We start from the raw sequence: 144,179 nt of genomic DNA, 5'->3' as shown, positions 1-144,179 counted from the left end.
CCCTGCCTTTTTGTGCATCATGTATAGAAAAGCCACTTTCCATTTCTACTCAACTCATTTCCAATGTCCTTCTATTTTTTTTCTGCCTAAGTGCCTGGCCTAACACTTTTCTACACTAAACTCCGTTTTTCATTTTTTTAACACATTCAATAAAGAGACGTATTTTCCTGAAGTATACACTCCCAGGCACTGCAGAGCAACCAGACAGAATAAGCAGCAGTTTGGAAAAATAATTTCTCAAAATCTTCCAAAGAAATATAGAGTCTTACCTTTTAACAGCATTGATGTTACACTTGCAAATTGATGCAAATATTGGACTGGAACATACTGTTCTACATTAATTACTATTTAAAAATGATACAATAGAGAAGAGACTGGCATTAAATGACGGGCATGACAAGTACCAGTCAATGGGATGGCACAGGCGGAGCGAGAGCCAATTAAAATCGTTATATATTTTAAATTTGCTTCATTTGTGCACAATAGATGTTGTTTTTTTAAATATAAAAGTCTGTTTCTATGGTAATAGGGCATTCGCTATCCAATCACGATCCCTTTAGAAGATTTTCTCCTTTTCTGTACAGCTTTTACTTAAGATACTCCAGAGACTGATGAACTCTTGAACTTTTTAATATCTGTCTGTCTCAGTGAAACAAACTGATTGGCAAACAGTCATTTCAGCTCTAACCTGTGCTGTTCACTAGAATGTTCCCACACATTTGCACCATCGTCCAAGGGCAGTTCTTAATCAGCACAGGAAGTGGTATAAACCTTTGCAGAGGCCACAAACCATTCCCTTTAAAGACTGAACATGTTGAAGATGTTCCCACACCATGAAGTGAAACAAGAAAATTGCGTGCAACGATCTGCTGTCTGCAATCAATGTGAAACATCAGCTTAGCAGTTACTGGAGGCATCTGTCTGTTGAATATACAAAACGCCATAATACTTTTTATGTGCATTTCTAATACATTTGTTTCAGTTGCTGTAAGAAAAAATACTTTACAATATGGGGAAAAGCATGTAATGATGAATTAAATGCTGAAAAATTTGTAAATACTCAGCAAGTCAGACAGCATCCACAGAGATTGAAACTGATAAGGCTTCATCTCTGTTTGAATAAAAGTTAAATGTTAAATCTCCACAAAATATTTCTCAAACCACAGATGCTGTGTGATCTGCCGTTCTTTCCAGCCACTAAAGAAAAACTTTTTCGGATATCCAGGATCCAAAGTTTTTTATTTTCAAAGGAAGGCTTATTAATGGGATTTCTGGGTTGGCATGCTCAGCTCTTCACAATGCTTGGATAGAAAGGTAAACTTGCTAGTGAGGAAAGTAAGGTGTGAGGAGAATGCAAATTTGATTGCAAAATAATATGGAGAGGTTAAGTGAGCAGGCAAGCTTTTGTGAGGTGGGTACAATGTGGGGAAATGTGAGATTACCCACTTTGCAAAGGAAAGCTTGCAATAACTGTGGGATATTGTTTAAACGGATGAGACCAGGAATGCTGCAGGAGACAGGAACCTGGCTGTCCTTGTACATGATGCACAGAGAGTTAATATGCAGTTACAACAAGTTATTAGGAAGACAAATGGAATTTTAGCCCTTATTGAGAAGGGTTATTTCATATTGCAAAATATGAAAGTTGACTAGAATTGTTGTAACTGAACAGGTTGTTGGTAAGACTGCATGCATTAGTTTCAGTTACTCTATTTAGCCTGAGGTATACTCATATTGGAAAGAGCTTGGAAAAGATTCATGACATTCATTTCTGTTTTAAGGCATTGAGCAGGCAGGACTGATACAATGGAGCTTGGAACAGTAAGAGAAACACATACAGTACTTTCCTTTGGAATATGCATGATTCAGAAGGGACTTTGCAAGGTAGATGTTGAAATGATATTTCCCCTATGGGGCTCTCCAGACTAAGAGGATAACATGTTACCCACTCGAGATGGAGACAGGGAGCAAGCTAATCTCCTACACGATTGTGAATCTCTGAAGTTTCTAACCTGAAGGATGGGTCATTGAGCATACTGAAGGCTGATCAGAAGACATTCTTTAGAAGAGTCAATAATTACAGGAAAAAATGGAACAGAGGCCAATATCACATTGCTCTGACATTATTAAATGGCAGAGCTGGCTGAGGGGATAATTTGGCTCCTTCTGCTCATCTTTATTATGTTCTTATGTTCTGAAAGTAACAATAGCTAATACTCCAGTAGAACGAAAAGAAAAGGAGTTATTTCCCCATCAGCGATTGACTAGTAGGTATTTGTATAAAGAGTTATGTAGCTATAAAATAGGACAAAGGTAGGACAAAGTCAGCATGGCTTCCTTAAGGGAAAACCTTGCCTGACAAAACTGTTGGAATTCTTTGAAGAGATTACAAGTAGGATCAATAAAGGGGATGTAGTGGATGTTGTATATTTGGACTTTCAGAAAGCCTTTGACAAATTGCCACACATGAGGCTGCTTACCAAGTTAAGAGCCTATGCTATTACAGGAAAGTTATTAACATGTTCTGAGCATTGGCTGATTGGTAGGAGGCAGTGAGTGGGAATAAAAGGATCCTTATCTGGTTGGCTGCCTGTGACTAGTGGTGTTCTGCAGGGGTTAGTGTTGGGACCGCTTCTTTTCATGCTGTATATCAATGGCTTAGATGATGGAATAGATGGTTTTGTTGCCAAGTTTGCAGATGATACAAAGGTTGGTGGAGGAGCAGGTAGTGTTGAGGAAACAGGTAGGCTGCAGAAGGACTTAGACAGATTAGGTGAGTGGGTAAGAAAGTGGAAAATCAAATACTATGTTGGAAAATGCATGGTCATGCATTTTGGTAGTAGAAATAAATGTGCAGACTATTTTCTAAATGGGGAGAAAATCCAAAAATCTGAGATGCAAAGGGACTTGGGAGGCCTTGTGCAGAACACTCTAAAGGTTAACTTGCAGGTTGAGTCGGTGGTGAGGAAGGCAAACGCAATGTTAGCATTTATTTCAAGAGATCTAGAATACAGGAGCAGGTATGTGATTCCGAGGCTTTATAAGGCATTGGTGAAGTCTCACCTTGAGTATTGTGAGCAGTTTTGGGCTCAACAGATAAGAAAAGAGGAGGATATCCTGAGGCTGGCCTTGGAAAGGATTCAGAGGAGGTTCACAAGGATGATTCTGGGAATGTAAGGGTTCATATGAGGAACGCTTGATGGCTGTGGCTCTGTACTTGCTGAAATTTAGAAGGGATCTCATTGAAACCTTTCAAATGTTGAAAGGCCTAGGCAGAGTAGATGTGGAAAGGATGTTTCTCATGTTGGGACAGTCTCGGGCAAGAGGCCACAGCCTCAGGATAGAGGGGTGTCCATTTAAAACAGAGATGTGGAGAAATTTCTTTAACCAGATGGTGGTAAATTTGTGGAATTTGTTACCACGGGCTGCTCTGGAGGCCAGGTCATTGGGTATATTTAAGGCAGAGATTGATAGGTTCTTGATTGGACATGGCATCAAAGGTTATAGGGAGAAGGTTGGGGAATGGGGTTGAGGAGGGGAAGAAACGATCAGCCACGATTGAATGGTGGAGCAGACTTGATGGGCCAAATGGTCTCATTCTGCTTCTATGTATTATGGTCGTATGGTCTTATATGCTGGCTCATGAAATGCAGCGAATGTGCAGGTACAGAGTACAATGGAAAAGGCAAGATATGTGTTAGCTCTTATTACAAGGAGATTGGATACAAATGCAAAGAAGACAGACTGAAATAGAATAAGGTTTTAGTGAGATCACAACAAGATTACTGTACCTAAATATGGGCACATGCCTACACAACATCTTTTATTGGATTGGTGGCTGGATGAGATAGTTTTCATTGATATGAGACAATGTTTGCTTACCCATACTGATTGGAACTGAGAAGAATGGGAGGTGGTGTCATTGTGATAGACCATACTCTTGAAGACTTCTCTGAGGATTGTCACCTTATCATAGCGGAAGGGCTTGTGAGTTTCTGAGATCCAAGGAACGATGCTATCTAGACCTTATCTGCTGGTAGGGTCACCCGTGCCGGAAAGGTCAAGGGGGAGGATGCAGACAGAGAGCAATCCAACCAAGAACTCAGTGGTGGATCTGGCAGAAGATAATGACAGATGACAATGGCAGTGAGGGCAGAGGAATGTTGCAACAGTGAAGGGTCCCCAGTCATATGCCATTGGTCCCTGTGACCCATGAAGAACCTTGTGGTGGTTGCCTGTGAATCAGCTTCCCTTCCTTAAACAAAGTCATGAAGAGGCATTCTCCTCAGGAGGATATCATACTCGCCTTGAGTGATTACTCTATTATTACTAGTACACTTGAAGGCTAATTGGAAGGAATTTGAGATGCAATTTCTTCATGATGGGAAGTGTGTGCATTAGTGCTGGGGTAGGACAAAAGGAGAAGAAATTACTTTACCAGAGAAATTTGTAAATCTTTGGAAACAATCCTCTGGAAGGCTGGAGATGCTCATTCACAGGGCACAATCAAGGTTGAGATCAATCATGTTTCATTTGTTACTGAGGAAGTCAAGGGCCATGATGATTAGGGAGGAGGTTGACTTGAGTTAGATTGGTGATGTACAACTTACTGAGTAGTGTCAGACTGGCAAAATAAAACACTTCCTGTGACCACTCATAGAAGCAAATTTTATTCTAACCATCTGTAACCAGATACTGATAAATTTAGTTATATGTATGCAGCAACAAAATTCACAGGTGCTAAAGCCATAGAGTCATAGAAAAGTACAGCACAGAAATAGGCCCTTTGGCCCATCTAGTCTGTGTTGAATCATTGCCTAGTTGCATCGCCCTGCTCCCAGACTACAGCCATCCAATCCTTAGTATCCATGCACCTATTCCAAACTTCTCGTAAACATTGAAATCAAGCTTGTATGCACCACTTACACTGGCAACTCACATCACACTTTCATGACCCTCTGAGTGTCACAATGTGGGGGCAAGGGTGCTGGGGGAGGACCCAAATGCAGGACACAAAAAACTGTTTTGTGGGGTTAACCAAATAGACTTTATTACTAGTTACAAGGAGAGCCGTGACGTAAGAATAGAAAAGAGAGAAATCAAGGAGAGCAAAGTGGAAACAGGAATAGGCGTGATGGATAAGGACTCAGGCCCTGGACTAGGCCGGGACTCAGAGTCTGGGCTAGGAGTTGGAGTTCGGGGATCGGAGCCAGGATTCGGAGCTCGAGGATCAGAGCCAGGACTCGGAACACGGACCTTGGAGCCTGGACTCAGAACACAGACCATGGATCCTGGACTTGATACTGGAACCTCGGAGCCTGGACTTGATACTCAAACACAGGATATAGAACACTGAGCCGGGACTCCTCCTTAGACACAAGGCATGGAGCCAGGTCTCTTCTTATTCACGGGACAGACTCAGACACAGGACTGAGCCGGGAATCCTCCTTAGTCACAGGACGGAGTTGGGACTCTTCTTGACACAGGGCCAGGACCCCTTTTAAACACAGGACACGGATATGGAGACCACACAACAATAGACGGTACTATAACTGGGCACAAGTCCGCTCCAAGCAGTGGTGAGCTCCTGACTCACCCTGGCGGGTTAACCTTGCCCAGACCTGCTCTGGCAAGGGAAGTCGGCTTGCTGGCACTTGCTTCGGGAGGAGACTTGGCTCGCTCCGGCATGAAACTTAGTTGGCTCCGGCTAGATGACTTTGGCTCGCACTAGCTTCGGTGACTTCGTTAACACTCTCGCACCAAACGGCTGAAGCCGGAGACTTATAAACTGCCAGTTCGGTCGAGAGTAAATTGCCTTTAATCACCAAGCCCGAGGGACACGGGAAAACAGGGAATTAAAGGGAAACAAGGAGTCAACGGTCCAGATTGTAACACAAAAAGGTAAATTTAAAGGGAACCCAATCCGGACCATGACACTGAGTGAAGAAGTTTCTCCTCATGTTCCCTTTAAACTTTTCAACTTTCACCCTTAGCTCATATCCTCTCATTGTAGTCCCACTCAACCTCATTGGAAAAACCCTGCTTGCATTTACCCTATCAATGCCCCTCATATTTTATATCTCTCTATTAAATCTCCCCTCTGTCTTCTATGTTCCAAGGAATAAAGTGCTAACTTATTCAATCTTTCCATATAACTCAGCTCCTCCAGACCCAGCAACTCTTTCAACCTTATTTACACCTTTACTGTAGGTAGGTGACCAAAACTGCATACAATACTCTAAATTAGGTCACAATGTCTTATACAACATAACATCCCATCTCCTGTACTCAGTACTTTGATTTATGATGGCTAATGTGCCAAAAGCTTTCTTTACGACCTTATCTACCTGTGCCTCCACTTTCAATGACTTATGGACCTGTATTCCCAGATCCCTTTGTTCTACCACTCTCCTCAGTGTCCTTCCATTCACTGTATAAGACCTACTGAAATACAACACCCCGCACTTGTCTGCATTAATTTCCATCTGCCATTTTTCAGCCCATTTTCACAGCTGGTCCAGATCGCACTGCAAGTTTTGATAATCTTCCTCGCTGTCCACTACACCCCCAATCTTGGTGTCATTCACTAATTTGCTGAACCAGTTTACATACAATTTGTGAAATTTAAAGTGCTCAGTACTTTACAAATTAAATTACATTTTAATTAATAGAATGGTAAAATACTAGATCTCTTGTATTCTCTGCTCTCTGCAATAACAATTCCCCTTACCAAGTCTCTGCCACGTGTTCCAGCTCCCTATAGCCATTCACAAATTAACAATGGAAACCTTTAATGTCCTACAGAACTCTGAGGCTGACCAAGGTCTGTGCATCATATTTTCACTATATCCGAGCCTTCAGTTAATTGGACCACTCAAGTAAAAATTCCTGACCTGACAAGGACATCATGCAGTTGTGTATTCAGGTGATCAAGACACAAGCAAACTTGGCAGAGCGGTATTGAGTATGAGCTGGCACAGATATAGAGCACTAGCCATGAGTTAGAATGGCAGAGTACGGCTTAGCGAGCCTTACATACCATGTCAGCTTCTGTTTTGTTAAAATGCTCTTCTTTATAATTTATGGGGCAAAAGTTTCCTTAACTCATCTATCTTTCATTGTTTGCTTACCACAGCAAAGGTAAACTTCTTAGAGGTTGTTATTACAAACAATTCAAGTGGTAGAGGTCCCATTGAACCTCTTGGCCCATTGCCATCTCAACAACCACTTTCCTCTGCTACACTGCCTGTTGCAATTCTTCTAATATTGATTAGATAAATGCAAACTCAAATTGGCTGCAATATCTGTGGTACTGTTCATTATAAGAAGATGGGAACAAAACCTGGGAGCAGAGCTTTTTGATAGAGAATTCTCTTTGATTCAGTTTGTACATAGAAATGATTTCATTCTCCTATGGTATGATTGTTTTTCCCAAGGTGAAAATGGCTCATTCGAGGGGACATAATGTTAAGGTGTTTAGAGGAAAGTATAGGACTGATGTCAGAGGTAGTTTTTATTTACACAGCGAGTGGTAGATGCATGGAATGTGTAGCCAGAGGTGGTGGTAGAGGCAACTGCATTGGAGACATTTAGAAAGCTCTTCAATAGGTTCATGGATGAAAGAAAAATGGAGAGCTATGTAGAAAGGAAGGATTAGATTAATATTAGAGTAGGCTAAAAGGTCAGCACAATATTGTGGGCTGAAGGGCCTCTACTGTGCTGAACAGTTCTCTGTTTCTAGCTTCCACTTTGACATTGAACATCTGCTCACATGACTTTCCAATTAAGAGGTACGTATCATAGAGTTATAGATTATGTAGCTCCACAACTCAGAGTTGGCCCTTTGGCCCATCAAGCTCATGTCGATTTTTCTGTCCATCTACACCAATGGTTCCCAAACCCTTTTGGGTTACTGCCCCCTTGGCTCCCAGAGCTCTCCCTTTCTGGTCATTCATAAAAAACTTTAAAAACATTATTTATGATGCACAGTGAAAGAAAACAGGAACTGCAAATTCAAAGCAGTGAAAATAATTGCAAAGTTATTCAAAACTATTCAAAGCTACAAATAAAATTATTTCTTTATTTAATTGCAGTAAAAACTATTTTCAGCAACAATTTTGGAATGCACATAAATAGTCCAAATATTCACTACTTCATTGCTTTTTCGCCCTTCAATGAGATGGATGGGCTTGGTGTCGTGATACGTGTGCTCGGACATATTCTGGACTTAGGGTGTATTCCAGAATATTACCTTCAGCATCTAACTTCTGCAAACAATCCATATACCTGAACATGGACTGTAGATGAAATTTAAAATGCAGCTCTGGATAATAGGTTCCGAGAGCTGTGAACAGTAGTTAATTTAAAAAAAACAAACAAAGCTGATTTATATTCATTTTGGGTGTCTGGAGTGTGGGTGCAAAGAAGGAGGTGAAAAAGTTATATGTATTTCAAAGAAAGCATTGTAGATGCATTGTAAATTTAGAATTGTCTTTTGATCTTTAGCATTTAAAATGCGATGTAATATTGGTTCAAACAGGCCTTTTCCTTCAGAGTGTGTCTCATCTTGTTGAATAAAAGACTACTTTACATCTACCAGCTATGTCTGTCCAGTGACTTCATTCACATTACAACAATGAGCTTTTCAACATTAGACTGAATATCACTCAGAAGGTGTGACCAGGTTCGGATATGGCCCAAGTGCAGAGTGAGAGGCACTGAAGCGGGTCGATAATTCATAGACTTTAATATGAACAGTGTTAAAGGGAAAATAAAACAATAAACACTAGGCCAAACAGGGCCGTTAATTAAAACTCTCAAAAGGAAAACAAAGCCTACACTGCGGCTGAAAAGAACATCTAAACATTAAACGAATACCGCTAGTCTTCAGAGTCAGTTGACTTGAAAGTCCGAGATCTCAGGGAAAGCCGAATGCAAACAGTAGCAAAGCTCTGTCCAAGTCTACGACGACAAGCCTGGAATTAAATACTATTACGATTAAATAATAATTAGCTGACACATGCAAATTCACAAGCGCAATTGCTGTATCTACTGAGCTGCTGAATCCGTGGTTGTGACATAAGGAGTCTCAGATCCCCACGTTCAGTATCTTGCAACCTGTTCCTTTGCTTTGGCGGAAGTTGGGTGACTGCACTGAAACATAGCTGTACTAAATATGATGTTGGAAAGGGAATAAAGAACATCTCGACTTTTTCAAATAGTGCAGGATAGTGTTCAGAGATTTCTTTCTGCAACCAAACATCTGATATGATTTTTTTTTAACCTCGGCTTCAGCCCAAAGTCATTTTGCAGTGAAATAATTTCTTCTTCCATCCTTGATGTTAATTCCCCATTACAAGTGTTCAGGAATGGATTTATTACCCAATATGGATTTTGGATCGAAAGAAGATCCTGAAATCTCTCTGACATGTCTTTATGCAGCTCGCTCAGGTGGGCACAGTATACTTGAACATCATCATCTGGTATTCTTTCTTTCTCTTCCAACTCTGAGAAGCTTAGAAATTGGAAAAGACCATGACAGCCAAAGTTATAAATGCATTGAGTTAACTTTGACAGAAATGCAGAGAGGACTGATTTAAATTTTATAATATTCACATCATTCCCTTGCAACTGATTTGATTACACTTTGCAAATAATTCTGGCAAATAAGCAAGGTCATTCCTAATATTCTTGAGTTGATTACTGAAAGAAGCATTTGAGTTTTCAAATAATTTTGTCACCATTTCAAAAAATGCATGAAAGCATCTCAGACAGTTTCCTTTTGAGAGCCATCTGATTTCTGTGTGCAACAGCAAGCATTCAAACTCTTCACTCAGATCATTCACTCAAAATAGTCATGTATTGAGAGCAAGGGATGATCTTATTAACTGCTCTGATATCTGTATGTAATGATATGGGCAGCTGATCACTTAGGTTTATTGTGAAAAGATGTTGTCTGTGAATTACACAATGATTGGTGAATATGTTAGGTTCAGTTCTTTCTCAAGGAAGTAATAACCCAGTGGTGTTGGCCTGTCATTGACGGTGCCCCATTTATTGCACAATCAAGAATGTTGGTGAGCGGAATCTCATTCTCTTTGAAAAATTACTCAAGGCTCCAAAATATTGACTCCCACTTCATATCTGTCTCCAGTACCCTTGCAAATAAAAACATGCTTTCATCTTTTCTGGAGCGAACATAACTAAGAAGCAACAATTTATTGCCTGGAAAAGTTGACTAATCCAACCGCAGAGAAAATTCTGTTGTCCTTAGTATGTTGTGCATTCCACATGTCTTCCATGTTCTCAGATATTTCATCTATTCATCTTTGAACAGAGTTGTCACTGGGTGGAATTGATTCAATTATTTGATCTGGTGACTTATGCAAAACTGTACTCTGAATCTCTCTTACAGCTGGTGTAACGCCCTGGTTAAGATTTCTAATGCTGTGCTGTAGGTATTTCATTTCATCAGTTGTCTGCAAAAGAAATGTGTCCTGCTGGTAGAATTTTGGCTAAGATAAGCTTCGGCTAAGATGTTCAACTTCAGAATGTTGTGTCAGCCAATCAGGATGGTGGGATCTGGGGAAAGTGCTAGAGAGAGTGGGGCAGAGAGAGGTTTGTGACTAACAGTAGTCCGGTTTGGAGTCTTTTTGGATGGAGCTGGCGGAGGTCAGGTGGGAAGATGCCTCTGAACACCATGGGAAGGAGAGCCCCTGTTGCATGAAGTACTTTGTGCAGATGAATAGCTCCAAGGAGGAGGGCTAGTACTCCTGAGAGAGACCCAGTTTGCTCGTGATGAGCTTCAAGAGGTGTCGGATAGTGGCTGGTGCTTTCACACAGATCATGGGTTTGGCTCCACGAGTAACGTTTATACGTGGCTTTGGAAGATACGAGCTCCAATGTCATTGCACATTTAGACTGGTTTAACTGTAATGGGCCCCTTTATTATTTTTCTTTCTTTCTTTTCTCTTAATAACTGTTTGACAAAGCTAAAATTAATAAATGTACTTTCTTTATAATATTATGTGGTATATGATCCATTATTTCTTGCCGAACGATAATTGTGCACAGGCAGTGTTCACACATCATTCGCTCAAATCGACGTTTCTTTAATTGGAACATCATGACACTCCTGTTTGACTGAGCCCCAAATCATACCATCCCTAGACAAATATTATTTATGAAAGGTGGCATTCTCACCGTGGAGACAGCTATTGCATACGAGCGCGGTGAGGGGGCCTCATTGGCAAAATCAGTTCTTCTACATTTTTATGGAGCTTTCCAGATATAGCAATGAGCAAAAAACTGTTGTATGAAGCATGCATATCATTTCTGCTTTGTTGTGAAATATGCTTTGAAATGTTTTCCATTTTTGAAAGCTTTCACGAAGTGATTGAAAATAAGCCAAGCTCTTATTTGCTTTATCAGAGTGTATTCTTTTCAAATGGTCAAGGAACTTGGACGATTTTATTGCATCATTTGAAAAAACTTCTTCACACTATGGACACATTGACTGCTGTTGATTGCTTGGTGCTGGTAGAAATCCATATGTCAGATACTTCACACTGCACTGTCTACACTTCCTTTTGTTTGGTCTGCTTCTGCCATTTTTGTTGCGGATCAATAATCATAGTCAATCACCTATTGTTTAAGCCCAACCTCAAGCGCTGCAATCAATAAAGGGGAAAATTATGATGTCATCATAGCTCAGGCAAAACCTGACTCTCTGCCTGAAGAGGGGCAGTGATATCTCCGTCGGGCCGTGAGCTAGAGAAATGTAGCTTAATCTGTTCTTCAATAGATTTGACACTGTGGCCCCTGCCCATCCCCCACATGATTCATCTGTTGTCGGCCCCCAACCAACACATACTCCACTCTCCCCTCCTACCCCTCCTCACAGCCCCCCACCCTGCTCTCATGACTACATCCCTCCCTCACCTGAAACCACCACAGTGGGCTTCACAGCTGAGCAGGTGAGAAGACAGCTGAAACGTCTCCACCCAAGCAAGGCTGCAGGCCCGGATGGTTTCAGCCCCTGGGTGCTCAAAGCCTGTGCCCCCCAGCTATGTGGAGTACTTCACCATGTCTTCAACCTGAGCCTGAGTCTCCAGAGGGTTCCTGTGCTGTGGAAGATGTCCTGCCTCATTCCTGTACTGAAGTCGTCGTGCCCCAGTGGCTCCAATGGCTACAGACCGGTGGCATTCACCTCCCACATCATGAAGACCCTGGAGAGACTTGTTCTAGAGCAGCTCCGGTCTATGGTTAGGCCACATTCAGACCCCATCCAGTTTGCCTACCAGCCCCAAGTAGGAGTTGAGGATGCCATCGTCTACCTGCTGAACCGTGTCTACGCCCACCTGGACAAGCCGGCGAGCACTGTGAGGGTCATGTTTTTTTACTTCTCCAGTGTGTTCAGCACCATCCACCCTGCTCTGCTGGGTGAGAAGCTGACAGTGATGCAGGTGGATGCTTCCCTAGTGTCATGGATTATTGATTACCTGACTGGCAGACTACAGTATGTGCGCTTGCAACACTGTGTGTCAGACAGAGTGGTCAGCAGCACTGGGGCTCCACAGGGGACTGTCCTGTCTCCCTTTCTCTTCACCATCTACACCTCGGACTTCAACTACAACACAGAGTCTTGCCATCTTCAGAAGTTTTCTGATGACTCTGCCATAGTTGGATGCATCAGTAGGGGAGATGAGGCTGAGTACAGGGCTACGGTGGGAAACTTTGTCACATGGTGCGAGCAGAATCATCTGCAGCTTAATGTGAAAAAGACTAAGGAGCTGGTGGTGGACCTGAGGAGGGCTAAGGCACCGGTGACCCCTGTTTCCATCCAAGGGGTCAGTGTGGACATAGTGGAGGATTACAAAAACCTGGGGATACGAATGGACAATAAACTGGACTGGTCAAAGAACACTGAGGCTGTCTACAAGAAGGGTCAGAGCCGTCTCTATTTCCTGAGGAGACTGAGGTCCTTTAACATCTGCCGGACGACGCTGAGGATGTTCTATGAGTCTGTGGTGGCCAGTGCTATCATGTTTGCTGTTGTGTGCTGGGGCAGCAGGCTGAGGATAGCAGACACCAACAGAATCAACAAACTCATTCATAAGGCCAGTGACGTTGTGGGGGTGGAACTGGACTCTCTGACGGTGGTGTCTGAAAAGAGGATGCTGTCCAAGTTGCATGCCATCTTGGACAATGACTCCCATCCACTCCATAATGTATTGGTTAGGCACAGGAGTTCATTCAGCCAGAGACTCATTCCACTGAGATGTAACACTGATTGTCATAGGAAGTCATTCCTGCCTGTGGCCATCAAACTTTACAACTCCTCCCTCGAAGTGTCAGACACCCTGAGCCAATAGGCTGGTCCTGGACTTATTTCCACTTGGCATGATTAACTTATTATTATTTAATTATTTGTGGTTTTATATTGCTATATTTCTTCACTATTCTTGGTTGGTGCGGCTGTAACGAAACCCAATTTCCCTCGGGATCAATAAAGTATGTCTGTCTGTCTGTAGTCAAGACCATTTGAAAGGGCAGATTCTGAGCTTTACCCCATTGAATGGAATTGCATCAATGAGTAATAAAGGTGTGGGAATATCTGGACTGCAGTAGTGAATGTGCAGTCCGGGATTTCTTCAGTCCAGATTTCTCAGGATAAGCCAAGTACAAAAATGTCACCTTGCTTTTCGACAACATTAACACGCCTCAAGCAAAGCCGAAGCAAATGCTGGGTTTGCAAGTGATGAGCTGATTACACGTACCTTGTAATCAACTGTGAGGTACTAAGGATCAAATTATAATAGTAATTTCTTAAATCAAGCGGTAACCCCTCAGCTATGGATGTCCCACCCCCTGCTACTGAGCACTCCCCACCACCCTTCATCAACCACTTGACAGTTTGGAAATGGATATCATCCATTTTGAGGTCCACTGATCAAACTCATCCCAATTGCTCAAATTAGGATCACATCCTTCTAAGCTTTAAAGCTGTATTTTTTGTGAAGCTAAACTGATAATGGCCTGATCAACCATGATCTTATTGAAAGGTGGAGCAGGCTTGACAGGCCAGAAAGGCCTAACCTGCTTCTTGTCCTTATGTTCTTATGATAGATGGGGAAGGGCTGGCATGATTTTGTATTCTCCTCATTTGAGGTAATGACCCAGTTTATGTGCTTCAAACCTTTGGAACAGGGTATGAATTTAAAACTGTTTGGTTGAAGGGCAAGACTGCAATCATTCAAGCAAGCCAAAACCTTTCAGTTCAATGAACATGAAAAGTTCAAATGAGCTAAAGGCTGGAACTGATGAAAAGAAGTTTCCCTATCATACATAGAATGACCACTAGAAGAATCAGCTCACAGGCAGAGGTAACAGGGGTAGATGTCAAATAACTTACAGCTTTGTAATTGAAATAACTAGATTAATTCACAATAGTTGAGCTGAGGTGAAGCAAATTATTCTTCGACCGTATTTTGTGACTTTAGTAGAAACAACACACACAAAATGCTGGTGGAACACAACAGGCCAGGCAGCATCTATAAGGAGAAGCACTGTCGACGTTTCGGGCCGAGACCCTTCGTCAGGACTAACTGAAAGGAAAGATAGTAAGAGATTTGAAAGTAGTGGGGGGAGGGGGAAATGCGAAATGATAGGACCAGAGGGAGATGGAGAACAGGCAGAGTGATGGGCGGAGAGAGAGAAAAAAACAAACAGCTAAATATGTCAGGGATGGGGTAAGAAGGGGAGAAGGGGCATTAATGGAAGTTAGAGAAGTCAATGTTCATGCCATCAGGTTGGAGGCTACCCAGCCGGTATATAAGGTGTTGTTCCTCCAACCTGAGTGTGGCTTCATCTTGACAGTAGAGGAGGCCATGAATAGACATATCAGAATGGGAATGGGACCGAGCGTAGGTGTTCAGAGAAAGGGTCTCCTGGTCTGCGTTGTGTCTCACCAATATATAAAAGGCCACACCGGGAGCACCGGACGCAGTATACCACACCAGCCGACTCACAGGTGAAGTGTCGCCTCACCTGGAAGGACTGTCTGGGGCCCTGAATGGTGGTGAGGGAGGAAGTGTAAGGGAAGGTGTAGCACTTGTTCCGCTTACAAGGATAAGTGCCAGGAGGGAGATCGGTGGGAAGGGATGGGGGGGGGGGGGGGGGGGGGGGACGAGTGGACAAGGGAGTCGCGTGTGGCCTTTTATATATTAGTGAGACCCGACGCAGACTGGGAGACCATTTCGCTGAACACCTACACTCTGTCCGCCAGAGAAAGCAGGATCTCCCAGTGGCCACACATTTTAATTCCACGTCCCATTCCCATTCTGATATGTCTATCCATGGCCTCCTCTACTGTCAAGATGAAGCCACACTCAGGTTGGAGAAACAACACCTTATATACTGGCTGGGTAGCCTCCAACCTGATGGCATGAACATTGACTTCTCTAACTTCCGTTAATGTCCCTCCTCCCCTTCTTACCCCATCCCTGATATATTTAGTTGTTTGCCTGTTCTCCATCTCCCTCTGGTGCTTCCCCCCCACCTTTCTTTCTCCCGAGGCCTCCCGTCCCATGATCCTTTCCCTTCTCCAGCTCTGTATCGCTTTCACCAATCACCTTTCCAGCTCTTAGCTTCATCCCACCCCCTCCGGTCTTCTATCATTTCGCATTTCCCCCTCCCCCCACTATTTTCAAATCTCTTACTACCTTTCCTTTCAGTTAGTCTTGACGAAGGGTCTCGGCCCGAAACGTCGACAGTGCTTCTCCTTATAGACGCTGCCTGGCCTGCTGCGTTCCACCAGCATTTTGTGTGTGCGTTGTTTGAATTTCCAACATCTGCAGATTTCCTCGTGTTTGGACTTTAATAGAAAGTCTGCTTTCTACAGTTGGCCAAGTTGTGATGGAGGGTAGGTATCAATGGTCGCTCTCAATGTCCTATCTCTGTGTGAAACTATCCTTATGCAGCTGGCATTTCCCAATCCCGAAGGACAGATTTCTCTGTTATTCTGCTTGATGTATTGGATGCTATGGGTATAACATAGTGAAGACTATTAAACTGGGAAGGTGAACTCCATCAGGGTACCCAGACTGATTTTACCATCTATTGAGCTTTAATGAAATAAATTAATTGCAATGTTTTGAACTTTCTAACCTGTTTCTTTTTAACTTTGGTCATTTTTTTTTACAAAACTATAACATTTATTCAAATGAATCAAAATGTGCTTTTGAAATCTGGCTCATCTCTGCATAATTCCATGTCAGATGGGGTTCTGATTAAACTGAACTGTCAATTTATTCATTCAACTTCAGCACCAACCTCTAAAGAGCTACATGATTCACCTTTACTTTCAATCTACATCAAAAACTATAAAGCAACACTCTATTTGATTTCACGTTGTGTCAGGATGCTGTTCATTGACTATAGCTTAGAGTTTAACACCATTATTCCCACAGTCCTGATCGATAAGCTCCAGAACCTGAGCCTCTGTACCTCTCTCTGCAATTGGATCCTCAGCTTCCTAACTGGAAGACCACAGTCTGTGCAGATTGGGAATCCTCAATGACAACACTGGCGTACCTCAGGGATGTGGCCTTAGCCCACTGCTCTACTCTCTCTACTTGGCTACCCATGACTACTTGGCTAGGTACTAGCCTCTGTAGTACCCAAGACTTCTTCAAGAGAAGTGCCTCAGAAAGGTGGTGTCCATTATAAAGGACCCCCATCACCCAAGACATACTCTCTTCTCACTGTTACTGTCAGGAAGGAGGTACAGAAGCCTGAAGGCACACACTGAATGATTTGAGGAACTGCTTCTTTCCCTCTGCCATCCAATTCCTAAATGGACATTGAACCCATGACACTACCTTACTTTTTAAAATATTAATTCTGTTGCTGCACTATTTTTAAGTTAACCATTTAATATACATGTACATACTGTAATTTATTTATTTATTTAATATTATCATATTTTGCATTGTACTGCTGCTGCTAAGTTAACAAATTTCACAACACATGTGTGGTGAACTACATATACCTGTCTGGACACGTCCCTCTGCTGACTGCTCCTGTGGCTCCTCCCACAGACCCCTGTATAAAGGCGGTTGGAGACACTGCTCCCCCCTCAGTCTCCAGGATGTTGTGTGGTCGTTTCTTGCAGCTAATAAAAGCCTGTCGTTTGCCTCCCATCTCTGAGAGTTATTGATGGTGCATCAATTTTATTAGCTGCAATTTTAAAACATGGAGAGCATTTTACGACCAGATAAATTGGACATTGATCCTCAAGCTCCTGAAGCAGCCATTGCCTTTGAACTCTGGCTTGCATGCTTCCAATCGTACCTGGAAGAGATTCCCATGACTGAGCCTGCTATCATGCGCAGAGTTCTCCTCTCCAGGATCAGTCCACGGGTATACTCCCTCATCAGAGACCTGCCGACCTACCAAGGGGCACTGGACACCCTCAAAAGACAGTACCTGCGGCTGGTGAACACCGTCTACACAGGACATCGCTTAGTGACACAGCAGCAGCGGGCCGGAGAGTCGAGCACTGAGTTTGTCCGAGCCCTACAGACACTTGTGCAGGCCTGCGACTGCAGGGGACTGACGGCGGAACAGCATGCGGAGCTCCTGGTACGAGATGCCTTCATTACGGGGATCAGGTCAGTGTACGTGCAACAGCGGCTGCTGGAAAATGTCGATCTTACCTTACAGTCGGCGATCGAGCTGGCCGACACGCTGGAGGCTGCTCTGCACGACGCTGACGCTGTCCAGCCGCGCGATCTCCCGTCGGCCCCGTGGACGCCGCAGACCCCGCAACCCATCGGCGAATCGACCACAGCTGCTGCCACTCACGAGTCCGTGAACTCCCCGCAACCCTCTGGCGAATCGACAACGACTGCTGCCAGTCGCAAGTCCGCGCAGTGTTACTTCTGCGGACTCGAAAAGCACCCCCAAAAATGCTGCCCAGCCCGAGAAGCTACCTGCTCCAGCTGCGGAAAGAAGGGCCATTTCGCCAAGGCCTGTAAGTCTAAACCACGAGCAGGGTCGGGCAGCGCCGCGTGCGAGGCATGGGGCGGCCATCTTTGTTGGCGCCACCTCGCCCCGCCTCCGACCCACGGGTGCTTACCGGACACCAAGACGGTGGTTCAACTCTGGCCTCCGTAACCCTTGACCAAAGCGCTCCGCACCAGCTCGCAAGGTCAATGATGGACATCCTGGTGGAGGGGCACAGGACTAGCTGCCTGTTTGACACGGGCAGCACTGAGAGTTTTATTCACCCGGACACAGTGCAACGCTGCGGACTCGTGACACGGCCGGTAAGCCTGAAGGTCACCATGGCTTCTGGGTCGCATTCCACAGACATCTGGGGGGGTAGTGTAGCGACATTGGTGGTGCAGGGCACAGAATATCGGGACTTTGCGTTACTGGTCATGCCTCAACTGTGTGCGCCTGTGCTATTGGGGCTCGACTTCCAGAGCCACCTGAAAAGTGTGACAATGGAGTATGACCGGTCCCTCCCACCAATCACTGTCAGAAATCCTCCGTTTTGTGGGGTTTCGTCATATACCCCGCTACTGACCACACGCACACACACACCGACCCGCACATCCCACCCAGCACCATGCCAACAGCTGCGCTACTGACACCACTTGCAGCCTCTCCACCCTCAAGATCCCTCCCCCACCGCTGTTCGCCAACCTGACCCCCGACTGTAAACCTGTGGCAACTAAAAGCAGGAGGTACAGCGCGGGGGACAGGGCCTTCATTAAGTCGGAGGTGCAGCGGCTGCTCAGGGAGGGGATCATTGAGCCAAGCACAAGTCCTTGGAGGGCCCAGCTGGTTGTTGTTCGGACCGGGCAGATAAATAGGATGGTCGTGGACTATAGCCAGACCATCAATAGGTTCACGCAGCTTGACGCGTACCCCCTACCCTGCATCGCGGATATGGTCAATCAGATAGCTCAGTACAAGGTGTACTCGACCATAGACCTGAAATCCGCTTACCATCAGCTCCCCATCCGCCCGGAGGACCGCCCCTACATCGCCTTCAAGGTGGGCGGCAGGCTCTATCACTTCCTGCGCGTCCCCTTCGGTGTCACGAATGGTGTCTCTGTCTTCCAGAGGGAATTGGACCGGATGGTGGACCAGTGCCAACTGAAAGCCACGTTCCCATACCTGGATAACATCACCATCTGCAGTCACGACTGGCAGGATCACGACACCAACCTCCAACGATTTTTCCAAGCGGCCAAAGCTCTTAACCTCACCTATAACAGGGACAAGTGTGTGGTTGGAACCACCCGACTTGCTCTTCTTTGGTATGTCGTGGAGAACGGGGTCATTGGCCCTGACCCCGACCGTATGCGCCCCCTGTTGGAACTCCCCCTTCCCACCACCCTCAGAGCCCTCAAAAGGTGCCTGGGCTTCTTTTCCTATTACGCCCAATGGGTCCCTCACTACGCAGACAAGGCCCGCCCCCTGGTCAAGTCCACCGCATTTCCCCTCTCTGCCGAGGCCTGCGTGGCCTTCAGCCGCATTAAAGGGGACATTGCCAAAGCAACGATGCATGCGGTGGACGAGACCATTCCCTTCCAAGTAGAGAGTGACGCCTCCGACTTTGCACTGGCTGCTACCCTCAATCAGGCAGGAAGGCCGGTAGCATTCTTCTCTCGTACCCTTCAAGGCCCTGAAATTCGGCACTCCGCGGTGGAGAAAGAAGCCCAGGCCATAGTGGAAGCTATTAGGCACTGGAGGCACTATCTCGCCAGCAAAAGGTTCACCTTGCTGACCGACCAGCGCTCAGTTGCGTTCATGTTTAGCAACCAACAGCGGGGCAAAATCAAAAATGATAAAATTTTGCGGTGGAGAATAGAACCCTCCACCTACAACTATGATATCCTGTACTGGCCTGGAAGGCTCAATGAGCCCCCTGATGCCCTATCCCGAGGAGCGTGTGCCGGCGCGCAGCTCAACCGGTTATACGCCCGCCATGCACATCTTTGCCACCCGGGGGTCACCCGATTTTACCATTTCGTGAAAGCCCGGAACCTGCCTTACTCCCTTGAGGACATCAGGACGATGACCAGGGACTGTCAAGTCTGCGCTGAGTGCAAACTGCACTTCTACCGTTCTGAAAAGGCACAACTTATCAAGGCCATCCGCCCCTTTGAGCGACTGAGTATCGACTTTAAGGGCCCCCTTCCCTCTACCGACCGCAATGTCTATTTTCTCAACATAATCGACGAATACTCGCGGTTCCCCTTTGCCATCCCCTGCCCCGATACCACTGCCACGTCCGTCATAAAAGCCCTGCGCCAGCTCTTCACTCTGTTTGGATATTCCTGCTATATCCACAGTGATAGAGGGTCCTTGTTTATGAGTGACGAGCTGTGCCAGTACCTGCTGGCTAGGGGCATTGCTACTAGTAGGACCACAAGCTATAATCCCCGGGAGAATGGACAGGTGGAGAGGGAGAATGCCACTGTGTGGAAGGCCACACTCTTAGCCCTTAAGTCAAAGGGGTTGCCAGTCTCTCGCTGGCAGGAGGTCCTCCCCGAGGCACTCCACTCCATCCGCTCCCTGTTAGGTACGTCCACCAATGCCACCCCTCATGAGTGACTCTTTTCTTTTCCCAGGAATTCTGCTACTGGGACCACCCTACCGGCTTGGCTGATGTCCCCAGGGCCATTGCTGCTTCGGAAACATGTGAGGAGCAATAAATACTCCCCGATGGTCGAGAGGGTTCACCTACTTCATGCGAACCCCCAGTTTGCCTACGTGGTCTTACCTGATGGGCGGGAGGACACGGTCTCCGTCCGCGACCTGGCACCCGCAGGAGCACCAGACCCCTACCCATGAGACACCGCGCACACCAAGCCCTACACAGACTCTTCACGACACTCCCATACCGGGCACCACACACACGCATGAGGGATTACTGACGCCTAATGGGCTGACACCTCAAGTCAGGCCGAAACCAGCACAACCACCGTCTCCGGTGCAATCACCACCAGTGCTACGTAGATCGCAGCGACAGATTCGACCACCTGATAGGCTTAACCTGTAATTGTAAGAAACTTTGCCCCATGGGGACTCTCTTTTAAAACAAAGGGGAGGGTGAATTTGGTGAACTACATATACCTGTCTGGACACGCCCCCCCCGCTGACTGCTCCTGTGGCTCCTCCCACAGACCCCTGTATAAAGGCGGTTGGAGGCACTGCTCCTCCCTCAGTCTCCAGGATGTTGTGTGGTCATTTCTTGCAGCTAATAAAAGCCTATCGTTTGCCTCCCGTCTCCGAGAGTTATTGATGGTGCATCAATATGCCAGTGATATTAAACCTGATTCTGATGGCACCTCACTGAAGACAGTGATATGAAGCCCTCCGTTGGTCAGGGTTGACCATGGATGTTGTGTCCCAGTTGACTATATGATACACAAGCCAAGGCAGGATGAGATGGGAGAGCAAGCTGTTTCCCATGTCTCAGGCCTCCCTCTCCATGCAGCGGATGAATCCGACTGAATGGCAGAGACCGATACAGTTTGGCGCCAGTGGCTTTGTAGCAGTTGCCCATCAGCATTGAAGTCAACGTAAGACTGGCTTAAGGACTCCAGCTCTGGATCTTTCCCTTGGGGTTTACTCTTGAAGCCTTCCCCATGAGTGGCCATAGCTGCAAGTCTGATCAGAGTTTTCCTTCTCCGAGACAAGCTGTCAACCACAGCTAACGAGACCTCTCTGCCCGAGGTGACGGGCTTTAAGGTGCCAGTAAATCGCCCCTGCCCCTTGTCCTGTCAGTAGAAACTGTTCCGCCAGGCTTGGTAACTAAGCCATACGTGAAGGCTGTAAGGTGCTGGACTTAGTTGTTAAATGTTATTTTGAGATGCCCACCGTTGGGAGGATTTAATAGGTAGTGGGAGCTTGTGTTAAATAGTTGGGTTGCTGGGCGACGAAACTCACTGAGCTGGAAGGGCCTGTTCTGCGCTGTATCTCTAAATGACTAAATAAGTAAACTACCATAGCATCCCGATTTTCAGACCTAGCTCTACTTCCTTAGGAGTTGGAGGAGATTCTAAAACTTTGACAAACTTCTATAGATGTATAGTGGAGAGTATATTGACAGGCTGCATCACAGCCTGGTAAGGAATCACAATGGAAAAAGGTAGTGAATATCACCCAGTCCATCAAGGGTAAAACACTCCCAACCACTGAGCACATTGACATGATACACTGTCACAGGAAAGCAGCATCCATCATCAGGGACCTCCACCACCCAGGTTATGCTGTCTTCTCACTCCTACCATCAGGAAGGAGATACAAGAGCCTCAGGACTCACACCACCATGTTCAGGAACAGTTTACTATCCCTCAACCATCAAGCTCTTGAACCAACAGGGATAACTTCACTCAACTGCACCTGCCCCATCATTGAAATGCTCTCATGATCAATGGACTCACTTCCAAGCACTTTTCATCTCATGTTCTTGGTATTTATTGTTTTGCTTACTTTTTATTATTGTTTCTTCTTTCTGTGTTTGCACAGTTTGTTGCCATGTGCTCTCTGGATGAATCTTACTTGGGCAGTCTTTCATTGATTCTGTTATGGTTATTATTCTATAGATTTATTGAGTATGCCCAAAAGAAAATGAATCTCAGGGTTGTATATAGTGACATATATGTACTTTGATCATAAATTTACCTTGAACTTCGAACTTTGAAGAGGTCACTTGGATGACTTAAATTACCCCAATCAATATACACCAGGTACAATTCTGGCTTAGTTCCGGACTGGCAGATTAACATTGCTTCATGATAGCCTGAAACTGACTTTACTTAAAGAAGAATGAATGGTTTGATTTGAATTCCTTCTCCAGTGATTCATGCTTGGGCACATTTCTCAGATACTGTGCTTTATCTTATTCAAGCAGTTAATCCTCATAAGCAAATAAGCAGAACATTTTAGCAAGCCGAACTACAAGAAAAGGTATTCTCATCAATATTTATTTTTAAATAACAGCCTTAAACTTCTCAGTTTGAATTTTTCTTTTGCTTCTCTGCTGAAGTGAGATTTCTGCATTAACTGAAGCATAATTGGTGGTTTTCAGTTTAACAGCTTTGGGTCGGTCCTCCCTGATGCATTCACCCTGCAATAATCAAAATGGCAGGACAGTGATTTAAGGTGTGACCTATTTCCCGTTTATTTTTACAAGAGCAGCTGCCGCAGTAAGACAGACGTTGCCACAAGATCTATGACTTAAATCACTAAGAATAAAAGGACAATGCTTTAACTCTTGCATCACAGTTCTGTTCTTTCTAAAAACAAAGGTATCATTAAATTTACTGTTCTCAGTCTATATCATGCAGAAACGGTGCAGACCAAAGAGTATGTATATGTAAGGGGTCTCTCTTAATAACCGGCCTTGAAATGCTAATTTTCACAGACTGCTGACTGGAAGTTTAGCAAGAAGGGGGAGAAAGATCTTTAAATCTTTACAAACCTTTGACAAAAGAAAGGAGACAGAGCCCATCTGTTCTCAAAGTTTAAAGATAGTTGGCAACAGACCCATGGGACCATGATCCAGCTATTGCAGAACAGGCTAATCAGAATAAATAAATGCTACAAAGATTGCAAAATAAAACTAAATCATCAAGGGAAAAAAAATGTATTGTATTTAGATAGCACCATTAACTTAGTGGCATCTCAAGGTGTTTTACAGGAGGGTTACCAAATTAATTTTAGCATCAAGTCACAAGGGAGGAAATATAAGCACAGGTGACCAGAAGTTTGAATAAAGAGTGCCTTAAAAGAGGTAAGAGAGTTGGATAGGTTTGGGGATAATTTTCTTGAATCAGAGTCAGAATCAGGTTGTTGATAGCTGAAGCAAAACGGTTAATGCTAGAATGTTTATATATGACCCAATTAAGTCCTGATAAAAGGTAGCCACTGACTTAATGTGTTAAATGTTGGATAATGTATGTAATGTGATCAAGACAGATACTCTAAAATGTGGAAGTGGAGGGACGTGTTAATAAATTTGCTGATGACACAAAGGTTGGGGGTGTTGTGGATAGTGTGGAGGGCTGTCAGAGGTTACAGGGGGACATTGATAGGATACAAAACTGGGCTGAGAAGTAGCTGATGGTGTTCAACCCAGATAAGTGTGAGGTGGTTTATTTTGGTAGGTCAAATATGATGGCAGAATATAGCATTAATGGTAAGACTCTTGGCAGTGTGGAGTATCAGAGGGATCTTGGGGTCCGAGTCCATAGGACACTTAAAGCTGCTGCACAAGTTGACTCTGTGGTTAAAAAGGCATACAGTGCATTGGCCTTCATCAATCGTGGGATTGAGTTTAAGAGCCGAGAGGTAATGTTGCAGCTAGATAGGACCCTGGTCAGGCCCCATTTGGAGTATTGTGCTCAGTTCTTGTCACCTCACTACAGGAAGGATGTGGAAGCCATAGAAAAGGTGCAGAGGAGATTTACAAGGATGTTGCCTGGATTGGGGAGCATGCTTATGAGAATAGGTTGAGTGAACTCAGCCTTTTCTCCTTGGAGCAACGGAGGATGAGAAGTGACCTGATAGAGGTGTATAAGATGATGAGAGGCATTGATCGTGTGGATAGTCAGAATCTTTTTCCCAGGGCTGAAAAGCTAACACGAGAGGAGACAGTTTTAAGGTGCTTGGAAGTAGGTACAGAGGAGATGTCAGGGGTAAGGTTTGTATACAGAGATTGGTGAGAGCGTGGAATGGACTGCCGGCAAAGGTATTGAAGGCGGATATGATAGGGTCTTTTAAGAGAATCCTGGACAGGTATATGAAGCTTAGAAAAATAGAGGGCTACGGGTAACTTTAGGTAATTTCTAAGTAAGTACATGGTCAGCACAGCATTGTGGCTGAAGGGCCTGTATTGTGCTGTAGGTTTTCAATGTTTCTATATATATTACAGGGTACATTTCAGAAAAGACATCAGAAATAATTCCACATATTTTCAGATTAGTTCCTGGGGATCTTTCACATTCAGAGTATATTTGAAAGACTTTACATTTATTTTGAGGCTATTAGGATCAAAAAACCCTCATTTCACTGACTATCTTGAATAAATCATTGATATTTCGAGACTATTTTAGAGGGCAGTTAGCATCAACCACTTTGCTATTGGTTTGGAGTTACATACAGTCCTCCCTGAAACATATCTGTAAGTTTTTGTAATAATTTTAGCTTTATGCTTATTATACTAGATTTATTTGGACTCTAAGCTTTAGGTCTTTGGTCCAAGCTTTCTGATTAGAAACCTTACTGCATAACCATGATATTGTCATACTCACATAAAGCCCCACTACACTGAACTCGCTCAGTATTGTACAGATTTTTATATGGTGGACAAGGAGTCCAAGATAGTAGAGGTGACAGAAACCTCCTGCTCGGAACATAGTTTTTTGAAGGAATATGGTCCATTCCAGTTCTGTCTGCTTGCCTCAGGCTGCAAGCTGTTTAACTGGTCATCTTCAAAAGGATCATTTCATACAAGGGCTACAAACACATTTATATCCATTAATTATTTCACAAGAAGGAATATACCAGGTCAGGGAGGCAGCCACAATGGCCCGCATTTACATTCATTGGCTACCAGTTGCATTCAAATGATATCCATTTCCAAAGTGCACTTGTCCACCTATCACAGACATTGAGTAACATCTCCATATCTTTCATTGCTGTCCTTAATAAGGCAGAGCAGGAGTGGGCCACATGTATCATTGACCCTGTCTACGATTCAATTAAAAACACAGGTGTCTGATCTTAGCTTCTATTACTCCCCTATTGCCCAGTAATATATCTATCTAAGCGTTGAATACATTCAAAGTGTCAGCTATCATAGCTCTCTATAGAATGTAGAGCATAGAAATCTACAGTACGTTACCGGCCCTTCGGCCCAAAATGTTGGGCTGACCATGTAACCGACACTAGAAACTGCCTAGAATTACCCTACTGCTTAGCCCTTTGTTTTTCTGAGCTCCATGTACCTATCTAAGACTCTCTTAAAAGACCCTATTGTATCCGCCTCCACCGCTGTCATCAGCAGAGCATTCCACGCACCCACCACTCTCTGTGTGAAAAACTTCCCCCTCGTACCTACTTCCAAGCACCTTAAAACTATGCCCCCTCATGTTAGCCATTTCAGCCCCTGCGAAAAAGCCTCTGGCTATCCAACCAATCAAGTCAAGTCAAGTTGCTTTTTATTGTCATTTTGACCATAAACTGCTGGTACAGTACACAGTAAAAATGAAACAACATTCCTCCAGGACCCTGGTGCTACATGAAACAACACAAAACTACACTAGACTACAGACCTACACAGGACTACATAAAGTGCATAAAACAGTGCAGGACAGTACAATAATTAATTAATAAATAAATAATAAACAAGACAATAGGCACAGTAGAAGACAAATTTCAATATAATAGTAAATGATGTTGCACAGCCTGGTCGTGAGAGCCCGAATGATTCGGTGCCTTTTCCCAAATGGCAGGAGGGAGAAGAGTTTGTATGAGAGGTTCGTGTGGTCCTTCATAATGCTGTTGGCTTTGCGGGTGCAGCATGTGGTGTAAATGTCTGTAATAGCGGGAAAAGAGAACTCGATGATCTTCTCAGCTGATCTCACTATCCACTGCAGGGTCTTGTGATCCGAGATGGTGCAATTCCCGAACCAGGCAGTGATGCAGCTGCTCAGGATGCTCTCGATACATCCTCTGTAGAATGTGGTGAGGATGGGGGGTGGGAGATCAATGCCTCTCATCACCTTATACACCTCTGTCAGGTCACCTCTCATCCTCCTTCACTCCAAGGAGAAAAGGCCGAGTTCACTCAACCTATTCTCATAAGGCATGCTCCCAACCCAGACAACATCCTTGTAAATCTCCTCTGCACTCTCTCTATAGTCTCCACATTCTTCCTGTAGTGACGTGACCAGAACATGAACAGTACTCCAAGTGGGGTCTGACCAAGATCTTATATAGCTATAGACAGGAAGTCCAACGATTTCTGAGTCTTTGAAGGATAAAAGTCTTCCTGAGCTCTGTTTTATGTGGGTGGCTCCTAATTCTAAAACCAGGCCTTCTAGTTCTAGATTTCTGCTTTAGAGTAAAGCATCCTCTCATCATCTAAAGCATCAGGACTGATGTAGTTAGTAATCCTTCCCTTCCCCCACTGGCTTAGTTACAGCATTTTTTCATGAGTGAATCGTGTCACTTTGAGACCCATTATCATTATTTTGTAATGCAAGCACAAGTTTCAACCTGAGGGGTAGTTAATAACGATGAGCATTTAGCCTTGTGCACAAAGTAGGTGCAGCTAAATTAGGCAGGAATTCTGGAGCTGCCTCAAACTTTCAGTTCTTACAAGTTTTTCACTTGTTTAGTTTGGAAGTATCTACATAAGGACAATATGAAGACAAAAATGTTGTGCATGCTACAAATCTGAAGTAAAAAAAGAGGAGAGCAGCAGTAATGCCCAGCAAATTAGCCAGTATTCTTGGAGAAAGAAACACAATTCACATTTCATGCTGTTCATTGTCCATACAGAATACTGAGAGAAGCACATTTGTATTGAAAAGTGGATGTGATTGCCATCCTTGCAAAGGGCATGAATAAAACATCGAACAAGTCAATTAAACTGCAGCAAACAAAGCAAGATAGTATTCTGAAAGCAGAGTGTTAGTAGCCAACTGCTGAACTGTAGTCTGTTGTGAAGAAATAGTTTGTATACTTTGCAGAATCTGAATATATCTGTTGCTAAGGATGCTGTGTTCTGTTTTATATTATAAATGTCTGCATTGTGTTAAAAATGTAATCAGGCTCCAGCTAATAAAATATTGGATATCAACATATGTGGTGAGCTTTGGCAGTTTAGCAACATGTTCATAAACATAATGAAAGATTTTATTAAACTTTATGACTATATTTGAGTCCTCATCCATACAGATATACTATATTGCATAAAAGTTAATAGGGTTAATATTAGGTTCAATATATAGGTTTAATATTAAATGTAATGCATGCCCTGGGAAAATGCACTGGAAGTACTTGAGCTTACTTTTTGGACATAAAACAGTGGAATAGTCTGCAAACAAGATTAACACTTGCAAAACACTGAAGAGCTCAGCAGGTCAGGCAATATCTGTGCAGGGAATTAAACAGTCAATGTTTCGGACCAAGATTGATGAAGAGCATTCATCAGGATTGGTCTCAGCCTGAAACATTCTTTCCCTGCTTTGATGCTGCCTATCATGCAAACAATAAACGCAAGCAAGTAGTGCTCTGATGTAGTGAACTGAAGTCCACAAATAGTGTCCATCCACAGACCACTAGTTCAGGGCAGAATGGAGCAACAAGCTGAACTGGCCTGTACCTTGCTTCGGGTCCCAACACCCTGACCTTTTCAATCTAGCCTGGCGCCAATATCATTGTCCAAGCATTGGGTTCAATTGCCTCAATATGGTCTGTTACCTGGATCCCGCTGCCTCAATTTGGAATGTACCTACCTTTCCGATTCAGCATGGCGCTTAAATCATCGTCCAAACATTGGGGTTCAGTCACTTCGATATGATCAGGGGCCTGAACTCCACCACCTCAGTTTGGCTTGTACCCAACCTTTCCGTTATGGCTCAGCACTTAAATCGATTGAACCTCAGATCAAGGACACGACTCACCCAGCCAACACACTTTTTGTCCCCCTCCCCTCTGGGAGAAGGTTCAGGAGCTTGAAGACTCATACGGCCAGATTTGGGAACAGCTTCTTTCCAACTGTGATAAGATTGCTGAACGGATCCTGACCCGGATCTGGGCCTTACCTTCCAAATATCCAGACCTTTCTCTCGGTTTTTTTTTGCACTACCTCACTTGCTTTTTTCTATTTTCTATTCATGATTTATAATTTTAAATTTTTATTATATTTACTATCGACTTGTACTCCAAGGAGCGCGATGCGCAGTATCAAATATCACTGTGATGATTGTACGCTCCAGTATCAATTGTTTGGCAACAATAAGGTAAAGTAAGATCTTCTTTGCTTTGGATGATGGGCCTGCTGCCTTACTTCGCCTCACTCCTGCTACGCCTAAACACCTCCAAGTGCAAAGGGAGGTTACAGACTATTGCTTGCAATAATCATTTGGCAGAAAAACAATGATTAACGAAGCACTTAGTCGTTTTCCATGCTTCATCAGCCACCAGCCAGAAGCTGCTGAGATTCACCAGCGCAAATGAAATCAAAAGATTTACCACCATCAGGGAAGAGGTACGGGAGCCTGAAGACCAGCAATTAATAATTTGGAAACAGCTTCTTCTCCTCCGCCATCAGATTTGCGAACACTAAACCTTGTTACTTGGTCTTATTTATTTAGCTTTGTAATTTGCAGCAATTTAATGATGAACTTCAATGATAGTAAACCTGGTTCTGATTCTGATTCTGATAACGGTTATTAACTCTTCCTCCCCCCAGTCTTAAATACTCATTTAAGATGAGAAGTGAGTGATCTTCTGGAAACATAAAAGATTCAGATGGAAGTTGGCAGGATGAATGTTGAGAGGAATTTTCCTAGTGGGGTTGTCTAGATTTGTGAGACATTGTTTCAGAATAAGGAGTCATCCATTTTAGACAGAGGAGAGGAGAAATAGCTTTTCTCGGAGGTTTGCGACTGTTTTTCTTTATGTCAGAGAATTGAACAGAAGAGTGATGAATATAGGTGGATACTGACTGAAGTTGAATTTAAAGAACTCAAGCGGTGTGGAGACAGAGGAAGAAGTGGTGTTGAGCCTCAGACTGAACGACAGACTTACACACAAGCCATTAGGGTTTTTCGGTGGTGGTTCCTTTCATCTTCAATGAAAGGAAAAATATGTCTGTGTGGTTTGAAAAAGCAAACCAGTACAAATGCTACCATTACATCATCAGCGCAAATGCTCCCAATCTTGTCATTGTGTTAGCTGTCTCTCCAAATGCACATAAATGCTGTCAGAGCTCTGAAATTGAGTGACCCTGTGGTGAAAATGACTTGATAAATATACCATTTTAACCACACTGCCTTTGCAACTAACCTACTGCTAAAGTGTACACAAAGGGACCATGTCATAATTACAAAATTATAAGGGGTATAGATAGCCTAAATGCAAGCTGACTTTTTCCACTGAGGTCGGGTCAGACTAGAACAAAAGGTCATGGGTTAAGGGTGAAATGTGAAATGTTTAAGAGAAACATGAGAGGGTACTTCTTCAGTGAGAGGGTTTTGAGAGTGTGGGACGAACTGTCGACAGAAGTAGTGGGTGCTGGTTCAATTTTAACACTTAAAAGAAATTTGGTTAGGTACATGGATGGGAAAGAGATGGAGGGCTAGGGTCTGAGTGCAATGGGACTAGGCAGAATAATAATAATAATGACTAAACACAGACAATATGAGCTGAAGGTCCGGTTTCTGTACTGTGATGCTCTATGACTCAATGACACTACATCTGAAAATGCAAATTGGAGAATCTGAAGGAAATCAATTCATTGAAAGAATTTAAGGAGATTGATCATGTGTAGAGTCAAAATGTCCACTTGCAGAGCATTACACACCAGAGGAATTCAGCAGGTCAGGCAGCATCTACGGACCGGAATAAAGAGTCAACGTTTTGGGCCAGGACTCTTCATCATCGACTCTTTATTCCTCTCCATAGATGCTGCCTGACCTGCTGAGCTTCTCCAGCATTTTGTGTGTGTTACTCTGGATTTCCAGCAGCTGCAGAATCTCTTGTGCTTATGTACAACCGAACAAAGGTTTATCAAATTTATCAAGTGTAATTTAATTTCCCCATCCCCAAATTAGGCTGGATAATAAATGGAGTCTTGAGTTATTGTTGTGGAAGGAAGTTTACCTCCATTCCCGGTGGCTCTGGCACCAACTTTCTCCTCTTTCCACATCCAACTGGGCGGAACAGTGGTCCAGCCAAAGCACTGTCACCTCATAATTCCAGTGAATCAGATTCAGTCTTGACCTCCAATGTCACCTTTACAGAGTTCTTCCCGCAATAACAGGAGCTCCCCACATTCTTTATTTTTCTCCCACGTCTCAAAGAACGTGAGGGATGGTACGTTAGTTAGCGGCTGCAAATTGCCCCGCTGCCCAGGTAAGGTTAGAATGGCTTTATTTGTGCTGTCCTGGCTGGTGACTGGAAGAATTTACAGGGGGAGGCAATGGCAATATGGGATTGCCGCAGGATCCTTGTAAATCGGCGCATGATGCTCAGCACGGACCCACTGAGCCGAAAGGCCCGTTTCCAAGCTGTGTGACTGCATCCGCAAGCTTCTGAGACTAGCTTCCCTTAATAACAGATCTAACCAGTTATCGTCCCCCAAACCATCACACTTGTATTGCGACATAGCTGGAAAATGAAAATGACTGGTGCTTCAGAACAAAGAACACATAAGGTGCAGATCTGACTAAGCCTTTCTTGGGTGTTCAAATGTTTTCATAAATTTCTCTAAAACTTCCCTAAACAGCTTGCTTCTGAAATTCCTGCTACATCATTGACCTGCTCAGTTTTAGATTGGTCAAAACCTATTATAATGCACACATGATCTCTAACTTAAAGAGGGAGCTTTGAGCCTATTTACATCCACTTGCCTCAATAATTTGTATTTTTAAAATCACTGGCCATTTATAAAATGTTTAGAACTTCAAAAAAATTGGTGTGCATTAGCTAACAGCTTGACTTAAAGCATGATTACTAAATACGCATTTAGAATATTCTGTTTTCAGTTGAAGCTGGTTTATTATTCCCTTTGATGTGTCGCTGCTTTGAATAGATGATTGTACTGGGTACAATGTGTATGGTTCATGATGTTTCCGGCTGGGTAGGAAACCAATTAAGACACAAAATGTAGCCAAATGTCTTAATCAGCTTGAGGTCCCTATCTCCATATTAAAAACCATTCTGGAAGGTTTTACATATAATTGGACATATAAATATTTTTCACAATGAAATTATTTGCACCCTCTACAAAGATAGATTAAATAATGTGACAAAATTATCAGGGTATTCTGGATTTTTTTTAGCTTTACTTATAGCAGAACCTCATTTGATTGCTGGCTGTTGCAACAATCACTTGCGGCAGAGCAGATGAAGAGCTGTGGTGCTTAGCTGCTTCAGCTAATGGAATGCAAGTATTTAATGTGCTCAGAACTCCACTGGCCCATGGCATCATTTGAAACTATAAAATACAGTGACATTACATTTTAATAAAGGTGCAGTATTGGATATCTGAATGTCAGCTGGAATGGTCAGTGCCTGTTGACACCTCCATTATGCCTGAATTCAAATACACGCCACATTTTGTGAACCTTTTATGCAGAAATATTATACAAAGGAGCAGAAATTTTTGCAGCTTACAATGCTGATCCAATGTTCAGTATAGTACACCCAACCCTACCTCACAACACACAGAGGGAAAACTTTCAATAATCTTGCTAGATGCCATTCTTTTGTATTGTACAAACTTTAAATGGAATAAAATTCTCCCTAGGGGACCTTGGTGCTGTTTGAAGGATCTCATTCAATCAGTAAGCCGTGTCCTTATGGAACAGAAGATTTTTAATAGTGTAGAGGGACATCTTCCCTGGCACTGTTTCATGCAAGGATACATTTCCGACAAGTTGTTGAATGCTAATGAAGTGATTCAATGCTGTTGACCTTGGGGTTGTTGTTCTTCAATAGTAAGCATACACAACTTTGCATGCACAGCAACGCACACTGGAGATCCCTCCCCCCTCTTCTGAGACACGGTACATTCCAGAGACAGATGTCCTTAGTGGCAAACCAGTTGGGATGCAGCATATGAACAGCTGTGCATTACAATGTCTTGACTCAGTAATGTGACTGCCTTGCTCCTTTCCACTAAACTCACATAAGTCGATGACAATCTTCAACTTATTTCATAAGTGTCAAGGTAAGTGCTGCCAAATGTACCAAAGTCTTTCCACAGTAAGGTTTTGCTTGCTTGTAAAGAAAGTGCTTTGAAGTCAGAAAGAATGAACAACTGAACCCATAATGACGTGTGCATGATAGAATAGAATGGACTCTTTTACAAACATTGTACCTATCTTTTCAAAAAATAATAGACTAGTTCACATTTTGGCGGGATGTTTTACCTACAACAGATTTTTCAATGTTTCTTAAAATAAAAGTGGTATTTAGTTATTGACTAGTTATTCAAAGTTTTGTGCAAATACCCTTTTGTACAATCCCCTTTTGTCTTTTTAACTTATGGGTGATGTGCTGGCTGAAATTTGGCTTGGCAGACCTCCAGTACAACTGGAAGAAATGTCAATAAAGCTGACCTTAGAAAATCCCTTGAAGACATGTCAGTTTGTGCATGATATCACAATGTGGGTGCAATGCACACAGAGGAGTGAGGTAAAGAAGGTCATTTTTTTTCCCTTACCTCCAGTGAAATACTTTGTTCATGCAGTATAATTATTTTCCAGTACTATGTTTGTGTCAAAACAGCCTGGTTATTGAATCTGCAGCTTGTTCCTCTGGTCAAGATCTTGACTACACCATTGTTTCTTTAACATTATTAGTTTCTTTAGCTATTTTCCTTATCATGTTTCCTTATTGCTAATCAACAGGTTCTAATTTTGCATTCTTATTTTTTGGATGCACTTACCTTTCCTGAATTTCTTCCAATTTTCTAATCTCTTCCACCCCCTTCTGTAACCTTTGACTTTCAGCAGCAATTACTTCAAGCATTTTCCATCCATAAGTCCTTCACATTCGCTTTGTAAGTTGAATGACATTAGCACAATTTTCCGACAGATCCTAACATAACAAGAACATTCAAGTTGTGTGTAATCGAAGTTACTGGATGTCAGACAAAGTATGTGAACAGGAGAACACTGAACTGATGCTTTTCCCAGCAACTCACAAATTCTGGTTTATATTATGGCCTGCTTAGCTGAACCAGTACTCTAACAAACAATAGTTCATTTCCAGCAGGACGTTGCTCTTTGCAGCCCTATATGTGACTTTCAGAGTGTTTTTTTTTAAAATAACCTAGTTTTGTCCCTCATTCCCTTTTAGACGTGAGAGAGTCTGCAAAGACTTGTGAGGATGGAACCAGGAATGGATGGTTTGCATTATAAGGAAAAGTTGGATAGCTACCTGTAGGATAAGCTGGGGCATTTTCCCCCGGAGGCTGAGGGGTGACATTATTGAGGTTTATAAAACCATGAACAGCAATCCTTTCTTTTGTTCTACAGGCATGTTATTACTTCTGCTTTCTGCTTTGAGATTCCCATCTTCCTCTCAATTTATTCCTCTCTCCTCTTCAAACACCCACGCATTTTCTGTGTATTTTGTGTTCTCCCAAAGTGAGGGCATCAAACATTTAGAAATCCAGAGACTGACAGATATAGTACTATGTCCTGTTTTCTCTTCTAGTTTACCAGAGGTTTTGTTAACTTGCAGAACTTATCCTACTTAATTATCTTTAAAACTAATTCAATTGGAATGAGGAAGACACTTCTCAGTACTTTCTTACGTGGAGTCGATATTTAAGGGGTGAGCTACCAGTCCAGTTTAACTCATAGGAAGAAACAAAATCTCTGTCCCTTTCTCATTATCTATCTGTCCCAAAGGAGGTGCAAATAGAATTTTTGCCTCACATGTATGATCCTTTAAGAAAATGAAACGCAGATGCAAGCTTTAATAATCAGCAGGTTTTTATTTATAGTGGGTGAGCTCCTATCAGCATGATAAGCTATTGCATGGGACAACAATTTTTTTCAGAAGTGTTGCCTCTTCAGAAGTTTTTCTTCGTTTATGATAGACCACTTTAAGTGAACACAAATATTATTTCAGACTACTTGTATTGCATAGGAATTTGGACAAACAAGAAATTAACTTTTATCAGTTATAATGCGCTTAATTGCATAAAGGTGCTTATATTTTGCAGCAGTTCAACTAAGATAAAAATGTTTTGCTGATGATTTTCATTTATACTCAGTGTCTGAGGCTTCTCACTTAAGTGTTCAACAATAATCAGCCAGCAATAATGGATTCCAGTTGGGCAAATACTATTCTTCCATTACTACAATGCCCTGGTGAAACCTTTTGCCACGCTCGTTACTGACAGCACCAAGACTTGCAGGGAAGAAATCTAAATGGGAATACAGAAAATTAATCTTTAATGGCATGTTGTACTTCATGGCTTCCTATGCTTGAGGCGTTTGGTCAACTGGCTGTACATAATTTGGTGCTCTGTAGGTGCCAAGAAAATTTTCAACAACATCCTTGAATGCCTTGCATGTGATTTTCTCCAGTCGCTCTAGGAGTTCTTTGAATTGCCTGTCATTGATGACCTGCTTGATCTGTGGACCAACAAAAATGCCTTCCTTAATCTTGCCATCGGTTATTCTGTCTTGGATTATGAATTGAAATAACAAATATAGGTGATTTTTTTTTTAAAATGGTGCGTGATAGGGAAATTTCATGGTGATTTTCATGATCCGCAGCCCAAAATCCGTAAGAAACACCCAAAAGTATTCAGAAAGCAAAAACTTTGTCGTCCAGAGTTATTGTGTTGTGTTGGCCTCCATTGGGCAGAGTTGACCATGGACATTGCGTCTTAGCTGTCTAGGAATGCAAGCCTGACCCATACGATATGGAGAGCAAACTCCCCCCTCCATGCATCTGATGAACCCAAAGGAACAGCAGAGACCGATACAGTTTGGTGCCAGTAGCATCGCAGGAATTACCAGTCAGCATTGAACTCAATGTAGGACTGCCTTAGGGACATCAACTCCAGAATTTTCCCTCGGAATTTACTCCCGAAGCGATCCCCATGAATGGGTATAGCTGCAAGGTAGCAGAGGTTTGAAATCAACATTTTCCTTCTCCTAGATGAGCTGCCAACCACGGCTGATGAGCCCAATCTGCTTGAAGTGACTAGTTTTAAGGTGCCAGTAAACTGCCTTTGCCCCTCCTCCTGTCAGTGGAAACAGTTCCGCTGGACTTAGTAGCTAAGCTACACGTGAAGGCCAGGAGCTGGAGGCTATAGTAAGAGGCTATTTGTGGTGCACGCCATTGGAAGCATTTAATAGGTCGTGGGAGATTGTCCCCATTACAATACCTGGCTACAACAACCTTAAGGAACCATAGTTATTAATACATGTTCAAAAATGTATATATTATTTCAGGCCTGCACAAGCAGGCACCGCCCATCTCCACCAAGCTTACAGGAGCCTCTTGCCATTTGTTTTCAACTCATCACCTGCAGCCTATTTAAACCTGGCTTTCATCCTTTTTCACTCATCCTGTCAGAAAATGTAGAGGAGGTAATTTAGTGGTAAGTGATAAACTGCAAAACAACGAGCCACGAAGAGCCACAAAACACGAGAGAACAGATACTTAACATGACAAGGTAGCTAGTTAACTGAAGGCAAGGAGCAACTGGTTGAGGCTGGCTGGTTCAATGAGTGAACAAGGACTATGCTAAGAGCTGGGTTTAAATAGGCTGCAGGTTATGAATTGGAAATGAGTTCCAGGTGACTCCTGTTTGCTGGATGGAGACTGGGAGGTGCCTCTCTGTGCAGGCATGGCATGCTATTAATTAATAGTTAAAGCAGGTGAGAAATTAAAACAGTAATATTTCTTTCATGCACACAAACATATACATAAACACACACATGTACACACACATACACAGAAACATGTACGCACAGAGAAATAACTCATAACTGGGGTTTCAGAAATTCTTGATGTAATAAAGCTTACCTTTCATAATACATTCATTTTCAACTATATCAAGTCCTCACCAGATTACCTATCTTACATAATTCAAGGAAGATGTTCCAATCAGAGCTAAAAAAAATTCTAAAATTTTACCTGATAGAAATGAGTTTGAATTTAAACTTCAGCAAATGAAAGACTTTTTAGAACTGGTCTGATTCTGAGCATAATGTGCCCGGTTAGTTGAAGGCCCCTAAGGCAAAGTCACTTGGCTAATTGTTACATTCCCAATGTACAATGTGGTCTGGAATGCACTTTGTAGGATGTGGAAGTTACTGGATTAATTCTGATTGTTTTTTTTTCTTTAAATCAGAATAGCGTTACTTGCTCAGGAATTTGAAAGGATTGATGCCCATGTGTCTACTATGTCTGCCTTTCTAAGTGATGAAACAGATTTGGAGACTATACTGAAAAGGCTCAGCAGAAATGGTGCAGAAGATCGTGTTGCCCCCATTGTCTATGGTCTGGTGCACTGCTGGTGGATAGGCTGGATATTAAATCCAATGGAAACATTCCAAATGTTTCTTGATGTTGGTGAGCTTTTTTGAGCAGTTTTTCAGTGCTACCATCCAAGCAGGGTGACAGGGTGGAGATACATCTCTACCAAAGGAGGTCTAAGGCACTCCTTCCCTCTGCCAGCCTGCAGGTCACCCTTGGGCAAGGTGTAGCACCTGCTTAGCCCCAAATCAGGGTCACTTGAAGTCATGGGAGCAGGTGCTGGTTGGTCGTATGAGCAGCTGATGCATATCAGAAGTCCAGGCTATGTGACTGCTGACGCCAGGCAGACAATCTTTGAAGAGTATTGATAATGGCTGGGACCACACCTCTTGTAAAGACATTGACCAGAAGAATGCAATGGCAAATCACTTCCGTAGAAAAATTTTCAAAAACAATCATGATCATGGAAAGACAATGATGACCAATGTCATACGACACAGCACATAACAAACAAGCTATCTATCCAAATGCAGGGGATTTTGCCATATTCCTGAATTGTGTTTTTGATGGTGATAACAAGAGAGAAATCAAGACCTAAGCCACTTATTACTAATTATTAAGCCTCAAACATTCTCAATAGCAATGTGGCTTCTTGGCCACTATCTTCTTATTGAAAGTTGACAATGATTGTGAAAAACTTGGTGACAGTTAGGCAAATGAATGTGACGGAAAAACTTTGTTTTTGTTGGAGATGACATGACCATGATTCCTCATTAATCTGCCTAACCTAGGATTCTGGCCAGACCTTGCTTTGTGTTAGGATGGACTGCTTCATTATATAAGGGATTATTTATGAAGCTGCTTACCCGAAAGCAACAGTGACCAGGGGAAGGGTAGGCCATTGCTTTAACAGCTGAATATAGCTGGAGCCAGAAACATATGATGTACTGGGGCTGAGGAGACTGGCATCCAACAACTGTAATCATTTGTGCTAATTTAACTCTAACCACTAGGGAATTTACCATGTGATTTTTATTGATTTCAATTTTAACAGCTCTCCTTCATGTCACACTACTTCTCTCAACAATTTAGTTTAGATCCAAGACTAAAGTTAAGATTTAGAGCTAAGTGAGCATACACCAAAATAAACAACATTAATAACTCCGGTAGTCAATCATTGTGGTTTATGCCGACTCTTTTATCAAGCTTTAAATCTGTTTTATACCTCAACTACATAGCATTCATGATCACAATCACTGCACTATTGCTCCCATTACTATTACCCCACGAGCCCACTATTACAAAGGCAATGGTCCAGCATTAATGGGGGTAAATGGGAGTGCCGTAGTATAGGTAGATGGGACCAGTGAAGCAGAGTCATGAACTGTAAGATCAGAAAGACTTTGACTTTCTAGAGTTATCACTATTGGTTAAGAATGCAACAAATGAACTATGAGCAATGCCTATCTCATGATCTGCTTAAATATTTCATTGCTGTTTGTATGATGTTGCTATGCCCAAATTGACTGCAATATTTGCCTACACTACAACAATGGTACCACTTGGGGAAGTGATTCATTAACTAAAGCATTTTGGGATGTGCTGATGTTGTAAAAGGCATTACTTATGTACAAACTTGATTGCAAAATTAAACAATTGAATATTGATACGAATTTTCAGATTTCTTCCATTGTTACCGACTTGCATGCCATTAGTCTGACACTAGTTATGTGAAAATAGAAAAATGTATAATGTTTAACGTGGAATTGAGAAGTTTGGTGAAATACCTGCAACGTTTGGAGATGTAAATGTTTCCTCAACAATAAAGTTAAGTTTAGTTCCTTGTAAACTTGCAGTGTGGTGACCATGCCTTATCAGAGAAAGGCAGGTATGAACAAATTTTGAAGGCTTCTCTGCATTATGATAATTGTCCAAAATGGACAATCATTAACAAAATTAACAAAAACTCTCACCTTCCAATTGCTGCAGGATAGTGTTGACCTGAGAATTGACCTGTGATAGCACTGACATTCTTCATCTCTGAGAGGTGTGGTTTTATTTTGAGTAAGTACTCACTGAGCAGATCGTTATTGATTTCTTACAATCTCGTGGGTGGCTATTTATTTTAGATTCCTTGAACAATAAATCAAAAGATTATCTCTTAAAACGCATAGAATTCTATGTGCATTTTCTTAAGGGTACGATTGTGAATTCTCTTTTGCAATTTTGGCGGTAACAGAATAAAGGTGATCACTTCACCTATTTCCCTTTTATAAGTAGCATTGATTATGTACACGTCACCAAGGTGAAATTGTATGTGTCTTTGGGTTGTTGCAGACAAGCTTAACATGTTTCTCTGTGTTTCAATGACTGAACAAAGGGGTCTTGTGTCTATAGCACACAGAAATACAGATTATGTTGGTTATCTTGAGTCATTTATTGTCCATTTGACCTTCAGAGAAGATAAATGTGAATTTGGAACAAAGTTTCCCTTGTGATTTGCTGTTGTATCAGAACTCCCTGTTCAGCTGTTAACAGGAGACACATGGGACATAACTTGCTTAATAATGATAACATGAAACATTTTTGAGTCAGTTCAAGTAGGTGATTTCTTTAATCAAATGAGCAAGATGCTTAATTATTTGTGACAATCTAATGGGTAGTTATGTACTTGGGCCTGGTGACTAACAAATTAGAAAGCTATGCCTCAAAACTTATGGAGTACTTGGCATTTTAATGTGAGCCATGTCACAATTATACTGTTTCAATTTGAATTTTGATAAATAAATCACTTATTTCATAATTTTGAGTCAATAAATAAAGATAAATCTCTTCAAATTGTTATTACTAATGCAAATTACCGGCTTGCAGTTAGTTAAAATATAGAACATGAGAGCACAGTACAGGCCTTTCAGCCCATGGTTTTATGCTGCCTTTTTAACCTACTGTAAGATCAATCATCTAACTCTTTCTTCCCACATAGTCCTCCATTTTTACATCATTCATGTGCCTATCAAAGAGTCTCCTAAGTGTCCTTAATGTATCTGCCTCTACTACCATCCCTAGCAGTGAAGAATTTGATTTAGATAGCCTATAGATAGAAAGAGTGAATGTTGAGTGTGCCAGTATTCCATGTGTTCTTGGACCAAGTGGCTTCAACCAGCTAATCTCCAGCCAAACCTTCAGCTGTTGTGAAGTTATTGTAAACTGGAAGGATGAATGGCACCTAATAAGATCGTATGCATTGATAACATCATTTATCCCATTCCAAGGACATCAGTGCAGGAGCTCCTCCAGGTAGAATCTCGGACCAACCGTCTTCAGCAGTGTCATCAATGGCTTTCATTTTGTTGGAAGATCAGAAATGGGGATAGTCCCTGTTGACAGAAGAATGCCCAGTTTCATGCCATAGATCATGGCATTGGACCATAAGACATGGGAGCAGAATTAGACCATTCGGCCCATCGAATCTGCTTTGTTATTACCACTCAACCTCATTCTCCTGCTTTTTCTCCATAACCTTTCATGCCCTGACTAGCCAAGAACCTGTCAGCCGCTGCCTCACATACACCCACTGATCTGCCCTCCACAGCAGCCTGTGGCAATGAACTTCAGATTCACAACCCTTTGGCTAAAGAAATTCCTCCTCGTCTGTTTTAACTGGATGTCCTTCTATTCTGAGGGTGTGCACTCTCGTCCTAGACCCCCCCCCCCCACATGATAGGAAATATCCTCTCCAAATCCACTCTATCTCAGCCTTTCAACATTCGATAGGTTTCAATGACATCTTCCCTCACGCTTCTAAATCCAGTGAATACAGGCCCAGAGCCATCAGATGCTCCTCATATGATAAGCCTTTCATTCCCAGAATCAGTTTTCGTGAACCTCCTTTGAACCCTCTCCAATGTCATCTTAGATAAGGGGCCCGAAACTGCTTACAATACTCCAAGTGAGGCCTCACCAGTACCTTTCAAAGCCTCAGCATTACATTCTCGTTGTTATATCCTAGACCTCTCAAAGTAAATGCTAACATTGCATTTGCCTTCCTCACCACTGACTCAACCCGCAAGTTAAAATTTAGGGAATCCTGCATGAGGACTCCTAAGTCCCTTTGCAATTCCATTTAGAAAATAGTCTTTGCTTTTATTCCTTCTACCAAAGAGCATGACCATACACTTCCTGACGCTGTATTCCATCTGCCAACTTCTCGCCCATTCTTCTAAGTCCTTCTGCAAACTCCTTGCTTCATCAACACTACGTGCTCCACCACCTATCTTTGGATCATCCGCAAACTTGGCCACAAAACCATCAATTCCATACATACAACATAAAAAGAATCAGTCCCAACACAGACACTAGTGGAACACCGCTAGTCACCGGCAGTCGATCAGAAAAGGCTTTCTTTATTTCCACTCTTTGCCGCCTGCCAATCAGCCAAAGCTCTAACCACGCTGGTATCTTTCCTGTAATGCCATAGGCTTTTATCTTGTGCGGCATCTTGTCAAAGGGCCACTGAAAATGCAAGTACAAAACATCCAGCGATTCTCTTTGTCTATCCTGCTTGTGGTTTCCTCAATTAATTCCAACAGAGTTTGTCAGGCAAGATTTTCTGTTAAAGAAACTATGCTGACTTTGGCCTATTTTATTACGTCCGTCCAAGTACCCTGAAACCTCATCCTTTACAATTGACTCCAACATCTTCCCAACCACTGAGGGCAGGCTAAATGGCCTATAATTTCCTTTCTTCTGCCTCCTTTTCTTCTTAAAGAATGCAGTGATACTTGCAATTTTCCAGTACCCTGGAACCATGCCAGCAGAAACTATTGATTCTTGAAAGATCATTACTAATGCTTCCAAAATCTCTTCAGCTACCTCTTTCACAACCCTGGGGTGTATACCATTTGGTCCAGGTGACTTGTCTATCTTCAGACGTTTTAACATCCCAAGCACATACTCCCTATTAATAGCAACTGCACTCACTTCTGCCTCCTGACACTCTGGAACATCCAGCATACTACTACTGTCTTCCACAGTGAAGACTGATGCAAAATATTTATTCAGTTCATTCACCATTTCCTTGTCTCCCATTACTATCACTCCAGTGTCGTTTTTCAGCAGTCTGATATCTACTCTTGCCTCTCTTTTAATCTTTATGTATCTGAAAAAACTGTTGGTATCCACTTTGATATTGTTGGCTAGCTTACCTTCATATTTAATCTTCCCTCCCTATGGCTTTTTTAAATGTCTTCTGCTGTTTTTTATATCTTCCCAATCCTCCAACTTCCCATTGTTTTTTGCTCTATTATAAGTCCTCTCTTTTGTTTTTATGTTGGCTTTGACTTTTCATGTCAGCCCTGTTGTGCCATCCTGCCTTTTGAATACTACTACTTCTTTGGGATGCACCTTCCAAATTGCTCCCAGAAACTCCAGCCATTGCTGCTCCGCTGTCATCCCTGCTTGTGTCCCCTTCCAATTAACTTTGGCCAGATCCTGTCACATGCCCCTGTAATTCCCTTTACTGCACTGTAATACTGATACATTTGACTTTGGCTTCTCCCTGTTAAATTTCAGGGTGAATTCTATCATCATATGATCACTGCCTCCTAAGAATTCCTTTACCTTAAGCTCCCTAATTAAATCTGGCTCATTACACATCAACCAATCCAGAATAGCTGATCCCCTAGTGGGCTCAACCACAAGCTGCTCTCAAAAAGCATTTGCATTCTACAATTTCTCTCTCGGGATCCAAAATCAGCACCAACCTGATCTTCCCAATCCACCTGCATATTGAAATCCCCCATGACTATCGAAACATTGCCCTTTTGATAAGCATTTTCTATTTCCCATTGTAATTTGTAGCCGATGTCCTACATGCTGTTTGGAGGCCTGTACATAACTCCCTTCAGGGTCCTTTTAGCCTTGCAATTCCTTAACTCTAACCACAACGATTTTGCATCTTCTGGTTCTATGTCACCTCTTTCTATGGATTTGATCCAATTTTTTAACCAACAGAGCTACACCATTCAACTCTGCTTACCTGCCTGCCAATTGAGATGTTAAACACCCAATTATAATTTTCTTCCAGTTTCAACTCAATGATTTGGAAACCTAAACAATATTCAAACATTCATAGCATGGAGCCACTAAGACAAAAAGTGCCATTGTTGTAACCTCACCATCAACATCTTGGAAATTGGGAGGGGCTGTAGGGGCAAATGCATGGGTTAGGGTCTTCCTTAGCTGCCCCCTCCCCCCTAATGGCCAAACACAGTGGTCATGATCTTCACCACACAACTCTCAGAGGAATACAGGAAATTTATCTCCATTTTACGTTTGCTTTGCTGTGACATGCCAGCTGTGTTGCTCGCAAGTCGATCCCCAGTGAAGACTGGTCTCAAGCAAGGCTTTGTCATCCAGAATCAGAGTCAGAATCAGGTTTATTGTCACTGACATCCTGTCAGTTGTGAAATGTGGTGGTTTGCGGCAGCAGTAAAATGCAGGCATAACAATTGCTCCAGGTTGCACAAATAAATAAATAAACATTGCAAAAGAAGAGTAATGAGTTCATGAGATCATGGCCCGTTCAGAAGTGGAAATAACCATTCCTGAACTGTTCAATTTGCTGTACCTCCTCCTTCACGGCAGTAATGAGAAAAGATACTTACAGTATATCAATCATTCTCACTACTGTTCTACAGCTCGTCGCCAATAAACCTCCCACTGAATGTGGCAGGACTGCAGAACTTTAATCTGATCTGTTGGTGCTGGGATTTTTCAGCCCTGCTTATTGCATGCTTTTTTTTTTATTGTTTAGCACTCAAATTGTTGTATACTGCAGCTTCACTGGATTGGCACCTCAAGTCTAGGCACGTAAGTACAGTGCCTGCCATGACCTTCGTCACTCTTCATTAAACCAGGTCTGATCTACTGTTGTGATTGTATGGAACCTTGCTTGATTACATGATTTCCTTAATAAACCATTCAGGATATCCCAAAATACTTCAGAGCTAAAAGTATTTTCAGAAGCAAGTTTTCATATCACAGCATGCTCCAAGTAGCAATGTAGTAATGACCAGACAATCTGCTTAATAATGTTGATAGACAGATATAAATTTCCCAGGACAATGAGGATAAGACCCCATCTTCTTTGAAGTAATATATGACATGGATGTTTTGCATCCACCTGAGCAAAGAGTTTATCATCTCAAAAAAAGACATTTTGACCATGACATGCGGGAAAACTAGCTGGGAGTTTTGTTCTCAAGTTCACCAAGCTTCAAGCTCACAGACAAGAAGGCAACTGATCTGGAATGTCTGTCAGGATCCTTTGTGTTACTTCTTGCAAATACAGGGATAGATATATAAATAAATCACATTTTCTCTGGTACAAGAATGTTTCAAAATCATATAACCGTCCTTTTATAAATAATGCACAGTTGATACCTTAGATTTATGAGGAGAGTGACAGGATAAATGACAAAAGCACAACTTTCCAATTAAGAGGTTAGAGCTAACATTTATCATCCCAGAATAAGAAAGGAATTGCTAAAGATTTTGAATGAGATATAGCTAATTTTAGCACTGTCAAACGTAAATGGGAGTTAAATCTACTCAATGTACTTAAAGGTCAAAGTCTTTAAAAGGAAGCTTAGCAGCTGAGTACTCAATATTTGGGCCCTTTCAGTTTGAAATGTATTTTAATAATTTACACTCAAATGTCTTCTTTGGCAGTCGTTCTTCAACTCCAGTACTGTGGGTCATGAGATGGTGCTGAGGCCAACGTGGGACTTGCAGACAGAGGGATAGGAAAGTGCTTGACAAGGCAGGTTGGTGGATTATTTAAGATCTGGTGTGTTCCCTCTGCCTCTGACCCTGGTCTTTTGTGCACTCCTATACATGGTCTTGCGGCTTTCACTGTTCTCCTGAACATGCCTCCATTTTGAGCGGTGATGGGTCAGAGATTCCCTTGAGTCAGTCTGAGTGACCTATTATGGCCAACTGGGCGTAATTGCAGCTTCAAAGTCAGCATTGGAGAAGAGATTGACATTCATTAACCTACTCTGAGTGCACTGGAGGAATTTGCAGAGACACGATTTGCGGTATTAACATGAATACCATCTGCTCCCCCAGGTCTTGTTTCTCCTTTGGCCAATGGCTTCTTATCATTTGTATTGAGTCATGATAATGAAAGCTATCAACGACTGAAGAAGTGCATGCGATTTACCATGAGGAAGATAACTTTAAAGTACAGAATAGAGAACCTGATCAGTTAATTTAGAAGTGATCATTGAAGTTTAATCCAGAGCAGTAAGAAGCAATATATGTGAGAAGATGCAACAGATAATGAAATATATAATAATAAACAGAAGTATATTGAGTGTGTGGAAGAATAAAGAGACCTTGGCGTGCATGTCCATATATTGTTATAGTTTGCAAGAAAGGGAAATAAGGTGGTTAAAAAGGCATATGCAATTCTTGACTTTCTTTACCAAGGCTCACTATATAAGAGTAGGGAGCTTATGCCAGAACTGAATGCAGGCCATCCCTCAGTAATGAACAGGTTCAATTTTTACAGTACAATCGGCCCTCCTTATCCGCGGATTCCATATGCGCGGATTCAACCAACCGCGGATCAGGAAAACCCGGAAGTTCTCTCTCCAGCAGTTGTTGCTTGAGCATGTACAGACTATTTTTTGTATTATTCCCTAAACAATACAGTATAACAACTATTTACATAGCATTTACATTGTATTAGGTATTATAAGTAATCTAGAAGTGACTTAAGAGTACAGGCAGTCCCCGGGTTATGAATGAGTTCCATTCCTGAGTCCGTCTTTAAGTCGGATTTGAAGTCGGAACGGTACATCCGGTATTATTTAGCGTCAGTTAGTCAAATGTTTTTCTTAGTATATAGTACATATTTTACCTTTCTATGCATATAAAATACTTAAACATACGTATTTCAATAATTTAACCACTGCATTGCTTAGTAATAATTGTAGATTTTATCGGGGCAGGGCCTTTCACATTCTCCATTAAAATTGTTCTGATCATTGACCGACTGTAGCCTAGCGCTTTTCCAATGACCAATGGCGTTTCACCTCTTTCCGATCGCTTTATTACTTCCACCTTATTTTCAATCGTGATTATTTTCGTGAACAGAAACACTGCGGATTCAGAGCTGCGCCGCCAGGTCCTAATGTCCACTTCATGGAGACATGTTCAATAAAGTCCAGGGTTCCGCTGGGTCCTAAAGACCACCACACTGATACATGTTAAATAAGGGACTTGACTATCCGTGAATTTTGGTATCCACGGGGGTCCCGGACCCAATCCCCTGTGGATAAGGAGGGCCAACTGTAATTGATTTTGTCCATAAATCAGAATATACACAAAAATCACTCGATATGGTAGCCACACTTCTGAATTTATTAATATTATGAGAGCATATTTGTATTTGAGGATGCCTATAAGTCAGGCATTCATAACCTAGGGATGACCTGTGAGATCAGTTTATGAGCAGTTGTGGTTCAAAGATCAAAGTTAAAACTAACGTTATTATCAATGTACATGTACGTCACCATATACAACCCTGAGATTCATTTTCTTGCAGGCATACTCAGTAAATCCAAGAGCCATAATAGAAATAATGAAAGACCATACCCACCAGGACGGACAAGCGACCAATGATGTGGCCAACGACAGCAAACTTAAATCTGGTTGTAGACAATGGGAGACAATATTATTCCCATGTTAGACAATGGGAGTAATCAAACTGGAGAGAATTCAGAGGAGATGTTTGAGGATGTTGCCAAGCTGAGAACATTCCAAAGAAAAGCTGTGTTATTTTCCTCTGAGCAGAGGAGTCTGTGGGGCAACTTAGCGAAGGAATATAACATTTTGAAGATTCAATCTATTTCCCAAAACACATGGGTCAAAAGATAGGGGGTCATAATTTAAGCTAATTAGCAGAAGGAAAATATGGGCGAAGAAGAAAAAATTACAGATTGAAAGGGAGTTGGAGACAGAAACCTTCATTCTAGTTCACTGCTTGGACATGTACTTGAAGAGTTGGGAATACAGTCACAGAGCTGAGACGAGGAGCTGAACTTGGAAGCATCAATTTGAACAGCACAGCCATGGATCATAAACTTTCCATGACTCTACGAAGGGAAGTTGCTTTACTTCATAGGTTATGAAGTTTTGGAATTGTCTGAAACTAGTGGCCTGAGGGTGGCAATGAATAAGTATATTCAGGACAGATATTGATGGAGCACTGGATAATGAGGGCCAGCAGAAAACAATGGACTTGTGCCTGAAAGCCAGCCATGATCTTATTGAATGGTGGAATGCTACAGAGGGGCTGAATGGCTTACTCCTGTATCTTTCAAGTCCAAGTTCGAGTTTATTGTCACCTGATTGTACATATATGCAACCAAATGAAATAACTTTTTTCCAGCCCACCGTGCACTCACAATGCATTTATCACACACAGCACACAAAACAAAATATCACCACAAATAAGATAATAAAGCATAGTACAAAATATATGTGAAGTACACAGCACAGATGCACAGAAAACAGTACGGCCAACAGTGAACAGCTTGCTGCACTAGTGATGAGACCTCAGTGGTGGCAGGATATCCGTTAGTCTCGCGTAAGTTAGTCTTACCTTCCATAAATTACAAGTGTTATTTAATATTTAACTATCCTGACACTAAGTACCATTTGCTGTCTCAATAGCGACACGGTATTGCTCATGGGCCTTCAGTGATTCATGGACTGGGTCCTTCTCACAGTGTCTTTTTTCTGTCAGCTGTTTGGCTTTAGGTGTGGCAACATACTGTTAATTTTGAGACTGGCTACCACCTGGGTAGAAACACACCTGAAGCTTAAAAAAAAACCTCAGTAGATATACTGTGTACCTATTGTAGAATGCAGTGGGGAAAAATTAAGAAAGGTCTAACTTGAGTCTCCTGGTTTGCCAGCTGCAGTCATATAATGAACTTGCGCAAGTTTGTGTGGGAGAGACTTAGTGCTTGGAATGTATGACACACCACATGATGCTGAACCTATTGGTTGGATTTCTTTCCACCTTATAGGTACATTTGTGAAATGCAAACTGATAACATAATAAAGAGCCTGGTGGAGCTGTGCTGTTCGACAAAAGGGTAGAGTCAGTGGAAAAGGGATGGAAGGAGGTCCTTCAATATTTCTGGCTGATTCCACCATTGGTGTTTGCTTAATCTCGCAGTTTTAGTTGGATGATTTAGTGCTGATAAGGTTTTGTATTTTGCTCCTCCCTCACACTCAAGTTGAAACAGGTTAGTATATTCAGGAGTGTACATACTGGAGACCGTGAATTAGAACAACTCAACTGTCTATTTGCCAAGGATTACTGTGGAACTGCTCTAAAAATAGTTTATATTTCTCCTGCCTGAATACTTTATTTGAAGCTTTTTTAACTTGAGGACACAATTGAATAAACAGGTAAGGATATTTATTCTTCACATTTCTATGCACTTTGGTTTCTAGAGAATGTTTGCTTTCACAGATCGGGCACACCTTCAGGGAGTAGCTGTATTATGTCTCTGCCAGTTCACTCTAGTACTTCAAAGTGAAGCTGATAAAATAACATTAGGTATTTTAATGGACAAACAGTTTAGAAGATCAATAGTTTGTGGCAGTTCTAGTCTTTAATTTCCATGTTAAAACAACAGCAAAACGTTTCTGAATTTATAATAAATCTGATTTGTAGCAATGAAGTTTACACTGACAGGATTTAAAAGTAAGTGTGGGGATCTTGTGTTAATTGGGGAAAATCTTAATGGTTTGCTTTTGTGCTTTGAAAATGGGACAAACTGAAGTAGAGTCATTGTTTAAGGAGTGATACTCAATGCCAGGACAACGACTGGATTTAAGAATGGCCTGCTTTCAGTATTTTTGAGCTAATCGGCTGAATTTCAATTGAGCAGTTTCCCTTCATGGGAATTTGACAATCATGCCATTGGATTTGCACTGGAGATGTTCATGTTTTAAACAGAAGCACACTTGATTCATAAAATCCTGGTACTAATTAACCTGACTGCATTTACTGTAAGTATCCTTAATCACAAAAAGTAACTATCCTCCTGGCTGCGTTACTCAATGGCTTTCACTGTCCACAAACTATAAATTGCCACAAGCCATCATCCTCAGAGAAAAGCCAAAGGACATAAATTCTTAATTTAATTAATACCTGACTTATTAGACCATAAGACATAGGAGCAGAATTAGACCATTTGGCCCATCAAATCTGCTCTACCATTCCATCATGGCTGATTTATTGTCCCTCTGAACACCATTTTCTTACCTCTCCCTGGAACCTTTGACACTCTTATTAATCAAGAACCTATCAACTGCACTTTAAAGATACCCAATGACTTGACCTCCACAACAGTCTGTGTCAATGAATTCCACAAATTCACCACCCTCTGGAGAAATTTCTCCTCAGCTCTGTTCTGAAGGAATGTCTTTCTATTCTGAGTGATGCCACCTGGTCCTAGACTCCCCAGCTACAGGGAACACATCTTCTCCACATCCACTCTATCTAGGTCTTTAAATATTCAATAGGTTTCAATGAAACCAACCCCTCCTCATTCTTCTAAACTCCAGTGAGTACAGGCCCAGAATTATCAGACGCTCTTCATATGTAAACCCTTTCATTCTCGTGAACCTCCTCTGGACCTTCTCCAATGCCAGCACGTCTTTTCTTAGATTGGGCACCCAAAACTGCTCACAATACTCCAAGTGTGGTCTGACCATCTCAATGAACTAGAGATTGTAATAAATTTTTAAGAAGAAATTATGTTACTTTTTTCTCCAGTTGTCTTTCGATACAGAAACAGCACAGCATAGCACAGGACTGCAACCTGAAATATCAAATGGAAATATTAGGGTTCTTCATTATTTCTGCTGATATTTTGTGCCTCTTATAGTGGCAAAAATTACACAATTCTAATAACGAGTCCTGATGAAGGGTCTCGGCCTAAAACGTCGACTGTTCATTCCATCCATAGATGCTGCCTGACCTGCTGAGCTCCTCCAGCACTTTGTGTGTATTGCTCTAGATTCCAGCATCTGCAGTACCTCTTGTGTCTAATAATGTGTTTTAATGGACTGACTCTAAAAAAAACTGGACTAAATTACTCAATCAAGCCAGGTATCTGTATGATATTTCCTATTGAATTATGTCCTGTCACTGACTAAACAATGATTCAAAGTGATTGAGTAAATACTGTTAGAATTGTACTTAGGAACACTGGAATTTTCATGGGGTAATCACAGATGAATAGTTTAAGCTGCTACCACTGAAATGTTTGAAAGGTAATGTTCTATCATTGTATTCTGTTGTTTTTTAAAAAGTGAGGGAAGAACAGTTTAGCAGCTGTGAAGTGCCAGACAGGACTGGTGAGGTTTGGGTTGGTGTCTCACACTTTCAGCGATAATGAATGTTGCTAAATCCGTTGATTAGTATTTTTAGCAAAGACCATAAACAAACTAAACACACACCACCTAGCAAACATTTGCACTTTTTATGGCTAACTATTGATAAATTCTGACCATGAAAGTATGTGTGTTGGCTATGTGTCTGCCACCTAATGTTTGCTGTTTCCCACAAGTTCAGATAGGCAGTTTCTCGTATGGGCTCAGTCTGCAAAAGGAGCAGACTTCTCTGTGAGCTTTTGTCTTGCTGAGAGCAGAGTGCTCCTGCAGCAAGGCAGTGTCACCACAACCCGTTTACTTCCTGTCACCAAGACTCTCGCTGTGACCAACCCTTTCGCTGTTTCTAAGGCAGCACATAAAAGGTGATAACTCACCAGGAATAACATTTGTGTCAGCCATATGTCAGAAGCCTCATTAAAATTTATAAGTGTTTAAACTTCAACATGGGCATGTGCTTTCCTTTGGCGGGCAATGGTGTGCTTAGTGTGGGCTGTGCTGGGAGATTAAGTGAAGTGGGAGGATAGTTAGCAGTGAAATCACAAATTAGCTCTCTATATGCTTAAGGTGGTTTTGTAATTTTGTGAGCCCTGCTGTGATAAGTGAGTTCTGATACGACATCTGAGGAACATTGATCTTTGTGGATTGGTATCTTCTCCTACTGGAGAGGGAGGGGCCGGGTAGGGGAGGAGGCGACTCAATTATTGTAGTATTATACCACTCTAGAGGGCCACAGGAGTGGTAGCAGTACTACTGATGCATTGGAATGCAGTAGAACAGAATGGAAAGCATTGACTATGACTGTAAAGTGTGAAAAGGCATTGAACGGTTTATTCTTGTAAACAGTATTTTATTATGAAAACGTTTATTTTGTCAAAAATCAATTATAAAGTTTAAATGTGATAAGTTCACAAAAACCTGCGTTTATCCACTAATCTCATCTTAATAAAATGACTCAAAATGTTGTGACAGAGTTAAAGAAAATGATATGAAGATACCGTACTGTGCAAAAGTCTTAGGTGCCCTAGCTATATATGTGCCTAAGACTTTTGCACAGTGCTATATTAACTATATTTGTCAACGTGAAGCGGACAGCGAGATTGTAAATCTGGCTGGAGCAAAAGATGTTGGGAGTGGTGAGGGTGGAGTGCAGAGGGAAGGGTGTGGGACAGGTTGCAGAGGAGTGCCAGAGGCAGGTGGGGTGGCATGGGTGCAGACACATCCACCCCTGAGACACCAGGCAAGGTCATTTGATTCCAAACATTTGGTTTATGAATTATTACAGGATGTCTCTCTGGTGATTCCCACTCCGTCTCCTCTCCTTCCCCTTTTCCCAACCATGATTCCCCTCTCCTGGCCCCCTTCCACATTGTGGAATTTTTGTTGTGGACCCCCTTCAGTCCACAATAAAGACCCATATCAGAATCAGCTTAATCATCACTCACATATGTCATAGAATTTCTTTTTTTGTGGTAGCAGCACAGTGCAATACGTAAAATCACTACAGTACTGTGCAAAATTCTTAGGCACCTTAGTTATATATACAGTTCCTATAAAAAGTATTCACCCACCCCCTTGGAAGTTTACACGTTTTATTATTTTACAGCATTGAACCACAATGGATTTAGTTTGGTTTTTTTGGCACTGATCAACAGAGAAAGACTCTTTTGTGTCAAAGTGAAAAAGATCTCTGCAAAGTGATCTAAATTAATTACAAATATAAGACAATAATTGATTGCACAAGTATTTAGTCTGATGTACTTTTGGCAGCAATAGATGTACTTCTGGCTAGAGTTTGCCAGAAAGCATGTGGGAGACTGCGTGGATAGATCTCTATCAGTTTTGCACATCTGGGCACTGCAATTTTTCCCCACTCTTCTTTACAAAACTGCTTAAATTCTGTCAGATTACATGGGGATTATGAGCAAACAGCTTGTTTCAAGCCTAGACACAAATTTTCAATTGGATTGAGGTCTGGACTCTGACTTGGCCATTCCAGGAGATTAACCTTGTTTTTAAACCATTTCTGTGTAGCTTTGGCTTTATGCTTGGGGTCATTGTCTTGCTGGAAAATACATCTTCTTCCAAGTCACAGTTGTCTTACAGACTGCATCAGGTTTTCTTCCAGGATTTCTTTGTATTTTGCTGCACTTATTTTACCCTATATCTTCACAAGCCTTCCAGGGCCTGCTGCAGTGAAGCATCCCCACAGCATGATGCAGCCACCACCATGCTTCACGGTAGGGATGGTGTGTTTTTGATTATGTGTGTTGTTCGGCTTACACTAAACAGTGTTTAGTCTGATGGCCAAAAAGCCCAGTTTTGGTTTCATCAGACTATAGAAATCTTGTTCAGCTGACTTCAGATTCTCCCATATGTCTTCTGGCAAACTCTAGCTGAGATTATATGTGAGTTTATTTTAACAGTGGCTCTCTCTTTGCCACTCTCCCATAAAGCTGTGACTGGTGAAGCACCCGGGCAACAGTTGTTGTATGCACGGTCTCTCCCATCTCAGCCACTGAAGCTTGTAACTCCTCCAGAGCTGTCACAGGTCTCTTGGTGGCCTCCCTCACTAGTCCCCTCCTTTTATGGTCACTCAGTTTTTCAGGATGGCCTGCTCTAGGCAGATTTACAGTTGAGCCATATTCTTTTCATTTCTTGATGATCGACTTAACTGTACTCCAAGGGATATTCAGTGACTTGGAAGTGTTCTTGTATCCATCTTCAGACTTGTGCTATTCAATAACCTTTTTGTGGAATTGCTTGGAGTGTTCTTTTGTCTTCATGGTGTAGTTTTTGCCAGAATACTGACTCACCAGCAATTGAACTTTTCAGATACAGGTATACATTTACTACAGTCAATTAAAGCACCTTGACTGCACACAGGTGATCTCCATTTAATTAATTATGTGACTTCTAAAACCAATTGACTGCACCAGTGATGATTTGGTGCGTCATATTAAAGGGGGTGATAGTTAAGTGTTTTACTTTGTGTTTTATATTTGCAATTAATTTAGCTCACTTTGTAGAGATCTGTTTTCACTTTGACACAAAAGAGTCTTTTTCTGCTGATCAGTGTCAAAAAAGCCAAATTAAATCCGCCATGATTCAATGTTGTAAAACAATAAAACATGAGATCATAGACCATAAGACATAGGAGCAGAATTGGGTCAATCAGCCCATCAAGTCTACTCCGGGATAAGCCATGTTGGAATGGCAGAGCAGACTTGATGGGGTCAATAGCTTAATTCTGCTCCTATGTCTTATGGTCTTATGAAAACTTCCCGGGGCGGTGGGAAGGGTGAATACTCTTTATTGGCACTCTATGTCTCTACTTTTGCGCAGTATTGTAGATCACCGCAATCTGGGCCAAAAATGGAGGATTGGCCTATCAGAGGAAAGTCACAGGAGTCAAGGCTCTGTGATTCAGAGGGGAAATGGGGAGAACAGGCAAGCTGTGGTGATAGGGGATTTATTAGTTAAGGAAACAGAGAGTAGATTCTGTGGATGAGAATAAGACTCCAAGATGGTGTGTTGTCTCCTGGGTGCCAGGGTCTGTGATATCTTGTCTCAATTCCTTAGCATTCTTAAGTGGCAGAGTGAGTAGCCAGAGGTCATGGTCCATGCAGGTACCATAGGAAGGAAGAGGGATGAGGTCCTGCAAAATGAGCTCAGGGAGTTAGGTGCTACGTTAAAAGACAAGACCCGCAGCGTTGTGATATCAGAATTGCTACCCATGCCATGTACTAGTGAGGCCAGACATGGGAAGATCACACAGTCTAACAAGTAGCTAAGGAGTTGGTGTAGGAGAGAGGGCATCAGATTTTAGGATCATTGAGTTCTCTTCCAGGGAAGGTGGGACCTGTACAGAAGCGATGTTTTGAAGGGGTCTAATACCCTCATGAGAAGGTTTGCTAGTGCTGCATGGGGGTGGGGTTTTAAACTAGAGTTGCGGAGAGATGGGAACCAGAGCGCCAGAACAGATAGTGGAATGGTTGTGGGGACAAATATTAAGACCTCAGACAAAGTCAGGAATCAAGAGGTTGAGCATGGTGGGAGTAACATTCTGAGTTGCTTATTTCAATGCAAGAAGTATTGTAGGAAACACAGATGAACTCAGGGCATTGATCAACACAGAGAATTCTGATATGTGGTCATAAGTCTGGCTTGGTTGCAGAAGGGACAGGACTAGCAGCTCAATACTCCGCGATTCTGCTGTTTTAGACTTGATAGAGTGGGAGGGATTACAGGTGGGGGGGGGGGGGGTAGCATTACTAGTCAGGGAAAACGTCATGGCAGTGCTTAGTCAGGACAGACTGGAAAACTTGTCTAGTGAGACATTATGGGTGGAACCGAGGAAAAGAGAGTCATCACCATGTTAATAGGACTACATTTTAGACTACCCAATAGTCCAAGGGATTTAGAACAACATTGTAGAGAGATTGCAGTCCGTTGCAAGAAACATCAGGCTGTGTTGGTGATTTTAACTTTTCACTTATTGAGTGGGACTCCAATACTGTAAAAGGACCAGGTAGGATAGAGCTTGTCAAATGTGTTCAGGAAAGTTTCCTTAATCAGTACATAGAAGTCCCAACAAGAGAGTGTGCAAAATTTGATCTATTAGGGAATGACACAAGGAAGATCTCAGAAGTTTGTGTAGCTGAATACATTGAATCTAGTGTTAATAATGCCATTAGTTTCAAGGTAATTATGGAAAAGGATAGGTCTGGTCCTCAGGTTGAGATTCTAAATTGGAGAAAGACACATTTTGATGGCATCAGAAAGGATTTGGGAAGTGTGGATTGAAATAGGTTGTTTTCTGGCAAAGGTGTACTTGGTAAGTGGGAGGCCTTCAAAAGTGACATTTTGAGAGTACAAAGTTTGTATGTGCCTGTCAGAATAAAAGCCAAGGATAACAGGTTCAAGGAAATTTGGTTTTCAAGAGATATTGAGGCCTTAATTAAGAGAAAAAAAAAGGCATGAGGTTCCTCTGGCACCCAAGGTGAAGGAGAATCTTATGAGCTTCTACAGGTATGTTAAGAGCAAAAGGATTGCAAAGGACAAAATTGGTCCTCTGGAAGATCAGAATGATAATCTATGTGTGGAGCCAAAAGAGATGGGGGAAATCTTAAATGGATTTTTTTTTTTTGCATCTGTTTTTACTTGGGATTCAGACAAAGAGTCTCTAGAAGTGAGGCAAAGCAGCAGCAAGGTCATGGACCCAATAGAGATTAAAGAGGAGGAGGTGTTTGCTGTCTTGAGGCAAATTAGAGTGCACAAGTCCCCTTACAAGGTGTCCCCTTGGACCCATGGAAGACAAGTGCAGAAATTGCAGAGGCCCTAGCAGAGAAACTTAAATCATCCTTAGCAACAGGTGTGGTACTGGAGAATTAAAGGATAGCTAATGTTGTTCTGTCATTTAAGAAAGTTTCTAAAAATAAACCAGGAAATTGTAGGCCAGTAGGAAATTTATTGGAAGGTATTCCAAGGGACTATAACCATGTAACCATATAACAATCACAACACGGAAACAGGCCATTCTGGGCCTCCTAGTCCGTGCCGAACTCTTAATCTCACCTAGTCCCACCTACCCGCACTCAGCCCAACCTAGATTTGAGTATTTGGATAGACAAGGACTGATGAGGGATAGTCGGCATATCTTTGTGCATGGTAGGTTATATCTAACCAAACTTATAGAGCTTTTAGAGGAAGTTACCAGGAAAGTTGATGAAGGCAAGGCAGTGGATGTTGTCTACATGGACTTCAACAAGGCACTTGACAAGGTCCCATGTGGTAGGTTGGTCAAAAAGGTTCAGTCAATTCAGGATGAGGTAATAAATTGGATTAGACTTTGGTTTCATGGAAGAAGCCAGACAGTGGAAGCAATTGGTTGCCTCTCTGACTGGAGGCCAGTGATTAGTGGAGCGTGGCAGAGATTGGTGCTGGGTCCATTGTTGTTTATCATCTATATCAATGATCTGGATGATAATGTGGTTAACTGGATCAGCACATTAGGGTTGTACTGGACAGCAAGGAAGACTATCAAAGCTTGAGGGGATCTGAAGCAGTTGGAAAAATGGGCTGAAAAATAGCAGATGGATTTTAAAGCAGACTAGTGTGAGGTGAGGACCAACCAGGATAGGTCTTACACAGTGAGTGTTAGAGCACTGAGGAGTGCAGTAGAACAAAGGGAATAGTTCTGGGCACTATGCCTTTGGAAAGAAGAGTTAAACCAAAAATGATCAACCAGAATAATAGTTCAACAACAATTAATATACCATAGAGTTATGTTTCTTGTAATTTGGAAAGCTAAGGGTGATTTGGTTTTTGAAGGTATTAAGGAGAACTAAAAATGTTAGACATATTTTAAGAAGGAGTTGGAAATAGTTCTTATGGGTAAAGAGATTAATGAATATGGGGAGAAGGCAGGAACTTCTTGGAACTTCTTGTGCAACTTGGATAAGCAGCTAGAATTGTATTGAAGACCCTGTCATACTACTTTCTACATGACTAAGCTCTATATCATCCATATTTTCCAGTGAATCCTTATTACCAAAGGGTGTTGAACATCTATACAGGTGTTGGTTGACAAGCCAGTATTTCAGCTTTAGCTTCAACACCTACAGCTTTTTCTTCGCTTTTCTTTGCTGAAAATAGGAAATATACTGCTTACTTGATTAATGACCTGCTCCAAATCATTTGACAATTGCATGCTTTGGAATTACAAATTTAAGAAAAATGGTTCATTGCTGCTATGGCAGAAGAATTTACCGTTCAGCTTTCTGAGGTATATGTGGATGTAAACCTGTCGGTGAATCTACTTTCCCAACACTGTCGGAAATCAAGGGTATTAAATTCTTCCATTATGATCCTCATGTTTGTTATAATTAAGAACATCTTCTATAGCTGATATTCAATGGAGAAATAATACCATCCTAAACTAAAGCAGAAAACACAGGAAATCCGCATCAGTTTAGCACTACTGTGAATATAAAAATTCTATACATTCAAGTCAATAACCTGCATCAGGTGTTACCATTTTGTTTTAATGTACCAAAAAGAAATCGTCTACAAATTAAACTATGCAATATTTCTTACATTTCTTACATTTAGGGCAATATTGCCCTAAGCTTTGTAGGATATCATACTCTGGGTGATTGCAAAACCCAAACTACTATCTCAAATGCACATGAACGATCCCATGGCTCTATATTAAAGTAGATCAAGTGTTCAGTGCATTGAATGCCCAGTACTTGTACCTACACAATGTGTTAAAACAGAGCAACTCATTGGGATTGCTTGATCTTGCCAAGGTAAATTGGCTGCTGGAGATTTGTAAGACCATGAGGTTCTGAAATCTAATATTTGTATTTTAGAAATGTTGTATACAGAGAGTAGAGCCCACTGTTCTACTCTCTGTATACGCATGACTGTGTGGCTAGGCATAGCTCAAATACCATCTACAAATTTGCTGACGATACAGCCATTGTTGGTAGAATCTCAAATGGTGACGAGAGGGTGTACAGGAGTGAGGTATGCCAACTAGTGGAGTGGTGTCGCAGCAACAACCTGGCACTCAACGTCAGTAAGATGCAAGAGCTGATTGTGGACTTCAGGAAGGGTAAGACAAAGGAACCCATACCAATCCTCAAAGAGGGATCAGAAGTGGAGGGAGTGAGCAGCTTCAAGTTCCTGGGTGTCAAGATCTCTGAGGATCTAACCTGTCCCAACATATCGATGTAGTTATAAAGAAGACAAGACAGTGACTATACTTAGTTAGGACATCTTTAGGGAGCGTTGTCTCAGTGATGCACCATCAATAACTCTTGGAGACGGGAGGCGAACTTAGCAGCAAGAGAGCACCACACAACATCCTGGAGACTGAGGGAGGAGCAGTGCCTCCAATCGCCTTTATACAGGGGTCTGTGGGAGGAGCCACAGGAGCAGTCAGCAGAGGGGCGTGTCCAGACAGGTATACATAGTTTACCACACTCAGAAAGGCAGCGTCCATTATTAAGGACCTCCAGCACCCAGGGCATTCCCTTTTCTCACTGTTACCATCGTGTAGGAGCCTGAAGGCACACTCACACACTCAGCAATTCAGCTTCTTCCCCTCTGCCATCCGATTCCTAAATGGATATTGAAGCTTTGGACATTATCTCACTTTTTTAAATATACAGTATTTCTGTTTTTGCACATTTAAAAAAAATCTATTCAATATACATAATCAATTTACTTGTTTGTTTACCATTATGTTTATTTTATTTATTATTATTATTTTTTTATTCTCTGCTAGATTATGTATTGCATTGAACTGCTGCTGCTAAGTTAACAAATTTCACGTCACATGCCGGTGGTATACACCTGATTCTGATTCTGATTCTGATTTTTTGACACATGTCATTGTCACAAGCAAACTCATTATTTGAATCTCTTCAATCCATGACTTTATTGTGTGTTCAGTTCACACCAGGCAACTGAACATTCACCATTCTCTTCTCACTCATTATACAATTGCATTGCCCACAAGAAGTCACACAACTCCTATAATTAATATTTTCATCTTCGTTTGGCTCTTCAAAAGCAAATTTTGCTCCACTTGCAAATTCACTTCAGACAGTTGTGGAAGTTTGGTATGGGCCCCCAAATCCCAAGAACTTCCTACATGGGCACAATTGAGAGCATGCTGACTGGCTGCATCACTGCCTTGTGTGGGAACTGTAACTCCCATAATCGCTGGACTCTGCAGAGAGTGGCGTGGACAGCCCAGCACATCTGTAGATGTGAACTTCCCATGATTCAGGACATTTACAAGGACAGATGTGTAAAAAAGGGCCCGTAGGATCATTGGGGACCCAAGCCATCCCAACCACAATCTATTCCAGCTGCTACCATCCGTGAAGCGGTATCGCAGCATAGTAATCAGGACCAACAGGCTCCGGGAAGGTTTCTTCCAGTAGGCCAAAAGACTGATGAACTCACACTGACTTGAGTGTACTCTGTATTGCATTGACTATTCTATTTATTATATATTACTATGATTACACATTGCACATTTAGACGGAGATGTAACGTAAAGATTTTTACTCCTCATGTATGTGAAGGATGTAAGAAATAAAGTCAATTCGATTCAAATTCTATAAGTTAATGCTGACAATGAAACATTCTACTTGGATAAAGCAAAACAAATGTACCTTAAAGTATGACAAAGCTAAATATTTAACATCATGCTGAATTCTTTGTTGCAAAAGCAAAATCGGATGTGTAGATTTACATTTTGGTTACAGCCATATTTTATTAAAACGATTGTTTATCACAGATACTTCAAATGGACACATTTAGACATGGTGGGACAAATCTGCTGACATTATGGTGCTGTTAATTGAATAGATTCAGCTCTTGAATTGGTCACTGCTTCATGTTCATACCCACCATTATATTAAAGTGGTTTATGCAGCATTTTTGGCTTTGATTTATGATGGGCCCAACATGTTTTTATTAGTGCAGGCTCATAAAGAAAGTGTGAAACTAGTGCTAGGAGTCACATAAAAAACCCAGACCAGATAAGGATAACAGCATTTCTTCCACTATCCATATTAGTGAACCTGTTGGGCATTTACACCTGTTTGGTAGATTGATACTATGCACTATTAATAGAATTACAATTCTGCAGTCCACTTCACTACAGTAGGTCACTAGTCAAGTCTTTTGAATTGGTAACTTCACTAGCATGAGACTGGAGTCATAGCGTAGTTATCAAAATAATATTGCATGCAAGTGGTTACAAATATAACAATTACAAACATTTAAGAGATGATTGCAGGAATAAGTTGTTAGTGATGAAGTTAAGTATAATTTACTACCGACAACAAGAACTGTACCTACTAATTATCCGGCCATGGTACATTACACTCAGTCTGGGAAGCTTTCTCTCCCTATAATTACTGGTTTACATTCTCCATTCAATGATTACAGATCATTGTTTCTCTTCCCTCCAATATCTCTCTGTACCTTTCCACACGGATCAGTCTCTTATCTGCAAATCCTTCTTTCCTAGTGCTTTGCCCACTCCATCTCTTTCGTTTCTTGCTTGCTGTACTCTGTTATTGGTGCAGTAGAGGCATGTTATTTAAATACAGAAATCTATTTGGCATAAAGGCATCATGAAAAAAGGGAATTCTGTAGTACATTGAAGTAATTTCTGACCCATCACATGCACTGTCAGCAAGTTTTTGCTTATAATTACAAACGTTTGTAATATATTGAACAATTTCTGAAAATAGCAGATTGCTAGGAATTCAAACGTTTCTCTGCTTTGGCACGAGGAAGCCTGAAGGCAGATGCGTAGCTCTGAGAATAAATAGATGTGGTGTAAACAGACAAGAAATGAGGTGCAAATTACATTGTTAGTTAAAGGACGTGAAGATGATAAAAAGTTAATGAAAATTTTTTTTGAATAAATAAAATAAGAATTTTGCTCTGGAATTGGTGAATTAGTATATATGAATGTGATGCATAAACAATAATTACCTAAGAAGAAATAGGCAAAGCAACTACTTATTATAAAAAGAAAGCATTGCTGCTCAACTTGCTTTCATTTACCAGTTATCAGGCCATATTCCCTTTCTAGTTGCAAGTCTACATTTGGAATCATTACCTCAATGTTTAAAATTAATTTGCTTATTTTCACAATCAATATTGAGAATCCCTTGGTTTGGGTGCAAGTGCTGCAGCACCAGTAAGAGAGAGATCTCTAATGTTTGTCTGGTTGCTAATTTGTAGGTACAGTATTTGTTACTGAGATCGATAATCAGATCAACATGAGGTGATTTAAATTATTATAAATAAGAAAAAATGTAATTGTACATTATTTTTTGAATGGTTCGATCATTGTGTGTTTCATACCAAAAAAAAACTTTGAACGTAAAAACTGTTTTAATTTAGTTTGTATACAATTGACACATAACAAAGTAAATTCTTTCTGGCATTAATTATTGCAGGACCAAAGAAGCAATAGGAAATAATCCATTCCACTGGAGATGGAAAGCAAAGATGAAGTCAGTGATTCTGATAGTGGAGTCATTCTCCAGTCAGGTAAATTGCTTTTAATTTATCTGTAATATTATTCGATTTTGATCAGATCAACTCATTTCTTTAGTGTACTTTTGGATATTTTTATTTTTCCCCATGTAATTTATGGTCTAAGATGTGAACGCATTTGAAGGAGAGGGATAACACATATCCATTTGCTTTATGTGCTGAATGTGCAAATTATACAATACATTGTGAATTCTTGGTTTGACTTAAGTGGGGCCAAATTTGAAGATTGGACTTCAATGTGTATATATTACTATACCTCAAGTTTGTTAGATTGATTTTTAGTTGCTTCTTCATAAATTTAATTATAAATTTTGCTCTCAAATAATATTCTTGATAACTCCATTATCCTCTCTTCACGTAAGATTATCAAACCAAGTCAATTTTCTCTGGTGTTAATTGGAATTTTCATACAATTTTCATCAATTCTGAAATTGGCACTTAAATAGATATTGTCTATGTAAAACCATTAGTGTTCCTAATGTCACTTATCACATTGAATTTTTAAAAAATGATATTGCACTGTCTCTACCAATATCTATCAGCAGTCATCAAAATGGTCTGAGACTTGGCTGGTGAATCTCAGCTCCTTTTTGTTATGAGTCACTATAGGAAGTCGAACTATTGCTTACTGTGAACGTATGGAAAGGATGTAACAGCTTTACTTTGAGTTTGATTCAGAGCTCAACAACCACATTTTTATTTTTAGATGGTACAATTAGTGCAATGGAAGTTTATTATCAGTAGGAATGGTGGAACACAGATAGGAAATCTTGAGATTTGCCAGGAAGGAAGAATTGTTGTGAAGACCAATTATTACAAGGTTATAGAAAATGCTGGAGTTGCTAATTCTAGATATGATTCAGGTCTATGAATTTTTGGCTATTCATGTATTAAGTTGGTATGTCATAACTAGTCATATCTGTAATGAATACAAATGGTCAGCATTGTATTCACAGTGCTAATCATATGAATTCAAATTTAACGAAGCATTTCAATAGCTGTTATAGGCATCCGTTAGTCTCGTGAGACCATGGATTTCAGGGTGCAGGCCTGGGCAGGGTTGTATGGGAGACCGGCAGTTGCCCAAGCTGCAGGCCTTCCCCTCTCCACGCCACCGATGTTGTCCAAGGGAAGGGCACTAGGACCCAAGCAGCTTGGCACCAGTGTCATCACAGAGCAATGTGTTGTTAAGTGTCTTGCTCAAGGAGACAACACGCTGCCTCAGCTGAGGCTCGAACCAGTGACCTTCAGATCACTAGGCCGATGCCTTATCCACTAGGCCACACACCAACACAACAATAGCTGTTATCAATAGCAAATATGCAATTTCTATTTTACAACATTTACTTTCAGTGCAGTGTGCTGCACATTCCACTTGGCTATGGTTTTGGTTAGGTATTGTGAAACTTATTCCACAAATATTAAAGCAAGGTGGAAACCTGATTTCTGGATTCTATCAGAATCAGAACCGGGTTTATATGATGTGAAATGCTTTGCTCTTTTTATGGTAGGTGTACAGTGCATACAGTCACAGTAAATTATAAAATAAATACAAACGTAAATAGAGCAAAATAAAAGTGACAATGTAATGTTCATGGGTTCATGCATCATTCAGATATTTGATGGTGGAGGGGAAGAAGCTGTTTCTGAATCATTGAGTGTGGGTCTTCAGGCTCCTGTACATCCACCCTGATGGAAGTAATGAAAAGAGGGTACATTCCAAATGGTGAGAGTCCTTAATGACGACTGCCACTTTTCTGAGGCACCACTTCTTGAAGATGTCCTCAGTGATGGGGAGGGTCGTGCCCTTGATGGAGTTGGTTGAATCTACAATCCTCAGCAGCCTCCATACCAGATTGTGACACGATTAGTCTGAATGCTCTCCAGGGTACATCTGCAAGGGTCCGGTGACATGTCAAATCTCCTCAAACTCCTAACGAAGTAGAGCCAATGCTGTGCCTTCTTCTTGAGTTCATCAATGTGTTGGGCCCAGAATAAATCCTCTGAGATGTTAACACCCAGTATTATTTGATCCCTTGCAAATAGAAGTGTAATATTACTGAAAGAAAATTGAAAAGTCGAAGCTAATGCATTAAAATATGACCTCTGGTTCTCCAAGTCAAAATGCTATTCACTCTATACGTCGGAACTGTAAACATTATAGAAAATTCCTCTTGTGATTGATGTATTTAGTACTGTTAATGCGTCAGCGCAGAGGTCTTATTTTCCTTTGAATAATACAATGCTGAACATAGTGGATAGATTAGCACCTACTCAAAAGTTTCATTAAGCAGCTATTCCTTAGCAAGAATGGTTCTTAACAGTTGTTCCAATGCATTGTATCCAATTCAACAGTTATTTTTAAAGCTTTGGTTTGAAGTTTTCAGATTATCTCTATCACGATGAAGGTCCCAGTTTCGTCAAAAAAGATTGCAGAATTTCAAACATTCAGATATGAAGAGCCTACTTTATAAGTTCAAAGTATTTATCAATGAAGGCATGCAGGAGAGCATATCATTCTAGATTGGAGATGTAAAAAAAATTAGAATTGTTTCCATATTTCCATAACTAACAATTTATGGTATCAGTACAGAACATTTTTTTCTGTAAATAGTTGGAGTAGTGAAGTCTAATTTATCTCCAGTAGGGAGAGTAGCAACAATGACTTCTTTGTGCCCACAATGTATCACGTAGTGCAGGGGATAATTGGATAGGTTAGAGTACACTGGAGCAGAGGCTGCAAACTTTGTGATTATTGTGGATTGAAGATGGAATAACTGCCAAGATTCAGAATTACTCCTCCTGCTCTGCACAAAATGACATTTTGCTTTAGCTAGAAGCTCTATTGTTTTAAAACTATTTTGCTAAGAGTTAAATATTACTCTTAGTTGCCACTTTATCAGGTATAACCTGTGCACTTGTGGGTTTTCAGCCAATCCTGAGGAAACAATTCAAAGTGTAAAAGCATGCAGACATGGTCAAAAAGTTCATTTATTGCTCAGGCCAAACATCAGAATGGGGAAGAAATATGATATAAGTGTCTGTGGAATGATTGTTGGTGCCAGATGGCATAGTTTGAGTAATGCTAATCTCCTGGGATTTTATCACACAATCATCTCCAGGGTTTATAGAGAATGGTGCGTAAACCAAAAAAAATCCAGTGAGCGGCAGTTCTGTGGGCGAGAATGCTTTCAAATTAGAGAGGAGAATGGCCAGACTTGTTCAAGCTGACAGGAAGGTGACTAACTCAAATAGCCACATGTTGCAACAGTGGTGTGCGGAGGAGCATCGCTGAATGCATCTCATGGCAAACCTTAAAGTGGATTGGCTACAGCAACAGAAGATCACACTGGGTCCACTCCTGTGCCTAATAAAGTAGTCACTGAATGCACTCTCATCAGTTTAACTGTGGTGAGGATTATTCTTTATTTTACATAACTTTGTATTGCATTAATGTTAAGAAGTAGAAATAGATGCTGTGGGCATGTTTACTGTCCTTTAGAATCAAAGCACAAACTTAAAGAACTCTTATTTGCAAACAATTTATGGTATAGCAGATCCTGGTTTAGTAATAGTTGTTACAAAAAAAGTAGTATTCTTCATCAGTAAAATGTCAAAAAGATAAAGTTTTTAAAAAATATATAGAAAGGAAAACATGCAGAATGCATATGTTTGTCACAAATAAGGAAGCAAACATTGCTGATTGTAGTTCCACATATTTTGCCTAATTGATATGACTTTGGGATTTCCATGCAAAGTTTGAAGTAAAGTTGTGGCTAAAATATTAGCAAACAGTGAAAAAGGCTTTTGTGATTTGAGGAGTTGAGTACAAGATTGAAGACATCCTGCTCCAGTTATGTTGAATCCTGGAGGAAGCAGGATTAATTGGATGGTGAATTGCCATATAAGGGGAGTTTATGCGGACTGGTTTTTAATTGAGTTGAATTTAGAAGAGTGAAAGGTGATCTCTTTAAAACATGCAAAGTCCTTAAGGGATTCAACAGGGGAGATGTTTCCTAGGTCTAAGGGTCACCATTTCAAAATGAGAAATCAGTCATTCAAGGCAGAGATGAGAAGAAATTACTTCATGAAGAAGGTAATGACTTGATAATCCAAGACAATCAGTTGCTAATTATATTCATGACAGTCATCACTGGATTTTTAGATTGTAAGGGAATCAAGGTATATGATAAAGGAAAATGCCATAATCATTGAATGAAAGGCCATGCAGGAGGAGTCAAATATTTCTTATGCTCTTTTGCATTTATGCACACTCCAAGAATGCCATTCAATGGTGTACTCCTCATCCAGATTATACATAATTTGGTATCATTCAAGGTTAACAAATTAGTTAAGGTAAGATGCGGCCATAAGATCTGGAGGTATCAGATTTCTGGGAACAATGTTTCAGCTTTTCCTGATATGGAAATAGATGTTTCATACATGGAATTGGAAAAGACATAACATTTTGTATTATCCAAAAGACATTATGAAAATATATTGTTTTTCTGGATGGTGGTAATATAGCTACAATGTTAGGATATGTAAAACAGTAATCAAATTATTTGTAATTTACCAATTGGACAGAGGTATGTAATGATTGAGTTTGAGGCTCATTACTCTCCAGATCCAAGCCCATGTCATCTATATAAAAATGAAGCAAAGTTTTGATGTGTGCAGATAATACAAAACTAATAATTCATTAAATAGGTTCCTGTAGAGGGCTTCAGGATGATGTTTATGAATAGTAAAGCAAGGAAACACCTGGCAGATGGTGCTAGCGATGAAACTCAGTCGAGGAAACAGGGACTTGGACTTGCGAGGACACAGAACTTGTGCTGATTAATGCCATGATACATAGTGTACTACTAAATATATAGATGTGATTTTTGGTTGATCCTATGATTCTGATTTGGGTGAAAATGTGGTTGGAGACTACAAATTATCTTAGAAATTGATTTTAGGAAAGTGATGAAATAACCATAGTTTCCTCTTCTGTCCCTGTTCTCAAATTGTCTCTGCTTGTGACAGACAGCTGAAAACTTAAAAATTTCCAACCTGATGGCATGAATATCGATTTCCACCACCCTCCTTTCCTCTATTCCCCACTCTGGCCTGTTACCTCTTCTCACCTACCTATTACTCCCCACTGGTCCCCTTTCCCCTCCTATCAGATTCCTTTTTCTCCAGGCCTTGACCTTTCCCACCCACCTGGCTTCACCAATCACTTTCCAGCTAGCCTCCTTCTCCTTCCCCCACATTTTTATTCTGCCATCTTTACCCTACCCACTCAGTCCTGAGGAAAGGATTTAACCCAAAACATTTCCATAAGTACTGCCTGACCTGCTGAGTTCCTGCAGCATTTTGCGTGTGTTGTTTTAAATTTAAAGTCATGTTACAACTGCAGTAAACTAAGCGTTGACCACACCTGAAGTTCTGCATTATGGGCACCACACCTTATTCAACATTCACATTGACTTTAGAAGGAATGTGGTGCAGATTGCTACAGTAATGGTTGATGAAGTCATAAGGAGGAATTTCACAAGACTGAGTCGTATCCCCAGTGGAACTGAAAGATTAAAAACTGATTTGGTCAAATTTCTCAAGCTCATAATGAGGTTGATAGAGTAAAACTGTTTTTGCTGGTCAGGCGATCTAGGAGTGTGAAATATGGCTTGTAAAGGAGAATACGGAGCAAAGCCTGAAACCAGGCTATACCAAAATTATGCTGGAAAATTGGAATTTCTTCTGAAAATGACAATTGACCTGGGGTTAACTGTTGCTTTTTAATTTAAAATAATTGACTAATCAAAATCAATGAGTGACTTTAAAAAGGGAAAAGAGTTCAAAGGAGGAAATGAGACATGATTTCATTGTCTGGTGGAGCATACTTGAAGGACTAACACACTCCTTTCTGTAATAGACTGAGAGTGGCTGGTTACCCTCCCTTGGCAATTTGCCCAACTGCACCATCTGTTCACTTCACAACAAAACTCACTTGAAAGCAAATGGTGGTGTAGTCACTAGTACAAGGGTCAAACGTTCAGGACTTGGGAACATCAGATTAAACCGAAACATTTTAGCCACGCCCTATGGAAGTTGACCAAGTTCCTGATTCCCCAACACATTTATAAGGGCAAGAAGAGATTACTCTGGAATATTTTTCAGTGACCAAAACTAATTTCATTCTTAATTCCACTTTATTATTTTAATCTCGCAAACGCAAAGGAATACAACACACTTGTGATTGGGGAATCTTTTTGTTGAGCACTTCTACTCTATCCACCAAAAGTGGCATTTCCCAGTGTCCAACCATTTTAATTCCTTTACCTATTCCCGTTCTGACACGTTGGTCCATGGCCTCGATGGGGTGGAGAAGCAACAGCTCATATTCCATCCAGGTAGCCTCCAACATGATGTCATGAACATTGATTTGTCCTTCTGGTAATTTTTTTTCCTCCCCCTTCTCTCTTCTTCTGTTCCCCAGTCTGGCTTCTTGTGTCTTCTCTTCACCTGCCTATCACCTCCTTCTGGTGCCCCTCCTTCTTCCTTTTCTCCCATGGTCCACTCTCCTCTCCTGTCAGATTCCTCCTTCTCCATCCCACCTGGCTTCACCTGTAACTTTCTAGATAGTCCTCCTTCCACTCTCCCCCACCTTTATATTCTGGCAAACTCCCCCTTCCTTTCTAGTCCTGAAGAATGGTCTCAGCCCAAAATGTCGACTCTTTATTCATTTCCATAGATGCTGCCTGAGCCGCTGAGTTCCTCCAGCATTTTGTGCGTGTTGCTCCGGATTTCCGGCATCTGCAGGATCTCTTGTCAATGTGTTGTCCCACATTGTATTCCTGCCCAAACCAGTCCATGCTTTGTAATACTGTACTGTTCAGAACTGACAAAGTTCTCCCATGTGGCTGACGGAGTCAATGCAGAGTGGAACATAGAACAGTCCTGATGCAAAGCCTTATCCCAAAATGTCGGTGATTCTTATGCCTCTACAGATGCTGTCTGGCCCAATGAGTTTCTCATGCAGCTTGCTTCTTGCTCTAGATCCTTTGGTTTCCATATCTTGTGTCTCCAATGCAGTGTGGAATCTGGACTTTACACACTCATCCGTTTGACACAAATCAGGATTAAGAAAGGAAACTTTCAGTCTTCCCCTTCCCATTATGGATGACGTGGCTCACTTGATCGGCTCCCCCATTCTCCATCCTGACCCACCACTCATTTCCCGCAAAGTGCAAAATGCCTGCAGCATTTCAACAAGGCATTTTCATTAACAGCTCCCAAGTACATGACTTCCACCAGAAAGAAGGACAAGGGGTGCAGATCTATGGAAATATAATCAGCTAGAAGATCTGCACCAAGCCCTATGTCTATTCTGATTTAGGTTCAGGCAAACCCCTACAGTGCACTTCGTTAGGTTGTCCCAGGAGTTAAAGGCAATAAGGATGAAGTACTTGCATTATATTCAGGGTCAGGATGATGTCCTATTTGGAAGTGCTGGTGTTCTCATTCATCTGCTGCCCTTGTACCATGTGCCTTTTATAGAAGGTACATAATGTTCCCACTGTATGCCGATGATGATGTTTAGGATGACGAATTGTCACTGATTCAGCAGGTTGATTTGTCCTGGAGGGTGCCAAGTTTCCTGACAGTTGTTGATTTTGTACTCATTCATGAAAGTAAAGAGTAGATGGTAGAAAAGATTTACAGCATCAGGAGGTGAGTCACCTCCTGCAGGATATTTTGCTTTTGGACAGTTCTTGTAACTCTAGCACTTCAGTGGCTGATCAGGTTGATTTTCTGGTGAATAGGGTTTCCGCACATCATTGCTGGTATGCGACATGGTGATGGTAATGCTGTTGAGTAACAAGAGTATATGGTTAGACTTTCCTTGCTAAAGAAGGACAATTCTTGACATTTGCCAAGGGCAATATATTATTTACCAGGTGGGATTGATGAGATTTCCATGCCCGAATGTTGTCTTGCTCTTGTTACATGAGGGCATGGACAGCTTCATTTTGGTGAGGAGTTGAGAATGAAAATGCACATTGTGAAATCAGTAGCAAACGTTCCTACATCTTGAAAGCTATAGATGAATTAGATGATAATTAGGTTTTTGACACTACCCAGTGGAATTCCTACAGTGATGCCTCGGATTAGGATGATTGACTTCTGGTAACTCCATTAATGCATGGGTTTCCTCCAGGTGCTCCAGTTTCCTCCCGTAGTCCAAAGACATACGTTAATTGGTCATTTTACTTGTCCTAGAGTTAAATAGGTGGGTTGCTAGGCGATGTGGCTTGTTAGTCAGAAGGATCTGTTGTCTGCTGTATCAGTCAATCAATAAATCAATAAAGGGATGCTGTGAGTATCTTCTGTTGTGTAGGCATGACCAAAAACTGGACTGCTATCTTTGATGACCATTAATTTTATTTTTACTAAGATCTTCAATGCCACTCTCAGTCAAATGTGGCTTAGATGTCAAGAGTTGTCATTCTGTGCTCATCGAGTAAGCTGTAGAGCTGATGCCTCGTAGCTCCAATGACCTGGGTTCAATCCTGACCAATGGAGCTAATACCGGGCAGTGTGTATGGTCTCCCTGTAACTGCATGGTATTCACTAGAGTACATACATCCCAAAGCTGCATCATCTGGTGGTCTATTTGGCAACAGTAAATTACCCCTTGTGTAGGTGGGTGGTAGAAGAATCAGAATGACATTGATGAGCATGTGAAGGACAGTAGGCTACAGTGAACGAAGGGGGTGAAAGATGGCACTACTCTGAGAACCAGTATGATCTCAATGGGCTGAATGGCCTCTTTCTATGCCTTATGTAAATATCAGAACATAATCTGAGGTACTCAGTTTGTTAGCCAATGTTTAGACTAAGAATGGTTCAGAGGTCAATTGGTCCTGATAAAGAAGCAAATTAGACATTGGTGAATAGGTCGTCACTGAGCAGGTGTTGCTTGGTAGCATAATCAATAGCAACTTAACAGATGACTGATTAGCCGATTGGAATAAATTTGTTCTCCTCCCCTTTTATATCCTGATGACTGTATCATATCAAAATTAGTTTCAAGCTGCCTTGTTTATTTAATGGAATGATAGTTCATTGTAGAATGTTGAATTTGCATAATTCTCCAATATGGGAAACCAAACATTTAACTTTCTTTCCATCATAAGGTCATGGGTCATAAGGTCATGACTCACTCTTTATCACAATGCTCAATTCCACTCATATTTCCTCAGCACATGAATCAGTCCATGTCTGCACATAGTTAGACACAAACAATATTCATTCACAGGTTGACAAATGGTAAGTAATATTCTTGCCACAGAGGTTCTAGACAATGTCTAGTTTTAGGAAGAAAGAGATTAACACAGATGCCTTGTGCAGGAAGGCACAGAGGCGACTGTACTTCCTTAGAAGGTTGGCGTCATTCAATGTCTGTAGTGAGATGCTGAAGATGTTCTATAGGTCAGTTGTGGAGAGCGCCCTCTTCTTTGTAGTGGCGTGTTGGGGAGGAAGTATTAAAAAGAGGGACGCCTCACGTCTTAATAAGCTGGTAAGGAAGGCGGGCTCTGTCGTGGGCAAAGTACTGGAGAGTTTAACATCGGTAGCTGAGCGAAGGGCGCTGAGTAGGCTACGGTCAATTATGGAAAACTCTGAACATCCTCTACATAGCACCATCCAGAGACAGAGAAGCAGTTTCAGCGACAGGTTACTATCGATGCAATGCTCCTCAGACAGGATGAAGAGGTCAATACTCCCCAATGCCATTAGGCTTTACAATTCAACCGCCAGGACTTAAGAACTTTTTAAAAGCTATTATTAATGCTTTTTGAGATAGTGATTTAGATGCATATCATATTTTTTTACTGAGTTAAGTATTGTATGTAATTAGTTTTGCTACAACAAGTGTATGGGACATTGGAAAAAAGTTGAATTTCCCCATGGGGATGAATAAAGTATCTATCTATCTATCATCGATAGCATTATTTTTGCTGAACTTCCACCATCTATACCCTGGGTGTCACCATTTTCCAGACATTAAACTGGACAGGCCAGATAAATACAGAAGCTGCAAGGACAAGTCAGAAGTTGGGTATCTTTTGGTGAGTGATTCATCTCTTGACACTGAAAAATCAAGGTATAAGTCAGGAGGGTGACTATATCCAGAACAAAGCAGTCCACTTGATCAGTGCCCCATTACTGACCTTAAGCATTTATCCTCAGTACCACAGGGGCATTGCCACTAGACTGCAGCTGCTCAGATAGGCAAATCTGCCTGCCCTCCTCAACCACCAAGAAGGCTAAGGGCAGAAGGTAGATGGAACATTAGCAGGTTCTTCTCCAAGCTGAAGAGCATCCTGATTCGGAAATCTATCACTGGCCCTTGATCATTGTTAGATCCATATCTTGAAACTCCTCCACAAGGAGAGCACTGGAGTGTCTTCACCTGATAGACAGCAGAGATAAAAGATCCAAAGATTAAAGATTAGTCTTATCTGTCACATGTTGATCAAAACATCGGAACATACAGTGAAATGCATCAAATCACATCATCGAGGATTGTGCTAGGCAGCTTGCAGTGCTGCCACCAATACAGCAAGCCCTCAAATCACTAACCCTGATCTACACCTCTTTTGAATGTAGGAGGAAACTGGAGAACTGGGGGAAACCCACACGGTCATATGGAGAATGTACAAACTCTTTACAGGCAGCAGCAGGAACTGAACTGCTTTCATTGAAAATTAGCATTGTAAAGCAATGTGGAACAACCTCTACTGTGCCACGCAAAATGCTGGTAGAACACAGCAGGCTAGGCAGCATCTATAGGGAGAAGCGATGTCGACGTTTTGGGCCGAGACCCTTCATCAGGACTAACCGAAAGGAAAGATAGTAAGAGATTTGAAAGTAGAGGGGGGAGGGGGAAATGCGAAATGATAGGAGTAGACCGGAGGGGGTGGGATGAAGCTAAGAGTTGGAAAGGTGATCGGCGAAAGTGATACAGAGCTGGAGAAGGGAAAGGATCATGGGACGGGAGGCCTCGGGAGAAAGAAAGGAGTTGGGGGGGGGGGGGGAAGCACCAGAGGGAGATGGAGAACAGGCAAACAACTAAATATGTCAGGGATGGGGTAAGAAGGGGAGGAGGGGCATTAACAGAAGTTAGAGAAGTCAATGTTCATGCCATCAGGTTGGAGGCTACCCAGCCGGTATATAAGGTGTTGTTCCTCCAACCTGAGTTTGGATTCATTTTGACAATAGAGGAGGCCATGGATAGACATATCAGAATGGGAATGGCATGTGGAATTAAAATGTGTGGCCACTGGGAGATCCTGCTTTTTCTGGTGGACCGAGCGAAGGTGTTCCACGAAACGGTCTCCCAGTCTGCGTTGGGTCTCACCAATATATAAAAGGCCACACCGGGAGCACCGGACGCAGTATACCACACCAGCCGACTCACAGGTGAAGTGTCGCCTCACCTGGAAGGACTGTCTGGGGCCCTGAATGGTGGTGAGGGAGGAAGTGTAAGGGAAGTGTAAGTGTAAGGGCACTTGTTCCGTTTACAAGGATAAGTGCCAGGAGGGAGATCAGTGGGAAGGGATGGGGGGGACGAGTGGACAAAGGAGTCGCGTAGGGAGCGATCCCTGCGAAAAGCAGAAAGAGGGAACGTTTAAGTTCCCTGGCCCCCTCCATCTTATTTTCACCATGGACGTCCAGTCCCTATATAACTCCATCCCCCACCGAGATGTTCTCGAAGCTCTTCGGTTTTTTTTTGGATTCCAGACCTAACCAAATCCCCTCTACCACCACTCTCCTCCGTCTAGCGGAATTAGTTCTTACTCTCAATAATTTCTCCTTCGGCTCCTCCCACTTCCTCCAAACCAAGGGTGTAGCCATGGGCACCCGTATGGGTCCCAGTTATGCCTGCCTTTTTGTTGGCTTTGTGGAACAGTCCATGTTCCAAGGCTGTACCGGTATCCATCCCCCTCTTTTCCTTCACTACATCGACCACTGCATTGGCGCTGCCTCTTGGATGCGTGCTGAGCTCGTCGACTCCATTAACTTTGCCTCCAACTTTCACCCTGCCCTCAAATTTACCTGGTCCATTTCCGACACCTCCCTCCCCTTTCTTGATCTTTCTGTCTCCATCTCTGGAGACGGCCTATCTACTGATATCTACTATAAACCTACAGACTCTCACTGACCTGGACTATTCCTCTTCCCACCCTGTCTCTTGCAAAAAGGCTATCCCTTTCTCACAATTCCTTTGTCTCCACCGCATCTGCTCTCAGGATGAGGCTTTTCTTTCCAGGACGAAGGAGATGTCTTCCTTTTTTAAGCAAAGGGGCTTCCCTTCATCCACAATCAACTCTGCTCTCAAACACATCTCTCCCATTTCCCGCACATCTACCCTCACCCCAATCACCCGCCACCCCTCGGGATAGGGTTCCCCTTGTCCTTATCTACCACCCCACCAGCCTCCAGGTCCAACATATAATTCTCCGTAATTTCCGCCACCTCCAACGGGATCCCACTACCAAGCACATTTTTCCCTCCCCCCCTTCTGCTTTTCGCAGGGATCGCTCCCTACGTGATTCCCTTGTCCACTCGTCCCCCCCATCCCTTCCCACCGATCTCCCTCCTGGCACTTATCCTTGTAAACGGAACAAGTGCTTCACCTGCCCTTACACTTTCTCCCTCACCACCATTCAAGGCCCCAGACAGTCCTTCCAGGTGAGGCGACACTTCACCTGTGAGTCGGCTGGTGTGGTATACTGTGTCTGGTGCTCCCGGTGTGGCCATTTATATATTGGTGAGACCCAACGCAGACTGGGAGACCGTTTCGCTGAACACCTATGCTCGGTCCGCCAGAAAAAGCAGGATCTCCCAGTGGCCACACATTTTAATTCCACGTCCCATTCCCATTCTGATATGTCTATCCATGGCCTCCTCTATTGTCAAAATGAATCCAAACTCAGGTTGGAGGAACAACACCTTCTATACCGGCTGGGTAGCCTCCAACCTGATGGCATGAACATTGACTTCTCTAACTTCCATTAATGCCCCTCCTCCCCTTCTTACCCCTTCCCTGACATATTTAGTTGTTGGCCTGTTCTCCATCTCCCTTTGGTGCTCCCCCCTTTCTTTCTCCCGAGGCCTCCCGTCCCATGATCCTTTCCCTTCTCCAGCTCTGTATCACTTTCGCCAATCACCTTTCCAGCTCTTAGCTTCATCCCACCCCCTCCAGTCTTCTATCATTTCGCATTTCCCCCTCCCCCCACTACTTTCAAATCTCTTACTATCTTTCCTTTCGGTTAGTCCTGACGAAGGGTCTCGGCCCGAAACGTCGACATCGCTTCTCCCTATAGATGCTGCCTAGCCTGCTGTGTTCCACCAGCATTTTGTATGTGTTGTTGTTTGAATTTCCAGCATCTGCAGATTTCCTCGTGTTTGCTCTACTGTGCCACCTCTTTAAAAACATTCTTTAAAACATGAATACAAAAATAAAATAGGCAGCATAGAATATTTCTTAAAATCACCTTCTGATAAAAAGCTTTTCTGATTATTCTAGATTTTGTGTTAATAATAATAGTTAAAAAGAAGAATGTGTGACAAAATGCTCAGTACAGGCATTGCTATTGGAGCACAATAATGTCTCTAAATTACAGAACTAATAAATTAGAACACTACTATTAGTGGGAGGGCATGAGCATAAAGTGATGTTTCCTCATAAACATAGATCCACAAATCTATGATGGTAAGCATTAACAGAAGTTAAGCAAGCAAATGGAAGATATCTTCTGTATTTTACATATTGTCGTGTTACAATAGATGTTGCCTTTCTCACCACATCTTGTTGTAAAAAACTGATCTGTTTGAAACAATACTACAAAGAAATAACTTGCAAAGAAAATCTGATTCTCAATATTGTATTAATAACATAATCAGTCACACACGTAAAATTTCAATGATAAAAATAATACCCAGTTCTTCCTTAAATTAACCAATTTGTTAATTCATTTGTCAGTTCTGAAACTTCTAATCACTTCAACTGATTTGCAATATACACATGTTCGAGCACGTCTTTACTTTTACAATCATATGTAATATTAAAGACAGTTCGAGCGATCAGCTGATCAGCTAGCAGAGTCCTATTTATTTCAGTTCTGTGTTGTGACTTGCCGGTGCATCTGCAGAAATATGTTATAATTGACACCTACCAGATTTTTGACTGCACAATAATTGCTTTCTCATTGTTAGTCATATTTTGATTGTGGAATTGCAAATAGTGTCTAATTTAACAAAGACATCTGTTGCAATTGTTAATATAAGAATGCATAAGTTTCTACTGTCTAGCAGAGGTTTTAACCCATTACAGCTTCTTAACTTGGAACAGAATAATTTTCATGGACATATTAATTCATTGTGAATTAAGAACTTGAGAAAATATAGGACTTAGGGCATTATTCCTTGGAGCATAATGAGGGGCGATATGATAGAGGTATACAAAAATTGGGTGGCAGGGTGGAGATACATCTCTACTGAAGTAGGTGTGAGGCACTCCTTCCCTTTGCTAGCCTGCAGGTCACCCTTGGACAAGGCGTAGCATCTGCCTAGTCCTTCCTGATCAGGGTAATATGAAGCAGGAGCTGGACGGCTGTATGAGCAGCTGCTGCATGTCACAAGTCCTAGTTATGCAACCACTGATACCAGGTAGACAATCTCTGAAGTGTACTGTTAATGGCTGGCGTCACCTGTCTTGAAAAGACACTGTCCAAAAGGCAATAGCAAACCACTTCTGTAGAAAAATTTGCTGAGAACATTTATGGTCATAGAAAGATCACGATTGTCTACATCATACGACACAACACATAACGAACAAGCAATATAAAATTATGAGGGGTGTAGATAGCATAGGTTCCTTAAGGTTGTTATAGCTGGGGGAGGTAGTGGTGATAAGCTCCCACTACCTATCAAATGCTGCTAATGGTATGCATCTCAAATAGCCTCTGACAACCAAGTCCAGCTCTTGGCCATCATATGTGGCTTAGCTACTAAGCCCAGTGGAAACATTTCTACTTACAGCAGAAGAGACAAAGGCAGATTACTGGTGCCCTAAAACCAATCACTTTGGGCAGATGGGACTCCTTAGCTGTGGTTGGCAGCTCATCTAGGAGAAGGAAAACTCTGATCTCAAACCACTGCTGCCTGGCAGGTATACCAACTCATGGGGCAGTCTTCAGGAGTAAACCCCAAGGAAAAATCTGAACCTGAAGTCCCTAAGGCAGTCATATGTTGAGTTCAACACTGTCTGGCAACTCCTGTGATGCTGCTGGTGCCAAACTGTATCGGTCTCTGCCGTTTTTTTGGATTCAACAGTTGCAAGAAGAAGGGGGAGCCTGGTGCATGGGCAACAGCTTGCTCTGAGTTCAATTTTGACATCATCAGTAAGAGGTCTATAGTCCTACCCGTGGAACACGTGGGTTTTCTTTGGGTCCTCTGGTTTCCTCTCACAGTCCAAAGACGTATTGGTCAGTAGGTTAATTGTCGTTGTAACTAGTTCCGTGATTAGACTAGGGTTAAATTAGGGGTTGCTGGGAGGTGTGGCTCAAACGTCTAGAAGGGCCTATTTCGCCTTGTATCTCTGAAATAAAATTAATTAAACATAACATAGGACTGATGAGATTGATCTGCTAGGAGTTACTGAGTGACCTCTTTCTCTACAGAGCAGTAAAGTAAGCTTTCATCACAAATGTGGCTGAGCCAGTTTCCAGCCCTATCCCCATATCCTTGTATTCTTGCTATCTCCAGCAAACTATCATCCCTTGTGAAGAATTAACCTAAAGACTCAGCACCCTGTGAGTGAAGGTAGTTTTCCTTACCTTGGGTGTACACTGTCTATCTGTGTCCTGAAATTGTAATTCCTAGTTCCAGAATCTTCAGCCGGGGAATCATCTTCCCTGCATTTACCCTGTAGGAAATGTGTAGGCTTGAATAGAATCTTGTCCTTTCTTCTGAACCGTAAGGAATCTAGGCCTAGACTACTCAATCCCTCCTCATATGGCAAGACCACTTTACTTGGACCCAGACAAGTGAATCTTCTGTCCCTTTAAGGCATGTTTCCCTCCTTTCTTAAGCTAGGAGACCAAAACTGTGCACAACACTCTTTTAAAAAATTCATTTATGAGATGTGGGTGTCACCAGTTACACCAGCATATATTGCTCATCCCTAGTTGCCCTTGAGAAGGTGGTGATGAGCTGCCTTATTGAACTAATGGAGTCCCTGAGGAGTAGGCACACCCACAGTGCTATTAGGGAGGGAAATCCATGATTTTGACCCAATGACAATGAAGGAATGGTGATATGTTTCCAAGTCAGGATGGTGAGTGACTTGGAGGGGGATTTCCAAGTGGTGGTGTTCCCAGGTCTCTACTGTGCTGTATCATTAAGGCTCTGTTCTATCCCCTCCTTCCAGTTTTCAAATCCTCTTGTAATAAAGGCTAAACTATCACTTGCATCCTATTTGCTGGTTGAAATATATTGACTTACACTGATTTGTGTACAAGTACACTATTTCTTTTAAGATCAACATCACCCAATCATAGATACCATGTTTTGTTTTGCTATTCTGTGCCCAGAAGTGGATGATTTCATAGTTTTGTAAATTATCTTCCATCTAATGTGCTTTCACCTTTGACTCCCCCTGCTTGTGTCCCCTTGAACCTTCTTTACATCTTCCTCTCTACTCACATTTACTAACACCATCAGGTTCAGAAATACAGTATTTGGACCCTCAGCTAAAACGCTGATCCAGGTAGTGAATAGTTGGACTGAAAACCAAACATTGTAGTACCCCACTGGTCACAGATAGTCACACTTTGTTTCCAGACCAATAACCGGTTCTCAAAGAACATCTGCAAAATATAGTTTAATGATAATGAACAAGTGCATATGGCAATTGGTGGTGGGTGAGAGAATTGAGCAGATATGATCATATATTTGGCATGAACTGCGATTCCCTTTGAGGGACCAATCTCATTCATATTCAGTTTGGGAGCTCTTGGAGCAATTGAGTGACAAATCCAACATCGTCATAAGGGTGAACCAGAATAATGACTTCTAAAGGAGCGGCCAGTAGAGATGGAGAGGGGAATAATAAACAGAAATGGATTTACAGCAGCCCAAGATGTAACTATAGAACCAAGATATGCATTCATTGTCTACACAAATAACATTAATACAAATAACTTTGGATCAACCTTTCATTCCAAACTGCAAAGAGATTACTGATCAATCACTCCATCCTTTTCATATTCCATTGGTTACTTAAATTTGCATCAAGGTCTTACATCAGTTGGAATGTGGAGCTTGACGCTAAATCGGGAAGCCGATACAAAAGTTGCTGTGAAGGTCTGTAGCAGCCATACTGGAAGTGAGAACAAAGGCGTACTGCTTTCTTTGGTGTAGAGCAACTGGGTTCCATCTTTGCAAACGTCACAGAGCCTGCCTGTCCTTTACTGTGGCATAACATTCCATACATCACAATTCACGACGTTATTGGCTGAGCCTGTCACGCGATAACTGTACACTTAATTTGGCAGGTAACCGTCAGTAGAGATTGCCGAAAATTTCACTACATTCCAGATATAAATTATGTTCTGTAATGTGTCCTTCCATGTTTACATTTGCAAAAATAATTTGTCGTAAAGTTCTATCCTAGAGTTATAGAGCCATGCAGTTTTGCAGTCAAAACTCACAGGAACTGACCCAATGGCCCATTGTGTCAATGTACTGGCCATCAAATGTCAGCCTAAATTAACCTAATTTTCCAGCTCTTGCCCAAAGCTTTGAACTTCAGGTGTTGAAGTAAATACTACTTAAATAATATGAGTATACATGCTTCCATCTCTTCTTCCCGAAATACTAGTTTTTGAGTGAATGAAGATCTTCTTCAAATCCTCTTTATATCTTCCACCACTTATCTTAAACCTTTCCATCCTGATACAGACACCTCTACTCAGTCTCTCCTCATAGATGAAGTATACCATTCCAGACAATATGCTGGTGAATCTCCTCTGAACAATCACGTCTTTCCTATAGTATGGTATCTGTAACTGCACAAAACACATCAGATGGGACTCAAAAGTGGTTGATATAATTCTACCATATCCATATGCACTGGCTAAGAAAGGCAAGCACCCTGTACACCTCCTTGAACTGTGCCACTGTTTAGTGACATGCATACCGAAGTCCTCTATTCTTCAGTACTTCCTCGTATCACCTTCAGTTTATTCTAATCTTATTATTCCTCCCAGAATGCATAACCTTACATTTGTCAGGGTTAAATTACATCCGTCCTTTCTCTGCCTATCTTATCAGCTGATCAACATAGTTCCATTGTAACAAGGTTTGACTAAAAACAAATGAAGCTTACATAAGAAATCAGCCAATCTTTAACAAAGCAAAGTTAATATTAATTAATAAAATAGAAAAGAAGAGCCAAATTGTTATAGATAATTAACTAACATAAAGGGCAGGTTATTTAATCCTTTCGATCCATGGTTCTTCCTGAACTCTGATTCATAAATCCTTGAATCACTTGATCAGGAGAGGTGAATGAACAAATGAATATTATGGTGACTGTGAGAGAGAAAGCATAATTTTTCCAATGGCATTGTAACCATCCAATGACATGAAGGAGAGCTGTCATTAGGATGTCCAGTCATGACAACTTCCAGATTTGTACAGACAGATGGGATGGGCATAAAGACAATGAGTCATTTCAGAATACCTTAACGTCACCGGATACAACTACTGCCTCTGTCAGTGATGTTGATGAACATTATTTTAAAGTTTCTTATTTGTCATCTTTTTTTTCACTCTTCACCTGGAGGCAGTGCTGAAATATGATTCATTGAACCTTAACAGACTTCCAGAATCTGACTTGCAGTAGCTGTGGCATTAACATTTACACAATGTCTCCAAGAGGAGGTAGAGTTGATCACTTATTTGGAGCAGGGAAATGCTGAAGGAAGGCGTATCTAAATATGTTAATCATGTAGGCTCAGAGTGTACTTCTGGAGCTCTGGGAAATGCAGTATGTCGGAATATTTCAAGAGGAAAATTACAAAGTTCAAGTCAGCGATGACTAAAAGGGAAAGAATGGGAGGTGCGGCAGGAACATGCAGTCACTTGTACTAGAGACTGAGTAAAGCATAGAGCTGGAACAATTTGGAGAGTCATAGAGCACAAGAGAATTTTGTAATCAATGTCCTCTGTTGACAAACTAGAATGCCATTGAGGATAGGGACAGTAGGTGAGCAAAAGTTAGGTCAAGTTAGGATGCAAGTCCAGAGATGGAACTTCTGTTGATAAGACCTCATAAAGTAATAAGGGTCAGAAGATTATTCCATTTTTGGAAGCATTCATCTTCATTCAGTGCGTAGTTATTAAATTAATATTAGCTACAGTAAAGCGCCTTATCTAATTAACTGCTGGCATCAAGGCAAATTATTTTGTCTGCCATAATTTCCTTCACTGGGTTTAATTAAAGTAGTACGGATGAAAGATATAACCTGAAAGTGAACTCAAAAACTGGCAAAACTCAAGAGTGGCGGGATCTCCCTGTGGCCACACACTTCAATTCCACAGACCACTCCCACTCCGACATGTCTGTCCATGGCCTCCTCTACCGTCAAGATGAGGCCACACGCAGGTCGATGGAGCAATACCTTATCTCCTGCCCAGGTAGCCTCCTTCCTGCCGGCATGAACATCCAACTCACTGACCTCCGTTGATACCCCTGCCCCCCACCCTTACCCCCATCCCTATCTATTATTTTAGTCTGGTTCTCTTTCTCTCTCTTTTTCCCCCCCTCACTATAATCTCTCCCCCCAGCCCATTTCCCTCCAGCCTATCACTTCCCAGCTCTCTACTTTATCCCTCCCCCCACTTCTTATCCCCCCTAGACCATCCCATGTTACTTTACTCCTGATGAAGGGTTTCGGCCCGAAACATCGTCACTACCTCCTCCCATAGATGCTGTCTGGCCTGCTGAGCTCTGCCAGCATTTTGTGTTTTTTTTTTATTTCCAGCATCTGCAGATTCACTCGAGTTGCCTTTGAGTTATTTGGGAATTCATTTCGAACTTCAAAAAAAGTGCATGCACTTTATTGGAAGTGTAACATCTGGGAAAAAGTATTTTTTCTCTGTATTTCATTTGTGTTATTTGCTGATTTAAAGCATATTCTTCAAGAGTCTCAGAAGTTGCTTTGGGAACTTTAGTTTGTGGATGGCCGTCTAAGGCTACATCCACACTAGACCGGATAATTTTGAAAATGCCGGTTTCGCGTAAAAACGATAGGCGTCCGCACTATGCGTTTTTGAAAATATCTCTATCCACATTGAAACGGAGATTTTGGCGAATCTCCTCCTACTGCACATGCACAGGACATATCTACCGAAAACAAACGACTTGTTTGGTGTCGAATCTCGCCATAAAAGCGCGCATTTGTGTAGATACAGACTAGAAAAACTTAAAACGACAGACAGCTGTTGGCTCTCGCGCAGGAGAACTTAAAAGTAAAAAAAAACAAATACTGGAGCGTACGGAGGAAACCAACAGTGAGTTCACGGACAGATTGACCCGGCTGATGACAAACATTGAAAAACTGACTAACTCTGTTGCATTAATAAAGCAGCTTGTTAAATGTCTAAAACATGTCTGCATCAGTGTTATCTTGTATTTTCATACAATGTTACATTAGGTTGTTACACATCTATTGTCAGAGAAATACTTGCATAAATAGGTAAACCACCTTCATATAAGCAAGGACAGAAAACAGGGCAAAGTGAGTACAGTATACTTATTTATTCAGTAAGTTGTGGGTCAAAGTATTTGGTGAATACATTTCTAACTCTTCTGGCTTCAGTCTCGTTACCATCTGTTCTGAAATTGTTACGTTGCGTTCAAGAAAACAATGAAATAGCGCGCTGCCGTCTGACAGCATTTTCAGAAGTCTCCGGTTACCCTGTCCACACTGATCTGCCCGAGCAATGTTTTCAAAAATACCCAGCCTGGAAAGTGTTTCTGAAAAGCTCCGGTTTCGGGGGATGAAAACGTTGTTTTAGTGTGGACAGAGTGTTAAAACAAAGAGAAAAAGCGTTGGTTACGGATTTATCCGGCGTAGTGCGGATGTAGCCTAAATGACATTAAACTCCATTGCTCTTTGTTGTGGAACAATGCCTTAATTTGCTTCACAATGGCAACATCAAATGATGAATTGTCACTGAATATTAGGAAACTTAATTGGATAATAATTGAATAATAGGAAACAAGAAATTGCGGGAGAAGCTTGACATCCTCTGTGGATTTGTAGAGAAGGCGATCTTAAAGGAGTGTTGAAAAAAGTGGAATAAGGTGAAGTATAAAAAGAGAAGTAGACACTGGAATTGTAGGGAAATGGTGACTTGTTGACAGCACGTTATTAGCTGGCAGAAGCAATTGTTCGACAGGTAGCCCAACATTAAGATTTATAGCCAAATTAAGAAGTCAATGGAATCATTAGCAGTAAAACTCTGACAGTCAGCTCCTTATATATATATATACTGAAGGGAAATATAGAGGGAGATGTTGACTATCCATACACTTGATTTGACCATGATGCAGTGGGGGCTGAGGTGATCAGTACAGAAGGAAGCTAATGAGAAACTTCTGAGTGAGGCTGTGTTAAAGAGGAATCTCACAGAGAGAAGGATTGGGCAGTTCATAAAGAGATAGCAATTAATGGTTCAAATGTTCTCTGAAAATAGTCATGGACTCAATCAAGGAAGGTTAGGTCTTGTATGTTGATGGAGAGATAAAGGCCAAAGGAATTGTGTTGGTTCAGCGTGGATGAAATGTTGCAGAAGAAACCAGTTGTGGCACATCTGGAGATAAAAGAAGGAGAGAAAACACCAAGAAGAAAAACAAAGGTGTTCTTGAATTGGTAAAATAACTTGGCACATATTGTATTTTCTTCTGTAATGTAATCTTCACTTCACGGTGGAATTTTAGATTTTAATGCATGTGTTTCTTTGCTTATAATGTTGACTTTGTATTTATAGGGTCAGACAGTCCTCAATCAGTGATGAAAGATCGGTGTTGTTCGGTTATGTTACGTAAGCAAATGCTGGAGGAATCACTTGAGGCCTGCTTAAATGAACTGAAGCAACTCTGTTTACGTGAATCTGTGAGTATTATTAAAGGAGTCCCTGTTGGTCTTCATCTCCAGATTTAACAGCGATAACAATTTTTACAGTTATTAATCCATCTTATTATCCATCTCATTAATGAATTACGTTGTGCAATAAATATCATAAAAATTATAAAAAGAAGCAAGGGTGCAGTGCTAGCTGGAGCTCACCCGGCACATCTTTACGAAAAAAGCCAAACTAAACAAGCTAATTAATTTGGTGCCGCCCAGGGTGTTTTGAGTATCTCAGAAACCGCTGATCTCCTGGGATATTTACGCACAACAGACTCTGGAGTTTACAAAGAATGGTCCCAAAGACAAAAATAATCATCCAGCGAGCGGCTGTTCTGTGAGCGAAAACATCTTGTTAAATCCACTTGCTGGATGTTTTTTTTTTGTTTTTGGCACCATTCTTTGTAAACTCCAGAGTCTGTTGTGCGTAAAAATGCCAGGAGGTCAGCGGTTTCTGAGATACTCAAATCACCCTGGGCGGCACCTAATTAATTAGCTTGTTTAGTTCAGCTTTTTTCTTAAAAGGTGTGCCGGGTGAGCTCTGGCTAGCACTGCACCCCCGAAAATAAGCAGTACAGCATATTAGCAGAGAAAGCATTAATCTCCGTTGTTATTAGCTAAAGACAAGAATGCATTTTTTGGAGCATTTTTATTGAGGACTTTTTATATTCAATGTTTATTAATGATATTAATACTAGACATTATCAGCTAACTTTATTAATGTATGCTTCATTGTGCTTTGTCGTTAGGAGTTGACAGGATATTTACCAAAAGAGTATCCTTTAGCCGAAGGAGAGAAACCACCCACTGTCCGCCGACGTATTGGTACAGCCTTTCAGCTGGATGAACAGACAATTGCTTGCAAAGGAGAGGTAGACTGCGTTCCGCTTTAGATCAGCTGCTATTTCTTAACAAACTGCATTGCATTATATGCTGTGCTCTTGTGAAAAACATGCAGGATGGTTCAAGTAAAGAAAATTCTCCTGTACTTTAATACCAATGCCAATGCTGTTTTGGAAGTACAAATGGTCTGCATAAATTGGCCTAGTTTGTTTGAGAAATGATTTCTATTTCATATCTTTGTGATGGCATAAGGATGCACGATAAAACTAACTAAATGCAATGGTCAAATCCAGGGATTAATTAATCAGTTTACAAATTTTTGAATTCAAGAGTTTGCTTTAACTTTATTGAAAACTTATCTATGTAATGTGCAAAAGCAAGGAAACCCACAGACAGTTCTTACTAGCTTTTCCTACTTAACCACTTAAATACATTGCTCTGCAATGCAGGTTCTGTCAAACAAGAGTCCAAATCTTATTGACATATTTAGAAGAATAATTCCTGTATTAGCTTAAAAATCAGAGGGAACGTTAGATTGCTTGTTTAAATTTATTGTTTTACTTCAATATTTTTAATTATTAATAAGCATTTTAAGAATTCCTAGTTAACTCTGTTTACATTTTGAAAAACTTGCTAATTATTACTAAGTCTCTCTGAAGATCAGAGACACTTATGAACCACTGAATGACTTCATAACTTTTATAACTAGCAAAGGTGAGGGTGAAGGCTTTGCTGGCTGTTAAAGATCTCTGGGTAGCCTTAAGGCCAGGGACTTCTCACCGCACAGATGTTGCTACTCAGATCCTGCTGCTGTTTTGGTCCATTGCATATGGACTACATGTGCTGAACTACATATACCTGTCTGGACACGCCCCTTTGCTGACTGCTCCTGTGGCTCCTCCCACAGACCCCGGTATAAAGGCGATTGGAGACACCGCCCCGGCCTCAGTCTCCAGGATGTTGTGTGGTGGTCACTTGCTGCTGACAGTGCTTTCTTCCTCCAAGTATGATTGGAAGCATGCAAGCCAGAGTTCAAAGGCTTCTGAGTCTTGAGGGTCAATGTCCAATTTTTCCGGACGTAAAATGCTTTCCATGTTTTAAAACTTCCAGCCAATAAAATTGATGCACCATCAATAACTCTGAGACGTGGGTTAAGGTAGGCTTTTATTGGCTGGAAGAAAGCACAAGCAGCAAGTGACCACCACACAACATCCTGGAGACTGAGGAAGGAGCTGTGTCTCCAATCGCCTTTATACAGGGGTCTGTGGGAGGAGCCACAGGAACAGTCAGTGGGGGGGGGGGGGGGGGGCGTGTCCAGACAGGTATATGTAGTTCACCACAGCTACACATATATGAACCACAGATGGTGATTCTGGGCAGACTTCAGGTGGCATTTCAGACAGGGGAACCGTAGATTCTGGCCATCTGTTCTCTGGAAGATAGATATAACAAATTCCTATTTGTCTTCCACAGTCTTACTGAAGGAACAGAATATCGGTCAACAAAATTGGACCTTGTGACTGATTTATGTAAAGCCAAGATCCCAATTAATTTCATTGTTGTAATGAGAATTTGTACATTTACAATTCAGTTATATCTTCCTTTGGCTCTGTTTATCTCTAAGTTGTTTGCAAAGGGAAACAGTTTTTATCTGTAGGTGCTTTCCTTTATTTAAACTTAAAATTTTTGCAAATGGTTTGACCTCTGAAGGTCAAGGTTATTAGAAAATCAGAACACAGCTTAGGTAGAGAAAGTACCAAACAATTCTTCATGTTTCCATAGTAACAATCCTATGCACACAATATCACATCAACTGGGATATACATATTCACAAAATTATTTTTAACTTGGAAGAACTGTTTAGGTCCGTGAATAGTGTGAAGAGAGGAGGTAAAGGAGCAGTTTTCTACCTGGATGAAGCATGTGGGTCTTTCACGTGGAAACAGTATTTTGGACTGTAGTTCATTTTAATTCTGCCTATTACTTGCTAGGACTCTGAACTTGACTGTCTGGAGCGAGACTTTGCCTTGCAACTACAGCTTGTGGAGGCAGCCAAGCGCCTTTCCCAAGAAGGAAATTTGAGCAGGCACATAAGGAAACAAAGAAAACATGCCTATAAAAAAGAACAAATTAAACTTAATGCAATCAAAAATGCCATAAATAATCGTAAAGCTATAACTGGTGGAAGAACAGCACAGTTAAGTAATATGGTTGAAGGTAAGTTACAATTTTAACTTGTCTCTAATATAAATATATAATTTGTTACTTGTCACCACAAATACGATGAAGAGCGTTCCTTCATTCCAGTAGAACAGCTTTTTCCTCAGGCAATTGTAATACAAACTGGCTTGTGTTAAGAGGCAGGGGATGCCCAAAGCTTCTCTTGGATAAACTTTATGCAAAAAAGCATGATGTCAGCTAGTATTTGTGACTTTATCAAAGAAAAAGTTAATGTTAATACCCATCACATTATCCATGTGACTGTTTGGATTCAAGAGTCAAGATTTGGAATGCATGTGATTTCTTCTTCTGTTGTGAAGCAACGGATTCTCCGAAACACTGATTTTATCTACTGGAAACACGATTTATTTTCACTTTAAGTCTTTGAACTTTGGAGGGGATTTGGTTCAATAAGCATGACATCCTTCAGGTACTTCACCCCGCAAAAGTCAAACTCAACTGCGACATAACTGCTTTCCAATGGGAGTAATCATACCAGGATCATTAATCTAGCAATTAACTAATTGGTTCTATACTGTATCTGCCAGTTATTACATTTGCTAGTTAGAATATTTTGCTAGCTGCTTATTAAGAGTTTAGTTTGTAATTGACTTGCAAAGGAAAACATCTGACTAGAGATACAAGGCAAAATCAACAAATCCCACAATCAGAAATAAAACACAATGGAAGCCTTCTGTCATGGTCTGCTATATATAGATTCAGGTGCCAAGGCAGTTTTTGTGTCCAGTATTTTTGTTTGCTAGTTATTAAATAGTTGTCACATTATAAACTTTATTCTACGCTTAGCTAAAGTCTTCATTTTTCACATTGTTCAGGATGACTGGTGAATAAATTAAGAGAATTTATTTTTGTTCAGTGCACACATGTAGTCAACCAGGTCCTGATTACTTAATTTTGAACTCCTATAGGTACTCTTTATTTAGATGTAGGGTCAATTTTGTAGACAGTGGGGACTTAGTAAGGCAATTAACTAACGAAACCACATTGAGGACTTTCTGTTATTCATATAGCTGACAATATTTATAAATATTTGTTTAGTGATGTTTTAAATGATTCATGATTCTCAAAGTCTGTCCAAGTATCGTAGTTCTGAGAAGGGCCCGATTAATAACACATCTACACTTATAATGGGAAAAGTTGGGTGTTGATGAATTTCAGGAAATCCATTTCAAGGATGTGTGAAGACAGACAGAAGAATTTTTGATGCCCAGAAGTCCAAGTTACTTCTGTGAGCCAAGAAATATTACTGTTTTTCCTGGCTAGTGTTGGGTGTCTGACACCATGCTTGGGGTGTTTTTGTCTTCTTTTGTCCGCTGTGAGTTGACTTTTTACATGTTTCTAATGTTAGAGTCATAGGCCACATAGCACCAAAACAGGCCTGTCAGCCCTCAAGTCCTCACTGACCATCTATCTACTCATTTACACTAATCCTGATTTATTCTCTCAAACCTCTCCCCTCCCCACTTGCCACCCCCTCCTCAGATTCGACCTCTCACCTGCACACCACAGTCGATTTACAGTGGCCAATCAACCTATCAATTATGTTGAAGGAAGCTAGAGCACCCTGATTCCAGGGATGAAGGGGTTAATCTATGAGGAGAGATTGAATCGCCTGGGACTATACCCTCTGGAATTCAGAAGAATGAGAGGGGATCTTATAGAAACATACAAAATTTTGAAAGTGATAGATAAGATAGACGTAGAAAAGTTGTTTCCATTGGTAGCTGAGACCAGAACTAGGGGACATTGCCTCAAGATTCAGGGGAGAAGATTTAGGATGGAGATGAGGAGAAACTGCTTTTCCCAGAGAGTGGTGAATCTGTGGAACTCTCTGCCCAGGGAAGCAGTTGAGGCTTCTTCACTAAATATATTTAAGATACAGTTAGATAGGTTTTTACATAGTAAGGGAATTAAGGGTTATGGGGAAAAGGCAGGCAAGATGGAGTTGAGTTTACGGACAGATCAGCCATGATCTTATTGAATGGCGGGGCAGGTTTGATGGGCTGGATGGCCTACTCCTGCTCCTATTTCTTATGTTCTTATGAATCATGGGGAGGGTGTGCCAACTCCACACAACGAGCAGCACCCGAGGTAGGGATTGAACTAGGACTTCTTGAACTGTGAAGCAGCAGCCCCACTAGCTGTGCTACTGGAGAAGATTCAATGGGCTGAATGCTAATTCTGCTCTTATGTCTTGTGACTAATGGTCTATAAGCCTGCGGTTAGAGCAATTGCATATGTTGAAGCGACTCTAATGATCCTATCATGATGAGCAATTAGCAATCCGAGCTGGTGATCTGTCCTACATAGGTGTGACTTGTTTCTGATCTACAATAACAATACTGTACTCATATTATAATGGCTTTGATTTTTTAGGTTCCCCACCTTAGACATCAAAGATACATGACTTGTAGGTTTAACTGCATCACCTTTAAAGGTTGGCATTACATTGTATTATGCTGCAGTGTACTAGGTTCTATGTTCACTTTGGAATATATGGTCTTTGCAAGGACATCACACATTGAGGTCAAGTTGAAATGTCACTTGCAACCTTTGCACCAGCATTTCCACATCGAGCAAATCTGCAGGAATGATCCCGTTTGGCCCCAGGTACAATGCATTCAGCTGGTATTGAATCTGCCCCGATTACCATGTGGCTCACCTCATCCACAGATCTTGTCCCTTTCACCATGCGCCGTTTGCAACAACGATTTTCCGCTCCACAGATGCAAGCCATTCATGTTGCTGCTCACTATACCTTTCTCTTTTCCGCCTTTTACCTCTGCTTCCACTGCTCATAGTTCCTTCCGTTTGCCACCCAACATTGCAAAATTTGTGGAAAATGAAACATAAACCGAAAATGCTAAAGACACTCAGCAGGGAACATTTTTGAACAGAGACACAGACCATGTTTCAGATCAGGGATCCTTTATCAGAAAGGAAGTAAAACAAGTTAATATTCAGTAACAGAGAAGGTGGGGAGGAATGTGTAGAATACTGAAGACAACTATCTTCATTCTTGCTATGTTTGTTCTCAGTACTACAAAGTTGCAAGGGTAAAAATATTAGCATATTTTATTTTTTACTGTAATGGCTCCACCCTGACACAAGCGAGTGCCATCCGCTCACCAACATCACTTCCAATTCCAGGAGAACCACCCCCATTGCACACTGGGAATTGAAGTTCTTTGTTATGAGCACACATAATAGCACTATTCTACCCATCCCTCCCTCATGTTATCAGGATTTTCCTTCCTCCTGGTTGTGAGAGAAGCATTGAAAGACAATGCAAACTTCTGAGAAGTGGAATACTTAGAAGAGAACATTGTCTTTTAGTGCTTCTAATGAATCCTTAGGATCTCATTTATGAGCTTTTTATTCCAATTCTCTCCTTTCTGAAAAATGAAATACAACCTTTTCTTAAAATGTCCTTCCTTCCATTCATTCACTATTACCAGCTGAGTGCATACTGTGAAGTTTTCTCCTCTCTGCTTCTGTTCTTCAAACTGGATATCCAGGAGTTTGGGCAGCTCTGTTTGCCCCACTATACATGATCTAAACTGAATCACCCAACAGATCATCTCATGGTGCACACCAGTGTTGTTTCCAAATTGGAAGGGATTGTGTCTAACATTCAGTATTCAAATTCACCCATGGAGTCCAAATTTCTTACTTTCACTAACAACCACCTCCAATATATCTCCGTATCCTTCTCCCCTTAACTCATAAAGGTACCAGAGAATAACTGGTTAATATAAACATGAAACAAGCAACATTTCTACTGCTCTTAAGCACAGACAGACAGGTAAAGTCCAGTTCAACACTTGTGGAAATTCCTTTGTTAAATGCTACAGTTCCTAATGGTTGCACATCCAGCAATATATTATGCAAACTAATGATATTACAACAGAAGGTAACACCTGATTTCGAATATTTAGCGGCATTTTAGAATAAAATTCAGCATTGCAATGAAGTGAGCCTTTTTAATAATTCTAGTGCTAACAATAAGTTAAATACAGTGGATTTATCTGAAATAAAACTTTTTTACAAATAGAAACTCACATGCCACTGTCATTAACCAAAATGATTGCTTCAATTCCAAACAACCAATATAATTTCTGAAACACTATTACTTTGTCCATTGTGCTACTTTGTAGTGCATGCTTTGAAATTCCAAAATTGGCACTCCATTAATTATTTTATATTTTTCCTGTCAAAATAATAATCAGATTGTCATCCATACACTGTATGAGACCAAGTGTTGAAAGTAGCACCAAATCTCTCGATATACAGTATATCATAATTAGATAGCAGGTACTAAAAGGAAAATCTAACAAGAGCATGAGGAGGTCACTTATGGAGATTCACACACACTCAGAGATCATAGCAGAGAACCTAAGTTATTTCTTTATACTTCATTCATTCTACTGATGGTTGTAATGAGTGAAAAATTTTCTGCCCATTCTTCAATCAACTGGCAGCTGGAAAAACAATATTTCCCAAAGGAACACACAAATAAGTTTTACATGGTATTACAACACTGAAGCTGACCATTCTGGACAACATATTCATGACAGTGTTAATGTTCCATACATAATTATAAACCTTTCAGCGACAGGTTACTATCGATGCAATGCTCCTCAGACAGGATGAAGAGGTCAATACTCCCCAATGCCATTAGGCTTTACAATTCTACCGCCAGGACTTAAGAACTTTTTAAAAGCTATTATTAATGCTTTTTGAGATAGTGATTTAGATGCATATCATATTTTTTTACTGAGTTAAGTATTGTATGTAATTAGTTTTGCTACAACAAGTGTATGGGACATTGGAAAAAAAGTTGAATTTCCCCATGGGGATGAATAAAGTATCTATCTATCTATCTATCTATCTATCTAATAAGTCTCAGTTTCACATTAAATGCACTTTATCCTTTTAATTACTCTCTGTGGCAATGTTTTTTGAATAAATAGTTCCTTGTAATAATCTTCCATTTATACACTGCCTCGGTACTAAACTACCGGTACTCTGCTAGTAGAAATGTCTCTGCATAAAAGCTTATCCCTAATCAGTGGTGCTAAATACATTACATTGTAATGGCATCCCTGCCTCTGCCTCGTGTTCAAAGGAGTGGATTTTGGTAGCAGAGTACAACATGCTGACACCTAAATACTGTATATTATGTTTACACTAATGACAAAAACTGAACTTATAAGTACCTCGCAACATTATCTTGTTATCTCATTTCAAAGAGTCTTTTGGTAAAAAGCCTCTTGGTAAAGCAATCTCCTATTTTGAGATTGTCCACAAAATTTTGAAGTTATGCTGCACTGTCCCAAGTCCAAGTCATTAATGTGAATGTGAATGATGGATAGTGACTTTAGGAGAAGTTATTGAAGCTAAAATTGTAAGGTCCAAAGCATATTCTGTAATTAAATGTGTATCTTCATTTCATTGGGTGATGTGAACCAATGTCAAAGACAAAAAATGTTCTGCCCTTTTAAAAATTATAATTCATTATCATGTCACCACTCACACTTGCTTGTTCAATCTTCCCCAACAAGAAAAATCATTCAATCCTGACACTGTTCTAATTAAATTTCCTTTCACCTTCTCAACTGTTTCTACATTCATATTACAATACAATGTTTAAGACTTTTATGTGGTCTTGCCAAAATTCTATATAAATTAAACATTTTCTGCTGTTTTCAGATGTATCACTACAGAAAAGAATCTCAATGAACCAAAGAACCATAGAACATTACAGCACAGAAACAGGCCTTTTGGCCCTTCTTGGCTGTGCCAAACCATTTTTCTGCCTAGTCCCACTGACCTGCACCTGGACCATATCCCTCAATACACTTCTCATCTATGTACCTGTCCAAGTTTTTCTTAAATGCTAAAAGTAAGGCCGCATTTACTACTTCACCTGCCAGCTCATTCCACACTCCCACCACTCTCTGTGTGAAGAAGCCCCCCCAATGTTCCCTTTAAACTTTTCCCCTTTCGCCCTTAACCCATGTCCTCTGGTTTTTTTCTCTCCTAGCCTCAGTGGAAAAAGCCTGCTTGCATTCACTCTATCTGTACCCATCATAATTTTATACACCTCTATCAAGTCTCCCCTCATTCTTCTACACTCCAGGGAATAACTCCTAGCCTATTCAACCTTTCTCTGTAACTCAGTTTCTCAAGGTCCGGCAACATCCTTGTAAACCTTCTCTGCACTCTTTCAACCTTATTAATATCCCTCCTGTAATTCGGTGACCAAAACTGCACACAATACTCCAAATCTGGCCTCACCAATGCCTTAGACAACCTAATAACTGTTAATTTTTATTAATGTCATTACTTCTCACACTTTCTGTATACCCTTTCAGATCCACTGGGACACTTAATTTTCAATGAATTTATGACTTGCTTATACCTGCAACTGTAATTTTGAACTTCACAGATCTACTCTGAAGTTCATTTCCAGTTATACACCCAACCTGAAGTTGATTATTGATTCTTATATATGTCATGAATCACCTCTTGGTAAATCCTTCCCCTATTTTGAGACTGTCCACAAAATTCTGAAGTTGAGCTTCAATGACCCAACTCCAAATCATTTAGGTGAATGATGGGGAACTGTGAGCCGGTTGACTTCAGGAGAAACTAAGGTTATCCTCGTAACTCTCCAGTGTCATTTGATTAGGATCAACTACAAAGGAAAATCTGTGGAAACATTGAAAAATAGATGTTGTGTTTTCGTGGCAGAACCTAATCAAAATAAACCATTTATGTGATGAAAAGCCAGGGAAAAAAATCTATGTAATGAATGTAAGCAAGCTAACAATGTTCGTGGCTTCTCCATTTGTGACCATAAACACAGCTGCTTGGCCACCAAATTCTTTGTCTCACAACCAGTAGACAAATTAATAGCACAAAGACACTTATTATAATGAATTTAGCACGACTCCTGCAATTGTTTGAACATGATGGTGGTAGGGTGTCTATTAGATTCAGTTTATTCTAGTGAATCTAATAAATGACAAGAGGAAAATTATTTAAAAGTGGAGAAGGAATCACTTTACAAGATTACAATCAGATTAACTCCATTGTTTGACTAAATTAGAAATTCAAAGATTAAATAGTTTATTCACTTGTGTCAGATTTTCATTTCTCAATGCATGTTTTATTTTTAGAACTGAGTGCATCTGATGACAGCTCTCTGGAAGATGGTAAGTTCCCAACATAAAGGGGCAAAATATATGATAACTTGTGGAGTGAAACAGAGGAATGGGAAAGTGAGCAAAATGTAATACAAAGTGCTAATTCACCATCACTTGTTGTTTGCCACCATAAGAAGCATTTTTTAAAGTGAGTTTGTGAATGTTTTTCAAGCTGGTAGCTTACAAAGGGTCCAAAAATTCACTCATTCACTCCCCGACTGAAAGCAATTTATTGCAAATTAAACTAAATCAGAATCAGAATCAGGTTTAATATCATTAACATAGGTTGTTGTTTTGCTACTGCAAGACATAAAATAAAACTATGAATTACAAGAAGAAATGTGTGTGTGTACATATATATATATATATATTAAATAAGTAGTGCAATGAGAGCAAAAGTATTGAGGTAGAGTTCATGGGTTGGTTCATTGTCCATTCAGAAATCTGATGACAGAGGGGAAGAAGCTGTTCCTAAAATGTTGAGGGTGTGTCTTCAGTTTTCTGTACTACCTCCATGATGGTAGCATGAGAACAGGGCGTGTCCGTGGTGCTGGCGTTAATGATGGATGTTGTTTTTGAGCCATCACCTTTGGAAGATGCAAAGATCCTTAACGCGAAGATCACTTTTTGCCAGTAGCTTTACATGTCTGTCACTTGGTGTTAATCAAGCTGCCAGTACATTCTACCATCCTTACCTGGTCCAATCCATGCCTTACTTGACCCATCCTTGAAGTTGTCCTAAATAGTAATTCAACCCAGGAGTAATCAAGGTGGACATTAAATTCAGAACTTGCTGTTAATGTCAACATCTCATGAATCGATAAATACAAATCATTTGACCAAAAGGGAATATTTCTTTGAATATCTGTTTTTCTCTCTCCATTGTTTGATTTCTGCAGATGCAAGGCACCTCCACAGCAGGTGTTCATCTACAGAATTCTTGTCAGCTACTCATGAAATGCAGAGGAGTACCGGTAACTCACCACTGCCTCTTCTACAGTCCAGCAGACCAACGCCACCCCAGAGTCTGGAAGGACTTGCTCCAGGATGTTATCAGGGCAGTGACTATGACAGATCACCCATCATGGACAGAGCATGGGCAGAATCTAATCTGGATGAACCATATGAGAAAGTGAAAAGACGTTCCTCCTTAAATTGCAAGTCAAGGTATACAGTAGCTTTCATTTATTTGCCAGTCATCTCAAATGTGAGTGCCTTTAAAGCTTTTGGCAGAGTTCCTCAAATTATCAAACGCTTTTGATTTTCTGATTGTGCAAGAGAAACATTGGAACATGAACTGAAAATCCCATATCAAACTGGTTCGCTGGATTGATTCCTGGGACGAGGGATTGGCTGATAAAAAGATTAAGCAGACTCAGCCTTTTTCACTTTATAGCGCAGATAATGAGATGTTATCTCATCGAAACATTCAAAATGCTTGCAGGGCTTGATGGTTAGATGCAGATTAACTGTTACCCTGAGCAGAATTTACAGAACCGGAGATCACCATCTCCAGAAGAGGTCAGCCTTGCCAAACCGAGACGAGAACAAATTTCTCTAGCCAGGAGACGGCTGTGCACTTTGGAGTCCGCTCTCCCATGGATGTTCAATCAGTGAAAGTATTTGGGAAAGAGATCAACAGATTTTTGGTTAGCATGCAAGTCAGGTGATCTGGGTTCAGAGCAGAAAAATGGTGCTTATGTAAAAGAACATATCCATGTTATATATGCATTATGAAGTGCCAAATCCCTGCGTCTATTTCTTATCAAAGATCTGGAAAATAGCTAAAATCTCCCCCAAAGTCCACTAGCTTTTTTTTTGGTAATGTTCAATGTATATCTGCAGCTGTCCATCATCTACAAATTGGAATTTTTAATTTTTTAATGAAATATTTTTCCTTTCAATTGTTTTGGACATTATTAGCACAATATCAAATGAAACGTGTTTTATTTACAAAAATAAGTAATATTAATAATCAGATTAGCAACAATAGATGCTTGATGGTTAGCATAGATGTATAATTCTTTGTAGCATATGACTCTTTGACTCCATGACTCTAAACTAGCAAGTTATGTAACTTTTCCTTAACAGTCGTACCTGAAGTAATCTGAACAGTTATGCCTTCTCCTCTGAGACACTACATCCTTATCAACTGTCTGTAACATACCCCAGTGTCATTCAAGGCAGTCTTCACGTTTTCTCATATCATTGTAGTATGATTTGTTCCCTTTGTCTCTCAGAGTGAAAACTTCAAATGCTCCTTGATGTTGTCTTACATGCAACAAAAACAGCTGAGGGGAGATTGAATACAGATGTGTAAGATTATGGCTTGTTTCGAGAGAGTAAACAGAGAGAAACTTTGTTCCATTGGCAGATGGTTCTAAGCATCGAGGGCACAGATTTAAAATTTTGGATATAGGTACAAGCAAGACATGAGAGAAAATTTTTGTTACGCAGAGAGCATGTTGATTTGGAGATCACCTGCAAAGGTGATGGAAAGACAATCAATCCAGAGAGAATATATATATAGCAGGGCAACGTGAGGCATTAGGATAATGGGTCTGATGGAATTGCAATGAGCCAACACAGGTTCAATGGGCTGAAAGGCTTTCTTCTATTGAAAGTAAAAATGACTTTGAATTGCTTGAATAACATTTAATGCATTGAATGCTTCATCTCTCTCTCTCTCACACACACACACACACTTACTTTTAGTAACAATATCATTGAATTCCTTACATCACTTTCTCTTGTCACATTTTTTTCCATTAAGATCACCCATACCATCCCTTTATTACCTTGTGACACAATTATACTTCTAGATTCTATGTTCTATGTTCTCTAGATCAGTGGTTCTCAGCGTTGGCCATATGGTCCCCCGGGGGGCCAAACTGAATTTTGTAGGGGTCACAAGTAAAAAGCAAGGAACTGGGGGCCACTGGATTTTCTGAATGGGCCATGATAAGCTTACTGTTTTAATGAAAATAAGTGAATAAACCGTATGTACGTAATTTAATTGGAACCCTCAATGAAATGAATGGGAATATATGCGAGATGATGCAAATGCGGCAGCAAAATAGCTGTGTGTGCAGGAGGTGGTGCGGCACATCAGTTGTTATCTCTGCTCCTGCTTGACCTCATCGTTCAAATCACCGTTCACACTCTGCAGGACAGCCCGCTGACCCCGCTCCGCATCTGCCCCCAGTACACTGATTATGGAGAAAGCACTTCTGATGACGTATGTTAAGCCATTGTATAATGATCAGGCCAGTGAGAAAATGCTTTCTGCAGTGAGGTACCGAGGATGAAATTATTTTCGAAGAAGTCAAGAGCCATTTCAATATTCCGCTGCAGTGTAATACGCTGCTCCGTATTCACAGGGAATCCTGTAAACGCCAGCTGATCTGAGTCCCAGCTCATCTTTGGACTGCATAAGCTATGAACTGAGCTTCCTTACGGGTTTGTAGATGATAATAATCCGGTATTTCTTCAGGATCCTTCCAAAAACCTTGGAAGTATATAGAAAACAGGCAATAGCGACAGGTTGTACTTATTGTAGGTTTCCCAGTTTTTCTGACAGCTCCTTTAAGGGCCCAATTGATTTCCTTCACCTTGTAGCCATTCTGTAGGAATGTTGTACATAATCATCTTACTTCCTCATGGAGATTCTCTGGGTCTGAAATAGTTTTCATACGGTTAGTCAAAGTAGAAAGAACTGCTCTATGTTGGGAGGCGTGAAGGTGGTTGCTATTGTTGAGGTATAAGTCCGTGGGAATTGGGTTTCCGATAGACACCTTGTCTGAGGCAACTATCCAGTTTCTGTCATTTTAGAATGTCCAGGAATGGGAGGGAACCTTTCTTCTATGTCTCCATTCTAAACTGAATGTTTGGACATATGCTGTTCAGATGGTTGCTGAACCATTGGACTGCCTGGAGTCCATGAGGCCACGGTACAAATGTGTCATCAACGTAACCGAATAAGCATTTGATGTGGACTAAACATCCAGGAGGGACGGACGATGAGGGTATAAATACCATTGGACTAGACATGCCCAAACATCACCGCTGATGAAGATGGCAGAGTTTGTCATCGAAACGTCAGTTACAATCGATACCTGTAGCAGCTAGAACCTTGATAAGAGTTTATTCATCATCCATGCCAGGAAAGCACTAGATTCTTTATCAGTATGTATATTATAAATAATGTATCCTATTCAGAGCTTTGAAATAGTTTTATTTTTTATTTTTACACATGTAACATCATATTTAACATATAATAACCTGTTAAAACATAAATATTGACTGTATATTTGAATATTAGTACAGTTAACTAAATAAAAAATCAGCGATTAACAGAGTCTGTGGAGGGTGGGGGCTCAGAGGTAAATGAAAAGCAGGAGTAGGCCAGGAGCCGAAAACGCATGAGAACCACTGCTCTAGATGGTTGGTAAAAACACTTGTTTTTATCTAAAAGCTAATTATCTTAGGCTAGGTCTTATTGTGGATTATTACTAGCTACAGTCTTACTTTGTTCTCATTTCTTTGTTGCAAATAACCCTTCCTTCTCCCCTTATTATTGCCATAAATTCACCAGTCTACACTGCCTGAATTAACTATCTATGAACTAGACTACTAATTTTAGTACTTTTCTTTTATATCTGTAGCTTGATACTTTAGACTTCAGGTTAACATATCACTTCTGAAACTTTCAATTTTGAAATTTTAAACTTTAAATCTATCTAATAACTACTATGACATTAGATAGAGCAAATATTTTCAAAATTTGAAGCTTGACACTTCAAGGTGATAACCTACTGTTCATACTTGTTACTCCTACCCATTGATGTTCACTGATAGTTCAGTTAGACCACACTTTTGAAATCAGAAATAAACACCCAGGTGCTGGAGGAACTGCATCAAATTTGTCTGACTACAGACAAAACCAAAATAGAAACCAAGGCATATTCTTAGTTTCTGTCTGAACTGACAACGTCTGCTTGTTCTGTAAAAGTGAACCAGTTTTGCATGTTTGACAGCCTAACTTGTCATCATATATTCTAGTGGAACCTGTGAGAAGCAAACTTGTGAATTATGAACCAGAAGACTAGGTTGACCTTACTCTGGCTTCTGCCCCCTTCCTTTCCAGTTCTGATGAAGGGTCTCAGCCTGAAACAATGACTCTTTATTTTTCTCCCTAGATGCTGCCTGACCTGCTGAGTTTTGTGTGTTTTGCTCTGGATTTTGTGTGTGTTGCACTGGATTTCCAGCATCTGCAGAATCCTCTGTGTGTGTATGTTCTATAGCAGTGGAAATCCACTCTATTATCCGTAACAAAACATCAGGCCAAAATCTGTATATTACAATTTTGTACAGAGTTGTAGTTTTAAACATAATGTTCAAAAGCAGGAAAAAGAGCATTAAATCCAAGTAAATATTTCATCATTTAGCTTCATTAACCATTTTCTTTTCTTCATTCATATCTCTTTGATAACTAATTGTTTATCCCTCCAACCTATTAAATCAGGCTGGCCCGATAACTTCAAAATTCAAAATAAATTTATTATCAAAGTAAACATATATGTCACCATATACTACCCTGAGGTGCATTTTCTTGCAGACAGTGACAGTAAATACGAAGGAATCAATGGAAAACCACACACAACAACATGGACACACAACCAATATGCAAAAGACAGCAAACTGTGCAAATACAAATTATTTGTAAGAGGGACTATGTTCTCCACATCACTACAGTTGAGAAAAAACTTCGGCCAGAGTTCCTCACTTTTGTTTACCCAAGTTCCTGTGAAACCTATCACTTCACATCAGTCGTTCATTGTCACCATGGCCCACGAGGAGTGGTTCTCTTCTAATGGAATATCTGAATTGGTTACAAGGAACCATCTTTGCAGCTGTATTCAATCAAAACACGAGATTCCCCAATGTTAATTACAAGGACCCAGTCTCATGATCTCTCCCCCACCCCTCATATTTCTAGTTTGGTCTAACTTAAATGAATTAAATGCCATTTTATTCTTTCTGTCGGGCTTATGAAGCTGCCCTAGTTTCCTCTGAAACGTGTGTATATACACATCTGCAGCATTGCTTCAAATTGAAATAACTTGATTGTCTTTTCATTTACCCACTGTTTTAATCTACTTATCTGCTTGAACCTGTCTATAAAAGTCTATATGGGTGAGTGGGGCAGAGATTTCAATACCTGGCAGAACATGAGAGACTCAAATGCATATTGTGGTATTTCTATAACATATTTGCTTAACCCTGCGGTTGATTAGGTGCGTCACAGTCCTACTTCATTGTCAAATAACTCAACTTCTGGGTGTAATCGGAACAATCAGAGGAATTTGGATTTTTCATTTTAGAATTTTGATATCCAGGGTATTGGGTGAAATTTTTTACACAGTAGCAGTTTGAAGTATTCACAATTCATGTTTGTTTTCAAAGCAAGAAGAGAGACAATTAAATTTAACACATTAAGGCTTTCACATTATTTCAGTAGAAGTAAGTATCGAAGAAGGTTTGAATGTCCGATGTTTCTGTTGCATAAAGAGAGCTACAAGCATAAGAGTCAAACTTCAGATAGAACAATCTGCTCTGCTGTCTAGCTTTACCTTAAAAGATGGACATATTACTAAACTCATGGATAGTTTGACAGGTGTCCTGTTTTACCTCTTATGTCTATTACTTCCATTCACAGAAGAATCACCAATATTTTATGCAATTCTGTATGTTTCTGATGTCACATATTTTCTTTTTCTTGATTAACCTTTCAGCAGTCCAGTGGTGACCCCATCAGAATCTGGTATGAGTGATATCTCCCCTTTCCAGCATTTTGAAATGAGGAGCAGTCCCTATCAGAATCAAATCTCAGCAAGCGCACCACCAACACCAGAAATGAGGGGACGCATCCCCCATCCAGCAGGCAGGTAGGAAGGAATAAGAGAAATATTAATATTTACATATATTTTATCTGCTAATGGGAATTGCTTCTAATCTGACTAACACTGCATGCAAAGATATTCTCAAACTCTTTAAGAGCTACAGAACCCATCTATGGAATGTATAATATATGATTTATCAGTAAAACCCTTCCCGAGAACTAAAATTCTAGAGTGAGAAATGCTTGTGTGTGAAATTTGACTCAGTTCTTAATGCCTACAGATTACTTTCGGCATGCAATATTAACCTAGCCAGTCTCAGACATTGAATTTACACCACAACAAAGGATTAGATACAAAGGCACTTCAAACAAACCATAAAATGGATTGTCATCACCACCCATCAATTAGAGGATTAATTTAAAATATTCATAACATTTCAAAAGAGTACTAATAAAAAGTTCAACATATTGAAACCAAAATGTCCTGAAGCAATCAAACTTAGTCTGACTTAGACTATCCCTTAGTCTGGGAGATAAAAATGTTCAAAACAAACTTGATCAGCAATGTAGAACATTATTTGCAGTTTAAATTCCAGATGGTGTTACATAAATAATTCCATGTTGCTGTCAGTCATTATGACATGCTTTGGAAGATAATCTTTCATTATAAATTTTGCTTTTTGATTTTCTTGTGTTAATCAAATTGAGTGGGACAGAGCAAAGTAGAGACTTACAATTATATTCAAGTCTTCCAAATCAAATATGGTAAACTGGAATGTGATTCTTTTTCAGTATTGGAACACTGACATAATTAAGGCAATTCTTCTCAACACATAAATGGAATTCTTTATGTTTCCTGATCCATCCACTCTAACACTCTCTCTGATTAGGGTCACTAATTTGAGCAAGTTTTAAAGCTTATAAATTTTTCACACATTAAACCAGTGATGTCTTGGGACACACACATACTTTGTGTGTGTCCTAACTCCCTACAGTGTCTGATCTTACAAAAGACACAAGGTAGATAAAATTGTCTACAAATGGACCAAAAGGCCTGTCCTTCAAAAACTCTGCGATGACGAAACAATGTAAACAAATGTGGTGGGTGAATGATACAGAGACAGTGACACACACACTTGTGAAGGTGACAGGTAGGATAGGACAGGTCACAGACCTTGGTAGTCGGGTCACAGCACTGATGGTCAGGATGGAGCAACTTGCGAAGCAGGGTTTAGGAGCACAACATGATCGGAGGCCAGAATGAGAACAGCACGAAGGGAGGAAGAGTGGGACTGACAAAAACTCAGAAAAAAGATTACTTCAGGGAATATTCATGCATTGGAATCAATAGCCATGGAATAGGAAAGGCTGAACCCTTGCAACCAATATGGATCTTGTTTAGGCCTGCCTCAGCAAACAGGGTATGCCAATTTGGGCCTCAGTATTGCAAATGAATTTTGAGAAAATATTGTCAAAATAATAACCAATGCAGAGGGCACCAGACACATACAGTGACAACAGAAGTTTTTGACATCATGGTATGTGCCTGGTACCTTCTGTGTGCATATGGTATGTAATGGGGGTTCAACATCCTGGTCCAAATAAAAGAACATGATACATTTTAAATTCTAGCATTCTAGAAGTGTGATAGATAATGTATAGTGAATAGATAACAGATCTTAAACCAAAGGAGGGACTGGGTAAAGATTATTTGAAATGGAAAGGAATTATCTGGATCTCCAACCTGTGTGTACGTTGGATCAGGTATTGCTCTTGTTTCCCATATCTGCACCTAAACTTTCAAATAATAAAGTCATAGAGTCATACAGCTTGGAAACAGGCTATTCAGTCCATCAGATCAATGTTGGCCAGTCAGCACTCTTCTTTATTAGTCTTATTTCCAGCACTTGCTCCATGATTTTCTATGGCTTGGTGATCCAAGTTGTTATTCAGACACATTAGTGTTGTCAGTGCCTCTGCTCTCACCACACTATGAGTGAAAGCAATCCCCTTTGGAATCCTCTGAACCTCTTCCCCCTTACCATAAATCTACGTCCTCTAGAATTACTCATTGCTGATAAGGGGAAAAGATTTCGGCAATCTATCTCATTCATGCTCTTCATTTATCTGTTATTCTCAATACCTCAATTATTTTCTCACTTAAGTTTCTCTGCTCCAGGGAAAACATTACCAATCCATTCTCCCCTCATAACTAAAATGCTTTATCTGAGGTAACTGTCCAGTGAATCTCCTTGGCAACCTCTCCAGAGCAGTTACTCCTTTCCTATTTTATAATGGACAGAACTACACACATTACTTCAGCTGAGGTCTGACTGATTTATAATGTTTAAGCATAAGCTCCCTACTCTTTTATTTCATTTCCCTGAACGTTTCCTAAATAACCCAGTAAACTCTGCTAATTCAGCAGAATATCTACATGGTCAGTATCATGGCTGTATGATCCCTAAATTCCAGTAAAGCTTCTCATAATCTTCAGGCATATAATCATTTGAGATTACTGGCCCTTCATCAGTCAGGTATTAAACTTCCCTCAACCTTGCCTTTAGCTGCCTATGATCTGAAATTTTCTCCTTAAATCTTGCTACATCTATCCCCGTTGTTTAAAATGCTCCTTATAATATAACATACTAACCATGCTTATCCTTCTAATATCCCATCATGTGACTGAGCATCTATATTTTTCTATGACAATGCTCCTGTGATACATCATGTGACGATTACTACATGAATATCCCTGACTGAGTATAATATGTTATTTATGATGTCTCTGAAGACCCCTTGCCTCCCTCACTTGGACCAACAGAGCACAACTAATTGTCCTCCAGTGAAAATCCAAGTCTTGTTTAGTTATTTGCATCAAAGTTGAAATCTTTAGCTCACCTGGGAAATCATGCTGTCACTATTTTGGAGGAAAAGTAGGGACCTTAGAATTTCATATCACAGAACCTTTTGTAGCATCTGTGAACTGAAATTCTAAACTTGATTAGTTAGATCGATTAAATACTTCATGGAAATTTAAATCATTTCCTGCTAAATCTTGTTAAAATATTAAAAAAACCAATGAATGATTTGGAGTTTTATTAATTTCATTTGAGGATTACTGAGAAATTTTGCGAAATTACAAATAAGTTTGTTGGGTGAAATATAGTCCGAAAACAAATGAACAAAATCCACTCCACTTCCAATCTTTAAAAACTTTTTTTTATGAGTTTCTGCAATACAACTACAAAAAAAACCATCAACAAAATGGAGATTTATACAGTGCAAAACAAATGTGTCTAATATATAATTCATAACAATAAGGAAAAAGCGCCCAAAATAAAATCATATAAAGTTAGAATCCTCCCCACTCTCCCACTACAAAACTCCAAGCCAACCATTTCAATGTGTAAAGGAAAAATTAATCGGAGCGTTTGACCCCACAGAGCTGTAAATGTATATGTAAAAAATAAAATTTATAATCTGAAATCACCGTGTGTTCTAATCATGTGAATTATGCCAGCATTACAATGATTATCTACTATCACTTGTAGCCTGAGGCTACAGCAATTAAACCATTTCTACACCAATTTTATTCCTAATTTATAGATAATATTTAATATTTTGTATTCATAAATAGCTGATATCTGAATGGCTGGAGTATTTAACTCAGGCCAATACTGAGTTAATAACTGATTCTGTTTTGCCAAACAGATATATGGATGTGAGCCCTTTTCCAGCAACTCCTGATCAAAGAGGTCGCAGCATGCATCCCCAGAGGAGAACGTCAAATTATACTTTTATTGTGCCAGATTATCGTGCTGGCGGGAATAAAGCCAATGGGAGTTTACACATGAGGCCCTATCCTTTGAGCGGATATGCCAGCCCAGAGCCTAATAGCTCTGGAACCTCAACTCCAACATATATACCATCACATCTTAACTATAATGCTGCAGTACCCAGATATTGGCAAGTGTATAATTTGGTTGAAAACATGGAAACACCTGTCTTACCAGGTAAAGGATTTTACCAGTATAAGCCAAGCCAACCTTTCAAACATTATAGAGCAATTGATCACAGAGAGGGAAATGCAATGGGTCATATGTGGGGAAATCACCCAAATCAACAATATAGCGGTGTACAGTACTTCAACCCGCCACTGTACCAAGACTGCCAATACAGCGATGAGAAAAATTCACTGACAGTGCAGCGAATTACTCCATCTCACTGCAGGATCGTACGGACTCCCTCTCTAAAAGAATACCCTAACAGAGGCTTGCTAAGGGATGTTGTATCAGAAGAGTTACAGTCATGGCATGAGAGAGCCAGGCAGAGGAATGGACGACCTCACTCGCTGGACAGGCAGGGTGCCTTCCGCGGACCACGTGCTCAGGGCAGAAATCGGGAACAGTACATGCGCTGGCCAGCACTCCCTTTGCAGGTGAGAGTCTGTCTGAATATACTTCCAAAGCACAGAGCAGATCTGGTAAATGAATTAAAGGAAATGGGCAAAACCCAATATAATATGCAAAATCAATAACGAGTTCACACAGAGTAACATTTTGAGCTTACACAAGGCGTTGACTACATCTGAAAAGGACATAACATTTTGCGGAAACTAACCAAACATTTCAACTTTGAGCTGAACTGGGCAGAGCATACTGTATAGATGGAACATTCCAACTGCAGAAGCTAGACATCTGAAATAAAAACAAAAAAAAAAATGATGGAAATACTCAGCTGGATATTTGCAGTGAGGGAAGCAATATTTCAGATTGGGGAACATGATCATTTTTGAAACTGAATAGATTTAGAACACAAAAGGGTATGTTTATGATATGTTGACAAGCAGGTAGACTAGGAAGGCAATGATTAGTCAAGCTGACAGAGTTGGTGATGGAAAATATAAACTTGAAATGCAGAAAAGAAGTTACCCAAGGGAATTACTGTGGTGCTGGAAATTTGGAAATAGAAACTAAACATATTGGAGATGTTCATTATTTCTCATTTTTGAACTCAGTATTGAAGCTGGAAGACTGTAATATTCTTAATAGGATGCTGAGTTGCTGTTCCTTCAGATTCAATTAAACTTTATTTTTATTTATTTATTTGGAGATACAGCACAGAACAGTCCTTCTGGCCTGACGAGCCACACCGCACAACAACCCACTTATTTACTTACTTCCCATTGCACCATTGGCATTAAGGGCAGCAATGAAGGCCCTCTACCTCTGCCGATGTTCAGGGCTTCCTTCATCATGTCAGTAGTTTCCTCTTGGTTTTCACTACCGTCAGTCATGTAGGTCCCGAATGAAACACCGTTGCACTCAGATGTAGAAGGATTCTTCATTGCTGTTTCCGTAACAATTTTGTTTGACCGGTCAGAGTTGTTAGCCCTGAGCTGAACCCCTGAACCTGGGGGATCAATGGACCACTCAGACCGACTTCTAACCTTTGACCTGTTTGGCATGGATGACCATACCAAGAGCCAAAGCACAAGGCCCTGACTCCAGCCAATGTAGCAGGTCATTGAGGCACACAAGCCCCCAAACCCCATGACAAGTTGTAGTTCTTAAGGAAGAACCCACTTATATAAGACTAGCCTAATCACAAGGCAATTTACAATGACCAATTATCCTACTAACCAGTGTGTCTTTGGACTGTGGGAGGGGAGGAAACCCATGTGGTCATGGAGAGAATGTACAAGCTCCTTACAGATGGCAACGTAACTGAATTCCAAACTCCAATGCCCCAAGCTGTTATAGTGTCACGTTACCATGGTGCCCCTGAACTTCATTCAGGAACTCCCGTTATCCAGTTGGCTAGGACACATAGTCAATAAGTATGAGCTGAAGTTCAATAAAAAGTGTTAGTCCTTTTCTTATCATCTAACAGTACAGAATCTGATTATTTTACATGTTATATAACCATATAACAATTACAGCACGGAAACAGGCCATCTCGGCCCTTCTAGTCCGTGCCGAACTGGATTTTCTTTTTAATTTTCTTTTTAATCATGACAAATTACAGCAAATCACAGATACTATATTATCTGAGAAATTCAGCACAGTTGACAAATAACCCTGCCCCCCCCCCTTACCCCATCCCTATCTATAATTTTAGTCTGGTTCTCTTTCTCTCTCTTTTCCCCCCTCACTATAATCTTCCCCCAGCTCTACCTTTCTTTCTCTTTTATTTCCCATAATTCTCCACCTTCCCACTAGCCCATTTCCCTCCAGCCTATCACTTCCCAGCTCCCTACTTCATCCCTCCCCCCACTTCTTATCCCCCCTTGACCATCCCACGTTACTTCACTCCTGTTGAAGGGTTTCGGCCCAAAACGTCGTCACTACCTCCTCCCATAGATGCTGTCTGGCCTGCTGAGTTCTGCCAGCATTTTGTGTTTTTATTTTTTTTGACAAATAACTATATTGTTTTATAATTTTGTTCTCTCCTGTTGATAAATATTGTATAGTGGTGCTCCCGATACAGAGCTCCATATGAAAGAGCCATATCAAAGAGCACAGAACAGCACAATGCATGAAACCCCTTCAGCCCGTATCATCTGTGCCAACAATCCAACTAATCCTATCTCTGTACAAATAGTGATAGTATCCAAGAACTTCTGACATTAAAGCTGGATTTGTCACTATTGCAAGGAAATGTGGCAATTAGTTGAATGAAGCAAGAGGCTGCACAAAGACATAACAATCAGTCGGCAATAATCAGCTTGGATGAAGTTGATGAATGAATAGTGGTCAATGGGGCTAGGAGGCGGGAGAAGATAGTGCTAGAAAGAAGGTGCATACTGTCTTTGAATAATGCACATAATTATCCAGCTTAAAAGGCAGCATCCTCAAAAAGGCAGCTTTCCAGTTAGTGCTCCCCCCGTCTACATGTTCAAATGTTTAAATAAGAGAGTGTGACTCAAGTTTTTTTGTCACATGTACTTCAAAGCATACAGTGAAACATATTACTTGTGTTAGTAAACACGATATGTCCTTATGCAGCAACTCAGAGTTTTAATTTTAAGTCAATTTTGTCAAATATTGTTATCTTCTCAGCAAACTAGTTTTCATAAACCATATTTACAAATTATGCCTGACTGATTGATTACAAGGCGAAAGCATCAGATGAAACTGAAATTGAAGAGTTATTTTGCATTTCCAGGTTCAATGTAAAGACTTTCAGAGAAATATTTAACACATAAACGTTCAACTGGCTTAAAGAATTTTGCATGTTATTACAATCCCAGCTTGAAGCCTGTAATTGAACAATTCCTATTTAATTCCAGTAGAAAATCCACTTTCTGTTCAGGCAAGTTATTGTTAGATCAGATTATCATCTTTTTGCAGTTCATGTGGGTTTTGTTACATGCTTAGAAATTGCTGTGATACTTACCAGCCTAAACAGGTAGAACACGAAGCATGTCAGGACAGATACTCATCCCAATTAAATTAGAAGCCAAACAAATGTGATCACCACCATTTTCACAATTTTGCTCGGTGGCCATATTACTTCCCATTGTGTTGATTGTTACAAATGTAACTAGATCAGATGGTATAAAGGTCTGAGCCTGCAAGGCATGGCAGGAACTGGTACATCAAATGCATCCGTAGTTGTCAAGCAATTACTGAAACAAACAAGATTCCACAGGAATTATATAAACATTGCCAGGCCAGCTACTAGGGAGTGACCATTAACCTCATTTTTCAGATGAATGGATGGGAAATCAATTATGCATTATTCAACTCTGGAATGTTGACAATTTAGCCTAATGTGTGTGAAGATATGGCTGCAAAGAGGAACGGGGTAGGCAATGACCTATGTCTGAAAAAGACTCCTGATGCTCTGTGACTGGGTTCACAAGTGTGGTCATATAAACAAGGTACTGAGAAGTAGGGGTGTGGGAGAGAAATGTGGTGAGGCAGTCAGAGCACAATTAATTCACACTTCAGTCACTGACTGAGAAAAAAAACTTCAAAGAAAAATTCAGAGCTAGGTGAACTTGAAACGTTGATTATATGACTAACAATATGCACAGTGCCAACATGCTTAATGAAGGAGTGTAACTTTACTCTTGATAAGGAGATTGTGTGGAGAAAATGTGTTCAATAGAAATATCAGTACCAACCATTTCTAAATTCCATAGGTCACATTACAATTCAAGGGTCACTTGAGTTCATCGTTGCTTTGTGGCCACTGCTTAGACCTGTAACTAATAAGGCTGAACACTACCATGGTTTCTAATCTTATTTCATTTGAAAATACTCTTTTTTAAACTTTAAAATCTTTCCACAATCTGCCTTGGTGATCGACTTCAGGTGTGTATTCTTGCAAGCACTCACTGTTTCCCAAACTACAAATTCCCCCTTGTTCTTCAAACCACCTGTGATGGTTTTGATTTCAGTACTGTGGCCTTCCTCTTCATGTGCAGCTGGTTTCAAAAGCCTCTCAAAAAACCTCTACTCTTTCGCTGTGCACTCTCTCCTATCCAATTTTTCTACTCATTTTTAACCCTGTCTTAGCTGCTCTGTTTTCAGTCAGTCCTGAATAACTATTTAGTCCCGTGCCTGTAGTCCCGTGCCTGTAAGTAGGAAATAATCAAGTACTTCACATTAGAAAGCCTCTCACCTATTTTAACATGATAGAATTTGAAGAGGACACTCTCTTTCAAAGTTTCTCAGCTTATTTACACCCCTGTGCTATGTGTGCCAATGCACTTTTTTGCTGGAAGATCATTATCCAATTGAGGAAAGATCCTCCAATGCAGAATTTGCCTCTAGTATTGAAAATATTATTAAATCTTCTGATATAAACATTGATCACTCAAAAGGTTAATTATTAAAACTTTTGGACTTAGATCAGAGAAACTTTGTTTCATTAAGATTGTGCAATAAATAAACTTTGCTTTTTTTTGTCAATCCGGCTTGTCACTTCAAAACAAAATCTATATCATGACAACATTAATGTACTTGGACTGTTCTTGACCATGGGAAAAAAATCATTTGCTATGAGATTAAATTGTATGACAAAATTAGTTGGAAAATGCAGTTGAAAGTCATTTTTTAGAGTGAAATTCAATAGTGACTGTTTCCAGATCATAAGCATTACTTTGGAAATTTAGCTGGATACTCGCAGGCTGGAATCTTGCATTCGTCCTTCCTGAGTTTTGCATCAGGATTCTGTTGGATGAAGTAATTCCCCATGCAACACTACTTTTGCAGCATTGAAGAAAAACCACCTCATCTTCGGGGATGAGATTCCCAGGGTAACTAGGTCTTTGCAATACTAGACTAGGTCTCCTGTACATTTAGTGCTTCACTTAACTCTAATTCTTATTACATTGAACCAAGCATCCAACCAACATCTAATGTGGCTCCCAGACCCCCATCCCCACCTTTTCCCTCAACTTCTCTAGCTTCCCAAACACCTGAAGTCCCTTCAAATCCCTGACTCCCTGAAGTCCATCTGGAGGTATTACCCTCCAACCATCAGGCTCCTGAACCTGCATGGAGGACTTCACCCACCTCAATACTTCTACAACCTATGGACTCACTTTTGTGGACTCTACACCTCATGTTCTCATTATTTTTTATTACTTTTTTTTGTAAGTGTGCAGTTTGTGTTCTTATGGACATTGGTTGCTTGAAAGTCTTTGGGTGTAGTTTTCCATTGATTATATTGTGCTTCTTTGTATCTACCGTAAATGCCCACAAGAAAATAAACTTCAGGGTAGCATAGGGTGACATATATGTACTTTGAGAATACATTTGAACTTTGGATCCCCCTGACCCCCAATGGAGGAAACTGTTTTCTAATCACAATCCTTTGCCTGTTACTGGATCACCATCCCTGAAATTTGAGCACAACTCCAGGTCTGATCTCCCCAGGTTTAGGTTTCCCCATGAGCACTGTGAAGTCTAGACCCTGAGTATTCTACACGTAGACCATCCCTATTTAAAACATCAGTCTTAATGACTATCCTCTTCACCTGGTGACAACTGGTCTGGAGCACTATTTTTCCCTAACACTACAACCATTCTCTGATTACATTTTCCCAAATGAATGTACAGCTGCAAGCACTTCCTCCTCTCACTCCACCATTTCATCAGAATCAATATGATCATTATTCATTGCTACAATGTTAGACCAGTGCTCTCATTTATGTTCTCCCGAATCTCACTGTTTATTACTTAATTTTATAACTTAGAGATACAGCACAGTAACGGGACCCACAATGAACCCACACTGCCCAATTACGTTCATGTGACTATGGATGGTCTTTGGAATGTGGGTGGAAACCCGAGCACCCAGAGGAAACCCACGCGGCCATGGGAAGAACGTAAAGATTCCTTACAGAGAGCGGCTGGAATCGGACCCTGATCAGCGATCGCCAGTGCAGTATAGCGACCGCATTAGCCGCGCTGTGCTACTGTGCTGGCCCGAACAGATGTTGGGGCTCAAAGCAGTGCAGGCCGTTGATGCTGTAATTCATTCGGTTCGATCCATTCTCAGCAATAATCAGGCAACACTACTAATGGTTGACCAGCAGGTTGAATTTTTTGACTAGAGCATTAAATTGCTACACCTGCAAATCACCCTAAATCAACTCAAGAAAAGTCCAAACAGAATTCCAGCGGTGAAGCATCACACTGCTCTCCTGCTCTTTAGGGAACTAACCAAGGACAATATCATTTTAAATTCTGTACCGGATAGGTACATGTTTAATGGTAGAACCAGTCACCTAGTTTTACCTTGCTTGCAGTAGATTCTAACATAGTCAATATGCTTTATAATGGTTCATGCTGGGGCTCTTCATTGAGCTTTGGCACTGATCAAGACTGAATTGCAGCAGTAGCAGTTTATTAACAGTAAACTATCGCTACAAATTTTAATTACCTAATTACCAGTATTCTGAAAATAAAAACGCCTGATATCTGTCCTTGTCTCAACCACATCCTGTTTTTGTGCCCATGGCAACAGATGAAATCTCTGAGAAGCAGCTTGGGGGGGGAGAAAGACTTGTTTGTGAACCCGGTGTTGTTTGGCAGTATCTAGAGGCAGAGAAGAAAGATTTGGAGTCACCGCTGACTCAGCACTTAACCAGAGAGATCAGCATTTTCCAGATTTATCAAGCACATATTCTTAGTCAACATGTAGCAAGAAGACTTTCCAAGTCTGGCTTTCTGATAGGAAGCTTCATATACAACAGCACTGAATAAAGATTCATATCCTATAATGGTAGTGGCTAAAAATTAATGAATCAAGGGGTTAGGGACAGGGATGAGGGAGAATTAGAGGTTGGGGGCAGTCAATGAAAAGTCTGGTGCAGGAACTGTAATGTCTGTTGATGCTGTGGCTCTGACTCAGTTGTTTATGTAGGTTCATAGGGATGCTTTGGGGAACTGTGCAGGGAGTTAGGGGGTCAGGTTAGGAACAGGGATGGTTTGGGAACTGTGCAGGGAGTTAGGGGTCAGGTTAGGAACAGGGATGGTTTGGGGAACTGTGCAGGGAGTTAGGGGGTCAGGTTAGGAACAGGGATGGTTTGGGGAACTGTGCAGGGAGTTAGGGGTCAGGTTAGGAACAGGGATGGATAGGGGAACTGTGCAGGGAGTTAGGGGGTCAGGTTAGGAACAGGGATGGGTTGGGGAACTGTGCAGGGAGTTAGGGGTCAGGTTAGGAACAGGGATGGGTTGGGGAACTGTGCAGGGAGTTAGGGGTCAGGTTAGGAACAGGGATGGGTTGGGGAACTGTGCAGGGAGTTAGGGGTCAGGTTATGAACAGGGATGGATAGGGGAACTGTGCAGGGAGTTAGGGGGTCAGGTTAGGAACAGGGATGGGTTGGGGAACTGTGCAGGGAGTTAGGGGTCAGGTTAGGAACAGGGATGGGTTGGGGAACTGTGCAGGGAGTTAGGGGTCAGGTTAGGAACAGGGATGGGTTGGGGAACTGTGCAGGGAGTTAGGGGTCAGGTTAGGAACAGGGATGGATAGGGGAACTGTGCAGGGAGTTAGGGGGTCAGGTTAGGAACAGGGATGGGTTGGGGAACTGTGCAGGGAGTTAGGGGTCAGGTTAGGAACAGGGATGGGTTGGGGAACTGTGCAGGGAGTTAGGGGTCAGGTTAGGAACAGGGATGGGTTGGGGAACTGTGCAGGGAGTTAGGGGTCAGGTTAGGAACAGGGATGGATAGGGGAACTGTGCAGGGAGATGGGGGTCAGGTTAGGAACAGGGATGGGTTGGGGAACTGTGCAGGGAGTAGGGGTCAGATTAGGAACAGGGATGGGTTGGGGAACTGTGCAGGGATTTAGGGGTCAGGTTAGGAACAGGGATGGGTTGGGGAACTGTGCAGGGAGATGGGGGTCAGATTATGAACAGGGATGGGTGGAGGAACAATGCAGGGAGTTAGGGGGCAAACACGAGGAAATCTGCAGATGCTGGAAATTCAAACAACAACACACACAAAATGCTGGTGGAACACAGCAGGCCAGGCAATGTCTATAAGGAGAAGTACTGTCAATATTTCGGGCCAAGACCCTTCGTCAGGACTAACTGAAAGGAAAGGTAGTAAGAGATTTGAAAGTAGTGGAGGGAGGGGGAAATGCAAAATGATAGGGGAAGACCAGAGGGGGTGGAATGAAGCTAAGAGCTGGAAAGGTGATTGGCGAAAGTGATACAGAGCTGGAGAAGGGAAAGTATCATGGGACAGGAGGCCTCGGGAGAAAGAAAAGTGGGGGGGAGGCACCAGAGGGAGATGAAGAACAGGCAAACAACTAAATATGTCAGGGATGGGGTAAGAAGGGGGAGAAGGGGCATTAACGGAAGTTAGAGAAGTCAATGTTCATGCCATCAGGTTGTAGGCTACCCAGCCGGTATATAAGGTGTTGTTCCTCCAACCTGAGTTTGGATTCATTTTGACAGTAGAGGAGGCCATGGATAGACATATCAGAATGGGAATGGGACGTGGAATTAAAATGTGTGGCCACTGGGAGATCCTGCTTTTTCTGGCGGACCGAGCGTAGGTCGATAGGGGATGGATAGGGGAACTGTGCAGGGAGTTAGGGGTCAGATTAGGAACAGGGATGGTTTAGGGAACTGTACAGGGAGTTAGGGGGTCAGGTTAGGAACAGGGATGGTTTAGGGAACTGTGCAGGGAGTTAGGGGTCAGGTTAGGAACAGGGATGGATTAGGGAACTGTGCAGGGAGTTAGGGGTCAGGTTAGGAACAGGGATGGTTTAGAGAACTGTGCAGGGAGTTAGGGGTCAGGTTAGGAACAGGGATGGATTAGGGAACTGTGCAGGGAGTTAGGGGTCAGGTTAGGAACAGGGATGGATTAGGAAACTGTGCAGGGAGTTAGGGGGTCAGGTTAGGAACAAGGGTGGGTTGGGAAACTGTGCAGGGAGTTAGAGGTCAGGTTAGGAACAGGGATGGGTTGGGGAACTGTGCAGGGAGTTAGGGGTCAGGTTAGGAACAGGGATGCTTTGGGGAACTGTGCAGGGAGTTAGGGGTCAGGTTAGGAACAGGGATGGATAGGGGAACTGTGCAGGGAGTTAGGGGTCAGGTTAGGAACAGGGATGCTTTGGGGAACTGTGCAGGGAGTTAGGGGTCAGGTTAGGAACAGGGATGGATAGGGGAACTGTGCAGGGAGTTAGGGGGTCAGGTTAGGAACAGGGATGGGTTGGGGAACTGTGCAGGGAGTTAGGGGTCAGGTTAGGAACAGGGATGCTTTGGGGAACTGTGCAGGGAGTTAGGGGTCAGGTTAGGAACAGGGATGGTTTAGGGAACTGTGCAGGGAGTTAGGGGTCAGGTTAGGAACAGGGATGGATAGGGGAACTGTGCAGGGAGTTAGTGGGTCAGGTTAGGAACAGGGATGGGTTGGGGAACTGTGCAGGGAGTTAGGGGTCAGGTTAGGAACAGGGATGCTTTGGGGAACTGTGCAGAGAGTTAGGGGTCAGGTTAGGAACAGGGATGGTTTAGGGAACTGTGCAGGGAGTTAGGGGTCAGGTTAGGAACAGGGATGGATAGGAGAACTGTGCAGGGAGATGGGGGTCAGATTAGGAACAGGGATGGTTTGGGGAACTGTGCAGGGAGTTAGGGGTCAGGTTAGGAACAGGGATGCTTTGGGGAACTGCGCAGGGAGTTAGGGGGTCAGGTTAGGAACAGGGATGGTTTAGGGAACTGTGCAGGGAGTTAGGGGTCAGGTTAGGAACAGGGATGGATAGGGGAACTGTGCAGGGAGTTAGGGGGTCAGGTTAGGAACAGGGATGCTTTGGGGAACTGTGCAGGGAGTTAGGGGTCAGGTTAGGAACAGGGATGGTTTGAGGAACTGTGCAGGGAGTTAGGGGTCAGGTTAGGAACAGGGATGCTTTGGGGAACTGTGCAGGGAGTTAGGGGTCAGGTTAGGAACAGGGATGGATAGGGAAACTGTGCAGGGAGTTAGGGGTCAGATTAGGAAAAGGGATGGTTTAGGGAACTGTGCAGGGAGTTAGGGGGTCAGGTTAGGAATAGGGATGGATAGGGGAACTGTGCAGGGAGTTAGGGGGTCAGGTTAGGAACAGGGATGGGTTGGGGAACTGTGCAGGGAGTTAGGGGGTCAGGTTAGGAACAGGGATGGATAGGGGAACTGTGCAGGGAGTTAGGGGTCAGGTTAGGAAAAGGGATGGTTTGGGGAACTGTGCAGGGAGTTAGGGTGTTAGGTTAGGAACAGGGATGGTTTAGGGAACTGTGCAGGGAGTTAGGGGTCAGGTTAGGAACAGGGATGGATAGGGGAACTGTGCAGGGAGTTAGGGGTCAGGTTAGGAACAGGGATGGGTTGAGGAACTGTGCAGGGAGTTAGGGGTCAGGTTAGGAACAGGGATGGGTTGAGGAACTGTGCAGGGAGTTAGGGGGTCAGGTTAGGAACAGGGATGGGTTGGGGAACTGTGCAGGGAGTTAGGGTGTTAGGTTAGGAACAGGGATGGATAGGGGAACTGTGCAGGGAGTTAGGGGTCAGGTTAGGAACAGGGATGGATAGGGGAACTGTGCAGGGAGTTAGGGGGTCAGGTTAGGAACAGGGATGGGTTGGGGAACTGTGCAGCGATTTAGGGGTCAGGTTAGGAACAGGGATGGGTTGGGGAACTGTGCAGGGAGTTAGGGGTCAGATTATGAACAGGGATGGGTGGAGGAACAATGCAGGGAGTTAGGGGGCAAACACAAGGAAATCTGCAGATGCTGGAAATTCAAACAACAACACACACAAAATGCTGGTGGAACACAGCAGGCCAGGCAATGTCTATAAGGAGAAGTACTGTCAATATTTCGGGCCAAGACCCTTCGTCAGGACTAACTGAAAGGAAAGGTAGTAAGAGATTTGAAAGTAGTGGAGGGAGGGGGAAATGCAAAATGATAGGGGAAGACCAGAGGGGGTGGAATGAAGCTAAGAGCTGGAAAGGTGATTGGCGAAAGTGATACAGAGCTGGAGAAGGGAAAGTATCATGGGACAGGAGGCCTCGGGAGAAAGAAAAGTGGGGGGGAGGCACCAGAGGGAGATGAAGAACAGGCAAACAACTAAATATGTCAGGGATGGGGTAAGAAGGGGGAGAAGGGGCATTAACGGAAGTTAGAGAAGTCAATGTTCATGCCATCAGGTTGTAGGCTACCCAGCCGGTATATAAGGTGTTGTTCCTCCAACCTGAGTTTGGATTCATTTTGACAGTAGAGGAGGCCATGGATAGACATATCAGAATGGGAATGGGACGTGGAATTAAAATGTGTGGCCACTGGGAGATCCTGCTTTTTCTGGCGGACCGAGCGTAGGTCGATAGGGGATGGATAGGGGAACTGTGCAGGGAGTTAGGGGTCAGATTAGGAACAGGGATGGTTTAGGGAACTGTACAGGGAGTTAGGGGGTCAGGTTAGGAACAGGGATGGTTTAGGGAACTGTGCAGGGAGTTAGGGGTCAGGTTAGGAACAGGGATGGATTAGGGAACTGTGCAGGGAGTTAGGGGTCAGGTTAGGAACAGGGATGGATAGGGGAACTGTGCAGGGAGTTAGGGGGTCAGGTTAGGAACAGGGATCGATAGGGGAACTGTGCAGGGAGTTAGGGGTCAGGTTAGGAACAGGGATGCTTTGGGGAACTGTGCAGGGAGTTAGGGGTCAGGTTAGGAACAGGGATGCTTTGGGGAACTGTGCAGGGAGATGGGGGTCAGGTTAGGAACAGGGATGGTTTGAGGAACTGTGCAGGGAGTTAGGGGTCAGGTTAGGAACAGGGATGGGTTGGGGAACTGTGTAGGGAGTTAGGGGTCAGGTTAGGAACAGGGATGGTTTAGGGAACTGTGCAGGGAGTTAGGGGTCAGGTTAGGAACAGGGATGGATAGGAGAACTGTGCAGGGAGATGGGGGTCAGGTTTGGAACAGGGATGGGTTGGGAAACTGTGCAGGGAGTTAGGGGTCAGGTTAGGAACAGGGATGGGTTGGGAAACTGTGCAGGGAGTTAGGGGTCAGGTTAGGAAAAGGGATGGGTTGGGGAACAGTGCAGGGAGTTAGGGGTCAGGTTAGGAACAGGGATGGATAGGAGAACTGTGCAGGGAGATGGGGGTCAGGTTTGGAACAGGGATGGGTTGGGAAACTGTGCAGGGAGTTAGGGGTCAGGTTAGGAACAGGGATGGATAGGAGAACTGTGCAGGGAGATGGGGGTCAGGTTAGGAACAGGGATGGTTTGGGGAACTGTGCAGGGAGTTAGGGGTCAGGTTAGGAACAGGTATGGGTTGGGGAACTGTGCAGGGAGTTAGGGGTCAGGTTACGAACAGCGATGGTTTGGGGAACTGTGCAGGGAGTTAGGGGTCAGGTTAGGAACAGGGATGCTTTGGGGAACTGTGCAGGGAGATGGGGGTCAGATTATGAACAGGGATGGGTGGAGGAACAATGCAGGGAGTTAGGGGGCAAACACGAGGAAATCTGCAGATGCTGGAAATTCAAACAACAACACACACAAAATGCTGGTGGAACACAGCAGGCCAGGCAATGTCTATAAGGAGAAGTACTGTCAATATTTCGGGCCAAGACCCTTCGTCAGGACTAACTGAAAGGAAAGGTAGTAAGAGATTTGAAAGTAGTGGAGGGAGGGGGAAATGCAAAATGATAGGGGAAGACCAGAGGGGGTGGAATGAAGCTAAGAGCTGGAAAGGTGATTGGCGAAAGTGATACAGAGCTGGAGAAGGGAAAGTATCATGGGACAGGAGGCCTCGGGAGAAAGAAAAGTGGGGGGGAGGCACCAGAGGGAGATGAAGAACAGGCAAACAACTAAATATGTCAGGGATGGGGTAAGAAGGGGGAGAAGGGGCATTAACGGAAGTTAGAGAAGTCAATGTTCATGCCATCAGGTTGTAGGCTACCCAGCCGGTATATAAGGTGTTGTTCCTCCAACCTGAGTTTGGATTCATTTTGACAGTAGAGGAGGCCATGGATAGACATATCAGAATGGGAATGGGACGTGGAATTAAAATGTGTGGCCACTGGGAGATCCTGCTTTTTCTGGCGGACCGAGCGTAGGTCGATAGGGGATGGATAGGGGAACTGTGCAGGGAGTTAGGGGTCAGATTAGGAACAGGGATGGTTTAGGGAACTGTACAGGGAGTTAGGGGGTCAGGTTAGGAACAGGGATGGTTTAGGGAACTGTGCAGGGAGTTAGGGGTCAGGTTAGGAACAGGGATGGATTAGGGAACTGTGCAGGGAGTTAGGGGTCAGGTTAGGAACAGGGATGGTTTAGAGAACTGTGCAGGGAGTTAGGGGTCAGGTTAGGAACAGGGATGGATTAGGGAACTGTGCAGGGAGTTAGGGGTCAGGTTAGGAACAGGGATGGATTAGGAAACTGTGCAGGGAGTTAGGGGGTCAGGTTAGGAACAAGGGTGGGTTGGGAAACTGTGCAGGGAGTTAGAGGTCAGGTTAGGAACAGGGATGGGTTGGGGAACTGTGCAGGGAGTTAGGGGTCAGGTTAGGAACAGGGATGCTTTGGGGAACTGTGCAGGGAGTTAGGGGTCAGGTTAGGAACAGGGATGGATAGGGGAACTGTGCAGGGAGTTAGGGGTCAGGTTAGGAACAGGGATGCTTTGGGGAACTGTGCAGGGAGTTAGGGGTCAGGTTAGGAACAGGGATGGATAGGGGAACTGTGCAGGGAGTTAGGGGGTCAGGTTAGGAACAGGGATGGGTTGGGGAACTGTGCAGGGAGTTAGGGGTCAGGTTAGGAACAGGGATGCTTTGGGGAACTGTGCAGGGAGTTAGGGGTCAGGTTAGGAACAGGGATGGTTTAGGGAACTGTGCAGGGAGTTAGGGGTCAGGTTAGGAACAGGGATGGATAGGGGAACTGTGCAGGGAGTTAGTGGGTCAGGTTAGGAACAGGGATGGGTTGGGGAACTGTGCAGGGAGTTAGGGGTCAGGTTAGGAACAGGGATGCTTTGGGGAACTGTGCAGAGAGTTAGGGGTCAGGTTAGGAACAGGGATGGTTTAGGGAACTGTGCAGGGAGTTAGGGGTCAGGTTAGGAACAGGGATGGATAGGAGAACTGTGCAGGGAGATGGGGGTCAGATTAGGAACAGGGATGGTTTGGGGAACTGTGCAGGGAGTTAGGGGTCAGGTTAGGAACAGGGATGCTTTGGGGAACTGCGCAGGGAGTTAGGGGGTCAGGTTAGGAACAGGGATGGTTTAGGGAACTGTGCAGGGAGTTAGGGGTCAGGTTAGGAACAGGGATGGATAGGGGAACTGTGCAGGGAGTTAGGGGGTCAGGTTAGGAACAGGGATGCTTTGGGGAACTGTGCAGGGAGTTAGGGGTCAGGTTAGGAACAGGGATGGTTTGAGGAACTGTGCAGGGAGTTAGGGGTCAGGTTAGGAACAGGGATGCTTTGGGGAACTGTGCAGGGAGTTAGGGGTCAGGTTAGGAACAGGGATGGATAGGGAAACTGTGCAGGGAGTTAGGGGTCAGATTAGGAAAAGGGATGGTTTAGGGAACTGTGCAGGGAGTTAGGGGGTCAGGTTAGGAATAGGGATGGATAGGGGAACTGTGCAGGGAGTTAGGGGGTCAGGTTAGGAACAGGGATGGGTTGGGGAACTGTGCAGGGAGTTAGGGGGTCAGGTTAGGAACAGGGATGGATAGGGGAACTGTGCAGGGAGTTAGGGGTCAGGTTAGGAAAAGGGATGGTTTGGGGAACTGTGCAGGGAGTTAGGGTGTTAGGTTAGGAACAGGGATGGTTTAGGGAACTGTGCAGGGAGTTAGGGGTCAGGTTAGGAACAGGGATGGATAGGGGAACTGTGCAGGGAGTTAGGGGTCAGGTTAGGAACAGGGATGGGTTGAGGAACTGTGCAGGGAGTTAGGGGTCAGGTTAGGAACAGGGATGGGTTGAGGAACTGTGCAGGGAGTTAGGGGGTCAGGTTAGGAACAGGGATGGGTTGGGGAACTGTGCAGGGAGTTAGGGTGTTAGGTTAGGAACAGGGATGGATAGGGGAACTGTGCAGGGAGTTAGGGGTCAGGTTAGGAACAGGGATGGATAGGGGAACTGTGCAGGGAGTTAGGGGGTCAGGTTAGGAACAGGGATGGGTTGGGGAACTGTGCAGCGATTTAGGGGTCAGGTTAGGAACAGGGATGGGTTGGGGAACTGTGCAGGGAGTTAGGGGTCAGATTATGAACAGGGATGGGTGGAGGAACAATGCAGGGAGTTAGGGGGCAAACACAAGGAAATCTGCAGATGCTGGAAATTCAAACAACAACACACACAAAATGCTGGTGGAACACAGCAGGCCAGGCAATGTCTATAAGGAGAAGTACTGTCAATATTTCGGGCCAAGACCCTTCGTCAGGACTAACTGAAAGGAAAGGTAGTAAGAGATTTGAAAGTAGTGGAGGGAGGGGGAAATGCAAAATGATAGGGGAAGACCAGAGGGGGTGGAATGAAGCTAAGAGCTGGAAAGGTGATTGGCGAAAGTGATACAGAGCTGGAGAAGGGAAAGTATCATGGGACAGGAGGCCTCGGGAGAAAGAAAAGTGGGGGGGAGGCACCAGAGGGAGATGAAGAACAGGCAAACAACTAAATATGTCAGGGATGGGGTAAGAAGGGGGAGAAGGGGCATTAACGGAAGTTAGAGAAGTCAATGTTCATGCCATCAGGTTGTAGGCTACCCAGCCGGTATATAAGGTGTTGTTCCTCCAACCTGAGTTTGGATTCATTTTGACAGTAGAGGAGGCCATGGATAGACATATCAGAATGGGAATGGGACGTGGAATTAAAATGTGTGGCCACTGGGAGATCCTGCTTTTTCTGGCGGACCGAGCGTAGGTCGATAGGGGATGGATAGGGGAACTGTGCAGGGAGTTAGGGGTCAGATTAGGAACAGGGATGGTTTAGGGAACTGTACAGGGAGTTAGGGGGTCAGGTTAGGAACAGGGATGGTTTAGGGAACTGTGCAGGGAGTTAGGGGTCAGGTTAGGAACAGGGATGGATTAGGGAACTGTGCAGGGAGTTAGGGGTCAGGTTAGGAACAGGGATGGATAGGGGAACTGTGCAGGGAGTTAGGGGGTCAGGTTAGGAACAGGGATCGATAGGGGAACTGTGCAGGGAGTTAGGGGTCAGGTTAGGAACAGGGATGCTTTGGGGAACTGTGCAGGGAGTTAGGGGTCAGGTTAGGAACAGGGATGCTTTGGGGAACTGTGCAGGGAGATGGGGGTCAGGTTAGGAACAGGGATGGTTTGAGGAACTGTGCAGGGAGTTAGGGGTCAGGTTAGGAACAGGGATGGGTTGGGGAACTGTGTAGGGAGTTAGGGGTCAGGTTAGGAACAGGGATGGTTTAGGGAACTGTGCAGGGAGTTAGGGGTCAGGTTAGGAACAGGGATGGATAGGAGAACTGTGCAGGGAGATGGGGGTCAGGTTTGGAACAGGGATGGGTTGGGAAACTGTGCAGGGAGTTAGGGGTCAGGTTAGGAACAGGGATGGGTTGGGAAACTGTGCAGGGAGTTAGGGGTCAGGTTAGGAAAAGGGATGGGTTGGGGAACAGTGCAGGGAGTTAGGGGTCAGGTTAGGAACAGGGATGGATAGGAGAACTGTGCAGGGAGATGGGGGTCAGGTTTGGAACAGGGATGGGTTGGGAAACTGTGCAGGGAGTTAGGGGTCAGGTTAGGAACAGGGATGGATAGGAGAACTGTGCAGGGAGATGGGGGTCAGGTTAGGAACAGGGATGGTTTGGGGAACTGTGCAGGGAGTTAGGGGTCAGGTTAGGAACAGGTATGGGTTGGGGAACTGTGCAGGGAGTTAGGGGTCAGGTTACGAACAGCGATGGTTTGGGGAACTGTGCAGGGAGTTAGGGGTCAGGTTAGGAACAGGGATGCTTTGGGGAACTGTGCAGGGAGATGGGGGTCAGGTTAGGAACAGGGATGGTTTGAGGAACTGTGCAGGGAGTTAGGGGTCAGGTTAGGAACAGGGATGGGTTGGGGAACTGTGTAGGGAGTTAGGGGTCAGGTTAGGAACAGGGATGGTTTAGGGAACTGTGCAGGGAGTTAGGGGTCAGGTTAGGAACAGGGATGGATAGGAGAACTGTGCAGGGAGATGGGGGTCAGGTTTGGAACAGGGATGGGTTGGGAAACTGTGCAGGGAGTTAGGGGTCAGGTTAGGAACAGGGATGGGTTGGGAAACTGTGCAGGGAGTTAGGGGTCAGGTTAGGAAAAGGGATGGGTTGGGGAACAGTGCAGGGAGTTAGGGGTCAGGTTAGGAACAGGGATGGATAGGAGAACTGTGCAGGGAGATGGGGGTCAGGTTTGGAACAGGGATGGGTTGGGAAACTGTGCAGGGAGTTAGGGGTCAGGTTAGGAACAGGGATGGATAGGAGAACTGTGCAGGGAGATGGGGGTCAGGTTAGGAACAGGGATGGTTTGGGGAACTGTGCAGGGAGTTAGGGGTCAGGTTAGGAACAGGTATGGGTTGGGGAACTGTGCAGGGAGTTAGGGGTCAGGTTACGAACAGCGATGGTTTGGGGAACTGTGCAGGGAGTTAGGGGTCAGGTTAGGAACAGGGATGCTTTGGGGAACTGTGCAGGGAGTTAGGGGTCAGGTTAGGAACAGGGATGGATAGGGGAACTGTGCAGGGAGTTAGGGGTCAGGTTAGGAACAGGGATGGTTTGAGGAACTGTGCAGGGAGTTAGGGGTCAGGTTAGGAACAGGGATGGATAGGGGAACTGTGCAGGGAGTTAGGGGGTCAGGTTAGGAACAGGGATGGTTTGAGGAACTGTGCAGGGAGTTAGGGGTCAGGTTAGGAACAGGGATGGATAGGGGAACTGTGCAGGGAGTTAGGGGTCAGGTTAGGAACAGGGATGGTTTGGGGAACTGTTCAGGGAGTTAGGGGTCAGGTTAGGAACAGGGATGGGTTGGGAAACTGTGCAGGGAGATGGGGGTCAGGTTAGGAACAGGGATGCATAGGGGAGCTGTGCAGGGAGTTAGGGGTCAGGTTAGGAACAGGGATGCTCTGGGGAACTGTGCGGGGAGTTAGGGGTCAGATTAGGAACAGGGATGGTTTGAGGAACTGTGCAGGGAGTTAGGGGGTCTGGTTAGGAACAGGGATGGTTTAGGGAACTATGCAGGGAGTTAGGCGTCAGGTTAGGAACAGGGATGCTCTGGGGAACTGTGCGGGGAGTTAGGGGTCAGATTAGGAACAGGCATGGTTTGAGGAACTGTGCAGGGAGTTCGGGGGTCTGGTTAGCAACAGGGATGGTTTGGGGAACTGTGCAGGGAGTTAGGGGTCAGGTTAGGAACAGGGATGGATAGGGGAACTGTGCAGGGAGTTAGGGGTCAGATTAGGAACAGGGATGCTTTGGGGAACTGTGCAGGGAGTTAGGGGTCAGGTTAGGAACAGGGATGGGTTGGGAAACTGTGCAGGGAGTTAGGGGTCAGGGTAGGAACAGGGATGGGTTGGGGAACAGTGCAGGGAGTTAGCGGTCAGGTTAGGAACAGGGATGGATAGGAGAACTGTGCAGGGAGATGGGGGTCAGGTTTGGAACAGGGATGGGTTGGGAAACTGTGCAGGGAGTTAGGGGTCAGGTTAGGAACAGGGATGGATAGGAGAACTGTGCAGGGAGATGGGGGTCAGGTTTGGAACTGGGATGGGTTGGGAAACTGTGCAGGGAGTTAGGGGTCAGGTTAGGAACAGGGATGGTTTGGGGAACTGTGCAGGGAGTTAGGGGTCAGGTTAGGAACAGGGATGGGTTGGGGAACTGTGCAGGGAGTTAGGGGTCAGGTTAGGAACAGCGATGGTTTGGGGAACTGTGCAGGGAGTTCGGGGTCAGGTTAGGAACAGGGATGCTTTGGGGAACTGTGCAGGGAGTTAGGGGTCAGGTTAGGAACAGGGATGCTCTGGGGAACTGTGCAGGGAGTTAGGGGTCAGGTTAGGAACAGGGATGGATAGGGGAACTGTGCAGGGAGTTAGGGGGTCAGGTTAGGAACAGCGATGGTTTGGGGAACTGTGCAGGGAGTTCGGGGTCAGGTTAGGAACAGGGATGCTTTGGGGAACTGTGCAGGGAGTTAGGGGTCAGGTTAGCAACAGGGATGCTCTGGGGAACTGTGCAGGGAGTTAGGGGTCAGATTAGGAACAGGGATGCTTTGGGGAACTGTGCAGGGAGTTAGGGGTCAGGTTTGGAACAGGGATGGTTTGGGGAAATGTGCAGGGAGTTAGGGATCAGGTTCGGAACAGGGATGGATAGGGGAACTGTGCAGGGAGTTAGGGGTCAGGTTAGGAACAGGGATGGTTTGAGGAACTGTGCAGGGAGTTAGGGGTCAGGTTAGGAACAGGGATGCTCTGGGGAACTGTGCGGGGAGTTAGGGGTCAGATTAGGAACAGGGATGGTTTGAGGAACTGTGCAGGGAGTTAGGGGGTCTGGTTAGGAACAGGGATGGTTTAGGGAACTGTGCAGGGAGTTAGGGGTCAGATTAGGAACAGGGATGCTTTGGGGAACTGTGCAGGGAGTTAGGGGTCAGGTTAGGAACAGGGATGGGTTGGGAAACTGTGCAGGGATTTAGGGGTCAGGTTAGGAACAGGGATGGGTTGGGGAACAGTGCAGGGAGTTAGGGGTCAGGTTAGGAACAGGGATGGATAGGAGAACTGTGCAGGGAGATGGGGGTCAGGTTTGGAACAGGGATGGGTTGGGAAACTGTGCAGGGAGTTAGGGGGTCAGGTTAGGAACAGGGATGGTTTGGGGAACTGTGCAGGGAGTTAGGGGTCAGGTTAGGAACAGCGATGGTTTGGGGAACTGTGCAGGGAGTTCGGGGTCAGTTTAGGAACAGGGATGCTTTGGGGAACTGTGCAGGGAGTTAGGGGTCAGGTTAGGAACAGGGATGGATAGGGGAACTGTGCAGGGAGTTAGGGGTCAGGTTAGGAACAGGGATGCTCTGGGGAACTGTGCGGGGAGTTAGGGGTCAGATTAGGAACAGGGATGGTTTGAGGAACTGTGCAGGGAGTTAGGGGGTCTGGTTAGGAACAGGGATGGTTTAGGGAACTGTGCAGGGAGTTAGGGGTCAGATTAGGAACAGGGATGCTTTGGGGAACTGTGCAGGGAGTTAGGGGTCAGGTTAGGAACAGGGATGGGTTGGGAAACTGTGCAGGGAGTTAGGGGTCAGGTTAGGAACAGGGATGGGTTGGGGAACAGTGCAGGGAGTTAGGGGTCAGGTTAGGAACAGGGATGGATAGGAGAACTGTGCAGGGAGATGGGGGTCAGGTTTGGAACAGGGATGGGTTGGGAAACTGTGCAGGGAGTTAGGGGTCAGGTTAGGAACAGGGATGGATAGGAGAACTGTGCAGGGAGATGGGGGTCAGGTTTGGAACAGGGATGGGTTGGGAAACTGTGCAGGGAGTTAGGGGTCAGGTTAGGAACAGGGATGGTTTGGGGAACTGTGCAGGGAGTTAGGGGTCAGGTTAGGAACAGGGATGGGTTGGGGAACTGTGCAGGGAGTTAGGGGTCAGGTTAGGAACAGCGATGGTTTGGGGAACTGTGCAGGGAGTTAGGGGTCAGGTTAGGAACTGGGATGGATAGGGGAACTGTGCAGGGAGTTAGGGGTCAGGTTAGGAACAGGGATGGTTTGAGGAAATGTGCAGGGAGTTCGGGGTCAGTTTAGGAACAGGGATGCTTTGGGGAACTGTGCAGGGAGTTAGGGGTCAGGTTAGGAACTGGGATGGATAGGGGAACTGTGCAGGGAGTTAGGGGTCAGGTTAGGAACAGGGATGGTTTGAGGAACTGTGCAGGGAGTTAGGGGTCAGGTTAGGAACAGGGATGCTTTGGGGAACTGTGCAGGGAGTTAGGGGTCAGGTTAGGAACAGGGATGGGTTGGGGAAATGTGCAGGGAGTTAGGGGTCAGGTTAGGAACAGGGATGGATAGGGGAACTGTGCAGGGAGTTAGGGGTCAGGTTAGGAACAGGGATGGTTTGAGGAACTGTGCAGGGAGTTAGGGGTCAGGTTAGGAACAGGGATGCTTTGGGGAACTGTTCAGGGGATTATGGGTCAGGTTAGGAACAGGGATGGGTTGGGAAACTGTGCAGGGAGATGGGGGTCAAGTTAGGAACAGGGATGCTCTGGGGAACTGTGCGGGGGATTATGGGTCAGATTAGTAACAGGGATGGTTTGAGGAACTGTGCAGGGAGTTAGGGGGTCTGGTTAGGAACAGGGATGGTTTAGGGAACTGTGCAGGGAGTTAGGGGTCAGGTTAGGAACAGGGATGGTTTAGGGAACTGTGAAGGGAGTTAGGGGTCAGGTTAGCAACAGGGATGGTTTGGGGAACTGTGCAGGGAGTTAGGGGTCAGGTTAGCAACAGGGATGCTCTGGGGAACTGTGCAGGGAGTTAGGGGTCAGGTTAGGAACAGGGATGGATAGGGGAACTGTGCAGGGAGTTAGGGGTCAGATTAGGAACAGGGATGCTTTGGGGAACTGTGCAGGGAGTTAGGGGTCTGGTTAGGAACAGGGATGCTTTGGGGAACTGTGCAGGGAGTTAGGGGTCAGGTTATGAACAGGGATGGGTGGAGGAACAATGCAGGGAGTTAGGGGTCAGATTAGGAACAGGGATAGTTTGAGGAACTGTGCAGGAAGTTAGGGGTCAGGTTAGGAACAGGGATAGTTTGAGGAACTGTGCAGTGAGTTAGGGGGTCAGATTAGGAACAGGGATGGTTTGAGGAACTGTGCAGGGAGTTAGGGGTTCTGGTTAGGAACAGGGATGCTTTGGGGAACTGTGCAGGGAGTTAGGGGTCAGGTTAGGAACAGGGATGGGTTGGGGAACTGTGCAGGGAGTTAGGGGTCAGGTTAGGAACAGGGATGGATAGGGGAACTGTGCAGGGAGTTAGGGGTCAGGTTTGGAACAGGGATGGTTTGGGGAACTGTGCAGGGAGTTAGGGGTCAGGTTAGGAACAGGGATGGATAGGGGAACTGTGCAGGGAGTTAGGGGGTCAGATTAGGAACAGGCATGTTTTGAGGAACTGTGCAGGGAGTTAGTGGTCTGGTTAGGAACAGGGATGCTTTGGGGAACTGTGCAGGGAGTTAGGGGGTCTGGTTAGGAACAGGAATGGTTTAGGGAACTGTGCAGGGAGTTAGGGGTCAGGTTAGGAACAGGGATGGTTTAGGGAACTGTGCAGGGAGTTAGGGGTCAGGTTAGCAACTGGGATGGTTTGGGGAACTGTGCAGGGAGTTAGGGGTCAGGTTAGGAACAGGGATGGATAGGGGAACTGTGCAGGGAGTTAGGGGTCAGATTAGGAACAGGGATGCTTTGGGGAACTGTGCAGGGAGTTAGGGGTCTGGTTAGGAACAGGGATGCTTTGGGGAACTGTGCAGGGAGTTAGGGGTCAGGTTATGAACAGGGATGGGTGGAGGAACAATGCAGGGAGTTAGGGGTCAGATTAGGAACAGGGATAGTTTGAGGAACTGTGCAGGAAGTTAGGGGTCAGGTTAGGAACAGGGATAGTTTGAGGAACTGTGCAGTGAGTTAGGGGGTCAGATTAGGAACAGGGATGGTTTGAGGAACTGTGCAGGGAGTTAGGGGTCAGGTTAGGAACAGGGATGGTTTGAGGAACTGTGCAGGGAGTTAGGGGTTCTGGTTAGGAACAGGGATGCTTTGGGGAACTGTGCAGGGAGTTAGGGGTCAGGTTAGGAACAGGGATGGTTTGGGGAACTGTGCAGGGAGTTAGGGGTCAGGTTAGGAACAGGGATGGATAGGGGAACTGTGCAGGGAGTTAGGGGTCAGGTTAGGAACAGGGATGGGTTGGGGAACTGTGCAGGGAGTTAGGGGTCAGGTTAGGAACAGGGATGGATAGCGGAACTGTGCAGGGAGTTAGGGGTCAGGTTTGGAACAGGGATGGTTTGGGGAACTGTGCAGGGAGTTAGGGGGTCAGATTAGGAACAGGCATGGTTTGGGGAACTGTGCAGGGAGTTAGGGGTCAGGTTAGGAACAGGGATGGATAGGGGAACTGTGCAGGGAGTTAGGGGGTCAGATTAGGAACAGGCATGTTTTGAGGAACTGTGCAGGGAGTTAGGGGGTCTGGTTAGGAACAGGAATGGTTTAGGGAACTGTGCAGGGAGTTAGGGGTCAGGTTAGGAACAGGGATGGTTTAGGGAACTGTGCAGGGAGTTAGGGGTCAGGTTAGCAACTGGGATGGTTTGGGGAACTGTGCAGGGAGTTAGGGGTCAGGTTAGGAACAGGGATGGATAGGGGAACTGTGCAGGGAGTTAGGGGTCAGATTAGGAACAGGGATGCTTTGGGGAACTGTGCAGGGAGTTAGGGGTCTGGTTAGGAACAGGGATGCTTTGAGGAACTGTGCAGGGAGTTAGGGGTTCTGGTTAGGAACAGGGATGCTTTGGGGAACTGTGCAGGGAGTTAGGGGTCAGGTTAGGAACAGGGATGGTTTGGGGAACTGTGCAGGGAGTTAGGGGTCAGGTTAGGAACAGGGATGGATAGGGGAACTGTGCAGGGAGTTAGGGGTCAGGTTAGGAACAGGGATGGTTTGGGGAACTGTGCAGGGAGTTAGGGGTCAGGTTAGGAACAGGGATGGGTTGGGGAACTGTGCAGGGAGTTAGGGGTCAGGTTTGGAACAGGGATGGTTTGGGGAACTGTGCAGGGAGTTAGGGGTCAGGTTAGGAACAGGGATGGATAGGGGAACTGTGCAGGGAGTTAGGGGGTCAGATTAGGAACAGGCATGTTTTGAGGAACTGTGCAGGGAGTTAGGGGGTCTGGTTAGGAACAGGAATGGTTTAGGGAACTGTGCAGGGAGTTAGGGGTCAGGTTAGGAACAGGGATGGTTTAGGGAACTGTGCAGGGAGTTAGGGGTCAGGTTAGCAACTGGGATGGTTTGGGGAACTGTGCAGGGAGTTAGGGGTCAGGTTAGGAACAGGGATGGATAGGGGAACTGTGCAGGGAGTTAGGGGTCAGATTAGGAACAGGGATGCTTTGGGGAACTGTGCAGGGAGTTAGGGGTCTGGTTAGGAACAGGGATGCTTTGGGGAACTGTGCAGGGAGTTAGGGGTCAGGTTATGAACAGGGATGGGTGGAGGAACAATGCAGGGAGTTAGGGGTCAGATTAGGAACAGGGATAGTTTGAGGAACTGTGCAGGAAGTTAGGGGTCAGGTTAGGAACAGGGATAGTTTGAGGAACTGTGCAGTGAGTTAGGGGGTCAGATTAGGAACAGGGATGGTTTGAGGAACTGTGCAGGGAGTTAGGGGTTCTGGTTAGGAACAGGGATGCTTTGGGGAACTGTGCAGGGAGTTAGGGGTCAGGTTAGGAACAGGGATGGTTTGGGGAACTGTGCAGGGAGTTAGGGGTCAGGTTAGGAACAGGGATGGATAGGGGAACTGTGCAGGGAGTTAGGGGTCAGGTTAGGAACAGGGATGGTTTGGGGAACTGTGCAGGGAGTTAGGGGTCAGGTTAGGAACAGGGATGGGTTGGGGAACTGTGCAGGGAGTTAGGGGTCAGGTTAGGAACAGGGATGGATAGGGGAACTGTGCAGGGAGTTAGGGGTCAGGTTTGGAACAGGGATGGTTTGGGGAACTGTGCAGGGAGTTAGGGGTCAGGTTAGGAACAGGGATGGATAGGGGAACTGTGCAGGGAGTTAGGGGGTCAGATTAGGAACAGGCATGTTTTGAGGAACTGTGCAGGGAGTTAGTGGTCTGGTTAGGAACAGGGATGCTTTGGGGAACTGTGCAGGGAGTTAGGGGTCAGGTTAGGAACAGGGATGCTTTGGGGAACTGTGCAGGGAGTTAGTGGTCTGGTTAGGAACAGGGATGCTTTGGGGAACTGTGCAGGGAGTTAGGGGTCAGGTTAGGAACAGGGATGGTTTGGGAACACTGCAGGGAGTTAGGGGTCAGGTTAGGACCAAGGATGGTTTGGGGAACTGTGCAGGCAGTTGGGTGTTCAAGTTAGGAACAGGGATGAGGGAAAATCAAAAGCATTCAGAGGGCAGGATAAAACACTCTGCTGTCCAAGGTCACAATTGGAGATAGGATCTCAGGTCATGTCAACAGGTGGCGAGGAGACCAATCATTGCAACATCTGTGAATCCTGAGTCAGATGTCCGTGCAAGCAGGAGTCATGCAGCTGGTGTCCCCCTGCCCCCCCCCCCCCACCCACCCAGTTTGGGGAAAAATTGAGTTCAGAAGTAGAAATTAGAGGTGCTTTGCAGTTGAAGGTCAACGATCTTGGAGATTAGTTCGGTTAAAGCCTGAAGGTCAATTTGACCTCTGTTATACCACCATGAAGGACACATAATGTGCTGTTCCATGTCCACAGCATGGAAATCCGATCACCTGGCTGTACTTCTACTCAATGTTTCAGGATCAGCTTCCTTCCATCTGCTGTCAGATTTCTGAATAGATAATGAATCCATAACATTACCTCACTATTTTTTCTCTCTTCTTGCACTACTTATTTAATTTAAGTTTAAATATATTCTTACTGAATTTAATAGATTTATTAGTATTATGTACTGCAATGTTCCTCTGCCACAAAACATCAAATTTGATGACATATGCCAGTGATATTAAACCTGATTCTGATTGGTCAGTCCTGAGACTGAGGCCTGAAGGTTAAGCCCATGATCAGTGAGGCCTGGGTCAATACCAGAAGGCAGTGAGCATAAGAACTAGGAGCAGGAGTAGGCCATCTGGCCTGTAGAGCCTGCTCCGCCATTCAATAAGATCATGGCTGATCCGGCCATGGATTCATCTCCACCTACCTCCACTATAATCCTTAATTCCCCTACTATGCAAAAACCTATCCAACCTTGTCTTAAATACTTTTGCTGAGGTAGCCTTCACTGCTTCATTAAAGTCTAGAGGGCCAGCCGAAGGTCAAAGTCCACAGCTTGGCGAGTCTGGAGGTAGAAAGCCCAAAATGATGAAGGCCCAATATCATCGAGTGCAGAGGTAGAGGCCTGGAGGTTGAGTCTGTGTATTTGGGCCAGAGACTGGAGTTCGAAGGCCTGATATCTGTGAGTTTGAGAGTCTGGGGCCAAGGACTGTAGGCCCAGAGGTGGCCTGTCCTGGGTTGGCAGCTTTCGTGTGTGAGGGGTTGGGCAGGTGGGGATGGGACTTGATTTGCTATAGCTGTCTTTTTTTGTCCTGCTGTTGTCGTTTCCGCTTGTGATGTTCTGTGCTGTGCATTATGTATCATGTTGCTGTTGTGTTGAACACTGCAGGCATGCAACTTTTGCTGCCGGAATGTGTAGCCACACTTGCAGACTGTCCCCAGAACATCCTCAGGTGTAGTGGTTATTAACGCAAATGACACATATCACTGTATGTTTAGATGTTCATGTGATAAATGAATCTGAATCCAAATCAGGAGCTCAAAATACGTCCATCTAAAAATTTCTGAAAAGTTTGGTGGCTGTCTTCAGTATTCCTTGCAGCTTTGCGATTCCAGCCAGGTGGTATAGTGTTTGTGGTGAACTACATATACCTGTCTGGACACGCACCCCCCCCCCCCCCGCTGACTGCTCCTGTGGCTCCTCCCACGGACCCCGGTATAAAGGCGACTGGAGACACAGCCCCGGCCTCAGTCTCCAGGATGCAGTGTGGTGGTCATTTGCTGCTTGTTCTTTCTTCCAGCCAATAAAAGCCTATATCTCACCTCACGTCTCGGAGAGTTATTGATGGTGCATCAAGTGGTACAGTGTTTAACGCTGCAAGGGATAAGTTTAGTAGCAAATTTACCTAAAGCACACCTTAGGACACTGCACTCGAGGAGAAAATGTCCAAACCCTAGAAAAGCTGTGCATGACGTCTGGATCAAAGTTAGGTGTACGAACCAATAATACAACATGAATTTCAAAGCAATGGACAGAAGAGGTACTGACCTGTGGATAAGGTATTTTATTTAAACATGCAGAATGGTTGTGGTCTTAAATACGATTCTGGAGAGACGGTGGAAGCAAAGTTAATCAGGATTTTCAAAAGCAACTAGATTGGCATATGAAGAAATGTCAGTTTGAGAGTATTGTGTGAGAGCCGGGGAATGATTCTGACAGGACTGATCCACAATGACCCGGTAAAGATTCAGTGGAGCATGCCACAACAATTTAAAGGAATAAGCATCTGTCATTTTGTTCCTGGTTTTGCAGAGACCCATGCCACACTGGATCATAGAACGGGCACCGAATCAGTGGTACACGATGGAAGAATCAGAAGTGGCGAGCCAATTTTGAAGCTGGAATTTTGCAGGTTGAAATTCCTGATCATCACAATGAGCTGGATTTTCCGTAATAATCAAGAGAACAATTGCGCTTCTTGGTGAAGAAACTATATGTTGACCACATTCGTCCAAAATTTGCTTTTTACTTTCACATACTGCTTCAGTGATAAAACTTCCCTTTCTGACTTCTTGGCTAAATGTCAAGATTGCAACTGGGTTTTATTCTAAGTATGAACATTCACAGCTATTTAAATGGCATAGCTTTCCCTCTGGAATGGTGTTCCTGCTGATCATTTATAGTTGTATTGCATTCCAGTTTGGTGCCAACTTTACTGAAATATTCAACAGATAGAGGCGGCACCTACTGGCCATCAGCACAGATGATGCAATTCATTCTCTGTGCATGCTAACGCTTCTTAAAATTACTCTTATTTATGGTTTTCTTTATTACCTTATTTACGACTGTTTAAATTTAATGAGTGACACATTTCTTTCATAAAGTTGCTATTCACTTTATGAAATATATTGAACGAATAGTGAAATATTCTATAGATAGAAATACAATTAAGTTTAACAATAGATAATTGACCAATGTTCAAATACAATATTACTGGTAAGTGTGCAGTGTCAAGACTGTTATAAATTTATAATTTCACCACAGAAAACAATATCTCATCAAAAGCCTTGCAGAGTTTGCCAAAGACAACTTATTTTTAACCGAGAACCACTGTAGAATTCATAATAGGCATGGTCCTTTCACTGCCCTCAATTGAACATACTCTTGTTCTGAGTTAAAGGACAGATTTGATTTCCCATTTTCTGGGGGGTGCCGCAATGAAGTGAAACATGGAACCTGAATGTAACCTGAATTTAGTCAGTGCAGCCAAATTTAATCACTGAGGAATATCGAAAGTTTAATGTTTTTTGTTAAAGTGACTGTGAATTCTATCATTGTGCATTGAAATCTTACGAAGTAACTTTTGCTTCCAGATTAGAATTTAATAAGAATTAACCATCTTCCAACAAACTAAAGTTCATGTTTTTATTAAATACAGGGAAAATTAGATTCCACAATACAAGAACAGTTAATTATTTGTAACATTAAGAACTAATATAAACCCAAAATATTGAAAGAGTCTTTTCAAAATCCCATCCCAATAGAGAAGAAAGATTATTTTTTTGTAATTTATTGTACTGTTGATGGAAAATTTAAATTTCAATTCATATGGAATTCTGAACTAGAAATGAGACTCAACGTGGCTCATTGGGGCCAGATGAAGAAATAGACAACAAACCAAGGAGAAAATGCCAGGAAGTTGTCCATAGTTTTTGTAAAAAACATGGATTTTAAGTGTTCTAAGTAAGGGAAAGAGAAAGATTGATGGGGAGGTGAGGGATGAAATTAGAAAACATGGTCATCATCATTATGTGCCATGTTGTATGACGTGGTCGACCATGGTCTTGACTATGACTGTTAGCAATTTTTTCCACAGAAGTGGTTTACCATTGCCTTCTTCTGGGCAGTGTCTTTGCAATATGGGTAAGCCCCAGCCATTATCAATACATTTCAGAGATTGTCTGCCTGGTGTCAGTGGGCGCATAACTTGTGATATGAACCAGCTGCTCATACGACCATCCACCACCTCCTCCCATGGTCTCATGTGACCCTGGTCGGGGGGCTAAGCAGATGCTACACCTTGCCCAAGGGTGACCAACAGGTTATTGGAGGGAAGAAGTGCCTTACACCTCCTTTGGTAGAGATGTATCTCCACCCCACCACCCAAACAAAATACAGTAACCATGCAATTGAAGACACAACTATCAATATGATTGAAAGGAAGTACAGTAATTGGGAGTGAAAAGGCAAAAAGAAGGTGATTGGAGAGTTGGGTAATCTTATTAGTATAAATGGAATCGGTCACAGAGAAAAGGGAAGGGTAGAGGTATAGAGGAAAGATGAGGCTTTAAAGTTTGGGATATGAATGTAGGGCAGTACAAGCCTGGGGAAAATGCCATTAAGCAAGTCAATGAAATCGGTACTAATGGGCTCAATCTGCTTGTTTAGCAATGTGACCATACCAATAAGAAAGTTAAATTATTTTCATCATGGAATGAACAATTTTTTGCACAGTTTTCTAGAAGTTTTAAAAAATGGTTTTCATGGGTGATTAAAATGCATTAACTTCCATTCATGTTTGATGGTGGGAGTATTCCTTCATCTAATGTTTTCAAAAATTCTCACTCTGCTTGCAACTCGGAGATTGGATTATACTGTGTCTGCAGAACACTAAGATTGCTGCAAGTGAGGAATGCTGAGGTAATAAACTACAGTTAAGTTTGGAAACAACCCTGGTTGGAACACAGGATCAGAGTTTTGTTGAATGTAGAATTCCAGATGAAAAAGTTTTATTATCCTTTACAGTTTGCATATCTTGCTTTTCTCTCCAGAGATGAGGTGCCTTGGCAGAATAAGGCTTCTCAACCAAGAGGGGTTCCTCCAAAATCCTACCAATGTGCCTGGTATTTCTTATGATCTCTGCTGGTCCCGCCTCATTTTCAAATGCTATTTACTTTTAGTAAACCCCAGCAATCGTCAGGGGCTAGCCCTCTGCCAATTTTCCCCAGCTTGAGGAGACCCTGGTCTATTGTGAACCCCTACTTGGCCCAAGAAAAACTAAACCTGATGCAGCTTGCTATGTGTTGCATAACATGTAACCTACATGTGGTATTTGATTTTTTTAAAATTTTAAAAATATTTGATTTCAATGTATAAATGATTGTTTTAATTATCTAGGATGAAATATTTTTAAAAAGAATATATAGTAGAAGCAATATTAAATGCTTCAAATTTATCCAAAAATTAACAATGTCAGTTATGTTTTGTACAAAAAATATTTTGAAATCTGAAAGTTATTTCATGTAGTTTGGGTCAGCTGGCTGTAATAAACATTTTTCTATTAACATGCAAGTAAAATATATCTATTGATCAAAGCAACAGCCTGGTGAATTATTATAACACCTTGAATCTCTTCCACATTAGCACGGACCTTTTAAAGCTGATACAGTCATAGAAAGGTACAGCACAAAAGCAAAACAGGCTCTTTGGCCCAAGTGATCTGCATCAGTCACAGCATCCTCCCTGTGAGATGCCTCTGGCCACATTTACCCTATAAACTTCCAAGCCCCTCTTTTCTGTATATCTATTGAAATGCTTCTTACATGTTGCACTTGTATCTCCCTTGACCACTTCCTCTGGCAGCTTATTCTAGGTACTCACTACCCTCTGAACAAAGGTTATCTCACATGGTCTGAACCATTTCTTAACCCATCTGGCTTTATTCATTTGCTGTTCAGCCTTCTTAAGTTTATGGAATATATACTCTGAGTTCTCCCCTTGTCCCATGACATCGCTGTTGTATACCTTTTATGTAGACACTCCTCTTAGGCTTTGATTTTCAGGTTATAATGCACACACAAGCCTGGAGACTTTTGATTTTGTGTCTTATATTCTTTGTTTTTTGCCCTATTTGTTCCTCATTGCTATTTGTGCAATTTGGTTTTTTTTGCATGGTTGTAGGGGGAGGGTGGGTTCTCTGAATGGGTTCTAGGGTGTCCTTTGTTTCATGACAGTCTATTAGAAGGCAAATCTCATGGGTGTATACTGCATACACACTTTGATAATAAATGTATTTCGAATCTTTGAAGCAATTCTTCAAACAGGTATACGTGCCCCACCCTCTGGTGTCCCGAACGGTATCTTGCTACATGATGTGCTAAACGATAACATCAGTCTGGTCTGCAAGTTTCCGTGAAATTGTTTACAATGATGTAAATTACCAGCGCACAGCTGCTGGGTGATGCAGGCCAATTTAACATATAACATTTGGCTGATGCATGAAAATGTCTCTTTCTTTCTTTATCGATTTTTTTATTAAGTAAAAAAAGATCATATATATAAACAAGAGGAGAATTATCTCAAATATCTATATCAATAACAATTCATATAAAAGGTAAAATGACTTTATTGTTTTTCTATTACTGTTTCTATTTTTATCTACCACTTTATTAGTTACCTGAGTGGAAGCCAAACAGAGTTTCATTGTATCTATGTATAATGACAATAAAAATTATTCATTCATTCATAAAATAAACATTATCAAGATCATACATAGTATTAATGTAATAGTATATAATAAAAAAGTAATTGATTCTCCACTTATCATTCTATGAAAAGAAGAAAAAAGATAAAGAAACTTTTATAATTTTTATATACACAAAGAACCCACTAGACAAAACAAAAACAAAAAAAAAAGAAAAAGAGAAAAAAATGAACTGGGCAGCTCATACTGAGAGTGAAAGCAAGAAAAAAGAGAAACTTTCTGATCAAATCCAGCATTTCGAGAAAGTAACTGGAAGAGCAATAAATCAAACCATATGAAAATATTGAATAAAGGTCGCCAAGTTTCTTCAAATTTAAAGGATGTATCAAATGTCCGACTTCTTATTTTCTCTAAACTTAAACAGGACATAATGGAAGTAAGCCAATAAAAAACAGTAGGTGGATTAGAGTCCTTCCATTTCAGCAAAATGACTCTCCTAGCCAATAAAGTTGTAAAAGCTATCATCCGTTGAGCAGAAACAGGAATATATCCTGCTTCTGATGGAGTGATCCAAAAATTGTTGGAAGTAAATTTGGTTGTAGGTCCAAATTCAAGACTTTTGATAAAGTTTTAAAGATATCTTTCCAAAAATTATCTATCTTGATACAAGACCAAAACATACATGTTAAAGTAGCCACTTCAATATTACATCTGTCACAAATAGGATTAATATTGGAAAAGATACGGGCTAATTTATCCTTTGACATATGTGCCCGATGTACTACTTTGAACTGTATCAAGGAATGACGGGCACAAGTAGATGAAGTATTTACCAAATGAAAAATTTTATCCCATTGATTATCTGAAAGTGACTCTCGAAATTCGAATTCCCACGCAGATTTAATGTTATCGTTAGATAACATTCACAAATTCAATAACCATTTATAAATTATAGCTATCAGTCCTTTTTGAAATGGTTTAACCTGAAGAAGAGTATCTATTATATTGGGTGAATAAGCAGAGGGAAAATTTGGAAGTAAACTACTTAGAAAATTCCTAATTTGTAAATGTCTATGAAAGTGTGCATTAGGTAAGTCATATTTGTCCACTAACTGAGTGAAAGACATTAAACAATCCCCCATAAGCAAGTCTAAAAAAGTTATTATTCCTTTGGTTTTCCAAATTAAAAAGGTCTGATCAGAAATTGATGGTTTAAAAAATAATTAAGATGGATTTTTAAAGTTCTAATATTGTCAACTCATATTTCCTTATGACATTTGACCCATCAAATTCATTCTGGCTCTGAGAGCAATCCCATCACAATCAATTCCCCTCTATTTTCTTGGAATCCATTCTCATTCATGTAACGATCTGGGAAAGGTTTCACTGCTAATTGAATGGTTTCTCTATAGCGCAGTGTTTAGGTTATGACTAGAGATAACGCTTTGGAATGTGCGCTGGCCAATGAGGGGAGGTGTTTTTCTTTCTTGTGTGCCCGAGAGAAGGTTTCGCCGTCTTTTGTTCAGTGAAAGATGGAGAGAGAAGATGCCAGAATGGGGAAGTCATAGACTGCAGGATGGACTGGATTTGGAATGGAGTCGGAAGTCAATGATGCCCGGGGCGAGATCAATGGAGAACAAACAGATGGGACAACAGTGAGCTCCAACATTGCACATTAGACTGTTTCAAGAGAATGGGCTCTTCTTCTTTTTTGTTTCTTTGCTAATCCTATAGTCAAATTAAGAACAATAAAGCTCAGTCATTTAATTGCATATTGTGTACTGTTTGTTATTTCATGGTACTGATTTGTATCAGGGAACACATCCCGCAGCATCGACCCGAACAAGATTTCTTAAGTTTGGCTAGGTCGAGGGCTGTCTGCCCCTAGATTAAGCCGCTAGCCGAACCTGCGGGTTACATCCACATTGGCATTAACTACACCATAATACTCCTATTACCATCCTACAACAGAAGGTAAGTTAACCCACCAAACAGCAGGTCTTTGTAATAAGGCCATAACTGGCAACTCACCTGGACAATAAACTGGATTCACTAAAAATGCTGGGGTTCTGTACAAGAAGGGACGGAGCCGATTGTACCTCCTGAGAGGTCATTGAATGTCTGCAATACCTTGCTGTAGGACTAGGACTCAGTGGTGGCCAGCATACGCTGTAGTCCGCTGGGGCAGCAGGGTGACAGCAGCTGATGCCAGGAAGATCGGTAAGCTCATCAGGAGGGCTGGTTCTGTTCTGGGAGTGGAACTGGATTCCTTGGTGATTGTGTCTGAGAGGAGGATGCTGCAGAAGCTACGGAGCATTATGGACAATTCCTCTCACCCCTCCATGACACACTGGGACAAACAGAGGAGACCCTTTAGTAAGAGACTGATTCTACCGAGGTGCTCCACTGAACACCACAGGAGATCCTTTCTCCCTGTGGCTATCAGACTCTACAACTCCTCCTCCTTAAGTACATATGTCTCTGGTTTCATTGCACATCTGTATTTTGCACTATTACTTTTTAATGCACATTTTGTTTTCTTTGAATCCCAATGCTTACATTTTTTTGTATTTTAAAGTACATATTTCTAACTGGGCAACCTTGCAACAATAATTTCCTTTGGTATAAACAAAGTTTAATCTTGATCTTAATCCTAATAAGACTTGGGAGAAAAATTAGGCCATTTGGCCCAATGCGCCTGCTCCACCATTCCATCATGGCTGATTTATTATCCCTCTCAACCCCATTCTCCTGCCTTCTCCCCATAATCTTTAATGCTCTGACTAATCAAAAACCTATCAACCTCCACTTTAGCCACACTCAATAACTTGATGTTTTAGGAAATTAGGGCACCCAGAGGAAATCCATAAAAACACACAGACTCAAACCCTGAAAGTGTAAGGCAGCAGTATTTCTGATCCTTCTCACCCGGCAGTGTTATTAGTACATCAGAACCTTCAGCTTCGTCTCTATCTAAATGCCCCAACAAGTGACCTCAGGCCCTGACTCCCACCTATCAAAGGCTGAGTGAGGAGTGGAAAGGGTTTTGTACTCATTGACTAAGAAAAAGCTAATTCTACAGAGCAGGACTCATGCATCCCTGGACTATACAAAAACATGTGTTGGCCTAGTGCATATAGCCTACTTGCTTTCTGTGATTATACTGTGTCTTTAAGTATGGGAATGCGATTCTCCCTCTGTCTATTTATGCTCAAATTGTGAACCTCTTGGGCAGGAGAGTCACATTTTCAGCAATACACATTGTCTCAGAGATTCAGTCTGCACCAACAACATAAAGTCTCTACATACTATAGATTAAGTAACACACACAAAATGCTGGAGGGACTCAGCAGGCCAGGCAGCATCAATGGAAAAGAGCACAGTCAGTGTTTAAGTTGAGACCCTTCAGCAGGACTGGAGAAAAGGAAGATGAGGAGCCCACCTTTTAAGTCGACTGCTCGTAATTTTTCTCCTGCTGAAAGTCTCAGCTTGAAACATTGACTGTTCTCTTTTCCATGGATGCTGCCTCACCTGCTGAGTCCCTCCAGCTGTTTGTGTGTGTTGCTCGGATTTCCAGCATCTGTAGATTTTCTCTTGTTTGTGTAGATTAAGTATGCTGTTTATGAATAAACCCTTACCTCTTTGGATATGTATATAAATGCTGTGACTTAATACATTAATTCTGACATTAAAACAAGGTAGAAAAATCTCCAGGGAATTGTTGTTTTCTAATGGCTTGTAAGGAATAGCAAAATTAATAACAAATAAGGTGAAGGGATAAATCATGCTTAAGCATTAAATATTGCTCTAATAAACTCAGTAAAATATTCAATATATAAATAAAATCAGTCCAACTTTTTCAACTTTTGGTGTCTGAATATTGGCTATTCCTAAGGATATGAATCCTGTATTTTGGGCACGTGCCTGTCAGCTCCCTGGAGAACATACAATTATTTGTAAAACTTCCAAAATATTAACAAGGGCATTTAGCTAAGGATTCTGTGTGGAAAAATAAGTGTGTTAATCATTTGAAGAACCAGGACTATCAGGAACATAAGATTCCGCAGATACTGGAAATCCAGAGTAGCACAAAATGCTGGAGGATCTCAGCGTGTATGGAAATGAATGTGTGGTTGAAACAGGCAAGGCATCCTGGATTCAGTTATTCTATTATTGGCGACAACAGTTACTTGGAGGTCCCACCGAAATGGATAACCCTCGGGTTTGTTTTACCAGAAAGGAATTCAGCTGATGGGTCCTAAAGCCTAGTCTGCTTATGTTTGAGCAGACTGAGTCTGCTGGAACGCAAATTTCCTCCTGTGTGGGGTAGTGAAGCTACGCGGAATATTGCAACGTTAAGAAACGGGTGGCCTGGCCTGGGTCGGGTCCTGCAGGAAGCACGGGAAAAGGAATTCAGGTAAGTACGTGGCAAACTGTGAGAACCCTGACCGTGAATGGTAGCGTGAAAGTGCCCTGTCCCGAATCTCTAAAGGACTCCAGTAGTGTCAGAAAGCATTAAGTATATCGTATGGGTAGAGTGGACCATGAGAGTGTTTGCAGATGGGTTTGTTAGAGGAAGGAACATGTGGGAAGACTAGTAGGGTGGTCGGTGAGTTTTCAATGTAAATGTGAAACGGTTGGATGAATCATGTAAAAAAAGAAGCAGAGAAAGTGAGCAGAAGTTAAAGAGCCTGAGGATGAAGCAGATGCTGTACCCTGCCTTCCCCAAGTATGGTTTCAACATCGCCCATCCAATTGGCGCCTCTTGCGTACTCGGCGAATGCCGGCGTCAGCCCCGGTTACCCAATAGCATTGAGGGATGGGAGGCAGAGGAGATGAGCGAAATGTTGATTTAAACTTTAAAAAATGTTTCCCTCACACTGTGAGTTGGTATGGAAAACGCAGCGTCGGACAGAATACGACGGTGTTAATGAATGTGCAGAATGCGTGCGTAAACGTTGTCGGAAGTATTCCAAATCGACTCTAGGAGCAGGGACGCCAGTCGTAATAAATGTTATTGTAAATAAGTTGCAACCTAGCTTAAAGGAAAACATGAACTGTTGTCTGTGTGAGATGAGAGAGTTAAGTGAAATTACGAGTGTTTTACAATATTGCCAACAGCAATTACAACATCAAAGGATTAAAGTTCATAAACACGAGAAAATCTGCTGATTTTGGAAGTCCGAAGCAACACATACAAAATGCTGGAGGAACTCAGCCGGAAAATAGACTGTTTGCTCTTTCCCGTAGATGCTGCCTGGCCGCCTGAGTTCCTCCAGCATTGTGTGTGTGTGTGTGAGTGTGTTGCTTTAGATTAAAGCAGTTAAGGGGAATAGGAACAATACTAGTGCGGCTTCCTGGCTGCTTCACTGGAGCTTCTCCGCAATATTGTACATGGTCTTAAAAGTAGCTGTCCCATACAATTTGAGTGTTATTTTACACTTACAGCTTTGTGATCAAATTTTGCCTAATCATTACCAGGTTAACTTCTGCCTAAAATTTCACTGCAAATTTTGTTTTTAGCATTACCTGCTTTATACCGATATGGCTCATGTGACCCGCTTGCGGCTGGTAATTGTTGTTTTCGACTGTGTAGACTTTTGTTTTAGATAATGCTATTCTAAATGTAGAATGCTATTTATGGTTCTTTGATTCACATTGAAATGTGTCACAAGAGAAAATCTGCAGATACTCGAAATCCAAAGCAACACAGTGCTGGAGGAACCCGGCAGGCCAGGCCGCACCAACAGAAAACATGACATTGACGTTTGCAACCGAGACCCTTCGTCAGAAATGGGATGGTGGGCAAGGTAGGGGCGACACCTAGGGATGTCTGCCTGGGGTATGTTTTCTGTAAAAGACAGCCTGGCCAAGGGCTCGAAAATGCCTTCAGGATAAAACAAACTTGATAGAAGTTTTTGGCTCCACTGCCACCATAGACTATGCAATTTCATTTAAACAATCCGTTCCTGAACTGTACTTAAGAACCTGTGCAATTTTAATTATGCCTGGTTAACTATGCCAATTTTAATTATGATGTGAACTCATATGTCATTTTCCATGGCTTTCCCTCTCAATTTTATACTGGGAGAAAACCCTAGTGGATATGTGGTCTAGGCATCTCATATAGAAGCTGAGGTGGCACAGGTACCACCCTCCTGTTCTCCTCAAGCTGCTGAACCTTCTTTACCTGAACAAAAGCCTGCATCCTTGCAGCCAATGCTGCTGTAAGCATATACAATTTATAACATAAATTATGGAAACTACGTGGGTCTTCGGAACTACCTCTTTGGTACTCCAATAAAACACAGTGAATTAACTTCAGTATGTATCTTTTCCTGCTTTTCAATTACTTCCTGCAATTGCTGATATAAACTTTGCAGCTCATGCTCACAGGAAGGATAAAATAAGCAGAGGGGCGAATGAGATGACTCCTTTGCTAAAGCAGCAACTGCAGATCTTTATGGCTACGTAGCACTGCATGTAATCAGGCTGCCAATACTTTACAAATTCTATTGATGAACCAGTACAGTTAAGCTTGAGGCGTCAGTGGCTGAAAGGAGTTTATGGACGAAAAGCACACTATGTGCAAAACTATAAAGGACAATGGGTCTAATTGAAAATGAGAGATTCTCGACCATAGCAAGAAAAGCAGCAGCAACTGTATGATTCGCCAGAGACAGTCCAGTTTTTGACATCGCTGGGCCGTCGCCCAGGAAGTTATTGTGCATCTCCAAATGGACTTTATGCAGTGTGATTATGCATTTGTTATTGTGTTTGTTTTCTCCACGGGTAGAAGCTTATTAAACTCTCTAAAATGATACTGTAACTTCTGACTGCCAGAATCCTTTCACAGTTTTGGGATCCCTGAGAAAACCTCAAGAGATAATGGTCCTCACTTTATCGGAAAAGTTATATAAGAGTTGACAAAGGCTTTGCAGTATAAGCATCATTTCACCTGCCCTAATTTCCTTCAACCTCCTGAGGCAGCTCAGAGACAGAGCAGGGCCCTGAAATGCAGTCTAGCTAAAGTGCATGATGAGACCGCTCTAAAGTGGACAAGGGCGCTTCACCCAACCCTCATGACAATGCGGTGCACTCCACAGTGCG

General features: G+C 42.5%; 1 protein-coding gene across 5 annotated transcripts; it reads left to right on the top strand.

Moving 5' to 3' along the window:
• Nucleotides 1-32,869: 32,869 nt before the first annotated feature.
• Nucleotides 32,870-135,960, top strand: inavab (innate immunity activator b). 5 transcript variants are annotated; one of them, XM_073030466.1, is made up of 11 exons: nt 32,891-32,992; nt 45,004-45,098; nt 61,755-61,848; nt 83,974-84,098; nt 84,863-84,985; nt 86,948-87,173; nt 94,382-94,417; nt 95,308-95,575; nt 101,203-101,355; nt 105,024-105,750; nt 132,899-135,960. In XM_073030466.1, exons 3-11 carry the CDS (start codon nt 61,794-61,796, stop codon nt 132,980-132,982), a joined length of 1,797 nt encoding a protein of 598 aa, XP_072886567.1. In that variant the 5' UTR covers nt 32,891-32,992; nt 45,004-45,098; nt 61,755-61,793; the 3' UTR covers nt 132,983-135,960. The 5 variants fall into 5 exon arrangements, with proteins under 5 accessions (XP_072886566.1, XP_072886567.1, XP_072886568.1 ...); XM_073030465.1 differs by lacking the exon at nt 45,004-45,098 and having other exon boundaries at nt 32,870-32,992; XM_073030467.1 differs by lacking the exons at nt 32,891-32,992; nt 45,004-45,098 and adding an exon at nt 48,423-48,762 and having other exon boundaries at nt 101,206-101,355.
• The last annotated feature ends 8,219 nt before the right edge of the window (nt 135,961-144,179 follow it).

The sequence above is a fragment of the Hemitrygon akajei genome, chromosome 27, assembly GCF_048418815.1.
Source record: "Hemitrygon akajei chromosome 27, sHemAka1.3, whole genome shotgun sequence".
Lineage (NCBI taxonomy): Eukaryota > Metazoa > Chordata > Chondrichthyes > Myliobatiformes > Dasyatidae > Hemitrygon > Hemitrygon akajei.
Note: the sequence above shows the minus strand (reverse complement) of the source record. Positions and strands in the feature narration are given on the sequence as shown.

Coding starts and splice junctions, on each gene's coding strand:
- inavab (XM_073030465.1), top strand. CDS start 61,794: ATGGAAAGCAAAGATGAAGTCAGTGATTCTGATAGTGGAGTCATTCTC. Junction 84,099..84,862: donor AACTCTGTTTACGTGAATCT/GTGAGTATTATT, acceptor CTTTGTCGTTAG/GAGTTGACAGGATATTTACC. Junction 87,174..94,381: donor GTTAAGTAATATGGTTGAAG/GTAAGTTACAAT, acceptor TTTTATTTTTAG/AACTGAGTGCATCTGATGAC.